The sequence below is a fragment of the Solanum stenotomum genome, chromosome 9, assembly GCF_019186545.1.
Source record: "Solanum stenotomum isolate F172 chromosome 9, ASM1918654v1, whole genome shotgun sequence".
NCBI classification, from domain to species: domain Eukaryota; kingdom Viridiplantae; phylum Streptophyta; class Magnoliopsida; order Solanales; family Solanaceae; genus Solanum; species Solanum stenotomum.
The window spans coordinates 41767339-41909144 of record NC_064290.1 but is presented as its reverse complement, the minus strand read 5'-3'; the positions used below and the strand labels follow the sequence as shown (position 1 = coordinate 41909144).

The window sequence follows — 141806 nt, the reverse complement described above, 5'->3', positions numbered from 1 at the left end:
TTCGTTGAGACATTTGACTGCATTTGTTTGCACTTAATGGAAGTCTTTGTTTTAATTATGCATTTTTCAGTCATTACGTACGTTTGTTTTTAAGGTCAACTTTAATCTTCCAGATCATTTTTCTTATTTTATAACCACTTAATGAGTTTGAATAATGAGGATTTATAACAAAGTCTTCATATCATTAAGACGTCTATTTATGATTTTCGTAACGTTAAGATGTCTATTTACCAAAATCAATTGTCATCATCATTAATTATTATTTTTATTTGTAATATCACCACCAATCATTATTACATTTACTAATCAGTATCCATAATTACCACTATTAATCAACATTGTATATCACGAACAATCATCATATTTCACATATCCATTAGCTATAAATATCACTCTACTACTAATTATCAACGATCACCACCATCCACTACTATTAATCACTACTATCAACTACTATACCATAAACTACTATATATAACCGTCATTATCAGTCAACACCATCCCAAACAGACATACAATCATCATTCCTAATAATTACCATCACCAATTGCCATATAATTTTTTGATTTAATATTATGTCAATTTATTATTTTATTTAAATTTATTATTTTTTAAAGGGAAAAGACATAAATTCACCCTCGAACTTTTCTCGAAAAGTCAGTTGCACACTTAAACTAATATGGTGACCTATTACATACCTCTGCTACTAAATAGTGAATTTTTTTACCCCCTAAGATGTGTAGCACCACTCTCACAATGGGAGGTGTATCACACTTGCGCCACATCAATGCCATGTCACTGCCATATCATATGCCATGTCAAATTTTGACTAAAATTCTCCATATCATTCAATTGTTTCTTCTTCAATGAACACCACCATGAAATCATTACTATTGCCGCCATATTACTACCAAATCTATATATTTCACCATGAAAATCAAAATAGTCACCATAAATTTCACCACCTACGATCAAATCCACAATCGAAATCATACTATCACCATTATCCCCCATAAAAATTAGAAAGATCCACAATAAAATTTGACACCCATAAACAAATTCATCACCAAAATTACATCATCACCATCAAAAGGTACAAACCCACCACCAAATATCACTACCACCATTGTCAATATCAATTTTTTCTTCTCCACCACCTTCAATTCCAGCTTCTTTGTCACCCCACGCCAACAAATCCATCATTATATTATTATTTTTAACTTAATCATCAATTTTATCAACCATCAACAAAGCCGAAGAGAAAATTCAAATATAATGAAAATGGTGAAATCGAATAAGCATTAAAATAAGATATGATGGGGGTGGGGGGAGAGGATTTTGGTGGAGGTATAGTGGGGTGGATGGAAATTGGGTATGAAAAAATGATAAAAAAATAAAGAAAAAGAAGAAGAAGAAGAGGCGTTTGATGAAAAATGATCAAACGCGTTTTTCTTTTTTTATTTTTTTTATTTTTTGCCAAGTCAATTTTAGGGGGTAAAATAATTCATTTTTAAATAGTAAAAGTGTGTAATAGGTCGTCATGATAGTTTAAGCGTGTAACTGACTTTTCAAGAGAAGTTCAAGGGTGAATTTATGTCTTTTCCCTTTTTAAAAAAAGACAATTTTATACATTCAAATGTTGAGAAAACAAACCGTCTTAACTCTTAACTATTGAGTATTCGAATTTTAATACAATATCTTATTACTCAAATTCAAACGTCTAAATTTTAATGCACATCTTAATATTCAGATATGCATTCAGATTCAGACATATTAATTTAATGAAATAAATAAGGTAAAAGTCGTTACACATGAACTTCACTTGATTTTTGTTTTGTGATAGTTAAAATTAGTAGAAATCACTGTTTCAATTGAAATATTTTTCAAATGAACATTTTAATACCGAGGAAAAGGTCAATTTACTCCTATAATTTAGATATTATTCACATTTACCTTTTGTTATGCTATCAGGTCAAATCTACCCCTACTGCTATATTATATGGCTAATTTGTTTTTAGCGCTTAACTAACTTTTAAAAATTACCCTAAATTCTAATTGTTGGATTGAGACACCATACTCGATCGTTGTTTGATTGGAAATTCTATATTAGTATTTTTTTTTTCATTATCGTTGATTGGTAATTCTTTCCCTAACCAATAAATTTAAGAATACTCGATGAAACTGAATGTGGCGATGTCATTATTTTCCTAGTGTGATGACCCACCATATTATCATGTCACTTACGCACCATTTAGGCTATTTTTAACCATGCAGGCAGGGGAACACATATGTACAAGAAAACTAGCACACGAGAGAACATGCTAGAGACATGGAGGTTTTTCTTGAAAAGATTTAAAATTTCATGAAATTGCATGAAAGGTCCTTGGAACACTCTAATTGTGTAGATAATTTTAGAATAGACACTTATATTATAAATATGAGGGACTTGTATCCAATTTGTATTTGCATATTAGCCCTTATTAAGATGTATAAATAAGAGGGTCATTCATTTGTAAGTCATTTACAAATCTTCTAATTCTTGAGCAATATAAGAGCTTCATTGACAACTCTATCATGTTTTTCTTCAATATAATGTTCCCTTAGTGATCTAGTGTTAAAAAGGTTTACTTGAGCTTGCAAGATCGTGAAATATTTGTGAGTGAATGTCCATGACAACGTAATATCAAACCAAAATTTAATATTAGAGGAATGACAAACGAGGGAGACATTAATGCTGCAAGCACTGCCGATGTTAGACAAGATGCTGGGGAGAATTACCAGAAGGGGTGAAGAATCATAAGAGGAATGAAGAGCTGTTGTTCGACCCTAAACCAAGCGAAACACTGATATCATACTCACCTTCGCCAACTGAGGCGAGTGATGACGAACCGGAGGAGCTGCATGTAGACGTTACACCTAGAATACAATGGATCACTAGGTTGACATGGAAAGGCAGGCCATGAAGATTTTTGGAAAAAAAATTGAATGAGGGTGACGACAGACTCTTGAAGACTTCACCCTTGGGGAGAATGACAACATTCAAAAAGAGTTGGAGGGGCACAAATATGCAGAATTGGAGATGCGGGAAACCATGTAGGTTCATTGAAACATTCAACACGATTGAGATCATGAAGGTCAAGATAGAGGCGCTCAGGAGGGAGATTGATGTTGGAAGGTCTGCGACATCCGACATAGATAAATAGGCTGAGGTTGAGGCAAACCACTAATGTTCAAAGGCATCCGTGAAGCACAAGAGGTAGAGATTTTTTTTTTTTTTTTTTGACATTTAGAGAATTATTTCAAGTGCAACAAGGTGAAGAGTGATGAGAACAAGATCAACACTGTCGTGTTGTACCTCTCGGAGATGGTCATGCTATGGTGAAACCGAAAGGAGTCAAAGATGGAGAAGGGACTTTGCACCATCAGCACATGAGAGAAATTTTGAGACGAGTTCAAGAGGGCTTTATTTCCCAATAACATCATTTATAAGGTAAAACACACAAGTTCTATGAGTTGAAGCAGATGAATAACATACATGAATGAGCTTACCACTCTCACACTTCAGATTCCCAACCTCACAAAAATGAAGGAATACTATTTCACTTCATGAACGAGCTACAAAATTAGGCTAAGAAAGAGTTGGAACACCGACATGTTAGTACTATTGATGAAGCCATTGTACATGCCAAAGCTTTGACAGACTTTAGGCATGACAAACATGACAAAAGTAAAGGCAAGGAGAAGAGGAGTAGCCACATCATCAATAGAGAATGACTTAACATCTCCATTCTATACTTAATCTCGTAGTTTAGCAAGATGGAAATCGTCATATTGGCAAGTTTTAACTTGTCCAACTTAGGAATTAAGATTGAACCATTGTATCTATAAGTAGCCTGCCAGGCGATGTATGTTCAATTCGAACTTCCTGATTGGCTAAATCCTGAATATCAATAACCATATATGTCATTTTTCAGTAGCGAATCAGGCCAAACTACCATATACTTGTTACTCAAAGCTTTAGTCACCACGTACATTTGCCTTTCTTGGATGATGTACGATAGTAAGATCATAATATTTAAGTAGCTTTAACCATTGTCGTTGCATCATATTTAAATCTCTTTACTTGAATGTGTATTGCAGACTCTTATGATCAATATATATATATAGATTTCACATGAGTTACCGATACAAAATTTTGAGTGCAAATGTGATTTTCAAGTCATGAGACAAAAAATTCTTTTCATCATGAATCTTTAGTTGTTAGTTATCGAGAAGCATAGCCATGACTTTATCATTTTGCATGAAGATATAACCCAATACGACTCGAGGGCATCACATCACATGAATAAATGGTGAAACCATGCACCCTCCGTCGTAGGTAAGGTCAAAATCAGAATTGAAGTCTTAATTTCTGAAAACCTTCTTCACATCGATCTGACCACTGAAAAGCACACCTTTCTGAGTTAAATGGAGCATCTATATATCTGATAAATCCTCCACAAACCTACCTTCTGTAATATCTAATTATTCCCAAGAAGTATCTCAATACAAGTGCTAGGTTGAGGCCATTCTCAAACCTACGTCTGTTTATATCAACTTGAATTCCGTCTCGTGACACCCAAAAATGAAAATGTGTCCAACAAGAACTCACAATTTTCCTTCTCTAAGTGTGATCTGTAGCACAATTCTCATGTTCTGCTTTACGAGTAAACACAAATGCATGTCATAAAAGAACAGAATCACAAAATGGTCACTTAGCTTGAATATTCTGTTCATAAGTGATGCAGGCGTACTAGTCATCCCAAAAGACATCGCCAAAAATTCAATATGTTGGTCTTTGTTCTCACCTGATCTCAAGTCAATTTTGAAAAAGTAAATAACACCCCATACAAGTTATCAATATGAGATAATTAATGCACATTCTCATCGTGCCATCTTTCTTTTTTAGAAATAACACAGGTTATTACATTGGGACTGATAAACCCCTTATCAGGTTAGTTGCTTTCAATAAGTTGGGGCATACGATATGGAGGAATACAGATAAGATAGGTTGAATCCCTGACACTAAATCAAAATTGAACTCAATAGCCCGAATAAATCTTCTAAAAACACACATCAGCAAATTTCTGAACAACTAAAACATTGTCAATAGTAACATTCTCCGCTTGAGTATTATGAACGGTAGCAATAGGGGTTGAGAAATAGATATTAAATATTCAACTAGTGAATGATTTTATAACAATAATAATTTTCATTATCTTCTCATTATATCTACTAATATTATTATCATATTATTGGTTCCTTATTGAGCCATAATTACTATACGTCTTAGACAAAAGGATTCTCTAGCACTTATTATTATTACTATTATTTATTTATTTTGAATTAAAGTTATCAATTAACCCTTCACTAACATTTGAGTTATTATAATCTCATGTGGATTTTAAACTGAAATAATTTAAGATTGTTGTCAAGTGTTAGGAAGTTGAAAATAAAGTTTGCAGGATTGTATCACTTTGGCCGAAGAATATTCAGTAGTTTTTCTTATTTCATAACACCTTTTAAGAGCTTTGATGAATAAACCAATGATGTCAAACCAAGGCAATTGATTCTCCTGCAAATATTTTTAGCTTTTACATTTTTCTGTGTTATCTTTGTTTTCTTTCTGTTGCAATATTGGAGTTGTTCTCCAAATTATAGCTTCTGTTTTTCTTTTGTTTATTTTTTTGAAAGACCTTTGTTTGATTTATTTATTTATCCACTAGTTGATAATATTTTTTGGTAATGAACTTAGATATTAAGTGAGGAAGGTGGAAGAAGAATTTATATGTTTGATCTAGAACTAAATGAGATGCATTGACACCTACCCTATCCCGTGTAATCAGAGAAAAAATAATTGCGATGGAAGCCTGGAGGAGTAGTGGAGATGCAAAAAAAACATGTGGGATAAGACAATTAGTTGCATTAAGAAAGTAGCTAGAGAGGTGTTAGGGATATCGAAGGATAACTTTGGTGGAAGCCGACGGAATTGGTGGTGAAATGAAGAAGTTCAGGACAAAGTGAAAGTAAGGAAGGTTGTGTATGCAAAGTAGGTGAACTGCACGATCGAAGATGAGAAGCGAGTGAATAAGAAAATCTATAAGGCGACAAGGATGGAGGCTAAGTTAGCGGTTACAACAGTTAAGATAGTTACTTTTGAAAAATTACTATATATTAAAATAAGGGATACGGGCGGAGATAAAAAGAATTGTACAAGCTTGTGAATGCGAAAGAGAGGAAGGCCCTAGACTTGGATCAAGTGAAGTACATCAAAGATGAAGAAGACGAGGTGTTGACAGAGGAGATCCTCATTACACAAAGATGGAAAGCGTATTTTCACAAACTATTGAAAGAAGAAGGGGCAAAGACATTATTCTAGCTAGGTGAGTTGAAACACTCAGAGAGACATCAAAATTTTGGGTATCACTTATTAATGTTGCAGAGGTGAAGCATACTATTAGTAGGATGAGTAGGGGAAAAATGACATGACCAAATGAGATCTCGATAGAGTATTTGAAGAGCACGAATAAAGTAGGTTTGGAGTGGTTGACTAACTTGGTCATTTTTAAAACGGCTAAGATGCTCGAAGAATGAACGTGGAGTACAATGATTTCATTGTACAAAAACAAGGGTAATAGCCAAAATTACTAAGTATATGAGTATTAAGTTGTTAAGTCACACTATGAAAGCTTGAGAGAGAGAGTGTGATGAAGATGAGGGTGATGAGGGGGGTGTATTTTTCAAGAATTAGTTTGGATTCATGTCAGAGAAATCAACCATATAATCCATCCATCTTGTGAGGAGACTGATGGAAAAGTATAGGAAAATGAAGAGAGACTTGCATATGGTGTTTATCGACCTCGAGAAGATCTATGATAAGGTTCTGAGGGAAGTCTTGTGGCGATTCTTGAAGGTAAGAGGTGTATTGGTGGTATTATATTAGAGAGATAAAGATTATGTACAAGGAGCTAAAACGCGGGTAAAATAATGGGAGGAAACTCAGAGTACTTCTCGGTAGAGATATAATTACATCAGGGATCAACTCTTAATTTGTTTCTATTTGCCTTGATGATGGATGAATTGATGTGAGACATTCAAGATGAGGTGCCTTGGTGTATGTTATTTGCGGATTATGGATGATATAATACTGATTGATGAGACACGTAATGGATTTAATGATAAATTAGAGGTGTGGAGACAAACTTTGGAGACTAAAGGGTAAATGTTGAACAGGACCAAGACAGAGTGTGTGGAGTGTAAATTTAGGGATGTGATGTATGAAATAGGCGTGGAAGTGAGACTTGACACATGAAATATCCCATGAAAGAAATTCAAGTACCTTGGGTTATAATCCAATGGAGTGGGGACACCGATGAGGATATTTCGCACATCATATTGGTGCAGCGTGGGTGAAGTGAAGACTTGCTTCTGGAGTCTTGTGTGATAAAAAGGTACCACAAAAATTCAAATGTAAGTTATGTAGAGTGTGGTGGTTAGACCGACATTGTTATTTGGGGCAGAGTGTTGACCGATCAAAAACTCTCATGTTCAGAAGATGCATGTTGCGCAGCTAAGGATGCTAAGGTGAATATCAGATCATACTAGGAGTGATAAGATAAGAAATCACGAGGATATACAAAATAAGGTGGGAGTGACCTCCGTGGTGGACAAGATGAGAGAAGCGAGACTAAGATGGTTTGGACTTGTGAAGAGAAGATGTGTTGATGCACCCGTGAAGAGGTGCAAGATGTTGGTTATAGAGAGTATGATAAGAGACCTAGGTAGGCCAGAAAAGTATTGGGGAGAGATTATAAGACATGATATGACGCAACATCAAGTTACTGATGACATGATCTTAGATAGAAGTGTGTGGATGACACGTATCATGTAAAAGGTTAGTAGGTAGTGTAGTATTGTCTTACTTAGGGTGATTGATGTTTTCCATTGTACTACTTGTATTACTGCAATTCTTATTTTGATATTCATCATTTTCAATAATCTATCCTAGCATGTTGTTTATTGTGTTTTGATTATCGCACTATTTTACTGTTGTTGTTGCTCTCTTCTGATAGACTTTTTCTTATTGCTTGTTATATTTTCTTCACTCTCTCCTTCTTCTTTGTATCTGAATTTACTGCACTTGAGCCGAAGATCTTTTGAAAACAACCTCTTTACCTCCACGAGGTAGTGGTAATGTCCGTGTACATTCTACCTTCTCAAAATTTCACTTGTGGAATTCACTGAGTATGATATTANTTTTTTTTTTTTTAATTTTTTTTTTTCTACACAAATAGTCCACACTGTGTGTTTTTTTGTTGAGTTTAATACAAGAGGGGGGGGGGGGGGGGGGGGGGGGGGGGGGGACACTTTTGACTATTTGTCAAGTAATAGTAGTTTTTTTTTACATTTATGATCAATAAATTAAAGGAAGTGTTGTAAAAAAATCAAAATATTGAAGATGATGGTAGTATCATAAAGTAGAGGGGAGATCATTATAATAAAAGCAAACACAAGGGGATGTGTATGATAAATAAAATTACAACAGAATGGTGATGAAACCAATGCATTATGATGCCTAACAGAACTCCCATCCTCGTAAAAACCGCCTACCACCCAACACTACATGCATACCCCTAGTACCTCACTCTCCTTTGTCCTCTTATGTAACAACTTCCACAATACCAACAAAAATACACTTATATACATATAATAAAAGCATCACTTCTACCAAAAAAGCTCCCGGTCGAGTGATAAGTATTCCTTCCTCCTTAATTAAGAGGTCTCAAGTTTGAGTCCTCTTAGATACATAGTTGTCTTTTGTTAGAGAACTGTTTTACCCCTAATGTGGAACTTTCTGGTGCGAATTCAAATTTAGTCGGACTCCAAAGTGAGTATCAGACATCAGGTTGGAAACAAACAAAAAGCATCACTTCTCCCTTTATATATACTAGACTAGACTAGATAGCTAATTGTCACAACTAAAGTATTTGATAGTGAAGAGCAAACATGTCTGTCTCAAGTTTTGTAGCTCCAATTGTTGGATCAACTTATGTTGGTTTAAAATCAAATAGCTCCAACCTTTTTCCTGCTGCTAAGGATACAATCACTTGGAGTCGAAAAACTATCTCCAATGGCTCTAAAACTTACTGCATGAAGGTAAATTAATTTTCTTCATACAAATTATAGCAAACTTATTTGGGGTGGTTTCGACTTCCTAAGGTACATGCATTTAGCAAATTTATTTTAAATTTTATGAGTTCTAACAATTTTTAGCATTTATATTATTAGATCTTTAAAGTTATGAATTCATGTCTATTACTATTTATTAGTATAAATTTATGTTCTGCAGCAAAAGTATTGAATTCAAATAAATTTGGTGTTATAAGTTACTTGGAGAACCATTTATTCTTGATTACCAAAATGGTTGTAATTTGTTAGCAAACTTTTAAAATTTGCTTTATTTTGAAAAATAATTTTAGTCAAATGTCTTTTTGAAAAATATATTTTTTAGAGAGTAGCGATTTGTCTTTCGCTAATCAGCAGGAAGAGCACTTTTGCAATATTGTGACACTAATGTTTGGTCAAAGTTCGAAAAGTATTTTTTTTTTAGGAAAAAAAGTTACTTTTTTCAGCTTTTAAAAATATTATTATTCGAAAAACACTTATTTTTTCTTAAAAGTTTAATCAAAACACCTCAATTTTTTAAAATAATCACTTTAAAATAATAATAATAATAAAGGAGGTACTTTTATATGTAGAGTTCACCATAATTACTAATTACTTTTAAGTCACTTGAGAGAGTACATAAAATTAGTTAATCATTCTCGAGCTATAACATCCTTTCTATTCACTTTTCTGATATCACTGTTCAATTAACCCCACAAAGTTCCTCTTTGTTTTACTCAAGAGATTAAACAGGATATAGACGATACTAAAAAGATTGTGTTTTTTTTTTAATATTTACTTTGATTGATAGAGGACTTTAATTGTTCTTGATCATTTGAAAATGGAATCTTGTTACTGTACTTGCCTTGTTGATTTTACTTGAACCGAGGGCCTATCGAAACCAATCTATTTACCTTTATAAGATAGGGGTAAGGCTATGTACACACTATCTTCCCCATATCTCACTTGTGAGACTAAACACGGAGTATGTTATTATTGTGTGGAATCTCATTATGTTGTAAGTACTAAATTACAGTTTTAACTAAAATTATTTGTTTTTGGATATTTCATTCTTGTTATTTTAATAACTATTTTTGGTTGTATGGAATGAACAGACTTGGAATCCTATTGACAATAAGAAGTTTGAGACACTGTCATATCTTCCACCTCAATCAGAGGAGTCCATTGCAAAGGAGGTTGATTACATGATCAAAAAGGGTTGGATTCCTTGCCTTGAATTTGACCAGGTATATATCAATGGTCTGTCTTATAGTGAAGTCATTCTCACATTGTTCCGAATATCCTATCCTCGTTCTTGATCCTATCACTTCTAGTACGTCTATACATCCATCTCAACATCTTCATTCTTCATTTTTGCAACTTGCATCTTGTTAACATGGATGTTCTCGAGTCTTGACTTGCTATGATATTTAACATGTATCCCTTCTTAAAAATAATTTATTTGTCTACTAACTTCAAAACAACTTCAGACATGTGATGCTTGAAGTTAGGCTTTGTCTCAAACAAAAATAATTGAATTCAACCACATATGATTGAAATTCAATTAAAAATGGTTAGACTTCAAATGTATGTGCCTGAACTTCAGACAGATGTTTGAAGTTATCCCAATGTGGGTAGACTTGAAATTTTTTACACACTAAAAATATGACACAAGTGGTGCTCCCAAAATCGAGTATACGTCCTGCCTGTCTCTTGAACGATGAACGTGGGGGGACCTAAAATGTCCAATAATTGTGTGGTTCACACGCCAATAATGTGAGAAATACGCTTGAATATCTGTTGGTGAATAAGGCTAACTTGTCAACTAGATTTTTCACAAGTGTTTTTTGAGATTATAATCTCACTCATTATATTATGGATTGTTGCACTATTCCTACTTCCCATGTAACTGTTTAGGTCAACTGATAGCGTGAACTTACCCCATCAGTATATAAAAACTTAAAACTCTTTATATAGTGACTGACTAATGTTTGCTTTGTGTGTTTTGTAGGTGGGATATGTACATAGGGAAAATAGCAACATGCCAGGATACTATGATGGGAGGTATTGGACACTCTGGAAGTTGCCCATGTTTAGCTGCAATGACTCTTCTCAGGTTCTCAATGAAATCCAAGAATGCAAGAAAGCTTACCCAAATGCTTTTATTCGTTGCTTGGCATTTGACAATGTTAAGCAGGCGCAGTGCATGGCCTTCCTCATTCAGAAACCTGCAGCATAAAATTTGCTACCTGTCGTCTCAGTCAACTTTTGTAATGGTCTTTCTGTTTGTTCCAAAAACAACTAAGCTCTAGCCTTAAGAGGGTGAACGACGCGAGATTTTTAACTCAGGACCTAAATGTTTATGGTTGAAATCGTCTTTCTTAGTTTTGAAAAATAATGGAATGGCTAAATGCTATTTACAACAAGGCAGTAAATGGTAATAGCTGTTGAAGGGAAATAAATGTTTCAAGATTTCCATAATGGTGTTTGGTTCTGTATTAAATTTGTTTAAAAGGGGAATATGTTACTTCAGAAAGGAACGCTGAATAATAAAGTTTCCCTAGGAGTAAAAATGACCTCTTTGATAAGGAACGCTAGTTCTGGAGACTGGATGGACAAACCCCCCAAACGACAACAATATTAAACAAATAGTAGGATATACCAATTTTTCCTGGCCAAAAAATAAAATAAAATGAACTTGCCTACTACTACTTTTAAGTGTTTTTGTACCTGCAGTGATGTTGCAGATGGGGAAAAAAACGCATGGCTGAACAAAGAGAGTAAATGGAGATGGTTACACAACTTTATTGCCATAGCACTAGAGATAACTACCCCAAGCAAATCCCTTTTCTCCCTATTGGCCTAGTTGTTCCTTCTGACTTTATTATGAAGACAAGTTTTATTCATTAGCATTCAAAGAGGTGAAAGGCAATGTAACAAGGTTTCCCTGAACTGTTTAGTGCTCGTTTAATCAGAAATATTGACTGGCTAGAAAGACACTTAATTCACTTGCAATTACATCCAAGAATGTTCACTCATTTTACACTTATTTTTGGACGATAGTGAGGCAGACCTGAGAAGAAATCAAGGTTTGGGTTCCAGTCCGACCCTATCTTAAGAGATACTGTAAATATTAGTCGTCCTGTTTACTCAGTTTTCTATCACTAAGGGCGCCAGAGAAAAGTTCAAGTAGCTCCTTTGTGGCTTCATAGATGATGTAATTTCTATTACTTTATATAAATCAACACCGAACAAACAACAGTTTCTAAAAGAAAAGGCCAAATCAATCATATGAAAAAAAAATTAGCCAAAAGAGGATAATGTTCAAACTAAAACAAGAAGTAATTTCAACTTGGATCAAAACTATCCATCTACACAACTGGGTTATGTTGATCACTTCTTGAAGTCATCAAATAACCACCACCCCAACCCCAAAGAAAAAGGTTTTGGAGAAAAAAACACGTGTCTTAGGAACCCTTTTTCTCGAAAACACTTCCGTTCTCTTTCTTTCCCTGTCAAGACATACTACTCTGTAAAAACCTCATTTTCCATTATAACTAGTTCCACACTGAAGTGAACAATCAGATATCATGCACACTATTCCACCTGAGTTAATAAGCTGATGCCCCAAAACTGGGTATGATTATGTAACATAAAGAAACAAATTGGCAGATTTCACACCATTGGAACCAAGGGGACAAATATCAATAAAAGGTATCAGAAAGTGATCAATACAAGACTTGAGTGCACATAGCGAGCAACAGTATAGCCAAATCCAAATGTAAGCTGATTTATGAAGAAGTGCCTTTTTCAGGAGAGATCTGAGAACACATAACACAAGATGTGATGGCCAAATGCACGTTCACATCAGTAACCTCAATGAGAAAACATACGGTTTTTAAGGATGCCTGCTTTAAAGGGAGAGAGGGGCACTTGATTAACCAGCTAACCATTTGGCTGGACCCTGAATTAACGGTGCATCTGCTACTGCTCGTCTGCAGTCTGCAGCAAACTGTGAAACTATTGGAGTACTATTATCATGGAGTTCTGAGAAATATCGCACATTACAACCTAAACAGACAATTGAAAATAGCTTACATCGTCTCCATTACTTGGACAAAGGGACAGACTCATATAAGAAGCCTGGCAGAAAATGCATTTCCATCTGCAGATAGACCGAGAATCACATTAAAAATCATTATTTGTTCTAAGTAGCAAAAACAAAGAAGAACCTTAACATGTAAACGCAGAAACATCGTCGAATAATTGTTCCAACAAATAACCCTACATATCGAAAATACTCACTCCAAATTCAGGAGACATTCAATTTTGAACAAACTTCCAATATCAGACCACATGTTAGCAACACTCATCACACTCTATCCAGCTACAGAACCTTCCCCATGAAAGCAAAGTCGTTTACCTATAAGCTTCATCGCTTTCCACTCTTGATTATATCACAATACCTTCTAACACGAAAAAAAACTACAAAATGAGCTGGGTAAATAAATTTCCTTTAGAAATACTCCATCTCATTTTATGTGATGCTGTTTGACTGAGCATGGAGTTTAAGACTTGTGATCTAAAACAAGTCAGAGATATTTTCATGGCTATAAATCATTCCATTAAGGTAAAATGGGAAGCTTAAAGTTAAACTATTTCTAGATATAGAAATATATTCGTTCATTCTAGGACAGACTAAAAGAAAAGTGCAACGCATAAATTGAGAGAGAGGGAGCACCATTTTTTTATCACTCTTTCAGAGGCAATTTCTCTCATGTTATTGGAACATTTATCTGATGAAAGACTGTTCTTTTATTTGTCAGTAATATCACATTTCAGTAAGCTCTAAAAAAAGGAGTGCTTCCAATCTTTTGATTTGTTGAGAACAGTAGAAAGACTGATTTACAAGAGCCAGTAAAAGTGTTTAAGAAAAGAAGAATTGCCAGCAATAATCCAACATTGGCTACAGGGTTAAAAGGAATAGGGATGATACCAATATATCGAAGTATCACCTTATTTCCCAAAATACAAACTGTCCTTGATGCTTAGTCAATCAATTGGAGGAAGAGTCAAATTTATCCAGTAAATAATGTGAACAGATTGCAGCAGGAAACAGAGATTCTTGGAGAAGAAATTGGAAGTATTACTACTACTTACCTTGGAATGCCAGTAAGAGCAAGGAGAAAATCCAAAGAAACTCAGACTGGAACTTTAGAAAGGTGTGAGAAAAAATTGACAAGGTGGAAATCACGGTATTCATCCTTGGGAGGAAGGGTGACCCTTATCAACTCTGTCCTAGATGCCTTCCTACCTACGATGTCTCTTTTTCCTTTGCCTAAGTGTGGAGAAGAGACTGGATGCATTAAGAAAAGAAGGATTCCCATCTGGTCAGATGGATAAAAGTGATTATCAGCAAAAGAGATGGCGTCTGGGTATGAGGAACCTGAAGAAACAAAAACAATGTTTCTTAATGAAGTGGCTATGGAGGTTCACTAGAGAAGAACAAGCATTATGGTGTCAGTGCATGGAGATCTATCAGAAAATTGTGGTGGAACTTTAGTGAAGAACTGAGATATAATGTGAAGGATGGAAGGAGAACTTTGTTCTGGGAGGATTTTTGGCTGGAGAAAGGTAACCCGAAGCAGTTATTCCCTGATTTTGTTTTAATTTTTTTTTGAGATAAATATTCCCTGATTTATTTGGCACAAGTATACAAAAGAGTGAACTTTACAGGTAGTTTGGTCCACACAAGGCTGGACCCAACATTCAGGAGAAGATTGCAAGATTGGAAGATGCCAAGAATATTAGAATTCTTCAAAACTATGGAGCAGAGGAATGGCCTACAGGAGGGTGCAGACACCTTAAGGTGGCCAAAGCATAGCAGTGGCATTTACAAAGTCAAGTCAGCCTATAAAGATCAGAATCAGGCAGACTCCCAACTAACATTGTGGCCCTGGAAACACATTTGGAAAGTCAAGATACTACATAAGTGGCATGTTTTAGATGGCTGGTGGTTAAGGAATCTGTTGCATAGGATAATCATAGAAGGAGGGGTCATGCAACTATGTTCAAGATGCTACATGTGTGGACAGGAAGCAGAGATAATCAGCGATCCGTTTTTACATTGAAGGGTTACTAGACAACTAATGGAACTTGTTCACCAGTCTCATAGGCATCAGATGTGTAATGCCAGGTAGACAACCTTCTGTATGTTGAAAAGCTGGAACAATGAAGGCAACTCATTCCAGAAACAACAAATTGTAAAAAATATCAATTTATTTCTTTGAGCTAACCATTTATTCATACAGTTGTAATAGCACAGACAAAAGAGTATTGATCTTCATGAAGACAGAAAGAGAAAGAGAAAAGACTTATCAATTACCCTTTGAGCAACATGAAATATTTTGTGGATATTTGCTTTTACTTTTAATGTATAATTCTGGGGGAAAAAGCTGTGTTCTTGTTTTTTCCATTTATTCTTCCTCTGGTTGTTTAAGAAATAGAAGTCAATTTTTTGACCCTACAATAAAAGAGTTGATTAAAAAAATGAATGACAAACATGAGCTCGTCCCGCCCCCAAGGCCTAGCTCAAGTGGCAAAAGGTGGAGGATTTGTGGCTTAGGTCGCAAGTTCAAGCCCCACACCAGCCCGGTATTTAAGTGAAGAAGGGTAGAGGGGGGGACCATTATCCATCGAGTTTAGAAGGCAGTGATTGGTCCAAAGGGCGAGTCACAGACAAATTTCTCGGTTATCAAAAAAAAAAAAATAATAAAATGAGCTAGTCCCACTCATTTTTTATAAGCGCAATTTTGGACCAAATCCAAACGGAGGGAAAATTTGTTCAATTTTCCATAGTTGATGGGCAAATCTGAACCAATCCACCAGTGATAAGGCTATGTTTGGGACTAACGTCAAAATAAGGGCAATTTTGCTCTATATCCCATGGTTGAGGGCATTTTTGGCCCTTTTCCCCTCTTAAAATTCAAAGTAGTACTTTTGGTGAGACGCGAGCGTAAAAAGTACTAGCATAAGGAAAAGATTCTACGGATAGAAAGAACCCCTTCTGTTTTGAAAAAAAAAAAAAAAAGCACAAAGCACTTTTGGCCTTAGAGAAGCTTGGCCAAATAGGCTATTGAACTGGAAAGGGACTTGCACAAGATCCTTTTCAGTAAAATCAGCCTATAATTTGCCATGGAAGGAAAACGACCAAGTGGTGTTAGTAATGAATAGTTGTTCCAAAATGCTCCCAGGCATGTCTTTCGAGAACTTTTTGAATCCTACTCTCTAGGGCAGTAGAATACACCTTTCCGACGAGACTTCAACGGATTTTAACCTCATTTTCGTTAGCCAACAGTAATCCACCTCTGTGATCACTAAAACATCCGTTTGATTAGGTCTTACAAAACAATATGGGAGAAAGAGCAAATCAATAGGGATCTGGAATGGAGTGATAGAAAAATGTGAAAAGAAACTTATCAACTGGAAGAGCCAATATCTGTCTAGGGGAGGTAGATTAACCATGGTTAATAGTGTGCTAGATGCAATACCTGCTTATATGATGTATGTGTTCCCAGCACCAGACAATGTCATACAGAGGATAGATGCTTTGAGAAGAAGTTTTTTCTGGTAGGGAAATGAAGATAAAAAGTTCCATCTAGTCAAATGGGAAGAGGTCATAAAAAATAAGAAAGAGGGGGGACTAGGGATCAGGAACATGAAGAAACAAAACAAAGCCTAATGCTAAAATGGCTTTGGAAGTTTATGACAGGAGCGAATATGCTATGGAGAGAGGTGATCAGGGCAAAATATGAAATGGAGAATAGGTGGATGACAAAGATGGTAACTACACCATATGGATGTGGTATCTGGAGATCAATAAGAAATCTTTGGCCTTTGTTCCTTTCTAGAATCAGATTCCAGGTGGGTAATGGAATGAAGGTGTCATTTTGGGAGGACAGATGGATAGCCCAAAGAACCCTGAAACAATTATTCCCAGACTTGTATACACTAACCCTTCAACAAAATGCAACTGTGGCTGAAATGTGGACAGGATAGGGGTGGAACTTACATCTTAGGAGGAATCTAAATGATTGGGAGATGGGGAACATAGTGGCCTTCCATGAAACAATGGCACAATTTAGCAATTTGACTAGGGAAGAAGACAAGGTTGTGTGGAAGATTGGTAGCAAAGGGGTTTTCAGTGTCAAGTCAGCTTACAAAGATCTTAATCAATCAAATTCAAATGATAGGATGGAGCTATGGCCATGGCGGATGATATGGAGACCTAAAATCCCATACAAGGTAAACTGTTTCACATGGTTACTAGCAAAGGAAGCAGTGCTGACACAAGAGAATATAAAGAAGAGGAAGTTCCAACTATGCTCAAGATGCTCATTTTGTGAGGAACAGGAAGAGACAGTCAACCATCTTTTTTTGCATTGCAAATGGACAGATCAATTATGGAGAATATTCAGCAGCCTTAGAAAGATCACTTGGGTGAAACCAAGAAACATAGCACAACTCCTAAATTGTTGGATCAATATTGGCAATACTACAAATAAGGAGGAGAGATGGAGGATTGTCCCAGCTTGTATATGGTGGACAGTGTGGAAAGAAAGGAATCAAAGATGTTTTGAGGGCAAGAAGAACAATGTGCAGAATTTCAAGATGAATTGTATAGCTCTTTATTATTTTTGGTGTAAACAGAAAGTCTTAGTACAGGCAGAAGAACTTTTTGATGTTTTAGACTATATGTGACAAAAAGCACAGATGGAGTCAGTCTAGTTTGTAATACTTTTGGAAGAGGGGCTACTTTGATGTAGTATACCTGTGGATAAATAGAAGAAAAAGTTACCATTCTCAAAAAAAAAAATAGAATTTATTTTGCAGTTGGCTTTAAGTCATCTGATTTAACAAGATTGACTACCAGAATAGAAACCTGGCTTGAATGGGTGGAGAGAAACCGGAATTTGATGCTTAGAAATACATTCAACAAGAAAACCATGGAATGGTTGATCTTCGTTCTGCAAGAAGCTTTTAGGGACTACAGAATGCATACAAGAAGGTGGAAGCTTAATGAAAAGTTTGCAGATTTTTATTGCTCCAGGAAACAAAATAAGTTCGGGAGATTTATAAGCATTGTAACAGTACAAGGAGGGAATAGATCAGTTATTATAACGAACTTGCTAATATGGGGTGACAGTGCATTAAAGATAGACAACTTCATTAAAAACCAAAAGCAAGCACCTACTACAAGTAGACCTAGATTGACAGATCCAAATATTCTCTATGTCAACTGTCAGAACCAGTAAATGGCAAGCAAAGGTAGCATCTGAATCAGAAATCAGTCATGACAGGGCAAAGATGGCCACCTCAGTGGTTGACACAGAGCTACAACAAGGTTTATTGGGCAGGTGGTTGGTTGGAAGGTTTGGTGTGATGAGAAGGAGACACCCACTCTTTCAGACATCAGAAGATGGGTCATTAGTTCACGGAAAAAGGCATTTGGGATCAACATTTACGAGATGGGTGGAAGCTCCTTCCTTTTTGAATTTCCCAACAAACACGTGGCTGAACATGTCCTTCATGGAGACTGGACGTGGAAACAGTTGAAACTCCATCTTCAATGATGGACACCAACAGGGGGATGCCGCAGTCTGCACTCAGCGCAAAAGTTCTACCTGGATAAGAGCTGTGGGCCTTCCTTTGCATCTATGGACGGAGAATGCTTTCAAAGCCATTGGTGACCAATGTGGTGGATAGATAGAAACGGAGGAAGAAAGGTCTCTTAAGAATCACCTGAGATGGGCAAGGTTGAGAGTTAAAGGCGATGGGGTGAACATTCCGAGAGAGGTCAAGTTATCAGAGAAAGGACTCACCTTTTTTATTCCGATCTGGCCAGAAACTCAGACATTAATAATAACCGGAAAAAGGAAGAAGTCTATGGGTAAGAACCTCTGGGTATTAGAGGATAACAGAGGAAGAAACAGAGATCTATTTGCTGGCAGAGATAACAACAGGCACGCGAGCTCTGTATTCAAAACAACAGCTGGCGCACATCCTGGACATGTGCACAAGAGGGTTTTAATTTAAATGTAATCGGGCCAGTTTGGGAGAAAAGAAATGTCTAAAAGAAAAGTGTTTTCAGTTAAGGGAGGCCCAACTTCACTTAATGAAGCCCCTTAACTTTTTAAGAAAGACCAAATCCTGGAGCTTCATCAGACAAAAGAGGCAGTACATATCAAACTCGATCCTATGGTGATTGAACTCGAAGCAAATTTACCTGAGGGTGAATTTTTTGACAGCATCGTTGGAGAGCCAATCACAGAGGAGCAACAGACTTTATTAGTAGAATTTACAAACCAGGCTGAGAGTGGGGAATTCGTTGATGTAATAACAACTACAGATGATGAAAGACCCAATTTTTCTCCGATCGATTCTCTAAACTTATGGCTTTTGGCTAGGTCAAAAGCTAAAAGTCAATCCAAACAGGCTCTAAATCTAGAATTATGGTTAGTGAGGATTTATATAGATGACTCCAACTTGTTTAGTATTAAGGTGTAGTTGTCTTTTTCTTTTTTTATGAATAAGTATGTTGTTGTTTTGTCATTTTACATTTTTTCTGAAAAAGTGTAGATTATACAATGTTTCACCTACCTTAGACTTCTAATAGCTTGTTTGGTCAAGCTTCTAAAATCAACTTACATTAATAAGTGCTTTTCAAAATAATACTTTTGGTCAGAAACAATTTGTGTTTGACCAATAAATTCAAAAATCACATCTGAGCAGTAATTAATGTTTGACCAGGTTTTCTAAAAGTGCTTCTAAGTTCTAAGTGTGTTTTGCTCAAAGTGGTTTTCAAAAAAGTACTTTTGGGGAAAGCAATTTCTTTTAGCTTCTGAAAGACAGTTCTGCTACTTTCCAGAAACACTTATTTTCTCCTGAAAGCTTGGCCAAACACCTTACTTTTTAAAATAAACACTTTTGGGGGAAAATAAGTTTGGCCAAACAGACTGTAAGACTATAAGTATCTATCAGTAAACAATAAANTTAAAATAAACACTTTTGGGGGAAAATAAGCTTGGCCAAACACCTTACTTTTTAAAATAAACACTTTTGGGGGAAAACAAGTTTGGCCAAGCAGACTATAAGACTATAAGTATCTATCAGTAAACAATAAATGCTACACCACGAAGTCTGGAACATTTGCACTAAGCCATTAATAATTTCAACCAACCTCTTCAGGTAAGACAAAGATAACCATAAGGAGAATTCATCAAATTATAAGGAACATAAGCCTAGTCTGGGTTAATATGTTATCCGGAAAAGCACATTGAATGACGGACTCACAAGCTAATTTGCTCAGACTCTTCACTTTCAGTACCGCACCCGTGTCGACACTGCGTGGGTGTGGAATCTGTACCTGATCTGGTCAACTAGTTTTGGGTACTTTGACCAAATTCGGGGAAGATATTCTGGATGAACAATGACTTCTATAAGCAAAACAAAAACTAAGGTGAAATTGAAGAAAATGAAATACCTTGTATATATAAATTTCTATTTGTCGCTCAATTTCCTTTTATCTCCTATCAAGATTCTCCTCTTGATCAATATTTCTCCTCAAGTTCTCCACATAATATTTCATAATTTAGGTTTTATAACTTTATTTTTAGATATTTGAATTATTTTTTGCCGAATCCCCGCACCCATATCCACACATGGATCCATATCCCGAATCTTAAAAAAATTTAGATCATAGAGCATCTGAACTCTAGATCCGCACACTCATCGGACACTCGCACCCGGGTCTGAGCAACTTAGCTCACAAGCACCAACAACTGTTAAAATTAATTCAAATATTAAGGGTGAACTTGAGAATCTTGACTATTGATCCATAACTTGAGTCACAATAGTATAAGCATGCATCGACAGAGAATCAATGCTCCTTTGCACTCTCAGTTAATGCATAAACGGTTTCCACTCGTTCCCATGACTGTCAGATCTCTTGCACACTCTTCAAAGTATACCACCAAAATCAGCAAGCAAATGCTTCCCAGACACATAATTCTTTCTAAACAATCTTTTCATGAACACAACACAACACAAGGACAAAGAACAGTGCCACAATCTATGAGGATAATTTTAAAAGAAAATCTCTTTAGAGGGAATATTTCTTCAAATGAACTTTTAGATTATCTAATTTATTTAGAAGGGGTGGCAGAATTAAAGCTTGAAAAACAGCTGCTTCCGCAACCAGTCCCCTGAGTCAAACACTTTGTTTGACGCCTAATTAAACGCATATAAGGTTAAAGATGCACATGTTATGCACTCAAAACTTCAAATGATAAACACAACTTACTACTACAGTAGGTTTTCACTGTACTGCACTGTCTGCATTTTTCTTCATAAATCTTCAGACAAATCCAAAACAACATACTTTGCTGATATATTTCTCCCTAATCAAATAACATACAAGCTCACTACCTTTTATCTGCCAGCAAACATCATAATTCTTTTCAATTTACTAGGATATGCATACAATCAACTTTCTAATACTCAAAATTCCACAACCAACCCCAAATAAATGTACTAAGCTCTTGGCTTTATAGAGAAAATTAGAACCCTAACCTGAAAAGCTCAGCGGTTGCACTCAGCAGGCAAGGGCCTATTGAACCCACCACGCCTATTCATGTACTGTCGAGGCTGGCGTTTGGTGACTTTTCTTACAGCACCTACATCATTTCCAGCCACTGGCTTTCCTTTTGTAGAATCAAACCCTACTGGTATCCCAAATTTCTTCATCATCTCAATCTCATCCTCATCCATCATCTCTTCTCCTCCTTCACCAACATCCCCACTCCCACTCCCATCCTCCTTGTCCTTGTTCTTTTTCTTCTGTTTCTGTTGTTCTTTGGCTATCCCATCCACAAAATCCGAAACTTCTCTGCGCCTGTCCCTATCCCGTTCACCATCATCTTTATGCCTTTTTCTTGGAGGACTTTCAGCTGAGGGACTCCTGCGGCGGTGGTGACGGTGGCGACGGTCAGTGGGAGAACGGGAACGAGAGGTAGAACGGTGGCGGTGTCGGTGCCGGTCAGTGGAAGGGGAACGAGTACGGGAGCGGGTATGCCGAGTAGTTCTGTTAAGGTCAGGGGTAAAAGAATGTTCACGGTCTCTCCGATCACGGTCTTCCCGGTCTCGTTTCCGATCTCTGTCTCTATCCTTGTCCCTTTCTCGGTCACGCTCACGATCCCGTTCACGGTCACGGTCGCGGTCTCGAGTTCGATCACGGTCCGCCATCGTTCCTTGCAGAGTGAGGAGTGAACTAGGAGGGGTTTTTTCTACAAAGAAGGGATAGTGTTCTATTCGTCTCACCCCTGTTTGTAGGTTGAGACAATTAAATGAAAGGTCTCAATTAAGTTTGGATTTTGTTTTTGTGATACTTTGATCAAGAAATGGTCAAATTTACTTTTAAAATGTAATTAAGTAAATTTGGGATCAAATTAAAAATTTTAAAACTTTCTAATCTTTCATAAAATACAATACAAAAAAAACACTTCATTTTTCAATTTTTATAATTCTATCTAAACCATTTAAAAAGAAAAGTAAAAGAAAATAGAATTTTCTTTCTTTTTCTCCCAACGTTCTCTCTTCTCTTCTTCTTCTTCCTTCGAAAATCCAAAAATCCAACTATCAAAACAAATATTCTCCCTCATTATCTTATCTTCCTCCTCATCTCCAGCCATGTCTCTCTCTTCTTTCTGAACTGAAGATTGTGTTCGACTTAAAATGGATAAGTCAGTTTTTTTGAAAGATTTTACAATTTTCGAACAATACTAAGTTTTTTTCTTGGGTCAATGAACAATAAATCGTTCTATAGATGTGAAAATTGAATAATAGTGTAAGGGTACCTATTATTTATTGTTTTTGAAAGACAATCAACAAACCCAAAAAAGCCCTAATTTTGAGGAAATGTATATGAATTGTTAACATTCAGTGAAAAATCATTTTTTGTTGCTTTTGTTGTTATTTTGTGACAATTTTGTTCATATGATTTTAAAAATATAGTCTTATTCAGTTATCCAACATATATTTCATTTGTTGAAAGATGTGTCGTATGTTGCTACATTTTAGTGATATGTTGGTATATATTTCAATAGAGTTGTCATATGTTGGAACATATCACCTATGTGTTAGGGCAACAAAATGGTCATATGTAGTAACAGAAGATTCATTTATGGCACATGAAGATTTATGTGTGGCCACAGAAGATTCATTTGTGGCAACAGAAGGTACATCTGTGTCAACATAATATCCATTTGTGTCAACATAAGTATAAATTGCTACCCATTATTATTTTATAATCAATTGTAAACTCTCAACCTTTTTTCATTTACCTTATAGATGAAATGATACAAGAAGCTTCATCCATGACAACAACTCAATCTTTTATTAGTGTTGCTTCCTCTTCTAACATCAAATGTTATTTTTGTCTATGCGAAGATTGTGAGCAGCAACATGATTATTTTATTAGTCGTGTTAAAGAACTCACTGATATTTTTAAGGAAATGACTTATAATATTGATGTTCATACATCCAAGAAGATTTCACAACCTTTGAAGTGTAGGAGGTTGAAAAAATCTATTTTCCAATCATTATCTATAATTAGTGAAAGAAAAAATTCAATGACTACTGCTCCAGTATCACACTCAAACCCAAAAGGCAAGGATAAGAAGAAGGAGGAGAAGGAGCAGGAGAAGGAGAAGGAGAAGGAGAAGGAGAAAGTGAAAAAAAAAGCGAAAGAGAAAGAGAAGAAAGTCAAAGTCGTCAGTTGTGATATGAAGCAACAATATCCATTTGAAGGTTTTAACATTGACGACGAGGGTCCAACTGAACCAATGTCATCCTTCTCACAATGGATAAACGAGGGTCTTTACAAGAATCATGCAAAAAAGTAAAGTTGTTCTAAGAGTATTTCTTCTTGTTGTCGACTAAATATTTATTTATTACAAAATTGCAGAAGAGACAAGGACGATCACTACTTAGCCAATTGCTCAGATCTTGAGTACAAACAACTTGATTTTGTATTTGCATTTTCAAAGAAGAAGGACCGATTCTACGTAATGTCTCAACCCAATAAGTCCTGGATTGATGAGGTAAATTCATGCCCACTTTTATCTTTTGATTAAGATATGAATACATACAAATAAATTGATACAGAAAAACACTTGTTGATGCTTCTGTGCAGTATGTGGATGTCATTCTATACTATTTGCGGAAGAAGTCGAAGCAACAAAGTCATTCTAAATATCGATATACCACTACTAATTGTTTTTTCAAAACATACATTAACAATGCCAGTGTTGTTCCTTAATATGAGAATAAAATCGTTGGCACTATCAAAGGGTTTGGTATACCTGCTGGACTGCCTTGGCACCTCACATATGAGGTTTATGTCCCTGTAAATTGTAATGGGGAGTTTTATTGGGTCTTGGCAGTCATTGTATTGAAGGAACGACACATAAAGGTGTATGATTCGATGTCCTCATCTAGGACTAACAAAAAATTATGCGCCGAGATTCAAAAGTTGTTTACAAAGTTGTCAAAGTACCTTGAATCCAACAGATTTTATGAGCAAAAAGACCGAACCAACTGGTCAGTTCTTGATACTTACCAGGGCAAGAACAAATCTCACCCATTTGAAGTCATACATGTTACTGGTATTGCCCAGCAAGCGAGCAATAGTCTGTAAGTACTATCACATTACTTTTTTAGTCTTACCACTATCAAAATGTGATGTTAACATAAGGTTTATTATATTTTCTAATTGATATACCATGCAGTGATTGTGGAGTTTTTGTTGTTGCATACGCTGAATTTTTGAGTGATGGACTACAAATTCCATCTGATGGAATTATTTCTCAATCCCTTCGCTTGAGATATGCCTCACTCCTATGGAATTATGGGATTGTAAAGGCTCAGAGTGGCTATGTTAGTAACAATGAAGATCCACAGAGGCGTAGACCTAAAAAAGCAAAGTTCATAGATGAAAATGTTGTGGTTACCACTATTGATTAGATTGATGGTTATGTATACCATTATGAATTACCTTTTTTTGTTGATAAGTTGTATAGAACAATTGGTGAAATGTTAATTTTTGCTGATAATATTAATATTAATGATTATTATTAATATTTTTATTTTGTTGGAACAAATGTCAATTATGATGGAAAGGAAGAAATGTGGTGCCTGTGGCAACATATATAACCTCAGTTGTAAAAAATACCACAAAATTATTTGCATGTTCCCTAACAGAAAGAATACATGTGGCAACATATGTCACAGAAAAAAGATATGTGGCAACATATGTCATAGAAAGGAGATATGTGGCAATATTATATTGTCATCAATTATTCATTTTTGCTGATAATATTAATATTAATGATTATTAATATTATTTTTATTTTGTTGGAATCAATATCAATTATGATGGAAAGGAAGAAATGTGGTGTCTGTGGCAACGTATATAACATATGTTGTTAAAAACACCACAGAATTATATGTATTTGCCCCAACAAAAAGGGTATATGTGGCAACATATTTCACACTTTGAATTGTCAAAATTCAAAAAAAAAGATCGAAAAGTTTTAAAACAATCGTCCCTTAATTTTTTCCTCTCTCCTCTCCTATATAAAAGGTCGTTTCATATTCCAAATTTAATTTATTTTTACTATTTTCGTTTTCTTGTCTCTTCTTTCTTTCCTTTCTCTCGTTCCATTATTCCTTCACAGATCAAGGTTGTTGTTGCGATATTTTCTACAACATCAGTGGTAATCTGTTGCGATCCTCTTCTATAACAAGGCGTCGTTGCCCTCATCATTTCTAGTTTATCGTTGATATCTTGTCAGGTAAAATTTAATTAGGGTTTTGAGAAATACTTACTGGTATTAAATCAGGACATTTTTAGTGGTTTTATCACTTATTTCTTTGTAGGATTGTTGGATAGTTATTCCTTTTGAAATATTATCTGATTTCAAAAATCTTAATTTGTAGTTCGGTTGTTACGATTTAAGGAGGGTTTTGTGGTTTGTTGGTTGGTTCATGTGTGGTATTGAATCGTATTTGTTGTTTGTGTTGTTGAGTTTGGTTGTTGTTATTTTTGTTAAGAAATATTTGATTTTTATGGTTGCAGATACAAATATAATGGCTCATGTCAAAAGAAAAATTGTATTAACAAAAGAAACAACTGATACAAAGATCCAGAAGAGGCCTAGGACTAGAACTTGTAGGAAGAAGAATGAAAATTTGACTACCACTCTTTTAGAAGAACTAGCATCTAAAGCAGTTTCTTCTTCTCAAGTAAAAGCAAAATTTTCTCAAAAAGAATATGAAGAAAGAGAAAAAGAAAAAAATGAAGTAGATGATGATGGAGAAAGAGCAGAAGAGTTGAGGAAGAAGAGGGAAATAAAAAAGAAGTTGAGGAGGAAGAAGAACAAATAAATGAAGTTGATGAAGACAAAGGAAAACAAAAAGGAGTTGAGGAAGAAGAACAAGAAAAAAATGAAGTTGAAGATGATGGGATCAAAACTATCAATGCACACACTTTTCCTGTGCATTTGCAGCCTAATGCTACTGGTGATAGCATTATGAGGTCAGCAATGGGAAAACCTTTCGACACCTTCAGGATCACCCTCAAGAAGAATGGTTTGGAAGATTTTTTTCAGAATAGTTGTTTTGGTCATTTTCTTGATTTACCGGAGAATAATAATGCACGTTTTCAAATGACCATGGTCTATGAACTTCTGAAAAGAAGGTTCATTTTTTAGAATCCTGAAAAGAATGATGAGGTTTTGATTAATTATTGTGGCATGCCACTCTTCTTTGGCAGAAGAGAGTTTGCCATAGTTTCAGGGTTAAAATGCCATCCTTCTTCTGAGCCAGTCCCTGAATTCATAGTCAAAAAAGAATCACAGAGACAAAAGAAAGGAGGAAAAGAAGAAACAAGACAGTCAACTGAGGAGCAGGACTTGATGTCCCTTGTTGGCACAAGCTTCAAAAATCCTAATTTAATATATTTGTTGAATGTCGAGGATACACCAAGAGAGCACAAGGATTCATTGTGCTTACTTTGGTTTGTACATAATGTACTTTTGGCCAAAGATCTCAACAACAACATATCCCTTAAATGGGTGAATTTATCTCAGGATATTGAGGCTTTCAACAACTATCCTTGGGGTCATGAGAGCTTTGAATTAACTGTTAAATACTTGTTGAAACCTTTAGGACCAAAGACCAATAACTTATTTGGCTTTCCATGGGCTTTCTTGGTAAACATAAATGTTCTTAATCTTTTTATATTATATTGAATAATTCAACATTTGATTCGTGACATGTTTTCCTTTTTTATAGGCTTGGGCATTTGAAGTCATTCCTCATTTGACCCATCAAGTAAATGCAGAAGAAGAGATCTCATCTCCAAGGATATTGAGATGGCTGAGATAAAAAACAAAAACTGTCAAAAATATTCCAGATCTTTATAACCCTCCTCATGATGCAGTAAGTTATTATTATATTACACCCATATATGTAGCAACATGTGACCCAAATATTGCTATAGATGACTCATATGTTGCTACATATGATCTATCTATCGCAACATATGATACAAATATTGCTACAGATGACTCATATGTTACTACATATGATCCCTCTATTGCAACATGTGACACAAATATTGCTACAGATGTCCATATGTGTCAACATATCACAGTAGCGACATATGACACATTTGTGGCAACATCTTACCCAAATATTCCTACGGATGACTCATGTTTATAATTTTAGGTTGTGCATCCATGGCTTGTCCCAACATAAAAGGAATTGCAAATGTCATATCTAATTACTTTGGGGTTGGTTGAAACCTTATTTGATCTTGTTGTGGATAGAGTTAAAATGGAATTGGCTGGTGCAAGAACCATCAAAAGAGACAGAGTTGCTAATGAATTAGTTGTTTTGATGGGGGTGATGATCGTGGTATTGATGCTGGTGCTGGTGCTAGTGCTGGACAAGACCAAGGGGCAACCTCTTGTAGAAGATGCTCTGGCTTTTTCTGTGAGAGGTGCAAGAAACAAGATGAAGATTCTATCATGTATCTTAAAACATTGAGTCAGACTGTCAATGAATTTTAAAACAAAAGGGGGGTCAAGGTCATTCCATCAAAGAATGTTCGGCATCCATATACTCTACAAGCCAAGAGGAAAAAAAAATCCTTTATCAAGGCAATACAAAATTTGAAGAAGAAGATCTTTGGAGAATTTCCAATGGCCGTAGGAGAGGAAGTACTGGAGTTCAAACATGTGAATGTTTATAAGTGTGTGACTATAGCTGAAAAGAACAAACTGGTGGACCTGGCGAGAGCAAACGATCTGCGTGCAGAATACGACATGCATTGTTTTCGTGGAGAAGATTTCAAGATCGTGACAAGCATGGACATTTGGTGGGAAGACTGGGTAATATTTCTCTTCTAGTACCTTCAATTTATAATGTTCATTTGTTTTATCTTTTCAATGATTACTCTTCTTTACTCTTTAATATTATTTTTATTTCAGTATATTGATGAAATCATTAGCCTCATGCGGGAGAGACATGTGAGATACCCTGTGTACTATGATTCCACAGATAGAATCCTGGATCTCAACTTCTATTCCAACTTCAAACTAAGATATGATGAAATGAGCGAAGAGGCAACAACAGTTGGTGGCATAAGCTTTACGCAGTTAATTAATGAGTTTGAATGGGATGAAGATATGATTAACTATGTCAGGGGCATTAGACCATATCCTGGAGGCATGAATTGGATTGGTGCAAAAAGGGTTTTGGTAGTCATGAGCATTAACAAAACTCATTTTGTGACTCTTGAGATCCTCTTGCACGAGGGTTGCATGAATGTTTATAACTGCATGCTGATGGGTATGGAACATGCCAAGTTTTTAACATTCATACAACCTGTCTTTGAGTTGCTGCCAAAATTGTTGAAGCAAAGTGGAATAATGAAGCATTTGTCAGATAAGTTCCTCAATGAACCATGGGAATTTAAAGGTCGATTGGAACCCATGGTAACAAATGATAGCAAAGCCGCGTGCGTGTCATATTCACTTGCATTTATTGAGCATTTGATTACCAGGCATCAATTCAACCTCCCAAAATCCTGTTGTGTGACAATGCAGTTCGTCGAATGCAATGGGTTTGGGCTGCTGGGATAGTATCTAGGAGCTTGGAGCCTTGATAATATGTTTGTAATTAAAGACAATGTTTTATTTTATCACTTATGTTATTTTATCTTATATTGAGAGCAAGTACATAGTATGTGATGTTATATTGAGAGCAAGTACTTGATCAAATGTTGTTACATATGTCTCATATTTAGCAACATATGGGTCATCTGTAGCAATATATGTCTCATATGTAGCAATATATATCTCATATGTAGCAACATATGGGTTATCTGTAGCAACATATGCCTCAAATGGTCAAACGTTACTACATAAGGGTGATATGTCACAACATTTGAGGCATCTGTAGCAACAGATGAGTCATCTGTAGCAACATATGTCTCATATGTAGCAACATTTGACTCATATGTTATGTTAAGAACAAGTAAAAATGTTGGAACAGGAGTGCAAAACTATGTTTATTTATTTTATTTTCACAACTATGATAATTTTAATGGTTGTACACAACTACATATGAATTTTCCATCCTCCACAGTGTTCTTCTTCGTAATGCTTAAAAATAGAAAAAAAACAACAACAAACAACATGAAGATTAGCTTCCAGTTGTAACAACATTTGGTCTTCTTCTTCTCATTCATCACATATTTGTTACTTCTTTTAATATGATTTTCATCATCAATTTCTTACTCCTTAATTCTATTCGCCAATCTCAGAATAACGAACTTGGATCGAATATCAACATCTCACGATCCCTCCATCTAAAGAAGTTGCATGCATTCTCCTAAAATACACACCACAAAGAAATTTAAATTAAAAAAAAGCAAGATAAAGAGAAGTCTCCAAACTAAGATGTAGAAATGTACATACACGATAGCGTGGACAAGACCAAAATCTTCGACCTGGATTGTCCTTCGACCATGAAGTTTGCATTGAAAGTAAGTCTCCATGTTTGCAACAGATTTTCACACCCAACATGGGATCATTTTCATCATTACAAATTCGATTCAATATTGCATTTGACATTATATCAAAAGTAACAAAAACAAACAAAACTCATTCATTAGATCTAGATCTAGAGGACTGATCTATATTTAAAGAACTCAGAAATTCTTACCCAACCTAGTCTATATTTCAAAATTGATGATTTTATTGATTTGACAATACATGACAGGGCTGAGATTTGGTTTAACCAAAGGCCAATCAAATTAGTTGCGTGTTAAAAAACAAAGAACAAAAAAGACTGATGAAATAAAAAACATAATTATATCCCATGCACTCCAGAGATCCCAGATCCATGCAAAGAAAGAGAAAGAGAGAGGAGAGAGAAAGCGCAAAGAGGAACCGAAGTGAAGTGAAAGAAAGAAAATGAAAATCATATTTTTGAAATGAAAATAAAAACCCTAATATATATATTTCTTCTAGAAATGAAATAATGGGACGATTGGGCCAGTTTTAGAGGTTGGGCTTGCCTATTTTTAATCGGATGTCCCCGAAGGGACAGGGACAGGTTGGGCTTGCTTATGACTTTTATAAAGTACATACATTTTTTAAGCTGTTGCAACATATGTCAATGATATGTACATTCAAGTAGTATCACCATCAATAGAGAGGAGTTCAAGCATATAAACTTGGAAACATTAAACATAAACATAAACATGTCATTGATAGTTGTTAGTTGAACTAGTGACATGCAAGGCTAGGCTAGACTACATATCCATATTTACAAGGCATTAACGCCAACAAAAACAACAAAATTTACATCTAAAACGTTCTAGCCCTATACTTCTACTTCAGCCAGCAAAAAAAGACTTGATTGGAGGATCTGGAGTCAATATTGAGCGATTAAACCTGGAGGGGCATCAACATTCTTTCTTGAATGGTGGTGGATCAGAGCTACCCATGCACTCTGTCACAAGACCACCTATAGAAAAATAAACAACTATAGTTAACTACCCCATACACGCCGTTACAGTAGACATGATGTTATATATAAAGTAAGAAGACTTACCAAATGATGAAGTTACTCTCAATTAGACAAAGATTCGACAAAAACAAACAACGAACATCATCCATGCACTGAGAACACACATGAAGAAGACATCACATTAACTGAGAACAACATAATTACGTTGATCACCCACAACAAGAGCATGCAGAGACTTAAATTTGTCCAAGGTGGTAGCATCTTCTCAGGGAAATTTGAGTGTGATGAGAGGAGGAGAGGAGAAAGAATAAAGGGAACCCTAATTAACCCTTTTATAATGAGTGAGAGTGAGTGGAATGTGTGTTAGCGGAGTATTCTAGAATGATCCGTTACATTACATGTTGAATTAACCCCAAAAAACTATTTTATGATATACATATGTTGTCACATATTACATGTCTCTTGCGATTTATCAAATAGAACGCGTATATGTTGCCATATATGACACTTCAAGGATCGATTAATCGATAAATTGAGCAATTTAGGAATGGGAAAATATCAAATTTTAGTACTTTGAACCATAATTAAGCAATAAAAATATGTCATAACACTTGGAACAATGATTTACAAGGGTGTTATATAACTATCATATGGAGTTACTTGGTCATTGTATGATGAACTAGTGAGATGATAGTCTTTGTAAAAATAATTGATAAAATTGATTGAAGGTTGTTGTATTAGACCATAATTCTGTATTTAGACATGTTGTAGGACTATATAGTAGTGTTACATGTTGAATTAGGTGATAATTTAATTGAATTAACCCCAAAAAGACCATTTTATGATATACATATGTTGCCACATATTACATGCATGTTGCGATTTATCAAACAGAACGTGCATATGTTGCCACATATGACACTTCAAGGATATGTTAATCGATAAATTGAGCGCTTTAGGAATGAGACACTACTACAAAGCAGGGTTATAGTGGCAATTATTTAACGGCAATTAATTATTTGTCGCTAATTAATTCTTTTAGCTGAGATATTAGTGGCTAATGAACTATAGCCACTAAAAAATATATTTTTAGTGACAAATAAAATATATTTGCTAGTAAAAGTCATTAATAGAACTCAACTTTCACACTTTTTTTCCCTCCAAAATTTTCTAGTACAAATTAACCATTCCCTCCAATTATTAATAATAAACTTTAAAATTAAAAAGTTAAAAGAAAAACTCTATTCCCGCTTCAGTCGACTGCCCAATATATCGATCTGCAACTCTGCCCTATTCACGATAGCGTTTCACTAGCTCTGCCCTATTCTCCATCTTCACAGGTAATCCAAGTTTTAATTTGATAGAAATTCCAGTTTCAAATTCTTCATATACATTATTCTAAGCAATTAATCCAAAAATTAATGGTACAATATCATGTTTTTATTGAAACGAAATCCTATCACATAGTAGTTGTTAGAATATTTGGGTCAAGTTTTGTTAACAAATTGAATAAGAATTGATTTCGGGATTCATGTAAAGTTTGTAGGCTTCTCAATTCTATTTTGTATTTTATTTTTCTGTAGGTTTTGATAGAATAAGAATTGACTTCGAGATTCATGTAAAGTTTGAAGGTTTCTCAATTATGTTATGTATTTCATTTTTCTGTAGGTTTTGACAGAATTGATCGTATCCTACACTTTGGTGTCTTCATTGGATAAACATTCTACTTCACAAGTTTTTGATTTTGTAAACGTAATTTTTTTGTGTTTAGAACGTGTGTTGTGTGATATCTGTCTACCATTAATTTGTTGGGCAATTGATTGATCTGTTTGCTATGGTGTTTGTTAATGTATTCAATTCTCGTGACTATTTGTTTGAATCTCAAACAAACATCAAACTATTTAAAAAGTTTTGTAGTCTGTTGATGTGCATGTTCCAGTTGAGGATGTTATTAAATTGGAACTGCATTTCTTCTCGATTTTTGGAGTTAATTGAAAAAGAATGTTTGATTCTTAAGATTGTTTCTCTAAGTTTAGAAACTAAGAACTTTTCCTTGTGTCCCTGTTGAAACCAAGGCGAATCGATGAAATTTCATTACTTAGTGTGTGATATAGTACACTTTTACAACTATATGATTTGCGCAATTGGTAATTTGAAAATACATTGTTCATTGCTAAAAAAATTTAGTAGTCGTCATAAAGTAAATATGAGACGAAATTTATTACATAAGTAACATTCTTCTTCTTCTCTTCTTCTCTTCTTCTCTTATTCTTTTCTATGTTTCTCTACTGTGAGCTTACTTGCTACAATTGTTTTTTCAATCTGCAATGTATAATTTTTCTGAACTGCTTCTTGTTGTGTGAGTGCTATATTAGCCAGTAGATCTGCTACCGTATTAACTTCTCTGAAAACATGTTTAATAGTAGCTCCTGCATGTTTCATTTCTTGTTTTATCTCCTCTGTCATCTCTGCTAATTTCCAGGGGCAATCCCAAATTTCCTTCAACATCTTAGTTAGACTTAAAGTATCAGTGTCTAAAAATATGTTGTTCCACTTTCTCTGTCTGCAACAAAGCATCGCTTTGAAAATTGACGTTGTTTCAACCACCATATTGGTTGTAAAACCAAGTGGCTGGGCTTCAGCTTACATTAAATCTATATGTCAGTCTCTAATGCAGAACCCATAAGAGCTTTCACCCGGATTTCCCCTACTAGCTCCATCGGTATTACATTTTATCCTCTCTGCAGTAGGTGCCTCCTATTTGATTTCATGGTAGAAAACTTTAGATTTGTAACTTTCTAGAAAGATTACAAAACTATTCCTATCCTTTGGACTGTCATATAGCCATGTGTAGTTCACTTTGATCACATATTGAATGGTAGTTTGAACTTGCTGGATCATTCTTCCTAAGTGATATCTTTGTCATGTCTTCTTAAGCTCCTCATCTTCCATAATTCCCACATGATAACTGCAGGTATAGCCCTATCTGTTGTTTTGAAATTTGCATTCCCTTTCATCTTCCAACATTTTATAATTAGTTGTTGAAGATGCAATCCTTCAATATTGATGATACCTGCACATGCAACAAAATTTTGCCACTATTAAACTATTTTAGTTTTTCTCTTGTGCAGTATTATTTAAAGCGATTGCTTCATCTCTTAAAGATCAGCCCATAGATATTTTGTCTCCATTTCACTGCTTTATTTTTGTACAGTTGTATCACTTCTTGTAATATCGTGAAGATTGCAGCGTAACAAGAACTACTTATAGCATTTTGTATAGCCCAACTAACCTCAAAAGATCACCCTTAGGGGTGGCCCAGTGGTTTGAGCTTGGGACTTTCATGTTGGAGGTCTCAAGTTCGAAACCCCTTACTTGCGAAAGCAAGGGGTTTGCCTTTTGGGTCGAGCTCGTCGCACCGGGCTTGCCTAGTGCGGGTTACCTCTCCTATGTGGTTTGCGAGCTATTGCATAGGAGCGGGGGTTTTACCCTGTGCGCACCCAAAGGGTAACGGCTGCGGGTTTCCCTTGTCATAAAAAAAAACTAACCTCAAAAGATCAGTCCATAGATATTCAACACACGCTTAGGTATCTTAGAACTTGGGACCAAACAATAGCAGTAAATCAACACTTAATGAAAAGGTTCTTAATAATCTCAAATTCATTCTACATAACACACCATCAGGTCACTTTGTACACCCTATTTCAGCTGTCTACGTAAGTCTTAAGTATATTGTAATCAGAAGCTTTGAATACTTGAACAGTCAGAAATTTAAATTTGTAAGTAGGAGCTACAAAATCATATGTAGTTTCTGTAATTTCTCCTTATATATGAATATCTTGAACAACCTTTCTTAGAATATTCTTAACTATGCAAGCTGCACCTTAATGGTTTCATTCTAACTATAAATGGTAGATAGAATCTGCTGGTATGATGATTAAGATTTCAACTTAACTAGAACTTCTTAAAGAATTTTTGTATAGCATAACTAACTTCAACAGACCATCTCATAGACGTTTGGTATACCCTTAGGCATCATAGAAGTTGAGACAAATGATAGAAGTAAATTGTAACTTTTAGAAAAGGTGCTCAATTTTCTCAGGTTACTGCTACATAACATACAATCAAGTCAGTTTGTACACCCCATTTTAGCCATCTACGTAAGCCTTAAGTGTATTACAATCAGAATCTCGAAATACTTAAACTATTAAATGCTTAAATCTGAAAGTAAGAGCTCTTACAAAACTGCATGTAGGTTCTACAATTTCTTCTCGAACATGAATATTTTGAGCAATCCTTCTTAGAATAGGCTTTACTTTACATGTTTTAACTTGATGGTTCCTCTCTAACAATAAATGGTAGACACAATCTATTAGTAATATAATTGAGATTAGCGCTTCACTAGAACTTCTTCTAGCATTTTGTAACGCCCAACTAATCTTATTAGACCAGCCCATAGACATTTGGGAAACCCTTAGGCATTTTAGAAAATTAAAGACCAAATGATACTATCAAATTGACACTTAAAGAAAAGGTTCTCAACTGATTCGTGCTACATAACACATAATCTGGTCTGTTAGTGCACCCCATTTGAGTCGTCTACGTAATCCTTAAGTGTATTGCTAACCTCGGCGTATAAACCAGTTAGGACATCCAAGATTATTATAGACAAGTTTCCTCCATGAATATAATTAGTATCGATTTTCTGTTTGATAATTTTAATTATTAAAATGACATCTTGTGAGTTATGCATTTACACATTAATAAATTCCACCATTTTTTACTAACGTATCTTTAGTTCTTACAGTAATTGTTGAAAGAAAGAAAATCTTCAACTTTATGGATAATTTTAGAAATAACATATCTTTAGTTCTTACAGTAATTCTTTACTAACTCTGTCAACTGTATTGTGATAGAGTTAGTAAAGAATACTTGAATGGAGTCAAAGATTTTATAAATCATGCTTTTTCTGAAAAACAAGATGGAGACAAAATTGCATGTCCCTGTACAGAATGTGTGCTTTTTCATCAAGTAAATCGGGATACAACTTATGATCATCTTGTGGTTAATGGTATTTTGCCATCATATGATACTTGGTTTTGTCACGGAAAGTCTCTAAATAGATCAAACAATATTCAAGTAACTAATTGCAGTCAGTCAACTTTAGGAGGTGATGATATAAAAGGAATGATACATGATGCCTTTGGAGGTTGTACACAATCTATCGATATTGATGTCAATGAAAGGGTCGATATGGAGCCAAACCTACAGGAAAATGCTACTCATACATCTGGAAATCAATCCCATCAAGAGATTGATAAATTTGAACAGCTCATGAAGGAGGCAAATGAAGAACTATATCCTGGATGTAAGAAATTTAGCAAATTGTCCTTTTTGCTACATATCTATCGTACAAATTGTATCTTATTGGCTTTCCGACAAAGCTAAGGTATCAACAAATATTTACATCATTCTCCTAGTTGCTAATTTTCATAGTGTTTAGATTTTTGTTATGCTCAATTTTTATTTATAAATCATAAGATATCGTTTTAATTTTTCAATGACAGAGACGTACCCAAGCAAATAGATATAATAGGACCAAGCAAAAGATGCCTCACACAGGAGGATCCAAAAGTATTGCGACCTTGATGAATGAGCAGGAAAACCTATTGAAATTAAAAACTATAATAATTTAACTCTTCTTGTTAAGAATAGATGACATCAATTTTATTGTATTAGACTGCAAATGGTAGAGAGCCTACACGAGCAGAAATATTATTCTTAACTCATAAACAACGTGTGGATGGTAGACCGTTGGATGATGATTTGGCCAAAGCAATTGTAAGATTTATTTTTTCTTTTATTTTCTACATTGGAAAACATAAAGGAAAGAATATAAAAAGTGAACAATTGAATTCCAAATTGGATCTAATATGTTTTCTTTGGTCAGGACATGATAAATGAGAAGAAGAGCAATAGTGAGGGATCTACTGACCAACCTCCTCACCGTGTTGCTTGGAAAGGCGATATGTATTCCCATGTATTAGAAAATGAAAGAAGTGGGTATGTTAGTGGTTTAGGACTTGGTTCAACTCCTTCTGTTTTATGGGGTAGTAGATCTTTCTTAGAGAAAATTGATGAAGAGGATTCATCTAATGAAATTGTACAGAGGTTAGAACAAGGGATAACTGAATTGAAGGCGAAACAAAATGATGAAATGAATATAATTAAACAAAATCAAGATAATATGCAATTAGAATTACTCCAAATGTGACAATTTATGCGCAAACATGCTCTTAATGAATCCATGCCTCAAAATATCAATGGCACCTCAAGTGGACAGGTAACTCGTTTCCATAAGTTTTAGACATTATTTCTAATGAAATTTAATAGTATAAGAGTATTGTTAACTAATGTGCTAATATTTTTCAGTTTCCCGATGCTGATAGTGGCCATAGACAAATAGCACAAACAACATGGAAACCTAGTGTTGCTGAAAACTCCAACTTCTCATGGTATTACTCATATTTTCCCTTTGGTGCTACTGTTTGAGTTACCTCAAAGTCATCTACATTGTTGCTAGCTGCTGAAGTGTTGTTAGTTCTATCTATAAGTTTTGTTGATATAGCTGAGTTTTAGTTGTCCGATTACTCGAAGTAATCCTTATACACCTCATCCCCTAATTTCTTTGTTTAAGATGATATATATTATATTGCTTCTGCATTTTCTAATTGAGATAACTGCTCCCCTCTAGGCCTGTGGAATAGCCCATCGAACCAGAAACTTGTCCCCTCTAGACCTGAAGTCTAGCTAGTATTATCTTTAGGTTCTGTTGGTATAGCTGTGTATTAGTGTTCTAAATACTGAAGCTACTCCGTATACAGCCCATCCCATCTTTTCTCTGTTTTAGACTATCAGCATACCATGAATTTTGTATTTTCCAATTGAGACTACTTATGGTGATGCCTTGCCAGCCCTTGAATGTTATCTCAAAGTCATCTACATTGTTGCCAGCTGCTGAAGTGTTGTTAGTTCTATCTATAAGTTCTGTTGAAATAGCTGAGTATTAGTGGTCCGATTACTCAAAGTAATCCTTATACACCTCATCCCCTAATTTCTTCGTTTAAGATAATCTATATTCCATTGCTTCTGCATTTTCTAATTGAGATAACTGCTCCCCTCTAGGCCTGTGAAATAGCCCATCGAACCAGAAATTGGTCCCCACTAGGCCTGGAGTCTAGTTAGTTTTATCTATAGGTTTTGTTGGTGTAGTCGCGTATTAGTGTTCTAATTACTTAAGGTACTCCTTATACAGCCCGTCCCATCCTTTCTCTATTTTAGTCTATCTACATCACCATGAATTTTGCATTTTCCAATTGAGACTACTCATGTTGATGCCTTGCCAGCCCTTGAATGTTATCTCAAAGTAATCTGCATTACTTCCAGCCGCTGAAGTGTTGTTAGATTTATCTATAAGTTCTGTTGATATAGCTGAGTATTAGTGGTACGATTACTCAAAGTAATCCTTATACACCTCATCCCCTCATTTCTTTGTTTAAGATGATAGATATTCCGTTGCTTCTGCCTTTTCTAATTGAGATAACTATTGTTAATGACTTGCCAGACTCCTTGAATTTTATCCCAAATTCATCAGCATTGTTGCCAACCCTCGAACATAGAGTTTGTTTTCTTGTTGGTAATAGTTATATGTAGTCTATGATAAAGTAATTTTATCCAAAACAGAGTCATTTAATCAAAACACCAGAATTTAGGTAGATTGGAGAATCATTTTATGAAGTATAACCAGTAAAGTTTCTCATACGCAGAAACTCATAATCTGTAAGTGGGACTTTACACTTCATTAAAGAGCTATAAGAAACATTTAAAGGAAGAGACTATAATCTGTAAGTGGGACTTTACACTTCATTAAAGAGCTATAAGAAACATTTAAAGGAAGAGATTGACCTTAATACAGAAGGAAATTTTGGCAGCAAATCGAGACAGATACTTGGATGGATAACAACCATTTAGTGATGGATCAACCATTCTTGATAATACATCTATATCGTGCAGCCGTGGAATAGCCCATCGAACCAGAAACTGCTCCCCTCTAGGCCTCTCTAGGCCTGAAGCGTAGTTTGTTTTATCTATAGGTTTTGTTGGTATAACTGTATATTGGCATTGGTAAGGACCAGTCCAATGCAATTTCATCATCTACAGTCGCTCTACCCCTTACTGAAATTTCAGTATTGTTCACAGAAGTTGAAGTGTCAGAAATAGAAACATTTTTCTGCTCATTGGTCCTGTCATTCACATTTCCTAGTTCCATAGTAGGGGAATCATTTATTTCAGTCCTTGATGATCAGTACTTAGTAGCATCACCAATTGGTTCTGGACCAGTTGATTCTTTTTCTGTCACTTTTGCCTTTAAAGGGAAACGTTCTCCTTGTAGAATAGAAACAAAGTCGTTGTCTGGACCATCTATTTGTTGTTCGGCCTTACTACTACTGTTAATTGGTTCTGGACTACACGTTTTTTTCTCCATCCAACTGCTTCCCTTCATCTTTATTACTACCGTTAACTGGTTCTGGACTAATGGCTTTTACTCCATTTATCTGCTGCTCTTCATCCTTATTACTTCCGTTGACTGGTTCTGGACTATGCACTGTTTTTACTCCATCTATCTACTTCTCCTCATCCTTATTACTACTGTTAACTGGTTTTGGACTAGGCATTGTTCTTTCTACATCTATCTGCTCATCATTCATATTATAACCATTAGTCCATTCTGGAATAGGCCCTACTTCTTCTTTGAGTTCATCACTTGGGTTCAAGCTTTCACTGAGGTGACCATTTGTGGAAGCATCTTAGTGGAACCAGTCCTTAGTTTTATCACAAATTCATTGGCATCATCTCCAGCCCCTATAATGTAGTTTGTCTGATCCATATGTGTTATTTGTATTGCTGAATATTAGTGATCTCATATAAAAACATGAACGAACTTTATATCATAATCTACACAGGAGATCCAAGTGACTTCGAATCCTTGAGTTGTTTTCTATGAGATGATATAATTCCTATCTCGTGATGTTTTTATCAATTGGATTTCATCTTTTGACACATTTATTTTATTATTTTAGGTCATACTGTATGATGTTCACAAATTTTGCTTATGAAATATTTCAGTACGGCGAACCATCGTGGAAATTCTTTGAAGACATTATTTTATTGGATTGGTTATATAATGATATAAGATATTTCATTCAAATAAGTTTAGTTTTTAAGTTGTGATACTATAGTTTGGATTATACTTTCTTTCGTTTGTCTAGGATTTATGAGATATATTATATTTTCTGAATTTTATTATATATTTTTTGGCATTTGACAAATTTCATTGCCTGTAATAAGCTCTCTTTTGATTAGAATTTTGTTGAATTTATGAGTGGATGTAGTCATTATTAATTGTGGCTAACCAATTGATCGCTAAAGTTTGTGACTTTTAGCGTCAAACTAAGTGAATTTTCTAGCCATAAAAATTAGGATAGTCTAGCCTTTATAATTGCCACCAAACTATTGTCGTTAAAGATCTGAACTTTTAGCGGCAATTTTATTGAATTTACCGGGTATAATAATGGACGCTACATAAGCATGATTGTCGTTTTAAATTTGATTTAACAACTATTTTAATTGCCACTAGAACTAATGCGTTTTAGTGGCAATTTAGCAGGATTTACCAGCTATAAAAATGGACACTACACAAGCATAACTAACTATTTCTATTGGATTTAACAGCCATCTAAATTGTCGCAACCAATTGCCGCTAGAACAAATGTGTTTTAGCGGCAATTTAGTTGTTTTTACCGGCTATAAAAATGGACGCGACATGAGAATAACTAATCGCTTAGGATTGGATTTAGCAGCCTTATAAATTGCCGCATCAAATTGCCACTAAATCGAATGAGTTTTAGCAGCAAAAGAGCTTGGTTTTACCAGCTTTTGTCCAAAAGGCTGCAAAAGTCTTTACCGACCCCCAATACAATGGCCAAGGTACATTGGCTGGTAATGGCTATAGCGGCCATAGTTAATGCCTTTTTTAATTGCCGCTAAATACCTTTTATGTTGTAGTGGGAAAATGTCAATTTTTTTTAGATTAAACATTTTATAAAGAACAAATTCAAAGATAGAACATGCATATGTTGCCACATGAAAATTTAATTAATACAGAAATTTAACTACTTCATCTATTTCTAAATCACACCTACATAATTCACAACGAAAGTGGAGGTTTTGAACAGTGCAACAAATTGGTCTTTCTCCCAACAAATGAGGTTCTGGCACCCATCCATATAAAGTATATAGCAACTTCTCTCGACATCTTCTGAGTTTTAGTGGAGTCATGTTGGCAATGAACAATATGCTTTCTCTCATGGATTCACCACCATTGAAGATTGAAATTATGGCAATCACATAGGATTGCACCAATGTGGCCACCGTCTGCTGCTTGACTAAGAATTTCCAATCCATTTGAATCGCTACGTTTGAAAAAATCATACTACAGAAAAAATAACACATTTAAAATGCAAAATACATTGATAAAAACGTGAATACATTCGAAAAACATTAAAAATTACCACGCCTTTTCTGTATAAGGCTTCTAAATTCCCCGATACTCTGCACATTTCCAGGAAAGAAGTGCAACTTCGAACAACTGAACATGGCCATATAAATACAGGAATGTTGACCAATATTACCTTCTGATATACAGAAGGTTCATTAGCGACTTCATTGAGGACCCTGGAACTGAGAAATCAAATCAAATGGTTAGGAAATCAAATTAAAGAGAGAAAATTATTTAATACATACATACCTTAATTTAACCCTCATTAAATCTTTGAGGGAGTAGGAAGCAATCCTTTCAACGATATCAATTAGTAGTTCCCTCGGAAGGGATTCAATGTATTTTTTTTACTCATAGTCATTTTTGAAGATTTCTTATTCTTCCTTCCCATCTTGGAGAAAATTAAATGAAAGGACCTTCTATTGTTGTATTCTTCTTATTTATGTAATGAATGTGAAAAATCGCAACTTCTAAAGACGAAGAGGCACTTCTGACTTTTCAAATGCAAGTACTTAATTTTTTTGAAAAAAGGGTAAAATATGAAGAGTTGTAATTAATGAAGGAGGTTGTTATATTAGACTGTAATTCAATTGAATTAACCCCAAAAAGCACATTTTAAGTTATACACGTGTTGCCACATATGACATATTTGTTGAAGTTTAAACTGTTAAATACAACATTTTATACCACAGAACGTACATATGTTGCCACATATGACATTTCAAGGATGGTCAAAATGAGAACACCATGAAAAAAAAACAAATATTTTTGGATTAAACATTTTATAAAGAACAAATTCAAAAATAAGTACAAAACACAAAAAGGCAACCTTTTTCACCATGAATTTGGTTTGCAAGTTATGTACATATGTTGCCACAGATGACAAATTAATTAATACCACGCAGTGGTATAAGGAAGAAATTTAATTACATAATCTAGTTCTCAATCACAACGAATATCATCTTCATTGTCGCTTCCCATGGGCCAACCATTTCTACGTCTAATTTGCTCAAATTGATGAACAGTGCAACAAAATGGGTCTTCCTCCCAACAAATGAGGTTTTGGCACCCACATTCCATCTAAAATATTTCGCAAATTATGTCGACATCTTTTGACTTTTAGTGGCTTCGTTTTTTTCATGTTGGCAATGAACATTAAACCTTCTCTCATGGATTCATCGCCATTGAAGATTGAAATTATGGCAAGCCAATAGGATGCACCAATGTGGCCACCGTCTGCTGCTTGATTAATCATTTCCAATGCAGTTGGATCGTTACGGTTGAAAAAATCAAACTACATAAGAAATAACACATTTAAAAGGTAAAATACATTGATAAAAACGTGAATACATACGAAAAACATAAAAAAATTACCACGCCTTTTCTGTCTAAGGCTTCTAAATTCCCCGATACTCTGCACATTTCCAGGAAAGAAATGGCTTCTTGAACTATGGACCATTTACGATAAGGATTGCTGACCAATGTTACCTTTTGATATACAGAAGGTTAATTAGCGACTTCATTGAGGACCCTTGAGCTGATAAATCAAATCAAATGGTTAGGAAATCAAATTAAAGAGCGAAAATTGTTTAATACATACATACCTTAATTTAACCCTTATTAAATCTTTGAGGGAGTAGGAAGCAATCCTTTCAACGATATCAATTAGTAGTTCCCTCGAAAGGGATTCACTGTAGTTTTTTTTACTCATAGTCATTTTTGAAGATTTCTTATTCTTTCAAGATTTCTTATATAATGCCAGGAAAATGAAATGTGTGAAAAGTTGCAACTTTTGAAGACGAATAGAAGAAGGAGACACAACTTTTGACTTTTCAAATAAAAGTACTTATTTTTTTTTGGAAAAAAAGGTAAAATATGAAGAGTTGTAATTCATTTTTTTCTTGAAAGTTGTTCCAATGATAGTAATTATTGATTGATGGTTCACACACCTTACACATAATTATTTATTAAAAATATATTGGAACATATGCATTTTCTGTAGTACTTGTAACATATAATTGACATATGTTGTAGCATATGTAATATTATGTTGTAAGATCTAACACATAATTAATATATGTTGGAACATATGCGTTATTCTGTAGTACATGTAACACATAATTGACATATGTTGGAACATATGCAATATTCTGTTGTAAAATCTAACACATAATTGACATATGTTGAAACATATGTAATATTCTATTGTAAGTAGCAACACATAATTAAATAAATCAAAGATTTTATATAAATAACATAACATAAGTTGATTCAAATTAAGATAAGAAGGTAGGGAACGTCATCCTCAAATAAAAAAGAACATTCATTAAAATTCAACAACACTTATGGAGCATTTCGATTTGGGCATGTAGTTCTTTTGTGGCCAAAGTCCCTACATACGGAACACTTATTTTTTCTTGTTGAAAATGATTCACCAACTCCACGCCGTCTCTTATATCTCCTTCTTCCAGGTTTGCTTTGATCAACATATGGGGGAGGTATTTCTCTCTCTATGACATCCAAATGGACAATCCAAGAATCTTCAGGTGGCACCGGGTGAATTTCCTCACAATATGCCATTATGTATTTTTTCACTGAATAATATGAAGAGGAATACTCATAAATCTGATTTCTAAAATCGACACCATATTGGGCTCGAAGCGCTGCCATGGCATGTGGACAAGGTATTTTGTCCAATTCAAAAATTCTACAAGTACAAGTTCTTCTTTGTAGATCCACCGTAGCAACATCACCATGACCAGTGACACTGAACTTGTAGTTAGCGATTTGATGAGCCAACAACTTGTTGCCCGCGTTAACTTACTTTGATATGTCTTTTTCAATTGAATGAACAAATCTATTTGCAGAGTTCACCAGCTCCATACGCCTCTAGTGAAATAAAAGTGCAAATCTCCTGTTTATTTCATCAAATAGAGCGACAATGGGAAATTCTCTTTCAACATCAAACATAGAATTCTCTGACTCCGCGATGTTTGACGTCATAATGTTATATCTACACAACAAAAAATAAAAATCAATTAAAACACATAAAATTACAATAAAGTCAAACGAGATGGTATAGACAATAATGTACCTATTTCCCAGGCAAAATGCCCTGCTCCATGTGTGGAATCCAATACATTTAAGAGTTTCAGCCGCCTTTGGTACCAAATCTCTTATTTGATTGAAATGGTCATTGAACCCACATCTATTGTACGCCTTTGCTGCTTTATAAAAATGGGTCACTACCTTTGAATTGTGAAAGTTATTTTGAATATTTTCCCCAAGGTATCTCATGTAACAACCATAATGAGATGCAGGGTAGATAATCGAAATCATCTTTCGAATACTTGGATGCCTATCAGAAATAATGCACAATTCATCAATATCATCTACAAAGCTTCTCATGTTTTGAAAAAAATATTCATATGAGACATTGCATTTCTTGTCCACAACACAGAAAGCCACTGAAAATATATGATTCTCAGCATCTTGTGCCACCGCCGATAGCAAAACTCCTTCATACTTGCTCCTCAAGAATGTCCCATCAACGGCTATTACTTTTCTCATTTCTTAAAAACCAGTTATCCAAGCGGCATACGATACAAAGAAGTACTTGAACCTCCCATTTTCATCGAGCAACAATGTCGTCTTACTTCCTGGATTTGCAACTTCAAGCATATAACGGTACACATTAAGCATTGCATATCTGTGCTCATGTGTTCCCCTAACATTAGACTTAGCATGCTACATGCCCTTATAAATCTTCCAATAGCTTACCTTACAACCCAATTTTGTACGGAGTTGATTTGACATGTCTCTTGTGGATAGGCCTTTACTATTGGGAAACCTATTTTCAAAGTACTTACCTATGACTTTTGTTGTGGCATGGGGATTATGGCTTGTAAGATGCTCTGAACCACACGTATGGTACTTTTCATAGATTCTAATGACAANCTTGCTCATCAGGAATGTCCCATCAACGGCTATTACTTTTCTCATTTCTTAAAAACCAGTTATCCAAGCGGCATACGATACAAAGAAGTACTTGAACCTCCCATTTTCATCGAGCAACAATGCCGTCTTACTTCCTGGATTTGCAACTTCAAGCATATAACGATACACATTAAGCACTGCATATCCGTGCTCATGTGTTCCCCTAACATTAGACTTAGCATGCTACATGCCCTTATAAATCTTCCAATAGCTTACCTTACAACCCAATTTTGTGCGGAGTTGATTTGACATGTCTCTTGTGGATAGGCCTTTACTATTGGAAAACCTATTTTCAAAGTACTTACCTATGACTTTTGTTGTGGCATGGGGATTATGGCTTGTAAGATGCTCTGAACCACACGTATGGTACTTTTCATAGATTCTAATGACAAACCTGTCGCTACTTGTAAATTTCACAGACCTCAGCCACCAATTGTACTCCAGATATGAACATTTAAAAGAAAACACATTACGAGAATTGATCACCTTTTTCAGTCTAAAATCTTTTTTCAAGCAAGCAATTTTCAATGAATTTGTCAGTTCTTCCATGTTCTTGAATGTCATTCCCTTATATAAACCGGTTTCATCATCTCGAACATTATTCACACGTGATGATTGAGAAGAATACAGAATGTTGCTGCCAACAATAGGTATAGGAGGATTGTGGCTCTCAAAGTTCGGCACGTCATCTTTTCCAATTTCAGCATCGTGATTATTCTTGTCCATATCATCAAATTCATCATTTAACATATCTTGTTGGTCTTCTTCTAGATTATGATCCCCCTCAATAGAATTTTCATCCAGTAGACTCTTAATATGGGCGATTTCTCTGCTCCTCCCAAATAAACAACCAAACTAGGCTGATCAATTATTTTAAAAGGTAAGACCTTCTCATTATGAAAAAAATGGGGAATGTAACTCATGACAAGATCTTTCAGTTGACAATTGTATCCATATTTTTTCATGACTAAATTCACAAAATCATCATACAAAATATTTCTTTCGACAGTCATCCCTACCGACCCTCCCCGTTTCTTACCATCCTTCCAACGCCAAATGTATCGATTTTTCTTCTTGACCCATTCACCACGACAATCAATCCCTACAAATAATCCCTCCATTTATTGTAACTGAATAAATTAATTAAAAAAATAATTAGTACTAATGAAGAAATGTGTAAGTCATATGTTGCATTATATGGCGACATGTAAGTCATATGTTGCTACATAAAACTGATATGTTGTGACAAATAAATCACTTATGTAGCAACATATGGCTATCCTATTGGGAAATGTAAGTCATATGTTGCTACATATAACTATTCTGTTGCGAAACATAAATCACATGTTGTGACAAAATGTATAAGTCATATGTTGCAACATATATAGCCATCTGTTGGAAACGCGAATGCAAATTATTGAAAAAGTTGCGACTACCTAGATGATGATGAATGATTTCAAAGAACTGTTAATTTTACTTACCAAAACAATGGTGTGTGAACCCAATCACTTATGAAGTAATTCCAATTGATACAGAACGAAATCTGGTCCACTGATTAGATTAGCTAAATCTGATTCAAGAAGATGAAAAGAGCTTAAGAAGGACCAGCAGCCAAGACCAACAATGTACGAAAACAAGAAGAAGAAGATGAAGAGAACGGGAAGAAGAAAGGCAAGCAACCAAGCAAGAAGAGAGAAAGAACATAGCAGAAGAAGAATAAGAAGAGGAATATGGGGGGAAAATGTTTTATTTCCCCCCTTTTGGTACAACTGGTGGCTTCCCTCCAATTTTGGTTCCCACCAAAATTGGTTAAATTAGGTTTTAGCATTTACCCTTTTACCCCTCATTTAATTCAATGGACCAAACTGCCAACTTATAAACTTGAGGGCAACTCCACAATCCTTAATCATTAATCACATAATTGTCACCTACACTCAATAATTAAGACTTATGTCACCGCCTCTTTATTTTGACACCTTAATGTCACCTTTAATTCAAAGCCCCTTGTAGGTTTCTAATGGAGGAAAGGTTCAAAATAGTCCCTCATCTTTGGGTTAAGGCTCAAAGTCATCCTTGAGTTTTCACATGGAGCACTAATAGTCCCTCATGTTTGCAATATTAGTGCACTTTTGGTCCTCCTAAAAATTTTTGCCTATTTTTTAGCATTAATTTTATCCATAATTTTACGTAAGGAATTTCCAATCATCTTTTTATATATTTAGTAGAAATAATAATTCTATGTGAGAGAAGGTGATAAGAAGAATGCATTATTATGTTCGTAAAAATATTACTGCAGCTAAACTAAAAACGTCTTAACATATGACGTTGGAAGAAAAGAAAAAAAATTGTACTATTGCATGTGAAATTATCGTGATGAACTTCTTGACTTTACTTGCAATACAATTTCTACTTAACAAAACAAGATGTTTTTCTCCTCACATTCTCTCATATGGATTTATTATTTTTACTAAATATATAGAATGGCAATTGAACATATCATACATAAGTTATGGATAAAATCAATGTTAAAAAATAGGCAAAATTTTGGAGGAGGACCAAAAGTGCACTAATATTGCAAACAAGAGGGACTATTAGTGCTCCATGTGAAAACTCAAGGATGACTTTGAGCCTTAACCCAAAGGTGAGGGACTATTTTGAGCCTTTCCTCGTTTCTAATGAGTTCAAATACCAGTTTCTAAGTAATTTTATTATTTTTGGATAAAATTTAAAAAATGTTTTTAAGTATTTATTTTAAAGATAAAATAAGTCAAAAATTATAATTTAAAATTTCTCATTTGGCAAAGTGCATTAGAAAAAATTAATATATTATATATGTATTAGCTTTGTCTAATATTTAATATCTTGTTTGGTTCAATCTATAGATAATTAGTGTGAGCATTAGTTATATTATACACTATATTTGGTATTAGGGTCGTTTGGTTGAGAGTATAAAGGGTCATTTAGTAGAGTGTATTAGTAAAATAATGCTATTAATTTTGTGTATTAGTAATATCTTGTTTGATATACTTTTTCATGTATGTATAACTAATGTGTATTAAGGTGTGTATCACCAATATTATAGATTGTTGCCTTAAGTCATATGCGGCTCTTTAAAGTTGTCTGCATATTTCATTTAGACACCTCAACTGGGGCTAGTACATATTGAACATTTTAACCTTAAGAAGGTTATATCTATTAGACATAAAATGATAATCAATTGAAAAACAAAATTACGTGTCGCTCAAACGCAAATGCATAGCAGGTGTACCAATGAAACAATGACACATGGCGGTTGAATTCAATTTTTTAAAAACTCTATTTAAATAAACCCAAAAGAATTTTAAGAAAATAAAAATTAATTCTTTTAATTAATGTAGCTCACCCTCCCATCTTCTTCTTCTTCGTGTTGAGACTATTTCCCCTTCCCGCCGATGCCAACACACAAATAAATCATTGCCCCACCCCTTTCTTCTTCTCCATTGGACCTTACCCTTTTCATCGGTTGTACGCTATTGTTGCGCACCCAAGCTAAATACTTAGTCTCCTTTCATTCTGATATCATCAAATCATCATACCCATTGCGTTCATACTTTTTCGATTAATAAATAATTATCACAATTACAAAAAACAATAACAAACTTTGCCAGAAAAAGAATCGGTTTATTTTTTTCATTGGAATAAATGGAATTTTGCCGAAATACTGAGGAAAAAATACAAAAATAATTGGAGAGGATGCGAAAAAGAGAGAAAGTTGGAGCAGTGGGGTGGCATGGGGGGTATGTATAGAGATGGTGAAATGATAGTGGATGGATGGAAATAGTTGAGGAAATATCCTGGGGAAGAATAGTCATTTATTAATATCAAGTGTCAATAAAGTTAAAAAGTGTACTTTTTTCAAAAAAAAGAAAAAGAAAAATGTCATTTGGAAATCTTCACCCGCCTATCGAATATGAATAACACATTTTTAGTCACATCAATATTTTGTGTTTAATAAGTACACGTTTTGAATACTTTAGGTGTTCAATAGATACTAGCCCTAGTCAAGGTGTCTAAGTGAATTATGTGGACAACTTTAAGGGATCGTCAATGACTTAAGCCATAAATTTTTAACTCTCCTTTATTAAATTCTTATCATTTAAATAAATATAACAATTATTTTAGCATAATTGCTAGAAAAATTTAATAATTTTGTTCTTCTTGTGTATAGTTAATTACTTTCTTAATATTTAGTAATTTAAAATTAATTAAAATTATAACTATTATATCTTTAATTATTTGTTATAATTAAGAATTCCCAATATTTAGTACTTTAAAATTGACTAAAATTTTGTGTCTTAAATCTTTCCTTATTTGAACTATATTACAAGTCCTAAACTTTAAAATAAATGGATAAATTACTTATATACACAAGTTTAATTTTCTTATTCTCTATTTTTTCCTACCTTTTTAAAATATTATTTAAATCCCTCCTTTCTCCTAATTCTAAAAACTACCGGATACATACATCAGCCGTTCACCACTCCTATTTTCTCTCTCTAAATTCACTCCAAATTCTTAGTAGTTACAAAATCTATATCCAAATTTGATTTTCAAAAATTTTAAACTAACAAAACATAAAAAAAAATTAAAAATATTTTACGAAAAATGTTTTCCATAATACCAGACACCAACCTCGTTTCTTTTTCATATTTTTTCCATACTAATCATGTTCAATAATAGTAAAAATTGAATTAAAAGAGGAGTATTTCCTCTTTAACATAATCCTATACGGCTAAATGGGTTTGTTGAAAATACATCCTTAATTAACTTAAAGCTGATTTTTTATTAGTTGCAATTTTGTAAATTTTCCATAATTTGAGTTGGTTATGGCCTCTAACAACTAATCATTCATTGAAACTGACTAGGATTCTTGTATTATTATTTAATCTTCCCATTGTCTCATAAAAATATTAGTTTCAATTTCACCAAAATTTCATACAGTCTAATATTTTCCTCTTTTTTCTGGTGTTTTTCAAAATCAAATTTCTTTAATGGATTGTGTTTGTTCATGTATCTAATTGATAACTCAATTCTTATTTATTGTGATATATTTATAGATACACTTTATTTCAGCTTACATACATCATTCTTTCACAACCTTATTGTATCAAATACATTACTATCAACTATAAAATGATACATTATGTAAGTTATACATATCTTTCAAGGCAAACAATACAATACTTATCAATTTAAATAAGATATATAAAATAGTAATGTATCATGCACTATTTTTAGGTATGATACATATATTTGAATTTATTCTAAATGTATCAATTACATAGCAACTACCACACAATAATGAGTCGATCTCAAATCTAACATCTTATGGACAACAATTATTTATTTAGTGTATCTAGTATAAATACAATACTAATCAATTTAAACAAGATACATAAATAGTAAAATGCTAAGTAGCAAAGATATTCATGATGTATCTTCTCAAAATTTTTGACAATTTTGAATCAAAATTGAAAGGATCTTCAATAAACTAAGATAAGAATTTTGAATCTCAAAATTTTCAATAATTTTGAATCAAAATTGAAAGGATCTTCGCTGAACTGGGAGAAGAAAGAATGTTGAATCTCAAATTTTTTGATAATCTTGAATCAAAATTGAAAGAATCTTCGATGAACTTGAAGATTCAAAAGGATATTGTTTGTCCAACAACAATTCCATCACTTTTGTATCCTTTTTTTTGGTAACTAATGGTTTCATTATTCACCAATGTAAAACGATTACAATCTCCATAGCTAACTACACACAGTTAGCTATCCAATACATCAAAGAGCTCCTACTTAGTCACAACTAAATATGAAAGTAGACATGAGAGCATTAATCCTAGGTGGGGCTCGGACACTACAAACAAAAGCTATCTCTTTAGCAATGGCATTTGACTCTCTACTCTTTTTTCCAAAATTCTTAGATTTCTCTCTATCCACAAACAGCGTACAAGCTATGTGTAGACCATTTTAAAGACTTGAGTTGCTTATGTCTTTCCCTTCACACACCTTAGCACTTTTGTAAGATGTTGGTCCTATGACAGGGATTTAATTGGCTTGGCTTGGATCTACTGCTGCACTATTCTCTAGATTTTTGCTCCATAAACACAAGAAGTGAAAATATGATCCCTAGACTCATTGTGCAAAGTGCATAGGGGGCATATTGGAGATAGAGATATCCCCCACTTGATAAGTCTATCTATAGTCAACAATTTATTCTGCACTTGCAACCACAGTGTAAATCTTGCTCTTAGCCTAGTTGCATTTTTGTACATTAAGTTCCTCCATATTACTCTAGGTTTTGGGTTCAGCAATTGCATGTACAATTGCCTTGTTAGACTGCGCCTGCTTGATTCATCCACCTGGAATTGGTCAAATGTAGTTTTAGCTTCAATTATTTTTCGTATCATCCAACACGCTTGTGTAGGTAACCTCATTGTCTCAAGTTGTTGTCCTTTTATATAATAGCTATGAACCCACCTTATCCAGAGCTTGTCCTCTTTTTTGGCCAATGCCCAATGAGTTTTAGCAATTGCTGCTCTATTCCATACACTCAAATTAGTCAAGTTTAGTCCTCCAAAACATAAAGGAGAGCAAACTTTATTCTATGCTACCAATGCCTTCTTGGTGATACTATTACTTGCAGACCATAGGTAACTTCTACAATAGCTAACAATTAATTTTATTACCTTAGCAGGAAGGACAAATAGTTGAGACACGTATGCTTGGATGCCAAATAGCATAGATTGGACAAGTTGTGTTCTGCCAGCATCGGAGAGTTTCTTTGAAATCCAGGATGAAATTCTAGCTATCATCTTTATGATCAGTGGGTACCATTGGATTAAAGAGATCTTTTTGGTGGACATGGGGACTTTGAGGTATTTGAATAGGAGATCTCCACAGGTGAATATAGGATCTGTTCCCTTTCTTGTGAAGTTACCCATCCAAAATATATGCAGCTTTTCCCCATGTTTACTTGAAGACCTGAAGCCCCCCAGAGAATAGTCGAAAACATTCCATCATAGCTTGGACAGTTGTGTTATCACCTTAAGAAAACATGAGTAGATCATCTGCAAAGCATAGATGAGTGATTTGGAGTTTAGCACATCTCGAACGGAATTTAAATTGCTTTACTCCTACAAGAATAGTGAGACATCTACTGAGGTACTCCATAGCGATCGCGAAAAGGAATGGTGACATTGGGTCGCCTTGTCTTAAACCCTTTGCTGTTGGAAATAGTTCTGTGGGTTACCCATTTACAAGTATGGAGTAACTAACAATTTTCACACATTCCATAGTCCAAGAGATGAATTGATTGGGAAAATTCAAATCTTGCATCACTTGCTCCAGATATATCCAATCCACACTATCATATGCCTTTTTTAAATCAATTTTGATCATGCACCTAGGTGATACATGTTTCCTAGTATAAGATTTTACAATCTCATGGGCCATGATGATATTATCTCCAATTCTTCGACCAAGAACAAAACCTGCCTGAGTGGGATTGATTATGGTAGAGATAACTTTTTATAATCTAGTAGCCAATATTTTCCCAATAATTTTATACAATACAGTGCAACAGGCTATTGGTATGTACTCTTTGATGTTCATTGGGCTGGAAACTTTAGGCACAAGAGTAACTGCAGTACAATTAATGTTCCAATATATCTTCCATATGATAAAGAAATATTGTACAGCAGCAATAACATCCTCTTTAATAATGTGCCAGGCTTTCTTTAAAAGAACCACATTGTAGCTGTCAATACCAGGGGCCTTGTCTTCTCCAATTGCCTTCAAACTATTAATGATTTCAAGCTCTGTGTTCTATCCTTTGCTGATGCGAAAGGGTAGGCCCTGCTCTCATGACAAGCTTATTAACTGCTAAAAGATTGACTGTAAATGATCCCATTAGACTCTGGTAGAACTGTACCATTTCTTGCTTGATGTCTTCTTGTGCAAGTAGCGTAGTACCATTTAAGGATGTAAGATCATTCATTTGCTTTCTATGAATCCTATCCTTAATGACAGCTGAGCAATAGTTATCATCAAGTTTAATCCATTATGCCTTGGATTTCTGCTTCAGTATGCCCTCTTCAATTCCTGACCACTTTTCGATGTACTTAAGAATGTTTTTCTCCTGATTCTGCAATCCATCAGTGCATTGTAGCACCATTTGCTCATGTATATTAACTAGATCAGTCTTGGCCTTGCTCAATCTCTGGGTAACTGCTTTGAACTCCTCTTGATTAAGCTTTGCAAATTTTTGTTTGAGACTCCTCAAGTGTATCCATATATTCTTCATGTGTCCTATAGCTTTCCTCTTTTACCATTCCTTCTCCACCAACGATAGGAAGGAGGAGTGTTTAGCCCATACGTTGAAAAATCTAAAAGGAGGCTTAGTACTTGGTTGAGTAGTCATGTTAAGCATCATAGGAGCATGATCTGATATGTTTGGCAAGCCATAATTGAGAACTACGTGACCCCATTGTATCATCCATTCAAAATTTCCAAGTGCCTTGTCAATTCTACTGCAGATTCTATCTTAACCCTTTTGCTTGTTTGTCCAAGTGTCACCTTTCCAAGACAATTCATTAAGAGATAAATCATGTAAACAGTTGGAGAAATTTGTAATTTCTGTAGACTGAACTGGATTACCATAAAGCCTATCTTCTGGGTACAAAAGAGCATTGAAATCTCCACAAATAAGCCAAGGGGCTGTCATTCCTATAGCCAAGTCTCTGAGGTTAGTCCACAATTCTTTCCTCTTATCGCCAGTGTTGTAACCATACACCACAGTTATGTAACAATTCACATTTGTACCTATCTCATCAATGTAATAATGTATTAGTTGGGCCCCTGCATGGATCATAGTAACTTTATACTTGCATGTATCCCAAAGAAGCCATATTCTTCCATTATTAGCATGTTGATAATTGTGTAAAAAGCCCCACTTAGATGCTATCTTATTACTAATCATATTTACTCTATGAGATTTTACTCTAGTTTCTACCAAACTTGCCAAAGAGATATGTTTATTCCTGAGAACATGATGAATCTCCTTCTGCTTGTATCTCTTATTTACACCCTGACATTCCAAAATAATCAAGTCATTGCGTTATAGGTTGGCCTCCTTTATCAGGAGGTATAGTATCTCATTCATCCCATAGCATACTTAGTGGACTGAACCCATTCCTAACAGGGGTAGGTTGTAGCATATGAAAGTTTTCCAAAGTTAGGTATGGACTAGGTTGTAGAGATATAATGACTCCAGATGGTCCAGCTATATGGGAGGTTTCTTGTCTAGGTACCTCCTTCGCGGTTGCTACAACTGGCTTCACTACCTCCTTTGAAATCCACTTATGCACTACCTTCTTCGGGGCTCTTCTACTTCTCATAGCCTGCTCAGGGAGGCATACATGACCCACTACTTGGCATTTCTGGCAGAAAATAGGCTTCCAGTCATATTTCACTCCCTGAACTATTGTTTTCCCAGTTGGATCCATAACATTGATTTCCTCAAGTAGTGGCTTTGTAACATCCACCTCAACCAACATTCTAGCAAAAGAAATTCTCGTCTGCTTAGTCATGCACTCGTCTGCAAACATTGGAATTCCAATAGCACTTGCAATCCTGCTTAGTGAATCACAACCCCAGCAGTTCATGGGTAGGTAGGGAAATTTTACCCAAATGGGGATTTTTGTAGGGAATTCCTTATCAAAATCAAAATTCTCAGTCAAGTTCTTTAAAAGTAGGGGTTTATTGTTTATAGAATACGGCCCAAAAAATATAACAGCTTACATATCTTCCACAGATTGGAACCGCAATATGAAATACCCCTCCTCATGCATGAATATTTCAGGCACCACTACTTTTGCCCAGGTCTGGCTAATATATCTATGCATGTTATTGTATCCTGGAGACTCACCCAGGACATACACTATCATAGCACACTTCCATTTTGTAGTTTCCCTGTCCACCTCTGTTTTATCTAACTGTATGACTGATTTTCCATCAATTACTTGAGGAGGGATATAAGATAGAGCCATACCATTTGTAACCGATCTATTCTTAGCAAATAGATTAGCCCATGATTCAATTAGATCTTTACTTTTCTCTGTGGTTGTAACAGGGGGAGCCCCAGTTTCATTAATACTCACCTCACCTTCCTGTTGCACAATAATAGTTACTGGTTCTGTCTTGCTAGTAGTAGCTCTCGTACTCAAGTGAAGTTGGTTGGCCCCTTTAGTTACATAGATCGGTGTGGGCTCAGTTAGCGTTCCTCTAGCAGGTGTGACAATAGGGGTTACTTCCTTCTTCCCCTCTAGTTCTATTCTTGCCCCATTAGCGCTACCCAAAGTGAGAATAGTTTCTCGTCTTGGTCTTCCTTTTCCTCTTCCCCGTCCTGTTTCCATGGTGACACCACCAACGTAGGTTTAGCTAACATATGCGTCGGCATGAGAGAGAGAAGTACTTTGAAATTTTGAATCAAATCTGAAAGGTTTCTTCGTTCTATTAGGATTTGCCTCTGTATGATTGAGAGTAAGAAGAAACATAAGAGTAATTTATGAATTTAATTAATTTTCAGATTTTATTCCCTCTTAAGTGCAACAAAAAGATTTTTCTTGTATTAGAATTAATGTATCCGGATGATGACTTATGTATCCGGAAGGTACAAATTTTAAGGGATTACTGTAATTAGAAAAAAGGTAGGGATATGATGTAATTTACTCTTTACACTATGTGATTTAGGTAAGTTATACATAATATTTTTACCTTATCTAAATCTTACTTAAACTATGGTAAATAAAATAAAGGGAAAAGGGTCTGAAAAATACTTCAACTTTGGCCCAAAATTGATGTTACGATACCAAACTTTATGGAGGACCGTTTACCCCCCTGCACTATTTAATAGTGTATTTTAAAGGTATATATGTGCCCACGTGGACACATTACTATTTAAAATGATGCAATATTTATGTTGTCCACATAGACACATATATACATTTAAAATACACTATTAAATAGTACTGGGGTAAAAGGTCATTTCCAAAGTTTGGTATCGTAATAACAATTACGACCAAAGTTGGAGTATTTTTCAGACCCTTTTCCCTAAAATAAATAAATAAAACAATAAAAAAAATACTACAGAAAGAGTGAAATTCTTGTGATTTAGATGGACATAACTTTTAATTTAACATCAATTGTCATTTTATAATTATTTTGTGCTTCTTATATATAGTTTTAATGATTGATGTCAATATTAATTTCAATCCATTAAGTTTTCTGCTTGATTTTCTTATATAATTTGTTGTTTTTTATTTTTTCTTACTTCAAATTTCTTCAACTTCCCATCGTTTTAATCCTACACATCAAAATCACCTAACTTAAGTATAATTCATAAAATCAATGCTCAAAGAGACGTTAAAAGAACTAAATGTGAGACAAATAATGGATAGATTATATGTATTTTTTTTACCTCACATCACTTAGATAATCTTGACAATTATGACTTCAACTATCTCTTTAGAAGTCAATATCTTTAATATTTCCCTAAAATACTCTTAAAAGATATGATAATTTCACATTTATTGCAATTTTCCTTAGTCAAAGAAATGGTTGACTACTAAAAATGATGTTACTATTCCTTTGCTTGTTATAAAAGATCCAAGGGATGCATTTTTTTTAATTTTATACATGAATAAAAATCTTTGATATATACATTAAAATGAGAGTAAAAATTCTCATCAATGTTATCTTTTTGTTCTTCTTCTATGGTAATTTTAACCTTACATGCATTCCTTCTAGCTTAATTGATAAGTACATATATAATTAGTCAATCCCTTGAAGCTCTGAATTACACAAAACAATGATTTCAAGATTGGTTGCAAGTGTTCAAGTCATGTTAATCTTTTCTAAATATAGTTAGAGAGAATGAGTGAATATTATTTCTATTTTTTTGTTGGTATAATCTAGTAACGTGAATTCACCAATTTAACTTATTTAGATTCATACAACGTAGAACCCATTAAAGGGAAAAATATTCCTATCATAGGTTTCTCTGTTTCTAAGCCCTAAACTGAGACATTTTGTCAAGATTGGAGAAATCTTGTGACTCCTTTTTATTTTTTATTTTATATAAGATGATATTAATGTTGATTCTTATACTTATAAAAGTTAAATGTAGTATTGCAGGATCTCATGCGACCAAATTTATAATAAAGAATAATTGTCCTTACACAATTTGGCCAACTACACTTACAAGCAAAGGAGGACAATTGTCAACTGGATTTGAATTAGCATGACAAGCTTCATCATGACTTGATGTACATAATTCATGGTTAGGACAAATATGGGCAAGATATTATTTCTCAAAAAATAAGGGAAAATTCACTTGTCTTAGCAGAGATTGTGATTCTAGCAAAGTAGTTTGCAATGGTAAGAGTGCAATTCCACCCGCAACCCTTTTAGAATTCACATTAGCAGGGTATGGAGGAAAAGACTTTTATGATATAAGCTTAGTAGATGGTTTTAATCTACCAGTCTCTATTAAAACTCTAAACAGAGGTGACTGCAACACAACAAGTTGTTCTATAGATATCAATAAATGAGGATGCCCAAATGAGTTAGCAGTAAGAAATCCAGTAGGTGGTGGTATCATTGGGTGCAAAAGTGCTTGTGTAGCATTTCAACAACCACAATATTGTTGTACTGGTCCATATGGTTCTCCACAAACTTGCAAACCAACCAGATATTCTAGACAATTGAATCATTTGTGTCCTCAAGCATATAGTTATGCTTATGATGATCAAACTAGCACATTTACATGTACTAAAGCTGACTACATGATTACTTTTTGTCCATGATTAGTTCATTATATGAATAGACACTAATATATATGTGCGTGCCTCGCTTGTGTATTTACAATAAAATAAAATTTTAAGTAAATATCATACATAAAATAACAAGTACAAGGGGTTCTGCTAAGGATCATCATATTTTGACTTGTTTGTTGATGCCAAAAATTTAATCAAACCAAACTAATTCAATTTTAGTTCTTTTTTCCATTTTTATTTTTAAAAAGATTGATTTTTGATTTTAAGAATTTGATATTTTAATTAACCAAAAGTACGAATTTTTCTTTCATACCAAACACATCCTAAATTGATGCTTCAAATATTCTATTTAAACTCATTTTCATAAGAGAAAACAAAAGGACAAAGGGGAAAATGAGGAATGTGATAGAGACTATGCATTATGTAAGATGTGTTTGATGGGGACTTAGTTATGGTAATTAACCTTGTGTCTAACCTTTTATATTGGTAATTTATAACTTTTCCTAATATATCAGCAAAAAGACATTAATATTTTTTTTCTAAATTCAATTCACCTGATAATTGATAGGAAAAAAATGTGCTCATAATAGCAAAATGTGTTCCTTTATGAGAATCAAATTGAACTTAAATTGAATTGAACAAGAAAAATTGAACAGAACTCATTTTGATTGGCATTTTGTACAAAATTTAAAAAATCAAAGACGAAAGTATTGATTGCCTACCCTAATTGTGCTGAAAATAAAACTCAATGCACAAATAGTTAATTGTCTATTAAATATATCAAATATTCAATAACGTGATTTAAAAGTGAACATGAGCAATGTCGTCTATAGTTATAAATATATCGCATCTTAAAGTTTTTTCCTTTTTTTAAAAAAGAAATAGTCTCCTATTTTAATTATCTCGACATACATATCAAGAAGTTATCGTCGAACAAAAATAAGGGTGACATAATAAAATTGATACTCAAAAGTAAGATTTTATTAAAAAGGTCTAACATCTTCTTTAAATATCTTTCATATAAAAAATTTTTAAAGTCTATTTCCCAAATTTGTTTAGATGCAAAATGTCATGATCTGAAAACTCGAGTCATGATGGAACCTATCATAACCCATCAGTAGATAAGCCAATTCATATCTCAAAAACGATAAGTAACATGCATAGTGGGTAGGATGAACAACAAAAAAGAAGATAACAACAATAAAAAGGAAAACACAACGAAAATGAGAAAAGATATATATATATATATATATATATATATATACACACACACAACAGTACAAGATCTAATCCCACGACTTGGTTGCCGAAGGTATAAGCTACTAAAAGAGTACAAGTTTCAAAATAAATAAAAGGGAAAAGGGTTTGAAAAATACTCAAATTTTGGCCGAAATTGTTGTTACGATACGAAACTTTATGGAGGACCTTTTACCCCCATGCACTGTTTAATAGTGTATTTTAAAGGTATATATGTGCCCACATGGACACATTACTATTTAAAATGATGCAATATTTATAGTGTCCACGTGGGCACATATACCTTTAAAATACACTATTAAATAGTGCAGGGGGATAAAAGGTCCTTTCCAAAGTTTGGTATTATTACAGCAATTTCGGTCAAAGTTCGGATATATTTCAGACCTTTTTCCCTAAATAAAAATATATAAACTTGTCTTGAAAACAAAAGTCTAGACAAAACTATAGACATATGGAGTTGAGTCAAACTAGGACGCCATCAGCTCACCCTCAGTCTCCAGAAGTGTCACGATCCAAAATCACAAGTTGTGATGACATCTATGTTCCCAAACAAAAGGTAAGTCAACCCAATAATTTTACCAATTCAATTTAATACTCCCTTTGTCCCAATTTATGTGACTTACTTTCCATTTTAGTCAATCCCAAAAAGAATGACACATTTCTATATTAAGTAACAATTTAACTATAAAATGTCTGTTTTACCCTTAATGAAATGATTTACAGCCACACAAATGTCACGACCCGATTTATCAAGTCATGATGGCACCTACTATAACCCACCAGTAGGTAAGCCAACCCGTAACCCGGAACAACAAGTAATGGGTCTGAGGGTAGAAATCAAACAAGAGTAGGCAAATAACAATATAAACAGGCGGACGCAAACCAAAAACTTATATACAAATAAAGATCCCTCCCAGAACCTGGAAGTCACTAGTACAGAGCTACTACAAAATGAGTACAAGTCCCAAAACTGGACAACAGAGACTGGACTGTCTCGAAGGGAAGAAGACAAGTCTATATATACAGATGGAGACCGAAATAGTACAGAACGCCGTGTGCTCACCCCCGTCTCCAGATAAGTCTACTCCAAGCTCGATCAACGCTGGCTACTAGTGCTCGGACCTGCATCACAAAATAGATGCAGAGCGTAGCATGAGTACCAAAACAACAGGTACCCAGTAGGCATCATCGGCCGACTGAGCAAGATAAGCAAAAGTAAACTGAAATGCAAATAAAGGGTCACATCAAGTGCAAAGAGTAGTAAATGGGGGGTATGTACACGAGCGTACAGGCAACAAAGACAAGCAATCTAACTAACTCCGCCGGGCTCCCATAAACCCGACGGGTACGCTCGTGCACAATAAAAGAAACCACCTGCACGGACCCCCATAAGCCCGGCAGATGGACTGACAGTTGAAGTAAAATAATGGAGCTAGAAGGTCTATCACAATATTACCAATTTCCGGACTTGTAACTGAACCATTCCCAATCATATTCCAAGATCTCATTACGTCCCGGACTTTAACCGGAATCTCTCCAACCTCCAAAACCTCAACCTACAGATGAGAGTAATCAAGACTAAACTGAAGCTTTAGTGAGGAATTGGGAATACACCACGTGCAAGCTGGACCACGGACTCGAACCGGGTACTATAGCTAATGAGTCAACCTATATGGGCTGGACCACGGACTCGAACCGGGTGCTGTAGCCAAAGGTCGGGCACGGGTGGGCTGGACCACGGACTCGAACCGGGTGCTGTAGCTGAAATCAGATCACAGGTAAGCTGGACCACGGACTCGAACCGGGTACTGTAGCTAAGCCTGGACATAAGTGAGCTGGACCACGGACTCTAACCGGGTGCTGTAGCTAAAACCAGATCACAGGTAAGCTGGACCACGGACTCGAACCGGGTACTGTAGCTAAGCCTGGACATAAATGAGCTGGACCACGGACTCTAACCGGGTACTGTAGCTGAAACCAGATCACAGGTAAGCTGGACCACGGACTCGAACCGGGTACTGTAGCTAAGCCTGGACATAAATGAGCTGGACCACGGACTCTAACCGGGTACTGTAGCTGAAACCAGATCACAGGTAAGCTGGACCACGGACTCGAACCGGGTACTGTAGCTAAGCCTGGACATAAATGAGCTGGACCACGGACTCTAACCGGGTACTGTAGCTGAAACCAGATCACAGGTAAGCTGGACCACGGACTCGAACCGGGTACTGTAGCTAAGCCTGGACATAAATGAGCTGGACCACGGACTCTAACCGGGTACTGTAGCTGAAACCAGATCACAGGTAAGCTGGACCACGGACTCGAACCGGGTACTGTAGCTAAGCCTGGACATAAATGAGCTGGACCACGGACTCTAACCGGGTACTGTAGCTGAAACCAGATCACAGGTAAGCTGGACCACGGACTCGAACCGGGTACTGTAGCTAAGCCTGGACATAAATGAGCTGGACCACGGACTCTAACCGGGTACTGTAGCTGAAACCAGATCACAGGTAAGCTGGACCACGGACTCGAACCGGGTACTGTAGCTAAGCCTGGACATAAATGAGCTGGACCACGGACTCTAACCGGGTACTGTAGCTGAAACCAGATCACAGGTAAGCTGGACCACGGACTCGAACCGGGTACTGTAGCTAAACCTGGAATAAGTAAGCTGGACCACGGACTCTAACCGGGTACTGTAGCTAAGAATCAATATCCAACCATCCGTCGCGGGAAATATCACCAAACCGATTACCATAAATAATCCTTTTAGTCCGACCCTCATATACCCCAAATCGCCGAGGAAGTATCCAATAATGAGTAAGCTAGACCACGGACTTTAACCGGGTATTTGTAGCCGATATAAAAGCAGGGCATTATGGATACAAGGTCATAAGCTGAGTTACCGACTATCAGACTCAAGTCTGCTATATCAGTCTACAAGGAGCTAACCGTCCGAAACGACGTCGGAAAAAGTTCTACTGCCCAACGACATCCGAAATCTCGCAAGTCTATGGCAACACTAGTCTAAGCCTAGACTAAGGCCAAACATACTTCAAATCAATATTATCATATACACCACCAGATATGGCTATTCAATAATATCAAGAGACATGCTGTCATAATCCAACACTTTCCCGAAATAAGGTCTAAGGCAGGAATTATAGAAATTTAGCATGCTCGACACCCGAACCCCTCCATACTCAAGCAAATCAATAAACAATTGCCTAAACATGCTCAATCTCACGAGAGAAAACCATAGCCTACCTGAAAGCCGATCACGCGTGCTCCAACTCACGGTACCGGATCTTTTCCTCTCCGAACGGTCTCCAAATGCTTCCCCACTAACAAAAGGTTAATCACCTCGTCATTACGAATATATTGACACTAAAATTATATTTTTCGGAGACGGACCCAAAATCGGGTCTAAAACGGGATTGTGGGGCCCACACTTAGAATCTCAAAATCGAATCCGTGGAAACGTCCCAACTACCTTACTAAACTAATATCCCAAAATTTTAGCACAAACAGATGCCCACAACACCGCAAATCAGCCACAATAATTAAAAAGGACAGCCCTTTCATCATCAATTTCCGGAAAAACGAGACCCTTTCAACCCAAACAGATTATACCACGACGATCCTTGCGAAAAACTCTACAAGTTAGCCACAAGAATGACTCAAAACGGACTTACGATGATCAAGATCTCACATTTCAAAAATTCAACAACAAAACATCCGAAAATCACACTGGCAGTGGCTAAAAATTGATTTCTTACCTCAACGAAGCCTCCCCTCGCGTTTTCGAGATCACCGCTAGATTCCCCTCGAAATTCTCTTGAAGTTTGCCTTTTGAATCACTTAATTTGGATTAAAAATGAAGGAGCAATCTCAATTTGAAGTTGAACAAAAATTTGGACGAAATTCGTTCTTAAAAATCTGGAAATTTCCACCTCTGCCACGTGTCGTCACGTGGCTCTGCCACGTCACCGCCGCGTCAAAATTTTACAACCCTCCAAACTTAAATTTCGATGTTTCGGACTCGTTCGGAGTCGGAAAAATACAAACCTTATATGGAATCTGATTGGAAATGATATTTCGGACTCAATGGTGAAGGCGGAATTTCCATTTGGAGCTCGCTTCGACGAAAAGTGGGTCCCACACCCAGTATCATTTGAGCCAGATTCCACAATTGCTATCTAAAGTCTCGGGAAGTGAACAAAGGGTCGTTCTAGACCAAAATCGATCTTCCGAAGCTAACCTAGCTGTCAGAATTTTCATCTGAGCACGTCTTCCAAGAAGGTTGACCAAAGTCAACTTTTCAAGTTATAAAAATCTCCAAAACAGGAGAACGGGCCTAAAACCCAAACGAACGACCAGGCGACCGAACAGTCAGTGCCAGCAAGTCATAAATGACTTGGGGTCGCTACAGGAACGCTCTAAACGATGAAATGAATTCTTTAATTTAAAAATGACCTGGAGGGTCATTACAACAAATTTCTATCATTCATTTTGGACCACATGTTCTAAAAGTCTTCCTTTCTTTCTTAAACTCTATGCCGAGTCAAACTACCTCACATAAAATGGGATGGAGGGAGTATTGTAAAGTAAAAATTAAGCATCAAGTTAAATATCCCAAACACTAATTCTTTTAACATGGAATCCGAAAGAATTGAGTTACCATCCAAAATTTGGTGTCATAAGTACAAGAGCTTCTAAAATAAGATGAAAATTTAAAACTAAAATGACCAGTCTAGGCATAAGAAGTATCTTGTCAAATTACTAAAATAATAGAATAAATAAGAGATAAAAAGAGGTGTGAGCCGAGGAACACCCAAGCAGCTCACCACAACTAGATAACCCAAGATCGAACTGAAAAAGCTCCACGAGATGCGCCTGTATTCAGAATTGAATCTGCACCATACAAGAGTGAAATAAGTGTAGTATGAGTACAAAATCACATGTTCCCAGTATGTCTCATTGACTGATAACGAAGAAGTAGTGACAAAAGTATATAAGACATCATGTTTTACTTTTACATGTCTACATTATACTTATTAGTCAAGTTTCACCAGTAGATTTAATCAAAATCACAAAATGTCCAAACACCAAATGAAGCATATAATCAAACAATAATGAAAGATATAATGAGATGAAATGCAACACCATGAGATGATATGCTTCAAATGCCAAGTAATCTCTCAATCGTATATACTTAATACTTCTCGAAAATTATTCAAGAGTTTGTGACCCATGGAGGGGGGACTCATGAGGTCCATTTACTAACAAAGATGATCTCCACGTGATTGTGTGGACAATCTCAATGCACTATCATAAAATCAAATCATTCCCAACTAAACTTTTCCTGTTATAACATCAATACTCGTATTAATATACGTCATACCATTGGCATAAGACCCCATTTTCTCCCTTACCCATCATCTGATCCATTTTTAATCTTTAATGAGAAAAATGTCCCTAAAAAAAGTCTAGAAAGTTTTATCATACCTTGAATGTCGAATATGTATCATGAAATCTCAAGATTTTGCCTCTCTTTCGAAAAGCTTCAGAATGTTCCCAATCTATCAAATATTCATTATTCATAAGTAAACGACTCTGTCTCCACCGATATTACTATAGGTCTATCCTAGACTCCAAAACTCACCCAAACCTATAATCAAGTTCCTAATCTTGATGCTAAATAATATGTGAAAACTTGAAATATGAGTTTTCACATCTATTAGCATCTAAACTCCGCCAATATAGGCCTATACATGCCATCTACAAATGTCTACAAGATATTATGTGTTAAAAGCAGGTCTAACTACTCAATTAAAAGAAACATAGCCTAACTAGGCGTCAAGCAACAACCGATGAACCTTGCCCATCAATTTGACTCCGCAGAAGCAACCTTTGATGAATGAGCATTGAAAAATCCTTAGGCTTTCACCTTCCTTGCACGGTTATTTTTGTTCCTGATTGCTCCCTTGCCCGGGTGCCTTTGGAGGGTTTTTAAAACAACACTCGTATATTTTCTCCTTTCAAAACTTGAAGAAAAATAAAGACAACGCATTAATTAGGTTGTTGAAATTCAACGTCCCGCTATAGAGAGGCTCATATCGCTATATCAGCACCACCATAGCAAGAAGCCTTCTACTATGGTCGTCTGATATCAGCCTGGCCAAAAGATTTTCATGTACTCAAATTTTATAAATTATTGCGCTACACTACTAGACTTTTGGGACTCCACACAAGGTTCCCTTTAGTAACGACGGATGGGAATCATTACAATAGATACTAATGTTCCCATCATTCATCCATGAATCACTACCTGGGTGGAAAAAAGATAGGTCGGTTATCGAGGTTTACTGCATGATTTGGACAAGTCAAGAATATACTCATACTACGCAAGGGACACCACGTTACCCTGTTCCACATACCCAAGATTATCGAAAGGAAGAAAATTCAAACACACTAAGCCACAACAAAATTTCTACTGTGCCCATTACAATGGGCCCTGCTATAGAGGCCATAACCCCGTTATAGTGACATCATGCGAATCAGAAAGTTAAGAGGGAGGAGAATGGGTTTCCATGCCCATTTCCCTTTTTTAACTCCTAAAAATTATCCCAATTCTCTTAGAAACTTCAAAATCAAGATAATTATCGTTCTCCTTACTCTTTCTACTACCATAGATGAGTTATCATCGAAGAATGCTAAGATTTGAACAGAATAGAACAAAGTTTGGGCAATATTAAAAATAATTGCTTTAATTGTCGAAATTCCTGAAGCACGGGGCTTTTTCTTAGGTTTACAATGCTACTATAGTGTTATGGGTGTAAGGATTACGAGAAAAAGAGTTGAAATCTATTCCAAAATAATGGGGAAGTTGAAGGGTTGTTTTTGAAGAAAACCTAGATATAGGATGGTTAAGGATTTGAAATGACTAGATGTCCGCTGCACTAATCCTCAACTGATGGTAACCGGATCACAAATCAGTCTTAGAGAGCACCTCGGCACTCTGAAGTTGATCAAACAGTTCATCAATACGAGGCATCGTGTACATATTCTTTACATCCACCTTGTTCAGCTGTCTATAGGTTATACACATACACATACACATAGACCCATCCTTCTTCTTGACAAATAGAACCAGAGCACCCCAAGAAAAATCACTCGGTCGAATAAATCTCATACCTAAGAGATCCTGAATCTGAACACTTAGCTCCATAAGCTCTACATAGACCACATAGTATGACAAAATAGAGATAGAACGATGGATCAACCTCAATATAAAAATCAATATCATACTTAGGGAGGAGGCCAAGTAAATAAATATGGAAGACATATGTGAACTCTCGTGCAATAGGAATTGGATCAACTGTAGGGCCCTCTCTACTAACATCCCGCACATTGGCCAAATAGGCTAAGCATCCACTGAACATTAATCTCTGCCCTCGAACATAAAAGATAACCACCATGGGTGTGTGACTAAAAGAGCCCTGCCACACTACTTAAGGGATACCAGGTATGGCTAAGGTAACAATTTTAAAGAAGAAATCCAAAACCGCATGGTAAGGGGATAATCAGTGTATAAGACAACATTAAAATAAAATATATCCAACACAATAAGGTCAGCCCGAGTGTCACACCCATGGATAGTCACCAAACATGATCTACACACCTAATTCACTACTAAAAATTGACCCACTGGTAGAAATGTGTAACAACGGTGATTAAGTCTCGGAACACAAACTCTATCAAGAAGCATAATAAATAGATAAATAAGAGTAAGTAGAACCCCGATGAAATAAAGATGAGGGGGTTGATGGCATAAAAGAATCGTACATGTGATAACAACGTTAGATGCCTCATATTCCCTCCTCGTTGGAGCTGCATAAAGGTGGCCCTATCCACCTATGAACTGGGCATATGATTTACCTTCTGACCTTCCTACCTATGATCCACTCGAGCCCCATGATAACCACATCTGCGGTTTGACCCTAGGCACCGCCTCTAGCCGGAAATGTTACTACTGAAACTGGCTAAAATGTTTATGGAGTAGGAACATTCATCCCTTATCGGGGACACTCTCTAGAAGTGGTTAAGCTCACCACAATCAAAACAACCCTAAGAAGCATGAATTTAGAAGATCGACCACAATTGCCCAAAAAACCCGAATATGAGCCTCTTAAACTCTGACCTAAACCATAACCACCCTCGTTATATTGCTTGCCTTCTGAGGCATGGAGTGTCGCCTAAACAGGCCGACTAGATTGTCGCAAGGTCGATTATTAGAGTATTTTCCTCTATAATGGGAGTTGGTATAGCTACGCGGGTGGCGAGCCCTTTTAGCACTGCCCCTTGGGCCTAGCGACGAAGCTCCTCCATAATATGGGTGTGATCTACAATATCCAAGAAAGATCTTTTTTTTAAAGTCACAGACTCAGTCTTTATCCGCAACTGCAGCCTCAAACCATGGACGAAGCAACAAACTCTCTCCTACTTTGTAGGTAGAATCATGGTAGCATGGCCGATGAGCTTGTGAAATCTATCCTCGAACTCTAACATCATGCTCCAACCTAGAAAACTAATATTAAAGTCAATCTCTAATGCTCCTCGGTATAAACCTAGCCAAGAAGGCATCTAAAAATTTGGTCCAAGAAACAATAAGTGACCCAACTGGTTTACGCTCCATATACGAATGCCAATACTACTTGGATGGTCTGTCAAGCTGATACACAATAAAGTCAGCTCCCCTCGACTCCACTTACCCCAAGGTGTATAATCACTTCTTGTGGGTTGTCAGAAACTCATGGACATCCTCTCCTACAACCCTTGAAAACCTTAGAAGAGTCGGTCTAAAAAACACTTTCATCATCTTTTTCTTTTCTAAAGACATAGCTCTTGGTGCGATAACTAGTTAAGTGGCGATGAAAGCTGGTATCACCTCAACCTAAGGAACAGATACTGCTGGCTGAACCTACAGTGATGGCATAGTTGAAGTTGGGATTGTTGCATGCCTCCTAGAACAACTAATAACTAACGTTAGTTGTCTGCAACTCTGGTGCCATAGTTGGCTTTGGTGGTGGTTGGGTTGGTCTAGGCCCTACCGATTGCTGAGGAATAGAAGTTGGTTGTGGCTTCACAACTGAATCAAGCGTCACATCTCTGATCCAGTCCTGAGCAGGTGATGCAGCTCACGCACGACTACATAGTCTCTCTCTACCCCTAGTTGGGGCTCTATCTACTGGCCAAGAAGCATCACCCTCGGCCGCCGCATCGCGCGTACAAGCCATCTTGTGAAAGAGTGAAACAAGTAAGGTTTTAGAAATTGAATAAGACAACCAAATGCATGATAACAAACCAAAAGAAAGAATCTTCCTAAAGATGTCATGTACCCTCCCAATGATAGGATACAAATGTCTCCGCATGATTCACAGGACTCTACTAGACATTAGCCTTGTACCCACGACACCGATAAACTCAGGGCTCTGATACCAACTTTGTCACGATTAGAAAACTCGAGTCATGATGACACCTACCATAAACAACCAGTAGGTAATCCAACTCATATCACAAAGTAATGAGTAATGGGCATATCGAGTAGAAGCCCTTAAACAACGGAAAGAAAACAATATAACAGAGAAATAGATAGCGGAAAGAAACAATTACGTAAATATATATATACAATAGTACAAGATCGTATCACTCGACCAACTGGACGATGGTATAAGATATTAAAAATGAGCTAGTTAAAATACCAAAAATAAGTACATACTTGTATCGAATACAAAAGATTAGCCAAAAAATATATACATACAGAGATGAGTCAAATTAGGACACCATCAGCTCTTCCTCTATCTTTGAAAGCCCCCATTGTTGCACAGAAATCAACATTCTCGGTTGGCACTCAATTTACATCAGGAAAAACAAATGAAAAGCTTAGCATGAGTACCAAAACAATAGGTATCATAGACCGATTGACCTTGGAAAGCAAATACATAATGAAAATGAGGAAATAAATGGTAGCTAAGGGTCATATAAATGTAACAACAGCGGAAAATCTATCTATATACCTCGATAGTCTAGTGGGAATAGAGTGATAAAGTGAAACAACTAACTAAAACCTAATTAGACCTCATAAGCTCAGAAGGTATACTCGTGCCCAATTGAAAGGTAAATAATCCAAATGGAGCCTATAAGCCTGATGAGTACATAGAAATAATAATGATATCCCTAGCTATAACTAAGTATAACCCAAAACTAAAACGGTCAATCCTGGACTCGAACTGCCGCGAAGGCACCCCAAAGAACTCTAGTAACACAAGGCGTAAAGACTCAAACCGCAGTTAGTAGTGATGCACCTGAACCTCGAATGATGACAATTAGAAGTGCCACTGGACCTCGAACTATGGCTAGAATACTCTATAGGACTCCATAATCACTCATTCGTTATCACGCGGGAATAAACCATAGAACGAAACCTCTTTCGGAGTCACAACGGACCCACTTCAGCTCAAAACTCAAGTCGCAATCCAATGTAACAATTAAGGCTCAAAATCACAATGAAATACACAAGGGTCGTAGCATATGGAGTTATAATGAAAGTCCATTAAGAGAGGAGTTGAAAACGATCGAAAGACCATACTATCAGACTTAAGTTTGCTACATCAGTCTAGATGGAGATTGAACCGTTCGAGACTACGTCAGAGGATTTTTAAGGCATAACCACTCCAAAAAGAACCTTTAAGGCAATCACTAGCCTAAGCTTAGGATAAGGCTAAGAAGAAGTCACGAATAACAGTAAAATGAACATGAATTCACAACAAGGCTTGGTACAAGATCACAAATAAGGTAGGCATGCTTAATTACCCCAAAATTACTCGAAATGAAGGCTAAGGCAGGATTTCTATCAACTAAAAATGAAACATATTAAGAACCCTCCAAAACTAGTTAAACAGCACGTAAATAGCAATATAAGCTCAATCTAATATCGGTAAGTTGTAGCCCACCTCGAAGTTGATCAGGCGCGCTAAAAAATCAACTAATTTGGAGTTTTACCCTTGTGAACCACCTCTGATCACTGCCATAGATCATGATGTCAATATAGATATTCTGACACCCAATTCGCAATAATTAAAGACATGACTAAAAATGAGTCAAAAACGATCTCGTGGTACCCGTATGAGGAGTCATGAAATTGACTCCGTCAATAGGTCTCATTCGGTTCAAGGAGCTCGTAAACCAAATATGGGCACAATTTGAGCTCAAAGTCGAGCCCAAACAACTCATGCTCCTTAAAGATCAACACCTCACCATTGAAGACTAAGAACGGATGAGAGGGAGGGAAACTTACGGGTTTTACTCACGTAATCAACGAGCCTAACAATCTCCCAAAGATATTTCCTAGCTGATTCTCACAGAAACTATAAAATTTCAATAGAAAATTGAGTTCCCAAATGCAAACTTTGAATTAAAACTTGGGGGAAATAAGATTGAAAAACGAATATAACTACATGCTATTTTGGTTTAGTGTATAAAGAGTAGCATGCATTGTATATTCTTTTTAAAAAATACTTATTTACATAGATACCCTACACAAATATGATGGAAAAAATAAAAAAGATTTTGACTATTAGGTCTTTAACCATCTTAATGCATGCATTAATACCCTTTTCATTACTAATACCATGAATTTTCATCTATTAGTAATACACTTTTAACACACAATAAAGTATATAACTAATATAAGCATTAGTTATTATTCATATGTGTACCAAACAAGGTACCACAAAGCTAATGCATGCATTATATCTTCTAATACGCTTTACTAAACAACCTCTTACATAGAAATCCACGATATTAGTAATGTAAAGGCTTTAAATGCATTTATTAGTATTATTAAAGACAACATTGCCCCTAAAACCTTTTTCTACATCTTTTTACCATATTTGTGAAGGTTATTTTTATAAGTAAATGTATTTTTTTAAAATTATGCAATCTATGTATTTTTAATACACCAAACCAAATAATTCATAAGAAATAATCTCTACATAACTAATGCAAGTATAACTAATACAAACATTACTAATATACCTTATTTAACATTTTTCTTACGGCGTTTGGTAGAGTGTATAAGAATAATGTTAAGTAGAGTGTATTAGTAATGTTTGTATTAATTATACATAGGTTATTTCTTAATTGAACCCATCGGTGGTCACCTAAAGTTGACACCAACTTTCACTTGGACACCTCAACTAGAGTTTATTTATTTTAGACACCTCATATCAGATTCCGTTGTGTTATTTTGACACTTTTTGGTGACATGACATACTAAGTGTGATACACCCATTAGCTGCACTTGAGAGCCTTATTTTGCCAAATTTTTTTCTGATTTTTCTCCATTTTTCAGCCACCATTTTTCAAGCTTAAGCGCTTTTCATGATGAATTAAATTTCATAATTCCACAGACAAACAAGCGAATTCTAGCGCCAAGAATTTTCCTCAAGTTTAAACACCTTTTCTTATTTTATTTCTCTTCTCCCTTCTTGAAATAGTTTTAGAAAAATCGACATAATTTTTTTTTAAAAAAAAAAAACAAATTATGGCAAATAAACTTTTTCTGGAAATATTTGTTTGGATTGCGAGAATTCAATTTTTTTTTTGAAATTGTAAGTAAAATGAATTTGAATGTGCATTGTTTTTGCAAAAGAGGTTGTACTTTTGTAATTCTTTTTTATTTTTTAAAGAACTAGTTAAATTTCATTGAAATTGTTTTTAGAGAAGAGAAGGGTTGGGGTTGGGGTGGAGAANGGGGGGGTGGAGGAGGAGAGAAGATGAACATCGAGGGATTGGAAAAGAAATCTGGGTGGAGGAGGGGTTGGAGTTAATTATTTTTTAAAAATTATTCGGCTATAAAATGTCATATGTTATCGAGTCACTAGTCATTTTTTTTTTACTCAAAATTCATTATTTAAGAATTATTTTCGGGCTAATGATGAATGTATTTATTGAATTTATCACTTTGCACGTCATTGGCGATTGTGTTACACACACCTTATATATTCGACTGATTACTAAAATAGTGTCAAAATGCCACAGTTAGACATGATATGAGATGTCTAAAATGAAGAAATTATAGTTAAGATGTCTAAGTGAAAGTGAATATCAACTTTAGAAGGTCACTAATAAATTCCGCCTTTAAATACTAAGTAGTAAATGAACCTTTTTAAAATAAAATAAAACATAATATTGTTGCTTAAACAACAGAAGAGCCCTCATAATTGAAATTGAACTCTGAAAAGCCATCAATCTGTCCTTTGCCGAACTCCAAAGGATCAAATCAAGTACTTTTAAATGTCATAATTTTTATTTTTAGAGTCAAATAATAATAATTTTGATTAATATTTTATAATGTATATTTTCATCATATTGATATGTAAAAAATTGCAATTTATACTACTTTTTGTATAGTTTTTGAATATTTAAATTTTTTATTTAAACTATCGAATTAATATAATCTAATTTAACTTTAAATATTAGTCAAATTTACTTTTGAAAGGTACAACATGACAATTAAAAGTGGACAGAGAGTAGTACACTTGTTTATTTAATAGTAGATTTCATCTGGTTGATGATTTATATTCAATTCGTTCGTTTTTAATTGTCATACTGTATTTTTCAAAAGTTAATTAGATTAATTTTCAAAGTTAAATTAGATTACATTAATTCAATATTTTAAACAAAAAATTTAGATATTAAAAAATTATGCGAAAAATACAACAAATTACAATTTTTTTTTAATTTTTTTTTTCATATCAATACTATTGAAAAAATATAATAAAAGTGGATGGAGAGTATATATGAGTAATAAAAAAATATAATAGAGCAGCCCTCTATTGGCCTGCCAACTTCTCCATTTCGTCTTCCCAGGTGTAAAAGCTCTTACATCTTTGTTAATCTTCCTACCCACAAAGTTGTAGAATCAGACCCACAAGGAGAGAATCATTTGATCCGATCATGGCTCATTCAGCTATCTCTCAGGTCACTCCACTTCAATTTTTTCTTTATGTACTTAAAAAAAGATTCCATTTTTATTTAGTTGGTAGCTTTTGTTAATCATGGGGTTTAACAAGGTTTTCTTGTATGCATGCAGGTGTCAGTTGCGGTTCCTCTCCAAACGGATTCCTCTTTCCGAAGATCTACGTTTAAGGTTCTTGAATATCTATAGTCACTGCTATTAGTTTCTATTTCCTAACACATGAACTGAAATAGCACTGCGCAGAAAAGGGGGTTTGATTTGTTTTTCTCAACAAAAAGAAAAAATAAATTGTTTTGTATTTTTCGCCAGTCTCTGGAGGTTTTTGAGTTTGACATGTCCCATAACTGTTTACTTCAGATATTTGATGGACAATTGTATGAGTGTTGGACTAAGGTTTCTGTCTTAGTGTGTAGCGTGAGTCCAATTGGTGGCTGTGACAGTCAATGTGCCTTCCCCCTTTTTTCCTTCAATGTTTCTCTTTAATTCCTCTCCCACCTACTTTCCCTCTTGCGGTGCGAAATGTAATTGATCTTGATTAAAATTAGCTTAAATTTTGATAGATTTAATGAAATGATATTTTGAATCAACTTGTGTGCCTTGTACACTTAGGCTTTGCTCAAATTGTCTCTTAACTAATGTTGCTATGTCTTCATGCTCATATAGATCATAAGACAAAATATTGATGGTTCTCTCTTTCCAAAGATCTAAATTAATACTAGCAATCCATTTGAATTTCTTTAGCATCTTCCCTAGTGATATTTTTTTCACATCTTTCATAGTATTTGCCCAATATTCATACTTTGTAGTATTGATCGGGACCAAAATTAGGGACAAATAAGAAGTGTGGGATGGTGTGCTTAGAAATATCCACCTGCCTACCTCGAACTTTTTTTGTAGCCAAGGCATGTTGCTTCTATATACTTTTCCCTAAAGCTTTCAAGTTCTCAATGTGGATGTGTACGTAACATACAACTCTTGCACCATTTTTGAGTTATACTTGCTCGGGGTGCTCTCATCCAACTGAGCTGATACTTATCAGATAGCTCCCCAATCTTTTGTACATTATTGAACCCGAAAGTCTGTATGTAAGGCTCCTCATAGATTCTCCTCTTTACATTTCCTTTTTAATTCAAGGCCAAGTCCTTCTGATGTATAGCCTACATGCTTGGGATCTTCCACCGAGTGTCCTCTCTAAGCTAGGTTGAATTCCCATAACTCAGCTTGTCTCCTCCTTTCGGAAAGGTAGTATGGGCATGTGAACTCTCCTCACAAGTTCTATTGTCATATTTTGAGTCACCAGACCCAGACTTTTCACCATTAGTTTAACTGAATGAGCCTTATCCCTTTTCATTCTAGGGAGTGGTGACATGTTCCTGGCTATAGATTGAGCCTCGGCTTGCTCTCTAGTTCTCAACCTAGTAGCTCGAGGCATGGGCTGTGTCTGCTCTATTTTGTCAAAGCTACTAGGTTCATCTTGTAATGGTTGAACATATCTTGGGGTTGGCCTTGCTTTTTTGGTGGTCCTCGTTCGATGTTGTTCTTTGGCGCCATAGGTTAGACTCAAATAAACTAAAAATGCAAAAAACAGAAAATATGTATCAGGTGACAATATGAGTCAGGCTATAAGTTGTAGTGTCACTGCACGACTCGTGACTGACTCATGAACAAGAATCCCAAAATTAATTTTTTACACGACTCAATATGAGTCAAACTATGGCTCGGGGTTTGAGACCATGACTCGTAACTAAGAATCCATTGACCTATGTTTTTTTACTACCCTCAATACGAGTCAAACTACGACTCGTTGTTTGAGATCACAATTCATAGGATAACTCGTAAATAAGAGTCTTGTACATTTAGGCTTGCTCATTTGAGATCACAATTTTGATAGATTTAGTGAAATGATATTTTGAATCAACTTGTGTGCCTTGTACATTTAGGCTTGCTCAATTGTCTCTTAACTAATGTTGCTATGTCTTCATGCTCGTATAGATCATAAGACAAAATATTGATGGTTCTCTCTTTCCAAAGATCTAAATTAATCACAACTGATATGCTTCAGTTTGATCCCCATGCTCCTAGAATGCTAACCTTTTCTATCCTGTAATGGGTGATTGTGAATTTCATGACTAATTCCTTTTGTATCTGAGCCTTGCTTTTTTACTTATTCCTCTTGAATTGAAGTCTAATAGCATGAAGAAGGCTTAACACATAGTTTGCTCTCTTGCAACTTGTAAGGAAATCCCTGACACACCTCTAGTTCATGGAAAAAGCTTTAAACACTAAATCTTTCCTTAATTATGTCTAATACACACCATTTTAGCTACATGGTACTCGGATGTTCTACACACTAAAGAAACGAGTAAATACAAATTTCTTTTGCCAGAAGCTATACATGGACGCTAAGCGTCCAACTTTAGAATCTATTATGAGGACCGTGGTGTCTAGTCTAGCTTTCACTCATTCACGCACCTCGACTAATTCCACGGGATACCTGCCACCTCCCACCAGCAACAAGTATCAGGTAACTCTGTCCACCAAGAAAAATTACCTAGTGAGTCTTTTTCATTTTCAAAAATTGTTTACACATGTAATATATAGAAGTTAAATTTCTCTACCTCACTCATCGCCAGAACAACAATATCTACTCTCCCAAATGACCTTCTTGAATATCTCTCACGGGTTCCTCATTCTTCACTTCCTTCTTTATCTTTGCTTTGCTATCGTTGGTCCCAACTTCTTAATTCCTTGACATTTCTCCTTCATCCTCATTGCACACAAGTTGAGTATATTGACTTTGTGAAAGAGATGCTTTTTTTCTTTTTTGTGAAAAGATGTTTCAAAACCAGACAAGAGTTTTTTCCGCTCTTGATCCCAAAATTTATCTCAATGGTGTAAAAATCAGAGTGTTTTTTGTCAATGTAAATGGTTGATCTAATTAATGAGAAAGTAGACATATTAAAATGATGAGCAAGGGACTAATCAAACACTTTGCTAGAAAAGACCGAATATGACTTGTTTGAATCCTGCAAAGGTTAGGAAGAGAAATGGAGCTGGAAAAGTTGTCCAAGGCAAGGGTCCCTTTTTCCAAGGAAAAAGTACGCTAAGATGGTTGTGGGTGTGAAAATCTACATTGTCTGGCGGTTGTGCAAGGGCTGCAGCAGTGAAGAGAGTATGAGCTAACGATCGAGCAACAGATGGCGCATGAAATATCTGCTCTTTGTGTGTCTATCATGGGGTAAAATTGATGTGAAAACTGTTTTTTTTTTCTGTTAATGGCGTTAACAAGAACTGGTCATGGGTTTTACTCGTGTGTTTGTAGATTTAGGAAGGTTGTGGTATTTGGGTTTTGCTTCTTGGGAATTGAGAGGTGGATAGAAGAGGAGATGAAAAAGTTGTCAAAGTGAAACTGATAGTCACAGGAATATTTTTCCCTTGGGTTCTTTGCCTTTTGAATTCTTGCAGTGAAGGGCTGTATTTTTAAGTACTTTTTTGAGTTAATGACATATCTCACGGCAACATTGGTGCTTGACATACTTGTGGAGTATGTTTTTAGCTCTTTTTGGCCTCACATGGGTCATGCCTTAGAATATCAGGGATGTTGTGATAAGCTGGAGTTGCTGGAAAGTTGATAGCACCATCAAGAGAATCTGGAAGATGATACCTGCAGCCATTTTTTGGAGTATCTGGAACGAAAGGAATAGAAGATGCTTTGATGGAATATCAACTACCTACCAATAAGCTAAATGCCTCATGTTTTTGTATAGTTGGGTTTATTTATCCCCTCTAGATTCCCTGATTCATTTCTGAACTTTGTCAGCTCCCTGACTCTTAATTAACAATGTAAAGGAGAGCTGACCTTTTGCTACTAAGCTTTTGTAACTATTATGCATCTACTTGATGCCTGCAATAGAACTAATTACTTCATCAAAAAAAAAAATGATCAAATACTGAAGAGGTGTGTAAAAGCTATGGTTGGGAAAAGCATTGGTGTGTAAAACTTTTCCAGGAGTGTGTCAAAGGGATNGGGGGGGGGGGGGGGGGGGGGGGGGGGATATGTATTTAAGCCAATGAAGAATATTATGATCTGAGTTTCGGCATTTGCTGGTGATTTCCAAGGAAGTAGCCTGATTCCTACATATTCACTCAGTTTTTTTGTGGATATCAGCTTCTGTATATCCTTAGTCCTGAAAAAATGCAGATGTCATGTGTTCGATAACTTTTGACCCGTCTCTAAGCTGTTATGTCAAGAATCACTTGAGAAAAAAGTGGAGAGCAGAGTCTGTTGTCTCCCTATACCCAGGATGCTTTTTCTTTGATCAACACATCTTTGCAAAGCCTAGTCTTTTTTATATTCTGATTTGTATATGATCCCAAATAGGCAAATATCCTAAAGTTTCTTTCTTTATAAGTAACTCATACATCTACATCTGCTTTGTGGTCTTGAAATCATTTAGATGTCTCCAAGTAAGAACATTTGTTTTTCATTTCTGGGTCTTTTTGTTGCTAATATGTGTATTTGTATATGTACCAGCATGAAAATATCCTATATTGGTGGCATACAGTTTTTAGATTTTCCTTGCTTAATTCTAGTGCATATATCTTTGTTCTAAGAACGTGTTTCCATTTTCATCAGTAATAATTATTTGACGGGTATGCAACATGCGCCAAGGTGAGTCGTAAATGTATATGGGCAGCAAGAACTACAAGAAAAGGAACAAAAATAGAGAGATGAACTAAACCATCAAATGAATAAAGAACAAAATCATGTGAGTCAAAGGACATTAGGAACTCCGATAACACACAGCGTACTTAATGAGGAAAGAATAATAAAGTAGGATGTGATAGGCTGATAGCTACTTACATCGGTGGATATCTACACTTAGTTGAATATGTCTTTCCTGATCTATGCAATCACATGTTTTGTCTGTTTCAATGACTGTTTGATAGTGATTTGACTAAACCACAGAGTGCTATTTACTAATAAATGTTTTCTTATCCCCAATTGATATCCATTTCATTATCGCAGGCTACAAGCTTAACATTCAGTGATAAATTATGCATCTCTATGCCATCTATCGATCTAAAAGCGGCACGATCCAGAAGCCAATACATAGTTTGCATGTCAGTTCAACAAGCTAGCAAAGCCAAGGTTTCAGTTTCACCTTTATCACTTGAAGATGCAAAAGAACCACCCTTGAATATCTACAAGCCCAAGGAACCATACACAGCAACAATTGTCTCTGTTGAAAGGATTGTAGGCCCAAAAGCTCCTGGGGAGACTTGTCATATTGTCATTGATCATGATGGCAACCTTCCTTACTGGGAAGGACAAAGTTATGGTGTCGTTCCTCCTGTAAGTTCTGGCTCCATTCTCCCTATTATTTTTATTGCATTGAAAAACTTTCTTGCTTTGGCCTGTTTGAATATATAGGACCAGTTATATAACATTTTGAATAAAATCCATGTCCTCTTTGCTTCAAACCATATTCATTGCTGTCACTAATAGGACATTACCATCAATTCACTTGTTAATTTTACTACTTTTCGCTTTTGACATCATAATAGATGGAAGGGGTCACAGACAGATTTCTTGGTTATCAAAAAAAAAAAATAGATAGAAGGGGCCCAAAAAGGTATTGTGTTACATCCAGTCTTAGCCCTGGCATGCTTGTATGTTAGCTTCTGCATTTCAGATGTTTTGGTCATTGATACTATTTATGTCCGACTATATTTGACCTGAATCTTNCCCCCCCCCCCCCCCCTGCGTTGCAAAAATTATAAAAAAGTGATATCATGACGCTAATATCCTTATTTATACCAAGCCTCAGTATAAGCTTTGTATAATTTCTTCATCCACCAGTCTTTCAGAGTCTCACTTTTAACATCTTTCAGGGTGAAAACCCCAAGAAACCAGGGAGTCCCCACAATGTTCGTCTATATTCAATTGCATCCACCAGATATGGGGACTCTTTTGATGGGAAAATGGCCAGCTTGTGTGTCAGACGAGCTGTCTACTATGATCCTGAGACAGGAAAAGAAGACCCATCCAAAAATGGTGTTTGCAGCAATTTTCTATGCAATGCGAAGCCCGGTGACAAAGTGAAGATCACAGGTGAAATCTGAATAGTCCTTTTACAGTTGTTATTCAAAGAAGACTGCATGCCAACACTACTCGTCTTCCATACATTGCATTCTCAATTTGTCACGTCTGATCTCATTTGCATTTTGGCTCACTGAGTAGGTTTTCCAACATTTCAGAAGAGGGACAAAGAAATGATCTTTGAGGCAGCATACTGTTAAAAGTGGTCTTGTCAGCAGGAAATTATATTGTTCAGTTGACCTTTAGGTTGTAGTACAGCATAACAGATTGAAGATATTTGCCTTTTCTTTGTGTGCTTCAAATTGACGGCTGATATGCGTACTTTTTCTCCTAAGAGTGCATCACTGTCCATCACTATTCATCACTATCTCTTGAACAATTTACCTTGACTATCTGATCATATGATGAATCCTTAAATGCCTATTTTGTAATTTGTACAACTAATGATTTCCTTAATATTATTAACAAAGGAAGTAAATTTTGCCTTTCATTGGTCTGTTGTTTACCCCTTCTAGATTTGGATTTGGCGTTACTAACCCTTTTAGTTACTAACTTCCCAATAAAGAATTTCTTAACTCAATGGCCTTCCTACACTGTCACCTTTTCCCTCTAAATTCTAACCACGCGCTTCTGATTTCTAAATAAAATACCCTGCTGAGAATTAAGTATGGTGATGCTTTGCAATTAAATAGGCTATTTCATGTAGCTCTTAGATACTTGTAATGTTGGTGGGCTGCATGTTTATTGGTGAAACACTCCGAGTTTCAGTTTTCTTCTTCATTGATCACCGTTTGGATTTTTTTCACAGGTCCTTCTGGTAAGATAATGCTTCTACCTGAAGATAATCTAAATGCCACACACATCATGATTGGAACTGGAACTGGTGTGGCTCCCTTCAGAGGCTACCTTCGTCGTATGTTCACGGAGTCGGTTCCAATCAAGTTTAATGGTCTTGCTTGGCTTTTCCTTGGAGTTGCAAACACTGATAGCCTTCTGTACGACGATGAATTCACCAAGTATCTCAGTGACTATCCAGGCAATTTCAGATATGACCATGCTCTTAGTCGAGAACAAAAGAACAATAAAGGGGGAAAGATGTATGTTCAGGATAAAATTGAGGAATACAGTGATGAGATCTTCAAACTGTTGGATGAAGGAGCTCACATCTATTTCTGTGGGTTGAAGGGTATGATGCCCGGAATCCAGGATACCTTGAAGAGGGTTGCTGAGGAGAGAGGTGAGAGCTGGGAGCAGAAGCTTTCACAACTCAAAAAGAACAAGCAATGGCATGTTGAAGTCTACTAATTAGGAAATGTTAATTGCTGCATTTGTTTGTGATTGTTGATTGTTGTCAACTGAACTTAGCAAGCAGTTATACAATGTGCCATCTTAACTGCAGCTTAAGATGGCACATTGTATTCAGTTAAGATGCCAATCAGTGCTTGATTGTTGTCAACTGAACTGCTGCAGTTAAGATGGTACATTGTATTACTAGTTGATATACAAATTGTTCATGTTGCAAGGGAAATGAAATAATAAATGTTGGTACTTGAGGCAGTTTACCTTGCACTGTCTGTATTTCTTTTGAAATGTCTCTGATTGGCGCATTTTCGTAGGGATAGCTGCTCAATGAGTAAATGGATTGCCTCTATTGAACCTAGCCTTACTAAATAGCCTAAGAAAAAAGCCGGCTGCAAGCGAAAAATTGCCTAAATAATTTACTTATCAAGTACTGAAAAATTATTTATTTTTGATGAAAAATATTTCTCTTCGTACCACACCTATGGCGTAGGAGTATCAAAATTCCTCTCTGTAAGTGTAGTATGTCCGAATTTGGGTTCAGAATGATTCCACTTATGGGTCAATTTGGCCTGACTCAACTAAATTCATGTAAAAGTTTGGTTAATTTGTCTCCTTAAATGACCGGGATATTAAATTGAAAAAAAAAAGAACTTATTCTCTTTTGTTTAATCATGTTTCATCAACTTCCTCTATCGATATTATAAATAATCTTGTTAATTTTTTTGAATTGGTAATTATATATGTATATAAATAATCTCTTTAATTTTTTTGATTTGGTAATCATTGAAATACAAAACTTAGTGCTATTACAAATATACGGCTATGATCATCAAATCAGGGTGATGTTTTCTTTTTGATATCCGTCATAAAAAACAGATAACAATTTATGTCTTGATTTGAATAACTGTAAGAAGGAAAATCACTATGAAGAACTTATTTTTCACAACTGTAAGAAGGATAATCAAGATCAAAGAATTTCACAACAATTGTGGTACTTGATTTCAATATGAGTATTATAAAATTATGAATCTGCTGTTTATTCTTTTCAAATATAAATTCAATGACTTATAAGCTTGATCGAGAATTTGGTGAATTTGATCCAAACTTGTAATTTGATGAGTTTAATCTCGACTTATACTTGAATTCAAGGGCTTTTGAGTTTGATATTGAGTTTGTGAATTCGATGAATTTGATCTCAACTAGTACTTGAATTCAAGAATTTTTGAGCTTGTTTGTAAATCTGGTAGTCTTAATCTTGAGTTGTATCTAGAACTTGAGTGCTTGAGTGTTTGAATGCTTGAACTTGTAGATTGTTGAGAAATCTGTAACATTTGATCCACAAGCTATCTCTGACTTCTTGTTAGAATTTTGGTGAATTTTCTGAATTATGAGGACACATATTTATAGTTATGGAGTGGAAGAATTGTAATGAAAACAAACTTCATTCAGCCTATCATATTTAAGCGATTTGCCAATATTCGATTTGTCAGAACATGTCATTTGTATATATGTGACACATCTCCATATGCTTTTAAAGCTTTTGGAATAACTAAGTTAAGGTAAGCCCCATAATTTGTATACTTAATTAATCATGTGATGCATTCTCTAAAGGGAAAAAGGACAAAAATATCCCGAATTATTGTAAATGGTATGCAGATATCCTTCATCATACTTTTAAGATATTGGTGCCCCTGCCGTCCAAAAACTAGAGCATATATGCCCTTCACTCTAACAGAAGATTAAATAGGGACACGTGACCCAATCTTATTCGTCGATCTGATATTTAATAAATATTGGGTCGGTGGACAAGATTATGACACGTGTATGTCCGTTAGTATAAAGGGTATATATGTTCTAGTTTTTGGACGGCAGGGGCACCAATGTCCCAAAAGTATGACGGAGGGTATATGCATACCATTTACAATAGTTCAGGGTATATTTTCCCTTTTTTCCTTCTCTAAATGCTTTGACAAACTTTTTTACCGTTTTGCACCAGAAAGAAAACTTTTCACTTGTTTTATTCTAATCTAAAAGGCCAACAATGAAAAATTTCTTATAATATTACGGGCACAATCTCCCTTATCATTATGATACCTCTTACTTTTATAGTCCAAATCGACTAAACATCAAATAAATATAGTTTTTGTTCTACCAAGACACGAGATCTTAATTCGCTCTTCCTTGAATACGAAATACTGCTCTTTCATCTTTATGAATATCTATTCAGTAGAAATTTTGAAATTCAAAATTCATGCTCAATGTAAATGAGTGGACGTATCATCCTAAAGTTTAATCTTAGCATAACCTTCATAAGTGATATCTTTTATCATCTTCATACCTTGTTTTTTTAAAGAACTTTTCTTTTTGTTATCCACCATATTGTTGTGTTTTTTAATCAATAACTACTTCATTTTGTTTTTTTTTTTGTTTTTGGGTTAAAATTTTATGATAGTATTAATTTTCTTTTGACTTGCCAATGATTTATAACACATGTTGCAAAAAATTAAGAGTTACCGGTACTTTGTGGCTAACATCTATGATTTACCATAACTTATGTGAACATCAATAATTATGAATTAGTTTTTAATGCTCTTTTATTTTTCCGACAAACAAGAGAATTGGACGAAGCAATTCGATCTATATTGACAATTTAGATAAATCTGACAAAGCAACTTAATCTATATTGACAATTAAGATAAATCTATACTCACGTAATTATCTTATTCTCAATTTTTTCTTACTTTCTTTTCTCTTCATTTTATTTTATAGGTGAAGATATTAGTTTTGATATGACAAAGCTTTATATTGTTTGAGATAATGAATTTGCATCGTCTGAGTCAAAAACTTTGTACCGTCTAAGCCAAGAGGCGTCATATAATTCAAGCTAAAGACTTTACACTATCTACGATCTGCACCATGTGACCCAAAGAACTCACATTGTCATTGGTGAGGACTTTACCCTGTCTGTGTCAAAGGCATGATGTTGTTCAAGCCAAAAACTTTACATTATTTAAGATAAAGACTTTACATGACCTGCGATAAGACTTTATATCGTCTGAATAATTTTTACATTAATCTAGGCAAAGGCTTTACACAGTTAAACTTTATATCGTCTTAGTTAAATGCACCCCATCATCCGAGCCAAAGATTTTATATCATCTAAGACAAGAAAGTTATATGCTACGCGACAAAGACTCTACAACGTCTGAGCTAAGGACTTTACCTCGTCTAAAACAAAGACTATACATAATTCGTGCTCGAAGAAATCAATCATAAAATATTTGACTATTTTTTTAAAAAATTAATCAATAATATGGCCGAATCATAGCCCGCCACATGAATAAATAATTTTACAAAATTGAAACTATTTTTAGTTAACAAATAATTGTATGAATGATATTTTTCTCAAATGAAAATGACATAAATAAGTCAAATTTTCTATGAATAGTGTAGATGAGCTTTTCCTCCAAATTTAGGGTCTATTTGGAAGGACACCCTGATAATTGGATTTTGTGTAATTGAGTGTAATTACACTGTATGTCTTGTTCGGTTGATCATGTAATTACCTGGTTAGCATATAATTGAGTGTAATTGGCAGGGGTAATTACACTCTCCACTTCACACGGGGAGACTATGAATTGCTGGTAGTTACATGGTGTAATTACAAGCTGAATACTTTTTAATTTCTTCCTTTTATTTCTATTTTTATTTTTTCCGTTTTAATGTGTTTTTTATTTTTATTATTTTAAATTCTTTTTATTTTTTTATTATTCTAATGTTTTCTAAAAATATTTTACTTTTATTTACTACTATTTATATTTCATTTCCTTCTCATTCTCAACCCTTTACTTCATGTGATTCAATGCATTTTTTCGTATTATCTAAAAAAAAATTATTAGTATAATTTTACTAGTACTCTAATTTTTAAATTAAAGTAGAATTCATTATTGAATAAAGTTATGTACTTACATTTTTCTTTTCTTTTAAATTATTATTTATGTATGTTATGCTGAAATTTGACATAAAAGTATTATGTTAAATTTTTGTTTTGCTTATAACTTTTTTTGTATTTTCAATTTCATTTTTTTAGGAGTATTGACTTGATATTTTACATTGCAAGCTATTTTTTTAAAGTTAGACTTGATAGATTATCTTTTTGTCGAATATTTTATAATTTAATGACATGATATTTATAATATTAATCTTTTTGTCAAACATACATTTCTTAATATGCATAAGTACTTTTAGTTTTTATGATTAATTTGATTAAAATATAGTAAATTGAAAAATATAAATCAATTATTTTTATACTATTAGTTAAGAACATATGCTTATTAGTTAATATATTCTTAAAAGATGATATATAGCTTAAATATTCAATTTAATACCATTTATAAAGGCTCTTATTTGTCTGATAAATTCTTTAATTTTTAATAATTAATTTTTATTTTTAAAATTTAATATAATTTGATGATTGCAATAGTGTATCCAAACAAGACATGTGTAATTACACTGAAGCAAACAAGCACACCCGTATAATTTCTAGCCTGATAATTATTACCCTAGTAATTACTCCAACTACAATTATCAGGCGACTTTCCAAATAGACCCTTAATGACATATTTAAACTTTTTCCTAGTAGAAAATCATATTTTTGCACATTTTCGAGACTTGGAGGGCTGTTGACTCAACTTATGAATTAGTCAAGGACCACTGATGTGGAATATAAAGTTTGGTCTCCTAACCAGAAAGTAAATAAATTGATTCCCAGCAAAATTCTCTAGTACGCTTCAATTCAAACAATTCGAAATTGGCATCCCAAAGCCCCCCAAAGAAAAATGGCGACTTCCGCCTTAGACGGTGGTGGTGTTGGTGGAGAAGACATAAAATTTAGTGTAATGGTCAGCCTTTTCCAGTGGATACAGAAGAGTAAATCATCAGCGAAGAAGCGGTCCAAGTTCCGAAAGTTTATTGACACCTTCTGCAGGAAGCCTCAGGATAATTTCGCTGCCATGCGCCTTATTCTCCCTGGCCTCGACCGTGAGCGTGGCTCTTATGGCCTTAAGGAGCACGTCCTCGCTACTTGCCTCATTGACGCACTTGCCATGTCCCGCGAATCCGATGATGCCCGCCGTCTTCTCAACTGGCGGAAAGGCGGTCCCAAAACTGGCTCAAATGCCGGCAACTTCTCTCTTGTTGCCGCGGAGGTAAATTCTTCTTCACTATTGGAATTCTCTTGACGATCATGACTAGTAGAAACAACATAATAGCAATTCGGAATACTAAATTTCTCAGTGCAGATTATTCTTCTCGTCAGTTGTTTAATTGAAGAAATTATTGAAAAATACTCCAAATCAATAGAGTGATTGAGCGAGTTGAGAGGAGTGCAAAGGAGTTTTACCACTTTGTTACAATTATTATCTTTGATTAAAACTCAATTAAGTTTAACCACTTCCGCAGTCTTGCTCAGTCCTGTACATTAAATATTCTTCCCTGCTAACAACTGGCTCCACATTGTCCCCCTAGCCAGTGTCTGTTAGGTTAATTATCATTTCTTGAATTGAAAACTTTTTGGTCCTACTTTTATTTGTACATCATTTCCTGTTCTTGTATGACAGTGCTCGATTTTAATGAAGAGAAATGGAGAATGGAAATGAGATGTATTTTTTTCAAATCAATTCGTCAACTACACTATCAGCCCAATCAAATTGGGATATACAATAAAATAGGACAATTAGAGGGTATCTGTGAAAACAGCTCTGCTAATTGATGATCTCCCATTGTCAAACTAAACTATAAAAAGAAATAAGAACTAAGAGGTTGAAGTAAGAGAATTGGGGAGGTATAGACAATGGAGAGATCAAATGAGGAAAAAGAGGGGTAAATTTACCTACTGATTCTTGATGATTTTAAATGTAGGCTTTCACTAATTCTATAGAAACACATAAGGAGGAGTTAGAGCCTGTTTGGATGGGCTTTTAAGCTGGTCAAACTGGCTTAAAAGCTAGTTTTTGACTTATTAGAGTGTTTGGCAATTATCAAAGTGACTTATTTTAAGTCAAAAATGACTTATTTTAAGCCAAAAGCTAAAAGCTAGGGGGGNTTATTATTATTATTATTATTTCTGAAATATGAATTTATATTCCTCTTATAAGGTGGTAAAGAAATATGTGTATGATAGAAAAATATTATTACTTATGGATGTAAAACATAAATTAATTTTGTTTTATTTTAAGTATAAAAACCTTAAATTAATCAACTTTTTATCATGTTAACAACTTAAAAGGTATTTCAGACATTTTGATAAAAAAAAGTGTTTACCAGCACTTATTTGCCAAACACATCAACAACTTTTTTTTCAACTGCAGCACTTTTATCCAAACACATAACTACTTAATTTAAAAATAAATTCCAGCACTTTAAAAAGTTACTTTTTAAAAGTTACTTTTTTTAAGTCAATCCAATATTCTTTGAGTACTTGAGTGTGAAATGTGTTTGAAATTTGTGAAGGAGGAACATTCTCAAAAATCAGTCAGATTGTGGAGTCAATGATTTCATTTTTTCTTTTGCTCAACTAGCTCACATAAAATGGCTATAGAGCCTACATGTTTATAGAACTTGTCCCACTTTGTCTAGTACATATATCTTAATTTAATTGATAACTTTTTGCTCTTCTCTAGTTCATGGACAAAACAATACATGTATCTGTAAATCAATTTCCTAAACGTGAATTAAGATAATTCTTGTATTTCAAAAATCTAAGAAGGCCTTTTCTTCTTCCAATACAAAGTTTATTCTCCAACACTCCTTAAACCTTGTGGTTGGAATTCACAAAACATTCTTCGGTATTTCAAATTTGAAGTTTAACTTCTTTCTCCTGAAGTGCCAATGAGAATGTTGTCTCTTCTCCTTCATCTTCATCATCAACAACAAGGTTTACCTGTTGTTCTTGTTGGTGCCTTTGCTTCTGGAAACAAAACTTTTCCATCTGGTGATTTCTTGCATTATCTACATTTCAAAGGTGGTGGGATGATGGGATCTTTCCTTTTTTGCAATGGTTGTGAGAAGGTTGAGCTGCATTTTTCTTCTTGTAGCTTTTGCCTTTTCCACTGAACTTTTACCATTTTTGAAGATCTTGGTTGGCCATATCTTTGACTTATAAAGCTAGCTCAAGAGCTATTCCATGATGCCTTATGCATTCTTTGTTCTTGTGCCTCAAGTGCACTAATAAATTTTGCAAAAGTCATCTTTGCAATATCTATAGAATCCTCCGGGGAAGAGATTTTCAATGCAAAATTTTTAGGCAAACTTCCGAGGTATTTCTCGACAATCTTTTCTTTCAAAAGATCCTTAACTAATATTTGGATTTGACTCACAAGTTCCATCAACTTATTTGGGTATTGTGTCTCTCCATCTTCTCCATTCTTAAGTTTTCAAGTTGTCTCTTTAAAGGGATAATATTGATATTTCTGGTCCTTTCTGACCTTTGATATTCTGTCTACCAATTTTTCCATTTTTCATTAAGAGAAGAGCAAGACATAATCTTTACAAAAATTGCTTATGATACTAAAGCATGTAGATGTGTTAGAGCCTTAGATCTTTCTTCTTCTTAGGTTTGAAAATTTGGAGGTGAGAAACTATCGGATCCTTAGACAACTCAAGTGATTTCCCTTGTCTCCATTACCTCCCATAAATCTTCAGCCAAAAGCTTTAATCTTCACTTTTACCTTTATTTTATCAGGAAAAACTCATTTTTCACTACCCATGGTTGGTAGTTCTCTCTACATACAAGAACAAGTTGCTAACAGAAATTTGATGAAGACGTGATTTTTAGTTTTTTCAAAATCTGTCAATAAGATCTCTTTGCCTTAGTTTCTCAATTCTCACAAGTCCTTCAATGCAATTGGCTTTGATACAAAATGCTGAATATTTGGGGTCCGGGGGGTTGGGGGGTGGGGTGAAGGAGTGCTCACGAATCACTCAACTTCTCTTGAAGATAAGTAGAGGAGGTGATTCTTCTTTATTTCACTCGACTTGCTAAATAGCCGAAGTTCCCCTAGGTATTTATAGGACTTCTTTTACCATGTATCTAATCTAGTACATGTATCTTTAATTCTAAATCTTTTTCTCTTTCCTAGTTCACGAACAAAGACTTTTATCGTTAAATTAATTTCCTAATACATAAAGTAAAATAATTCATGTATCACAAATTATCTAAGAAAGCCAACGTTGATTCTCCAACAAAATAATCTAAGGTGTTCCTGCTATTGAGTGCCCATGTAAATTGTCTTTGTTAATTTACCTCACACATGTGCATGTGTTATTACCATAACTTTGTTGCTTAAAGAAATGATGCGATGGGTTATCACTTCATAGGTGAAACCATGCCTTTTAGTTAATGTGCCATCTAACCAATGACTTGCAAAGTGAAAAAGATGAAAAACCTTTTCTTTAAATATCAAATTTGAAGGGCTGGAGTAATATCAACGTTATTGATAATGGGTTTTGAAATTAGTTGTTTAATTGCAATTTGATTATTATAATACTAAGTTCATATATTTTGATACTTCATATTCTGAAAGAAGTGCACACTTCATTTCTCACTTTAAGCTCCAAGGAGCTTGTCTCTTTGATGCCCTTTTCGCATTTAATTTTTTTTTTTTGACTCAAGATTCATACTACTATAACAGATTTTCCCCATTTTAATTTCTCTGCATTTATTTATGCTCGTACTTCAATTCATAATGTGCCCTTCTTGTTTGAGATTGACCTTGTCCGTAAGATCTTTGCTGGAAACTCGAGGAACTGCGGTTTTTGGAGCTGAATTTGCCCAACAAATCAGCACCTTAATAACTACCCCATTATTTCATTTCAAATGACAAGCTAAATTACAACTTTATTGTGTTCTTCGTCTGAGATTGTTCTGTTGCTAATGTTTCTGGTATTTTTTCTCATCTTCAAAGAACCGGTGTTGTAATATACATATGATTAATAACTTATATTGGATATTGCTTGTGCATAGGTCCTCCAGCGCAGACAGGGAATGGCTTCTGCTGGGCTAACAATTAAGGAACTAAATGACTTCCTTGATCACTTGGCCTCAAGTGAAAATAGGTGATGAAGGTTCCGTATTTGTGTATATCTTATCTTTATGATTTCCATTGTTATAGATTACCAATTTTTTGTATGAGTGTGTTTGGTACGGAAGAAAATGGTTCTTGTTAGTTACTCATAGAAAGCACATAAAATGAATTAGAAGATGTAGAAGACGTGCTTAAAATGATCAAGAAAAGTAATCAAGAACGAAAAGATTGTCTCCGATTATCAAACAATCACAATGTTAAAACACTTTCTTCTCTCGCCAATTAGTGTTTCAAGAAGTCAAAAACCAGATAAAACTGAACTTAAAACACCCCCTAATAAAAGTCTAAGAACAGGTATTTATAATTTCTAAAAATGCATAACGAAATTCGGAATAAATTAGGGTTCGCGCACCTGTGGCAGCGTTGCATATGCTGTTGCGGTCACATCTGCTTTGCCGCATCGGGTAGCACGGTGAAATTGTCGCATCTGACTTGCGTTGAAAGATAGGTGAGATGCGTCCCTGTATCAGGAGTTGCGGTCGCATTAGTGCATCGCATATCATGCTTTTTCTGCAACCCTTTTGCCTCGAGTTGTGGTCTGTGAACTGGTGATGCGCCGCTGCATGTGGGCTTGCGAGCACATCACCCTCCACATCATTTCCTCTACATCAACATCACTTTCTGGCAGCAGTTTGTTTTGTTACTTCCAACTCTCCTTTTTTGCACCTTTTTACTTTGCTTCAGCCCAATCACCGTTAAATCATGAAAATCTGTCTTTCGGTAATGTTACTATTTATCAAAAGAGAAAATCTATCTTTTAGGGCTAAAATGCCGTAAGTGTGACCTTTTTCTCTCCGAAAACCCCCAATAGAACCATCTTAAGGACTAGATAAGTAGGTTAATGTCATGACCCGAGTCTACACCCTAGCTGAGACATGGTACTTGGAACCACAAATGATCCCAAGCTAACTCTTGGCATAGTATATCTAAGCATATCATATGAAAACTAAAGCGGAAGCTGTAAACTAAAACCATTCAGAAATAAGTCTATTACAACCGAATACTAATGTCTAAAAGCCTCTAAACTAAATAAGATCATTTGCTGGGACAAGATTGGAGCTGCTTGAAAGTTAACACAACTGAAGTGAATAAAATTTGTTGAATCATAAGTGAAGTCCTTTGAATGCGAGGAGGACTCACCACAATGCTGAAAGTAGAGTAACTTAGTGGAACGTCTGTCCGCGAATCTGAATTAGGGTGATGAGATCTTCATCATAGAATGATGTAGCGCAAAGTAGCATGTATTGGTGTGCAAAGTAAGGGCTGAGATCAACAATTATACAACAACTGAATGAACTACGAATCTGATCATGAGTAATACTCAAATGATAACTGAAGGACTGAGAGTCAAAACTGTGAAATATGACATAATATTTCAAAAATAAAAATGTATATCTGAGACCATATTTCCAAAATCATGTCCGAAAGGATGCATATCTGGAAATCATGTTACTTGAAATTACGCTATCCAAAATCATACTATCTGAAATCTTATAATGATTATATCAAGGAAATATAATCTACAAGCCTCATCTACAACCCATGGTTCCATCTACGGTCCGTAGATAATGCTCATGGATTCCAGTTTTCCAGGAAAATTTCATCTTCTCACAATCTGATTTGGATTTAGAACTTCTAAGGTGTTACAACACTGAACTCAGGTTGATGCAAATTTGGTGGCGTTGGAAAAAAGACTCATAAACCTTTACTTTGATAGGTCATGGGCCACCTAACTCTTTATATGCTGGGAGATATGGTTGTTTGGAGTTGATCCTTATATGAACTCATGCAAAAACTTATTCGATAGAAATGCTTTTAACTTGGCTTGGTGTTTGAGGTACCTTACGACCCTAAAACACATCCGATACACTTATTACACTTAGCAAGGACCTTAACATATACATATAAATTAGAAATCATAGAGTTCAGGCCTACACTTACAGAGAAGGGTTCAAATCTTTACTTAGAAGTTGCGGGTGTTGCGCTTAATTACCCACTTATCATACACGTGCTTTTGGGGCTTGATGTGGCGTAACCCAAAAAAATTCATGTAGGCATATGCCCAAAAAAGACGCTACGTGCCATGGACCTGGTGTTGTGACACAATTAAGCCGACTACAACCTTGTTGGTGTCACGTATACAAATCTTTTGTTTCCATCGCGTGACATTTTTTACATAATTCCACATTGATTCCAAGAGATCATAGGTATCTAGAGACAACTTTTTTGTGGTGAGGCTAACTTCTTACATATTTGAGTTATGGTGGTTATACATTTCCTTGGCATTTTGAATTGTCAAACCTTCATGTTTCTAAATCTTTTAGGTCATGTTTGGAAAGTCACTCTGGTAATTGGATTTGGTGTAATTACACTACCTGACATGTTTGGTTGACCATGTAATTACTTGGTCAGCAGGTAATTGAGTGTAATTGGCAGGGGTAGTTACACTCTCCAATTCTCAGAAAGGGGCTGTGAATTGCTGGCAATTACATGGTGTAATTACAAGCTGATTACTTTTAATTTCTTCTTTTTATTTATTTGTTGTAATTTATTTTCATTTCTATCATTTTAAATTCTTTTTTATTTTTATTATTTTAAACTTTTTAAAATAATTTTTTTTATATTATTTATATTTCATTTTCTTCTCATTCTCAACCTTTACTTCTTGTGATTCCATGCGATTTCATATTATTTATTTTATGTTTACTTTTTTCAATAGCATAATTTTGTTAGAATTCTAGTTTTTAAAGTAAAGTAGAATTCCTTGTTGAGTAAGGTTATATATTTATGTTTTCCTTTTTTTTAAATCATATTTATGTACGGTATGTTGAAATTTGACATAAGCGTATTAAATTAAATTATTTATTTTTAATTTAGAACTTATGTTATATTTTCAGTTTCATTTGCTTAGTAGTATTGACTTGATAATTCACATTGCAAATCATTTATTTTTTAGTTAGACTTGATAAATTATCTTTTTGTCAAATATTTTCATAATTTATGACATTATATTTATAATATTCATGTTTTTGTCAAACAAGTATTTTATGACGTTCATAGAAATCTTGTACTTTTAGTTTTTATTATTAATTAATTAAAATATACCAATTTGAAAAATATAAATTAATTATTTTTTATAATATTAGCTAAGAACATATGTTTGTTGATTAATATATTTTTAAAAGACAATATATATCTTAAATATTTAATTTAATATCATTTATAAATGCCCTTATTAGTCTAATATAGATTTTTAATTTCAGATAATTAACTTTACTTTTAAAATTTAACATTATCGTATGATTACACTTGTGCAACCAAACAGTACATTTGTAATTACACAATGGCAAACAAACATTTCAGCGTAATTTTTAGGTTGTGTAATTACTAGGCTGATAATTACTATCCTAGTAATTACACCAATTTCAATTACCAGGTGGCTTTCCAAACAGACCCCTAATATTTTTCCTCCTTTACATTTATTTGTGATGTCCATGGCAAGCTCCACAAAAGCAAAATTTCCATGCTTTGAGACTTGTCTCTTCGATTCATCCGTATTGACCAATTGTACCATCACTGTATATCAGTCAAACTCTTTTTTAATAATGACCAATTTGCAGAACCGGCTGAACTTGTCAACTCTATTGGCCAACTTGTTGTGTATGAGCATGAAATTCGGTCTTGTGATATGAAGGAGAAATGCAATTGATTATAGAGATGGAGATAGATAGTCAGAAATTGAGTATTATCTCTAGCATTCAATTTTCTAAAATGGTCAAGACAATTGCTTTTCTATATCAAACTACGTTAGTCATAGGGGTGCAGATTACCTAATAATAGATGCATCCTATACTTTTATGGACAAAGGAGGAAGAGGCAAAGTTTATCAAGGTGATAAAGTTCCCGGAACTTAAAAACTGTGAACTAGTGCTACTCTTTGCATCACAACTGCTCTGATAGAGGTGAAACTTTCATCACCTACTGTACAGAGATGGAAAGAAATGCCATGACCATCTTTTTACTCTTTGGTTACCCAGCTGGTTAGTTAAATTCTATCTAAACTTCTTTGTTTTAATGAGTTCTGATACCTGAGCCATAGTTTCAGACATCGTGCTATATCATATCCATACATAGACTTGTTGTATTGTTAAACCTTAGATCTGTCATCTGTTGAATTACTAACTTAAAGCCTAGACCTGTTGCAGGAGGCTTGCGGAATGCATCTTCAGCTGTAGATTTCAGTTCCCTCTTTGAGAGACCATTATTTTAGAAAGAACTTGATCGGATGCTTTGTTGCTCCAGTATTTATAATTTACTTAGCTTATTATCCTTATGCTTCACTAAGATATATTTTATTGTTTTATCAGAGCAGAGAAGACTTCAATTCTGTCTGATCTAATCAGGAAAACAAATGCTCAAGAAATGAAATGGATTATAATGATAATTCTCAAAGGTTTGATATATCTTTTTGTCAATGCTTAAACTCTAGGATCTCCCTCCATTCCCAATGATGTCAATTTGCCACTGATTTTTGTCTTCATAATTTAGATCTTAAGTTGGGAATTAGTGAGAAGAGCATCTTCCATGAATTCCATCCAGATGCAGAGGACTTATTCAATGTCACATGCGATTTAAAATTAGTTTGTGAAAAGTTGAGGGACAGAAGTCAACGGCATAAACGCCAGGTTTGTTTCCAGTTCTCATATTTAACCTTATGGCATACTTCTTATCATGACTTGGTACTTTTAGTAGATATTGAATCTTCCTCTAGTTGATTTATAGCAACTTTTAAAATCTCATCTTTTTAACCTTGGTGACTAAGTGTTTGGTAGATATTTGTTCATTGCTTGCTGTTGGCGACAAATCCTATCGTAACTTCTTATCCAAGAGATGAGCAAATGCTTTATTTTCTAAATTAGAGTGCTTATGTAGATGGTCAGCTGTCCTAAGTTTGTCTCTCGTTTCCTTCACTGGTAGGTGCCGGTCAGCCTACTCTTTTATCAAAACTTGATTTAGAAAGTCACAGATATGTGATTGAGTATTTTGGGAAGAAAGGATACGATGACAGGTTACGTGAAGTGTTGGAGGCTATGTCTGAAACAGTGATTAATTGATTTTCCTGTGTGCATATTAAGATTTAGATTTCACCATCAGCAACTTGACACTTGGTTGAAGGCCTCTGAATTTCTGAAGTAGGTGATCTTTGTATCTTTTACCATAGTTCAATGTTTACAAATTAACAAGATTAGCTGTTGTATCTTGAAGGAATTCATTCTTCACATCAAACTGTTGTAAGTCCAAATCAAGATTAGCTGTACAAGATAAATGAATTCTAACAGCGTTCAGCTTTACAATTGGGGTAAATATCTCATGATTATCCGCATCATTAGTTTGAGTGAGTCCCTTAGCCACTAATCTTGCTATGAACCTTCTAATCGAGCCATCAACTCTGTGTATCATGGTGAAGACCAATTTGTAGCCAGCCAATTTCTTTTCTAGCAATGTCGTGACCAGTTCGCAAGTCTCTTTTTTTGACAATGCGTTCATTTCTTTATTCAAAAATAGCTTGCATAATCTAGGATGTGCAATAAACTTTCCTTCAATTTTGCAGAATTGTAAGAGAAGATATAGACAATATAGAGACTCTATAGAAGGGAGACAAGGAATTATAAGAGATAAAGTTAGATAAAGGATGTTTGGTGGAAGATCTGATTTCCTGTGAGTCGATGAAGAGGGCTGAATTTCTTGCTAAGACAGTTTTTCCAGAAGCAATTTTCTTGGATGTCTCAACATTTTCTTCAATATTAGATAAACCCCTTGGTGGACCTACTTGTTTTCTCCAACGTCCTCTAGTTGGTTCACCATGTAGCTTTCAACACGTCTCTTTGTATGCCTAGGTTTTCCATAATATCATAGTGCAAGTGATCTTTATAGGAAGTGGTTGCCCTTGGTTGCTCATGATATATAGTTAAACCAGTGTAATCAAAAGCAAAAAGCACAAAATAACTCTAAGATTCATTGGAGATTTAAGCGCAAAACACAAACAAGGCATGGATTTTATTGAAAAAAGGCGCAAAGGGAGAAAAGAAATACAAATACATATATATATATATATATATATATACATATATATATATATGTATATATGTTTAGTTCAAGAGTAATAATTATAAGCATGAACGACAAACATATGAATAAAGAAATTGAAATTTTTTTACGATAGAGTGAAAAGTATGCCTTAAAACCGTGATAACGACACTAAAGCACACATAAAGCGAGGTGAGATGCAATACACATTTTGAGCGTCGCTTCAGGGCTTAAGCGCGCCTTTGACAACATTGGTTAACCTAGATTTCTACGTTAGAGCTGAGTAAAGCATGACCCCTTGTTGACTCTCTTCTTGTTAAATAATGGAGAGGGCCACATGTGCCAGCATGTGACGTATGACGTAGGAAGTCAGCCTCTTCTGGTGGTGTGTGGATGCATGTGAGACACTTAGTGACAATGAGTTTTCTTGGGTGGGTGGCATAATAGAGAGTTGCCTCCTAGTGGTACCCATTTGTGTATAGGACTGACCAAAGGTGGTATATAGGGATGGCAATGGGGCGGTGCGGGGAGGGGGGGGGGGCGGGTTGAGCTTAACTCGCAAATTTTTTAATCCGTCTCGCCCCGCCCTGCACAACATTTGTTTTCATTTTCAACCCGCCCCATCCCGCCCTGCATAAACCCGCTCCGCATGAACTCGGCCCGCATATTTTTTTTAATATTTTCTTTTTCTAGTTAAGTTTGATACTAAAAATAAAATTCATAAAAATAAATTCATTTTTTTATTAAGTTTATTATTTAATTTAACAGGATAGTGACTTAAAATTTTGTTTTTTAGAGGTCAATGGGGAATGTAAGTAATTGAATTATTTTTTATTGAACCATTTTCATTTACTATCTTGAATATTTTAATAGCTTTANNAGGATAGTGACTTAAAATTTTGTTTTTTAGAGGTCAATTGGGAATGTAAGTAATTGAATTATTTTTTATTGAACCATTTTCATTTACTATCTTGAATATTTTAATAGCTTTAAAGAAATTATCTTAATAAATAATGCTCTATCACTCTTATTATATGTAAAAAATTGAAATTAAGTTTAAACCCACACAAAATCACATATACCCGCAACCTGCCCCGTCCCGCATTAGTTCTAAAAAGCCCACTTCAACCCGCCCCGCATCCCACCCGCCCCACACAACCTTAAACTCAACCCGCCCCATCCCGCATAGACCCCGTCCCATTGCCATCCCTAGTGGTAAAGTTGCTTCCAACAGTGACTTTTTTGGGAAGAGAAACTAAGAAACATAGAGAAAATTCAATCTATGTTACCTTAGTACTGCAGAGGTAGGAAACTCATCCGAAAAAACCAGCAATGTCTTTGATACCATGAAGGAATTGAGAAGGAAGAAAAGGCTTCCTATTTGAGTATATGTTTTGTTTTTTTTTTCATTTTGATAACCATGTATATCCCATGGGATGAGGTATTTATACCATGAATCCTATAACTAATTCAGGGAAGACATCAATTACATTATAAGGAAAATATCCTATTCTCACAATGTCTCCTAGCATGAAGCTAATTAATTAGTACAGTCAACAGTATCTGATCTTACAAATAAGCTAATGGTGGATGAAGAAATTAGATGGATATTTTGAAGTTCTATAAAAATTATACATGGAGTGTTGGAATGTCCACATTGATCAAGGGAATGATGGGGTGTTATCCCTTACATGTTCTTGGACAATCCTCACCTTGTGAGTTAACGAGGTTGAATTATGGTAAGGCCCATTTTCTTTGTACATATAATATAATACAGAAATGTTCATAACCCAGGACAAGGTAGAACAGGAAAATGATGTAGAGAAGGCTATAAAGGAGTTCCAAAGTAGAGAATTAGTATCATATGCAGGAAAGAGATGTAGAGACTAGAGAAGGAAGTAAAAGAGTGCCAAAGTTGAGAATTAGTATAGTACTGCTGTCAATAAAGTGACAAATGATTGTAACATTAGTATCATTGATAAGCTATGACTAGAATACGTCAACCCCCAGGCCCCAACTATTCTTCAACCTCAAAATAATGGGAATATTTATTTTTTATGTTACCATCAACTTAATGCAACCATCCTATATTGAAGTTGAGACTGCATATGCGAATTTTACGTAACCAGAGTTTGAATGTGACAGTAGTGTACACAAAACATATTTAATATCAAGTAGCAGCATCGACAAAATCTTTTTGTGAAAGGAACCTGTTCCACAGCTCGTGGAAAACTCAGTACATTTAGTATGATCCTTGATTTTGAGGTGGGATGCCAATGATATCATTTAAGTTCTCTCCTTTCTCTTGTTTTATAATCCTATTTATCTCCAGCAGGATAATTGCAACTGTGTTGTTTTCTGCAGGATATTGAAGTTGGAAAACCTGTCCGCCCTCAGCTGGCTCTTAGGGTCAGCAATGCATCTGCTGCATGGAAAAAGGTTTTATGAGATTTGCTATTCCTCCCCCAACCGAGTCTTTTTAACGATGGTAGCTTTTCTATTGATTAACTTTATCTCATGTTAAATTGATTATATCGTGAACAGCTTTACGGGAAAGAAGTAGTTGTTGAGTGCAAATTTGATGGGGATCGCATCCAGATTCACAAAAATAATTCTGAGCTAAACTTCTTTTCAAGGTACCATTTTCATAATTTTCTATCTAATTCCTCCTTTTTGTTGTATTTCCTTGGTGTGATTTAATCCTTTCTTTATGGATTTGCTCAATTTATCTGAAACGAGTAAATGCACTTTTCCTCGTGTCCTACTGAATTTTTTGATTTGATTTTAGTACTTGCCGAATACGCATGATTCTAATACTGTGGTTCTCATAACGAATTGTTATAGGTTTATAGTACTTCTAATTGCTATATCAACTCAAATGTGCTTGCAGAAACTTTCTGGATCATCAAGAGTATGCTCATGGGATGTCAGATGTTATTACTCAGAATATCCTTGCTGACAAGTAAGCAAACGTATAATTCTGTAGCCATTGTAAAAAAGGAAAAATAAATATTAATCCTTATGCTTCCATTTCTCTCTCCCCCCCCCCTAATTTGTTAACATCACCCTATGATTTGTTAATTGTTATTTCATGTCTAGATTTGCTACCAAATCCACCAGATGCCTGTCGATTACTTTTTTGATATAATTAATTAATTTCATTAAAGAAAGGGAAAAAATGTGTGCCTGTACACATCAATACACATGCCTGTCGGTCACTGTTCCCAAGACTCTAGTTGGGTACTTTGTTTGACCCTGTCTGAATTCAGTTTCAATTTTTATGTGATGATGTCGTGGGTCTGGGTTTTATGATCACGACATGCCTCTCATATTGCTATCCCATTTTTCTTAGAGATGGTTAGTGGGGGAGTGGTCAGTGGGCGATGAGATGCAAGGTTGCTGGAAATGATATTATGCGGAAATGACCCAAACTGATTATGTAGCATAAGTTCTGTTTAAAGAAGAGAACAAGAATTAGTCTGTTTTATGAAGAACTCCCAACAGGGATGTGCTGTGTGATCCTCTATCTTGTGATAGCATCCTTCTTTTCAGCTTTTTGATGCTGGTACATCCCCAGAACTGGTCTGACATGAAGTGATGTTTTTGGTTTATCTTTTAATTGATGGCATCAAGTACCTTTGACAACTAGTTATTTTTTTGGAAAACGAAATATACTTTGTTATTTTCTGAACTGTGCAGAGCTTTGATATCTATTTCTATTGCATATAGCCTTGTAATGAGGGGTACTTACCTTTTCCGCTGCGACTGACTTTCTCCTTACCTCTCTTTTTTGATCAGGTGCATACTCGATGGTGAAATGTTGGTTTGGGATGCATCAATAAACCGCTTTGCAGAGTTTGGTTCCAATCAAGAAATAGGTGCTTATGATCCTTGATTGACATTTTTCTCCACAAAATCTGTGTTGTCTGCTAGTTTTTGATGCATTTTCAATGTATGCTGAAGATCCGTTAATCTATCATAAACCTATTTTTGTTTCTGAATTGCCTGACTTCTCATTGTGAATTTCTTACTTATATAATAGCTAAGGCAGCAAGAGAGGGTCTTGATAGTGATAGGCAGGTTCGTCTTTAGAACATTACTATTTTATCGTGTCACTCCTGTAAAAGATCGGCATAATGAAATATATTTTGGTTGTGTTGCAGTTATGTTGTATCCTTTTTGTTTCTACAATGTTTTCCAAGTTTGGCAGCTCAGCAGGAAATGAGTGTGTTAATGTCAGCGATGCTTGTCCTTGAATCTCCATAATGTTGGTTGGCTTCCTCTCCCTTAACATTGCATGTCAATAGATGTTGCGTTCGATATTCTTTATGTTGGGGATACCAGTGTTATTCATCGGAGCTTGAAGGAACGCCAAGAGATTCTCCAGAAAGTTGTGAAGCCCATAAAAGGCCGTTTAGAAATTTTGGTCCCTAATGGCGGTCTTAATGCTCATCGTCTTTCTGGTAAGGATGCCTTTTGATTCCCCAGGTTGTAAGTTATATTGTTGTCATGCTTCACATTCTATTCAGCAATAATGGTCTTTTAATCCCTTGAAGTTTGTGGTGATATCATAATGTATATGGTTGTCCATGTTTGCTTAAATAAGATGTTTGTGCCATGAATCAAACCATTTTCATTTGTCCACATCCCACCTGGGGAACATGTGTAGCGACCACCATAGTCTCATGCTATGTGCCCTGCTATAATAAGTTGGTCAGACTCGGGTGCGGATCCGAGAGTCGGATTTGGCAAAATCTAAATTTTAAGATTCAGGAGTACGAATCTGAACATGGATACAAGTGCGGGGATTCAGCTTAAAAAGTCTAACATTATAAAAATAGATTTATAAGATAATTTAAATTTGAGAGATATTTTGTGATAAACTTACATGTGTATTGTAGAATTCGAACTTTCATTCTCCAAGATGAACTTCCATTTTTCCTATGAACACAACAAAATAGCAACTAAACATTAAAACCATTAAAACCATTAAAACATAGTACTATAGAATAACTATAAATATAGAATAAATATAACTATTAAATATTCTCAAAAAAAGAAAAAACATTAAAACCATAGTACTATAGAATAAATATAACTAAAAAAAGTCAAAAATAAATTGAAAGAAAAGAAATAACCTTATTAGAACAAGGACAATAACTCTTGAGATAAAGAATGTAACTTGAAATAAGATCACTAAACAAAGTGAAAGTGGAAATCTAAGAGGAGAAGAAAAAAAACAGGGGTGTAAGACCGTCAAAATGCTCTTTGGCACATTTCTCGAGGCAGTTACCTCGGAACATTTAAATTTTCTTTCCTAAATGGAATTTCTCCATCATTTCTTGTCACAACCCAATTTCTGAGGTCATGATGACAGCTACTACACTCCACTAGTAGGTAAGCCTAACCCTTGGCCCGGAGCCGCCCAAACGACAACATGCAAAAATTCTCTAATTAACGAGACATGGCAGCCCTTTCGAGATGAAAATTACCTAAAACCAGCGACCTTCATGCTTCCCTGAGTGCTCCAATGCGTAGCCACGATCAACACGAACGCACAACACTTGAAATCACCCAAAACAGAGCTTTCTAGCTCAAGATATCAAAGTTTGAATATAGGGAGAGATGCTGAAAATCGAGTTGAAATAAGAGTTATAACATCAGTGCTGACCGCGAAAGCAATGCCTAGGTCGCAAAAGCGAACACCATGAAAGCGATGCCTAGGTCGCGAAAGTGACCAAGCCCAAGAGGCTCCTGCCGCGAAAGCGACCACTGCAAAAGCGATCAAGGGGTTGTTTAAGCTATCACATCAACACCAGCTCAGGCTAAACTTTGGTTTTGACGCTCCGGTCTCATCCTGAGTCCTGTTAGCACAAATCATATATGAAATCTGATTGTAAATGACATTCCGGATTCAACGGAGTCATCGAAAGTTCTATTTGAGGTCATCTCGATGAAAAGTGGGTCCCACACTCGAGTTCCATTTTAAGCTTGTGAGAAATATAGGAAAAGAATATTATTTAATTGTTGTTGTTTACATTATTACATTGAGACCCTATTTATAGACCCTAGAATACAATCCTTTACCAAGTAGGATACTATTTAGTATTCCTATTTCTATTTCTATTACTATTCCTATTCTAATAAAATTGTATAAACCTATTCCTATTCTAATAGGATTGTATAAACCTATTCCTATTTTAATAGGACTGTATAAACCTATTCATATTCTAACAAAACTAAAATCACAAGAAGGCTCGAAATGAGACTAGAAGTCTTGAGAATTGCATGAAAGGTCATTTTACACAGAACTCGACATTCTCATTCGAGCACATTTACCAAGAATGTTGACCGAAGTCAAACTTTGGCTTAAGCTTCAAAGTTAAAACGCCTAACAACACAAACTCGCATCAGAAGTCTCGGGGCCCAAACCAACCATGCTACTAGTCTAAAATAGCCCTTCCAGAGTTGATGGAACAATCATAATTGCATTCTGAGGCTGTCTTCCTGAACTTTTGACCGAAGTCAACCGTTCAAGTTTCAAAGGCTCCAAAACACGGAAACTTGCACAAAATTCAAATGAACGACTCGCGACTGAACCTTCAGCCCTAACAAGTCATAAATGACTTGGGGTCGCTAAAAAAAAGTTCTAAATGCTAAAAAGATCGAAAATGGAGGAAACGACACGGAGGGTCATTACATTTCTTCTGCCTGACACGACCACAGGGACCAGTTACACGACACCCAACATCTCAAGCGGTCATTTGTTAGCTTTGGCATAGTCCAGTCATTCATACTAAAAAACAAATGCCATAACTGTATCGTAACAACTTGTGTTGTGAAAGGCGCTTGCCTTAGCCCCTTTGGTGCGAGGCGAGGCAGGGTTACCCAGTACTAGCAAGTGAGGCAAGGTCGCCTATTACTAGAGCGGCCGGGCCAGGTCCCCTATTACTAGCTTAGGCGAGGCAAGGTTGAAAACTATGACTCAACAAGTTAAAACTTAAAATGTAAAATTAAGGTTTATTTGGGACTTACGCACCTTAAACTTCACAGTCGATTCTCTACGTCGGACTTCAGGGCTCAGGCAACTTCATGTTCGCCTTCTGCTCCTTTCTTCTCGTTCTTCTTCTTTATCCTCTGTTTTGACTTTAGCGACTGCCTTTCTTCTTTCTCATTAACTAGTGAGACAGTTTTTTGGTTCTGTTTTTTTGTTATTTCTCAATCTGCAATCTGCCCTGTTTCTTCTTTCTCGTTCTTCTGTTTTGGTATTGCTTATCATATGAATTATTGAGTCACTCTAGACTTTTAGTATCTATTATCTACCTTTAGTTTTTGAATTGACATCTTTGCTAATATGTTATTGCTATTGAGATTTTGGTCATTTATACATGCAATTAAATATTTTAAGTTTTTGGTATTAATTGGCGCCTCACTTCAAAAAGACAAGCGCCTTGCCGCGAGGCAGATCCTTGTCGCGTTTCACCGTCCAAAACATTGGTAAAAGTGCAGTGTAGAAACTGAAGGGAGTTGTCCTCAACGTTTGCACACATAAATCATCTGGAGCTGAGTTCATAAGCCCTCTACTTAGATTTTCATGTATCAAAGAATAGTACCTTAGCTGATGCATTTACCTTCCAGATTTTTCTCGAGGGCCATTTCCTGCCTTTGTGAGTGCTCCCTAGCATAAATTTTAGGCTGATTTTTCTGGAAAGGTTCTTGTGCTAGTCCATTTCCAGATTAATAGCCTATTTGACCAAGCTTCTCCAAGCAGAAGTGCTTAGTGCTTATTTTCTGTAAAGAAAGCTTCTTTCCATCCGTAGAATCTCCTCTGTATTCTAGCACTTTCAGCTTGCTTTTCACCAAAAGTAGTTTTTGAATTTTAAGAAGGGAAAAGGGCCAAAAATGCCCCTCGACTAGCAAAATTGCCCTTATTTTGATGTGGTCCAAAACATAGCCTTATCATTGGTGGATTGCTTCAGATTTGCACCTCAACTATGGAAAATAGAAAAAATACTATTCTAAAAAAAAAAGAACTATGGAAAGTAGAACAAATTTGCCCTTCGTATGAATTTGGTCCCAAATTGCGCTTATCATGATTCATGAGTGAACTAGCTCATATTTGTCCTAAAAAACTAATAAAATTTATTTTTTAATCAATTCTTTTGTTTTAGGGTCAAAACGTTGACTTCATATGTGTGGTATCCTTAGATGAACTTGGGCGATCCACTCTGAATGAACTAGCTCTTAGGATTGAGTTAGGCCCAAGATCCATTCTTTATGCAAGTATGCCTTAGACATTCTTAAGGAGACATGAATGATGAGATGTAGACCCATTTACACTTCTATGGATCTGAATGCTAAACTCTAGCCACAATAGGGGGAGCCACCTAGTGATCTAGGACGATGTAGTCAGTTGATTGGTATGTTGAATTATCTCATAGTGCCAGCACGTGATATTTCGTTTCCTATGGGTGTTGTAAGTCAGTTTATGGATTCTCCATGCGATTGTCATTGGGATGCAATTGTCAACAGTTTCTAATATACAAAGTCAGCTCCAAATGAAGGACTACTCTTCGAGGATCGGAGCAATGAGCAAATCGTTCGATATAAAGATGCTGATTGGGTAGGATCACCTTTTGGTAGACGTTCTACATTAGATATTATGTGTTAGTTCGAGGTAATTTGGTGTCCTGGAAGAGTAAGAAACGGAGTGTGGTTGCTCTATTTTGTGCAAAAGCAGAATATCGAGCAATGGCTATAGCAACTTGTAAGCTAGTTTGGATTAAATAGTTGCTCAAAGAACTAAAATATGGAGAAAATAGTTTTAGATGAAACTTGTATGTGATAATCAAGGGCCCCATCATATTTCATCAAATTATGTATTTCACGAGAGGACTAAGCACATTGAGATTGACGCTCACTTTGTCAGAAAAGATACTCTCTAGAGATATTTTTACAAAATTCATGAAGTCAAATGACCAGCTTGCAGATATTTTCACTAGGTCCCTTACTGGTCCTCATATTAGTTACATCTATAACAAGCTCAATGCATATGACTTGTATGCACCAACTTGAAGGGGAGTGTTGGAATATGTATAGGATTTGTATATAGTATCTTACATGGGAAAAGATTAGAATGTAGTGTCTATCATAGGCTCAATGTAATAATGTAGATGTATAATTAAATAATACATTCTCCTATATTTCTCACAGTTACTTCTAACCAATTGCAATTGTGAGTTGCATGGATATTCTTTGCTTTAGTTGAGTTCTCTTTTACTTATTTGTTGCCTGTTTAACAGGGGAGCCATGTTGGTCGATCATTGCTCGTAGTGTTGACGATGTCGATAAATTCTTTAAAGGAACTGTTGAGAACAGGTTTGTTTCATGTTCATCTGTTCTAACTCTCTTGAGTCCCACAACAAGATTTTTATATTACATTTAGTGGTATGAAGAAGAGATTTGAAGTGGATATTTTTAGCATTCCATTTTGTTCTTTGTTTCGCTTTCTGTATATATATACACATGCATTAGCTTTTTGTATTAGTAGTACCTTGTTTGGTACACTTTTTTAGCCTATGTATAACTAATGCTTGTATTAACATTAATTATACACTCTATTATGTATAGAAGTGTGTATTACTAATACATGGAAGTCCATGGTATTAGTGATGCAAGGTTTTAATACATGCGTTGGCATAGTTAACACAATTGCCCCTCAACTTTTTCTACATCTTTTCCACTATATTTATGGAGGTTTTTTTCGTAAATAAATATACTTTTAGAAATTATGCAATGCATGCTATATTTAATACACCAAACCAAACAATGCATAAAAAATAATCTCTGCATAACTAATGCAAGCATAACTAATACAATCATTACTAATGCAATCATTAATGATGCCCTCTTTTTAGCATTATTCTTATGCACCCTACCAAACAACCCCCAAGTGTTTTTGATTTGGGACTCAACTTTCCTCCTCTCTCTCTCTCTCCCTCTTTTGTGAAAGGATGTCGCGACCCAACCCACTAGGCCGTGCGAGCACCTACTTTAACACCTAGATAGGAGAACCCTTTCACCCAATTTAAATTAGGCCATGTGGAAATAAATCAAAATTAAACTAAACAACTTATTTATATATTGAAATACTCACAATTTGTCAAATAATTAAAATACCTTTGTAAAGAAAATACACTGACNCCCCCCCCCAACCCAACCCCAAAGGAATTACTCTAAATAGGTACAAGAGCTTCTAAAGAGTACAATTTATGAAAGAAATTAGACACAACTCCCATCATAAAAAGAGTAGAAGCTGTCAGAGATCATCTTCGTCTTCACCTGTGAAACATTACTGAATCTTTCAACTAGACTATGCCAAGCAGCACAGCAAGAGTAGTATCAGTACAAACAACACGTATTGATAGGCATCATCGGTTGACCAAATTTCACACATAACATCATGTAATTAATCTGAAGAAACATGCAACTTGAAGATAAATTAAGACCCCGACCCTTCAATCACCACTCTTACCACAAGTAGTATTCCTTGGAATCCATACGCTCTATCTCAAGTCACCTACCTCCTTCCGCTGCCAACTCCACCATCTAGCCATTCCATCCTCATATCAGATCATAACCTAACCCTTCTATCACATAGAGATTCCCCGGAGACCAGACTGTTACTACTCTATTAACCAACCTACTAATCTTCCTAAGTTCTCATGTCAACACCCTAGCCCTTTACCCATTTTAGTAAACCACATGCTAGACTCTCACTAAGCCAACCTTGACTCAAATCCCCTTATCAAATATGTTCTAAAAACTGAACAACCATAACCAGTCCCAACATTTTAACTAAGCACAAGACCCCCGACCATCAACGTAACCTAGTTAACAAAACAAATAATATACAATTATAAGCACAAATATAACATAGCCCAGACTCCCAATCTTCACCCTAAGTTAATATGCATAATAAACATGACCAACATAACAAGCCATACCTAATTCAGCACATCTTTCAAGTAACTCCGATCCATCATCACTAAACATCATCCACAATGTTTAACATGCAAACCTGTTCTACACAAGAACTATCCCAACATTTAAAGACAAGCTCGACCACTCATGGATCAACATGTAGCCATCTAATTACAAGGAAGTAAATTTGGTTCTCTCATGGTATCCACACATAAACTGTTAAGTGTACCATCGTGCTATCCGAGCCAACCGTTAGTAAACATGTTCCACTGTGGTACTCGAGCCAACCAACAATCACAAACAACACGCACAATCACAATCTCAATCACAATGAACAACCACACTTGAAACCATAAGTAAATTAAACAGGCTCATTGTATGAGATTATCAACATGAAGTCATTTCACATTCACCTTTTATTTCCTGAACATGCATTACACAAGCATTTCACATGGAACAATCAACATGAACACACACATACATATATACACCTATATATATCAATAGCCCAATACTGGACCCCTTTTTTGAGTACACATTCGTTCTCGGAAATTACCTCCCTATAATCTCATGAATTAATACTCTTCCCGTTTGTAAAGTTCCCCTTGATTACCCCAAGTTCCAGAAATGGCTATTACCCAACAATTTCATAGCATTTAAACTTACAACTACTAGCAGACCACCCCATCAAGAAAACTCAAGGTTAACAATCAAGACCTAGAGAACTCAACCCTTAGTCATTATCTTTTCCCGCCTTAACAATAATAAACAACTTTTAGCTGCCATCCAGACTTCGTGTCCGCAAACCTATGTATGAAATCTCCCGTCCATCTAGAAGAATATTTTGAAATAGAATACAGGTCTAACTATTCAGATAAGAAAACCTAGCCTACTAGGGCACCAAGCAACTGTTGCATCATAGACCTTGATTCCTTTTGTGAAACATAGCTTGTTTTGGGTCTAAAATAACAACACAAATACAAAATGCATCACAACAAGCCTAAATATTCTCGGATTATATCCAAATTCCAAACCCTAGGCAAACCTCATGATTATTCCACCCAAACCAGGGTATTCCCACCATTAATTCACCTAAAACTACCAATTTCATGGTTACATAAGTGAATCACGATACATAAATCAAGAACAAATGTGATTATAAACAACCCAAGGTTTTACATCCTAAAATTCTCATAAACTCGGATTTTCCCCACCTTAGGATGAACCCAAACCCTCCCCTAGGGCCACATTTACGTTCTCTAAGGCCTAGGAATCGACTACAAAAAAGTAAGGATTGGATTCCCCACCTTTACGAAGATTCTTGATGAAAGACTATTAAAATTTGCTCTAGGTCTCCCTTTCTCTTCTCTAAAACGTTCTTGGGTGATTATGAACAATTTTGGGGGTTTTCCTACATTTACAACGACTTATCCCGCTATAGCGGCCCAATCGAATCCCAAATCCCGCTATAGTGGCCCGGGTAGACTTTTTTTTTCACAATTAGTTCACTTATAACGATGGGACAGGACATTACATAGGATATTTAGGGGTTGTTTGGTTTGAATACAAGTTATGATGAAATTATTTTTTATTGAGTGTTTGGTTTATTGTATTCAAAATAATATGCATTGCATAAATTTTACGAGCACGTTGTTTGTTTACTAAAATATCCTTCACTTTATTTGAATTTTTATTTTTCTTTGCAAGCTTTAGTTATTCATTCTTAAAAATAATACTTTCATCTTATTTAGCTTAAATATTTTTGTGTGTACATTTCCCTGATGGTATCGTATGTATTTAAAAATAAAATTTTCTTCTTATTTAGCTTAAAAATAGAGCTTTCATCTTAAATTTGTTAAAGTAAAAGATGATTTATGAGAAATCAAAATATAAATAAACATAAGAATTAGTCAAATGAATTCATTAATAAAAATTAGATTTATGTAGTGTAATTTTTTAATAGAAAATATGAAGAATTATCATAAAAATAAGTAGTGAAGATTGTGAATGTTATTATACATGGTATTAAAAATAGTGTATATATACATGAATGTGAAAAGTGATGTATAAAGAAGATTTAAAGGGAAATCTTTGTCATTTACTTATTTTATCCCGGGAATACTATACTACCCAAGGGATAACTTATCCTAGTATTAATTATTAATCCGGGAATACGTTATTCTGGACTTGCCAACCAAACAACAAATTAAGTGACACTATAATTTAATCTCAGAACTTATTTAGTGTTATCCTTCACACCAAACGATCCCTTAGGGATTAAGCTTATCTGGGGTCTAGAGTTTCCTATTATTAAGTTTCAACTACAGATATGCATGTCAGGAGTGGGGATATTGTTTAATGACTGAAGGCTAGGTTTCCTTGATGATTATTTATGGTGTGTTTTCTTGTTTGATTTAATGTGAACTGTTATTTCCGTTAATTATGTTAATCCTTATTGGTATAATTGGTGGACTCTTCAGAGATGAAGGAGTAGTTTTGAAAGATTTAACTTCAAAATGGGAACCAAGTGATCGGAGTGGAAAATGGCTAAAGTTGAAGCCTGATTATGTTCGACCTGGCTCTGATTTGGATGTTCTTATTATCGGTTTGTACTGCTTACCTAAGGTTTCTGTTTGGCTTTTGTGCCAATTATTCTCTTGGGCTAACTTTACATTGTCAACAGGAGGCTACTATGGTTCTGGGCGACATGGAGGAGAGGTGGAATATTCCACCTGCTACTTAGGAGCTGTTTTTGTCCATGGATTTTTTTTTCCTTTTTCTCAATTCTTTTTTCAAAACAGCGTTTGGTTATGCGTTGGACTGATATTTTGATTTTTTTTTAAAAGATGGGTTTCAAGTTTGAATTAGTGGTATTGGCCAGTTTTTCAAGTGAAATCTTCTCCACTCACAAAATTTCAACTCTTTATCAAGTTAAATGCATGTCCAAACACAACTTCTCCAAATAAACTTTTTCAACTTAACTTCAAATATTTTTTTTTTTCAAATATCACATTTTTTATATCCAAATGCTTACTTAATTTGTTCACCTGCTTATTTGCTTATATTTGTTATGAGTTTAACCCTATATTTTCAAATTGATACTAGGTAGCTCAATTTCTGGTGGGTCTTGCTGAGCCTCCGGCTCCAAATACATATCCCAGAAGGTATATTTATGTTTTTGATGGTTTTGTAAATGAAAGAATCAGCATGTTATGTCAATTTTTTAATCATCTCCATACCCCCTGTAATGTGTGCTTCTATATTTTACTATTTCTAGAATTTCGTTGAATGCTAACCCTTTGGACAGCATATGCAAGGAGCTTATTTGAAGAGTTACTCGAAAAACAAGTCTGTTGAAGTTGAATATGTGTTTGAGTATTTGTAGTTTTTTGATGATGTAGTTTTTGCAGAGCATCTTTGAAAAGCACATGCAAACCAGAACTTCGAAAAACAGTGTTTGCATATAAAGTTTCAAAGAACTTAAACAAATACGTACGTAGTATTTTTTTTTCCACAAGTTATTGGAAAAACTATTTCCACGAATGAACTCCAGATGTTTCAAATTGGAACTATGTTTGGTCGGGTGGCAATGTTTCGGTCAATTTGTCTAGCACCAATATGTACTCTAGCTGAGATATCTATTGTTTCAATCTATTTTTGAGTTGTTTGCTATTCCCAAGTATAGCAAGTCTTAAACTGAAACGTTGCACTGTCTTGAAAAAAATATTACTTGACCATGTTTCTCTGCTGATTTGTAATAGAGGGTCATTTGCATTTTAAAGAACAAGATGTGTCTAAAAAGAAATATATGCAAGGATCGTTTCTATATTAAAAAATGGTGTCTGAAACATCACTGTAAGTTTTTATACTGGGTGTCCATCACAATTGCAAAATTAAATGGGCTGGACTATCATCACATTTGCGAGTCATACTTCGCATTTGCGGTGCTCAACCAGCACTGCCTCCTTCTCATTTGCAGTTGCATCTCCGGATTTGGGGCCAGTTTTCTACATTTGTGACTGCACCAGTTCTAAATTTTTCAGCAACACTCAATTGAATTAGTGTCGAAACACCCCCGAGCCCTTGGATTTCAACCCCAACCATCCCAACAAGTTCCAAAATGGTTATACAATTTTATTCAAAGCTTCAAAACGCAATTTCAACCAGAAACGCTCAAAATCAAGGGTTGGGTTGTTACAATTTTTTAGTTGGATGCTTACCTTCTTTGATGAGGTCTGGGAGCATGTTCGCTGGTTTTTATTCATTTTCTTTGTTTAATGCCGGTTTCCAATTCATCTTTTTCTTTTCTTGTCAATTTTGTCACTCTAGTTCACACATTGTAAGTTTCACTCTTATTTGGTTGTTTACTCATTTTCCATGTCAACCTTGAATCAGTGATCATGTCCATATGAATATAGATTGCTTTATCATTAATCATGTAGTGTTTTACCCGCTCATTTCAAAAGAGTATTCAAGTCAATCTTGCATTAATTGATGGAGAATGGTGGACAGTCCTTGTATCCAGATTGATTAAATTGTGGAATCTTTGTGTTCCACAGTGATATTGACTTCACCACTGATGTATTGTCAGTCTTGAGTAACAAGAGCTCTGCTCTTCCTGCTGAGTGTTGTATCTTCCTGCTGCGATAGCTAGTTCAATTATTCTTAGATTACAGGAAAGGGGCTTTTATTTATGTAGAGTACTGTAGTTCTATGAGATGTCTTTAAACGTAGCATGGCAAGCATCATATCTATATCTGAATTCGTTTCCAAAGTAATTCAATAGCGTTATGAGCCTTTTCAGTTTTCTGAAAAGTTTTCAATGCCTTTTAAGACTAGTAAAAAGAATTTATATCATTTATATTTATGATGACTGATGTGTATTTCCAATACTTTAGACCCGAATACTGATTTAAGCATATTTTTGCAGGTTCATTTCTTTTTGCAGAGTGGGCACTGGAGTTTCTGATGAGGAACGCAATACCATAGTAACTCGATTAAAACCTTATTTCAGGCAATATTTCTGTTGATGTAGCTTGAGTTTTCTGTTGTACCTTTTATTCTTGCACTATTAAGAATGCTTTTCTTGCGTGTTGCACCTTATCTTGTGAATAATGTATAGCGTTTTTACTTTTGGCGACTGTCTGAGTTGCAACAGATACAGATTTAGACATAGGTGTGTTTCTAGTACTTCTGATTGTCCATCACATTAATCTTGTGTTGACTATATTACACTGAGCCCTATTTGTGGACACTACATATAATCCTTTTTCATGTAGGAGATTATATACAATCTTGTTTCTATTTTAACACTCTCCCTCAAGCTGGTGCATATAAGTCAGATGTACCGTGCTTGTTTTAGATGTAACTAATTCAAAGACCAGCCAGTTTTTTGATCCAAACTTAGCTCTCAAGTTGCTATGACCATTGCTCGATATTTTGCTTCTGCACTAGATCGAGCAACTACATTTTGCTTCTCTCTTCCAGGACACCAAAATACTGCCTAGTAAAAACACAATATGCAGATGTAGAACGTCTATCAAAATGATCACCTTCCGAATCAACATCTGTATATTCAATGGTCTGCTCATGACCTTGATCCTAGAAGAGTAATTCTTTGTATGGAGTTGACTTTATATATCTTAGAATGCAAACAGTTGCATCCCAGTGACTACCACATGGAGAATCCGTAACTAACTCACAACACTCGCATGAAAAAAATGTTAGGTCTAGTCACTCTGAGATAACTCAACTTATCAACCAACCGCCTATATCTTCTAGGATCACCGAGTTACTTTCCCTGCCTTGGTAGGAATTTAGCATTCAGATCCATTGAACTATCAATGGGTCTACATCCCATCATTCTGTCTTCTCAAGAATGTTTAACGCATACTTTACTTGTGAAATAACAATGCATGATCTAGATTAAGCAACCTCTATACCTAGAAAATACTTCAACTTGCCATATTTTTTAGTTTGAAAATGCTGGAAGAGATGTTTTTTAAATTAGTGATACCATCCTAATCATTGTTGGTGATAACAATATCATCAACATAAAACACCAAATAAATATATAGATTTGGATAGGAATCTCGACAAAACACAAAGTGATCAGTTTCACTGCGAGTCATGTCAAACTCCTGAATTATTGTGCTAAACATCCCAAACCAAGTTCGAGGAGATTGGTTTAAACCATTCGATGCAATGGACATATCAGACTGCTAGACTCCCCCTAAGCAAAAAATCCAGGTGATTGCTCCATATAAACTTTCTCCTCAAGGTCACTATGGAGAAAAACACTCTTAATGTCCAACTGATAAAGTAGCCAATGGTGGACAACAACCATAGAAAGAGATGGACAAATGTTATCTCAGCCACAGGAGAAAGTATCACTATAGTCAAGTCCAAATATTTGAGCATTCCCCTTGGCAACAAGGCGAGCCTTAAACCGGTCAACTTGGTCATCTGGACCAACTTTGGCTGCACAAATGCAACAATAACCAACGCTAGATTTACCTTAAAATAAATATAACGAGCTCTTTCAATATTGAGCAGGTAAGTAGATATCTCCACAAATCCTCGGTTGCATAGTCTAATCTAGGGATAAATCACCTTTGTCATATTATTTATTCGCGTCTCCTCCCCCTGTTACTTTAGTCGATGGAATTTAAACAAAAGCAAAAGGAGTTTTAATCTCTTATCCTTTGACACTCTAAATTATCTTTCTTCATGTCCATGGTTGTTCTTTTGATCTTGCATCGGTCTGTCGTTTGACTCGTGCCCTAAATTGTGCCATAATATTTCTTGATGATTCTCTTGTTAGGGACAAACGTTGCCGTAGGATATGAATCACAAGGTTTCTACCATGCTATCTCACCAATTGTTACGCTCCGAGCCTACACCCTGGACATTGCCGGCATGCGATATCATTGCTGGCCCGAGCATACCCATAACATGGCATTGAACATGCGTATACATCTAAACATGAGCGAAAGAGTACATTTGAAGAAACAAGTTTCATAAGAAAACAAATTTAATAACGCAAGTCATATGAATTTATTACCATTGTCAATGGACACAAAGGTCCAAATGTGACATAACTATTCATCTATCTATGAAGCCTCAAAGCATAATTGAGTCGTGTCAACTGGGACAAGGCTGCCAGTGTACCTTAAAAGAAAACACAACTTCCTAAAATATGTAGACTAAGCCCCAAAAATAGAGAGGGGCTCACCAATAGTAGAAAATATGAAACCTAGCGAGCAACCTGATTTCATGTCTGCGTATGGTGGGATAAAACATAACATACTTATAGATCAATAAAAGTAACTAACATAGTCATAATCATAAAATATGAAGGCTAAGAGATGAGGTCATTTAGATTACCTTAAGGATATTTCTTTTTTCATATTTTTGTTCATTATGGGGGGTCTAATAGTGTAACTGACATAAACCACCATGTGAGCACATTAAGTCTGATCTCGACCTGATCAACTCAGTGTTCTTAAAGGTGAGCGCCTCTCGCCTTTGGCGACGAGGCGAGGTGAGGGGTTTGCGCCTATTTCAGGCGAGGCGTGGCGAGATCAAAAAGGCGAGCCAAGGCGAGGGGTGACGTGGAATTGGCGATGTAATAGGCGTCGCCTTTTTTGTTTTTTTTTTTTTGAAGTCTGAATTTTAATAATTAAAAAGCCAAATAATCAAATTAGGGTTTTTTTTTGGGTATTTTTTCAAACTTATGTCGCGACTGCTCCTTCTCATTTCGTGACTGGAGACTTGAAATCAATTCCTCGACTGGAATTAGAGTTCGCGACTGCTGCTGCTGCGATTGGAAACTTGAAGTCGACTGTCGCGACTGCTGCTGCTGCGAGTTCGCGACTGCTGCTGCTGCTCAGGGACTGCTTGAAGTCGACTGGAATCTCTCTTCTCTTATTTTCTCAAATCAATCTCTCTTCTCTTCTTTTGCTCTGTTTTTAGTACTCTCTCAGTCCCTCTGTTTTTTATTGTGAAGACTGAAGTCTGATTTCTGAAGAAGAACCGAACTACTGAAGCCACTGCCCACTGCCCACTGCCCACTGCCTACATTTAAAAAAAAAAAAAATCTTCTATAATTATTTCGGTTAATTGTAACTTTTGTGGGAGTACTTTTAATGGATATTTAAATATGTTATGTTATTGCTATTGAAATTTTGAATATTTATATATGCAATTAAATATTTTTAATTTTTGGTATTAATTGGCGCCTCGATTCAAAAAGGCGAGCGCCTCGCCGCTCGCCTCGCCGCGTGGCGAGGCAGGCCCTTGTCGCCTTTTGTCGCCTCTCGCCATCCAAAACACTGGATCAACTAAGTCATCTCATACCTTGTCGGTATGAGACATACGTGTACATATCATGTGGATCCATAACTAGCCCTTACCAAGGACATAAAGAAGGAGTTGCTGAACCAACGATACGATCCTTAACCTACGTCAACAAACGTAGTTTCAGGTGTTAGTCATTTAAACTTATGCCTTCTCGGTAACTATTTAGCTCCCTTCAGCTCATGTGATCAATGGTTTGTCCACAAACTCATATTTATAACATATAAGGACCATAGTTTATAAACTTCATTCATATCTTTTCGTCATTGAGGTTACAGTTCATGTATCATAGCTTTGCATTCATGAGAGACATATCATATCATAATAATAAAGTTAGAGAATCATAAGATAGCATCATAAGGTCTCACATTTGGGAACTTTCATAACTCATAGTTCTAGGGTTCATAACATAAGAATTTCCAAGAAAATATCAAGAAATCGTCGAAAAGTTATCAAGAAGTCATAAAGAAAATCATTGAAGTAGCTCTCAAGATAAGAATTTCTTCTTTTAATAATCATTTGTAATTTCATGTAGAAAATCTTAGAAAATTCCTGGGTAAAAGAATTATCAAGAAAATTGAAATACTTTCATGAAGATTCAAGAGCAATTCAAGAATATGAGGTTTTGTCCCAACCCTAATTCATTCATGGAGGATTCTTTGAAACCATGGAAACATAGTTTGTGGAGAAGAACAAGGTATTCCCATACGCGGAGATAGCTTTACATACCTTAGTGATGAATCTTGAAGAAAAACCTTGGATGATGAACCCCAACATTGGTGTTTCTTGAAGTTCTTGAACATAGAAATTTTTGAGAAGAGCATGCGAGGGTTGAAAATAATGAAAACTGACTTTCCTACACGTTTAAGGCCATTTAGCAACTCTCCAAAGGTTTTAGGACAAAAATAGCTTCATAAAAACCCAAAATCGAAAAAATTTACCGTTCTTCATCATCTGAGTGACAAACCGTTGCTTGGGTGATGGGCTGTCACCCAGACAGTCATAACTCACCAAAAATCGAGTATTCTACCTCATTATGACGGCCATGTGTGACGGCTCCATCACAGGTCTGGACCGTCACATTTCCCGTCACACACTGACAGCTTGTAGAGTCTCTATTAAAACAGTCATAACTTTTTACTCTGGACTCGGATTGACGAATGGTCGATAGCGTCGGAAAGAAGTTGACCATTATTTGATGGGTTGTGGGACAACTTTTCATATCCGGAGAGATATGGTCGTTTGAAGTTGACCCTTCCATGAACTCATGGCGAAAATTTAGTCGGTAGGAAAGCATTGAACTTAACTTGGTGTTAGAGGTTCCTTATGACCCTAAACCGCATCCAATACACTTCTCACACTTAGGAATTGACCTCAACATATATGAACAAGTAGTATATCACCTAACCCAAGTTGATACACTTATGACAAATGGTTCGAATCTTTAGAGTAGAATTACGAGATGTTACACCAATGCTCTAATACCATGTTATAGAAATGGTTCTTGGGCCTAACTCAATCTCAATAGCTAACTCTTGAGGTGAGGATTGACCAAGACCATATAAGGAGACCAAGTACCTATTATCCCACCGTTGGCACTCCAAGACTTGACATCTGGAGCGTGGACAATATAAGACCGGGGGTCCCAACATAGGGAACAATGAATTGGGATAGACCCGACTTTGTTATCATGTGAGAAATAAAGGAGAAAAGTATTATTGAATTGTGTTGGCTATATTATTACATTGAGCCCTAACACTGTTATAATCCATTTCCATGTAGGAGTCTATAAAATCTTATTCTAGCAATATCCACAAGAATTTTTTTCCTGGAAAATCTTTGAAAATGTGAAAAATATAAAAGAGAACTTTCAATATCTATATAACATATTCTGTGCAAAGCTGGCAAGGATCTCTGATTAGGCATATTAGTTTAGACAGAATATCACAATTTGTTGCATAATTTGCTGATACTGGCACATTTATTTTGGCAGGAAGTATGAGTACCCGAAGCAGGCACCACCAACCTTTTATCAAGTAACAAATAATGCAAAAGAGCGACCCGACGTGTGGGTTGAAAGTCCAGAGAAGTAGTCCACTTTGACTAATCTTGAATTATGAGCTTTTCTTGTTCCTTATTATTCATTTGGTATTATACATAAATATTCCCTTTAACTTGACATTAGCTAACATCTATGCTCTTCAACTGTGGGTGTGCACAAGTAGGCACTTAAACTTGTATAAAGTTGAACAAGTAGACATACATGTCCTACGTGACGTAATACATGTAGGACGTTGTGTAGGATGCTGTGTAGGATGTGAATTGCACATAGGATACCAAGTAGGATGTGTGTGTTTACTTGTTTAACTCTATACAAGTTTAAGTACCAACTTGTGCACACCTAAAGTTGGAGGGCATAGATGCCAAATGATGCCAAGCTAAAGGGCACATTTATATATTATGCCTTTATTTATCTAACTCCCGTTTATCATTGCAGATCCATCATTGTTTCAATTACAAGTGATATTAGAACAATAAGAACTGAGGTGCAGCTTGACTAGAAGTCTTCCTTCTCCGTTTGTTAGCACATAGCAATATATGCTTAATTTTTTATATAAAGCAATCAGAGTTGGAAGTCATCCTGGGGGATTTGATATCTGTAATTTATTTTGTATTCAATCATTTACTCATTAGGTGCGTGAACTTATGACATGTTTGAAATCAACTTCATGTTATCAGAACTCATTTTCTGCTCTTCCAGGTGTTTGCTGCTCCATACAGCTTGAGATTTCCGCGTATTGATAAAGTCAGATATGACAAGCCTTGGCATGAGTGTCTTGATGTGCAATGTTAGTGGCTTTATTACAATGATGTTTGGTGTCTATATTTGAAACTTTTTCTGGTATCATTGTGTTCTTTGATTCTATTCTCACTTTCTACTTATAGCAAAACTTTTTGTTATTCCTGTCTCAGCATTTGTTGATCTGGTACATTCAACCAATGGTACCACACAGAGGGAGGACAATTATGGGGTTGAGCAGGATGATGAATCAAAGAGCATTAGGTCGTCAAGAAAACGAGAGAAGAAGAATGTCTCTGCAGTTCCTTCTCATTTTGTTCTGACTGACGTGTCTCGAATCAAGGGTGAAACATCAATGTTCTATGACATGGTGTTTTGTATCCTCAACTATCATGTCAATGGAAAAATGTACTCTGGTTTCTAAGCTGTTTTGTGGTATTAACTGTAAGATCTATCCTGTAATTTTACCAATAAAAAAAGAACTACCTTGTTATTTTTGGTCCTTTTTTTTCCTTTTTTTTTGGGATTTGTTCTGGTCAATGGGGTTCATACTTTACGTGGTATTTGTATCAGAACAAAGACAATTTTGTGTCAGTTGTTTCTTAAGTTTATTCTGCCTTGAAAATCGTTGGATGAATTGGATTTTTGGGCTCTACTTTCAGCTATATGTGCATATTATGTATCTATTAGTCATGTTACATTCTAACATGTAAATTCTTTTACGAAATATTTGTCACCTAACTGGGTATAAGAGGTATCCTTAACGACACCAGATTTTGCTAATGTGCCTTCATCACATACACTTCAATCCTTGCACAAAATGGTGGTCGAGCATGGGGGTGCTTTCTCCATGAATTTGAATAAGTCAGTTACTCATTGTATAGCAGCTGAAAGTAGAGGTTTCTCTCTCTCTCTCTCTCTCCCCCAACAGATTCATGGAGTTAGAAAGTTCATGCGAACACCCATGAGCAGTTGGGGTGCACTATAATATTAACTTGGAGGTAACACTAGAATTTTCTTAATAACAGGTATCAAGTTTCAAGCTGCAAAACTTCATGGAGATGTTATTCAATGCTCTTGGCTCGTTGACTGCTGTCTGCAAAAGAAGCTCCTTCCTTTACAGCCAAAGTGAGTTACCCGTTAGTATTTCTCATCTTGTTCTTTCTTCCTTTAGTTGGAGTTCCATGTGTTCTGCGATTCTTTTGACTTTTTTCTTGGTTTCTTGCTGAAGGTATTTTGTTTTCCTTTCTGATTCAACAAAGAAAAAGATGGAAGCAGAAGTGGATGAATATTCTGATTCTTTCTACTCCGACATCAGCATTGAAGAAATTAAACTGGTATAATTTGGTGTAGTTATCTGCTAAATAATCTTATATGCGTCCGCAGCTTTAACAGTGGGAGCATTACTGTAAAACATTGAGCAAGCAGCTGACTGCCAATCTTATTTGATTATGTTCGTCCTCTTTCTTTCCTTATTGCAGCTTTTGAGAAATATAGAACACTCAGAAGACTCCAAAACTGTCGAGTACTACAAGAAAAAGTACTGTCCCAAGGATGAATGGGCTCGATTTCATGGTTGCTGCATTTATTTTTTCATTCCAAAGCAGTGTCTGTGAGGATTCCCATCTTCTCTGTCCAATTAGCTTATCTACTTGGGTATTAATACTTCAATGTGGTGGTTATTTTGTTGAGGTTTAATGGCTCTCCTATGTGGTTCAGGGAATATTCAGATTCCAAGGTTTTAGTGGAACTTGCTATGAGAAGGATGAAAGTTGAAATTTCTGTGGGTGGTGGGAAAGTTGGTGACAATCTTTTTCATGCTACCCATGTCGTCGTCATGTCTCTACCAGAGATTGATGTAAAGTTCAATGAAGTGTTAAATAGGTAAGTTACAAATCTAGTTTACTTTTCAGAAAGTAAGATGTCTGCCTTTCGAATTGGAACTTTAAAATCTGCTTCCTGGTTGTTAGCAATCTCTTTTATTTTTGCTGTTCTCGTCAGTGGTAATATTTTCCCGAGTTGCAAAATAGATTTATATCTGGTATTTTTCTTGGAAAATCCAGATTATTATGCGTTGAGGGTTTATTTCATTGATTTGTTATTAACCATCTGCAGCATTAGTTAAATATGGTCCATCTATTATGTTGGATTAGATCAATGTATTTTGACCATAGGTCTTTATAACCAACCATTATAATCCTCAATTATTAAGTGTATTTAAGAAATCTCTCAGCAGACGTTAAGCTTATTCTCTCGGTGCACATTAACACTGGTGTACGCAATTGGTGAAACTTCGTCCACCCTACCGGAATGGCCCGAGGCTGACCAACGAAGACGAAGGCCGCCATTCAGCTTTCCGGCAGTGGGTTTCCTGGGCTAGGTTGCNCTCAGCAGACGTTAAGCTTATTCTCTCAGTGCACATTAACACTGGTGTACGCAATTGGGGAAACTTCGTCCACCCTACCGGAATGGCCCGAGGCTGACCAACGAAGACGAAGGCTGCCATTCAGCTTTCCAGCAGTGGGTTTCCTGGGCTAGGTTGCACAATTGAGAGGGGTTCATCAATGGTCTCGTTTGTGGACAGTACTGGCATAAGTTGACAAACCCCTCAAACAATGACACAATCATTGTAAATATTGCACGGCGGCGAAGCTCATCTCTTGAATGTTGCTAGTAATGGAAGAAAAAACTACTTTTCTCACCTATTACTCTAAATACCATGTGAGCAAGAGAGAGAAATTGAGAGAGAACAAAGCATGATTGTTGCCCCAAGCTAATGGAGTTTAAATAACTAGGTTTACATGTCCTAATAAAAGAAAGGAAATCAATACATAATCACAAGGGAGAAAATTAATCAAGCTATATACTATATCTACGATATCTATAATAATCACAGCAATTCTCACACAACCCATAGGTAAAACCGTTGTAGCTAAGATTTTAGCAGCGATGTATCTAGTCGCAAATGAATGACTAGGTCCAAGGAACTTGAAGCGAAAAGCAAGAACTGAAGCACACAATGTACAAAAAATTTAAGAAGTACCAAATACTATATTTTAATTTAGCAGAATAGCAATCAAACTGCAATAGACTATAATCTCAATATCCAAAATACAATAATGTCGATATTAAATTAAGCTCTAAAGAACACAACATGGGTGTGTTTGCCATGAACTCAATTAAAGATCTTGCTTTAGCAATTTCATCAGTGAATCTTGAATTTTCTAAGTTGAGCTCCAAATAACAGACTGTTTTTCCTTTGGAACACTGTGGTTGTCACTTTTTAAGTGAACACTGTTCGGTAGTGCATGGAGTTACTTATTCACTGATAACACTTAGCTTCTTACACTTCTAGTGACGGAACTTGCGTTAGCCACTAAGCTTAGCAACGGAACAAGTTCGTGGCTACAGTTAGCTGCGTATTATTTTTGTCTATTACGAATTTTCCTTCTATTTATTACTATCATGCTTTTCCTTCTTTAGCGATGGATGCAAAACCCATTGCTAAAATAGTAGATATGGAGATTTTATCTACAGACCGAAAACCTTGTTAGTCTGGTTAGTGGCAGATGTTCAAACTTAAACTGCTTAGCTACAAATTTTATTCAGCACCAATTCTTTTTAGTTTTTTTTTTTAGAATGTGAACAACTGCAACCTTAAGTATTTCTCATATAGTTGAGAAGTGGCTAAATCTCATATCAAAAGCTGATTTACTCTAAGGAGGTGCTTGGATATGCAATTTTGACTTCAAATTTGAAGTCAAAATTGCATATCCAACTCAAATTTGAAGTTTTGATTTGAGATGTGTTTGTTTATGACATTTTGAACAAAATTTCAATTTTCAAATTGAATTTTAAATTCCAAATTCAGTTAAACGGTAGAGTTTCAATCTTTTTAAAATTTAAAACTTGACTCATAATTTTAAATTTTGCAAAAAAATACACATAATTATTGCAAAAGTAATTACTCGAACCTACTTTATGCAAAAACAAGCTCCTTCTCCAAACGGCCTCGCCTGCTCAATCCAGCCAAGCTGTGGCAGTCTCCATCGGCCGGCAAGATTTATCTGTGGAAGCATATCATTGTTTGCAACATAACTCTTTGATGGTAATTTGGGGATGTTTTGATAGTTTCACTAATTCTGGGGTTTTTATGTTTATGATAACTTTTGAAATCCAAATTGCATTTCCAAGCACAATTTCAGCTTTAAACCAACCTCTACCCAAGTCAATGATTTCAAAACATGGTTTCAATTTCATGTACACGCCTTGTAAGTCTGATTCAATTATGAAAAGTTGACACTGTTAAACTAAATGGTAGAGTAATGTTCTGTCATCTGTGCAATTTATTCAGAACCATGCAATTTTTTTGTCTGCCATCATACTTTTTTATGTCAGGATGATGTTTTTTGTTTACTGAATGAGGATACGGAATATGTTTTTTTTCTTTATTCTCGATAACATCCTAATCTTTAAAGTTCAGTTTCTCAGAGGCAGAGAAACATGTTTTGTACAATACAAAGCTGCATGTAGTTGGAGCACGGTGGTTGGAGGATTCCTTTAAAGAGGACCAGAAGTTGCTTGAGGAGAGTTATAGCCTTAAGCCTAGCAATTTTCAAATGTCAATCTCTGAGAAGAGGTGAGTCGTGTATTTCTTATGGACCAAGATAAGGAGTTAATGTAGTATTTAGTATTGGAATTATTATTCTTCATTTTTGTCTTCCAAATTTGCATTCCGAGTGACGTTTTAAAATTTCCATTTAGATGTGTTGAGGGTGGTGGGTGGTGTTGCTCTTACATGGATGACATGCAACAGCCATACTTTGGGGAAGCTCTTTTGGTTGCCATGCAAATTTACTACCTTTTACCTACTATATAATATGTAGGAAGACTCTTTCTTCTAAAATGTTGTCATTTTCTCCCATATTAAATTATGTTCTTATGTCTTCTTTATGTGAGTAGAATTGTGATTTATAGCATATTTCATGCAGTTTTTAAATATCTAAAGAATTTAGTTTTTGAAAAACTTGGCTTTAATCTGATCCAAGTTAACTCCAAAATTGGTCAAATAGGTAGTTGAATAAGTGAAAAATATGGACAAGGGGAATATGAAGATAAGAATGAGATATTCAGTTTATAGTTTAAGATGAAACCATTTCTGATAATTATGATGTCACTTTCAACTGTTTGCAACATAATATTCTTCAAATTGCCATATTTGAGGGTGGTGGTTGATAAATAATGCCTGATGTACCATCTATAGATGAGAGCATAAAAATATCTGTGTCTAGATTAGGGTTTTCTTCTAGCTACAGTAATTTAATCAGGAAACCAAGCAGATTATTGAATAGGGAGCGAGAGACGTTCTCTACAAACTAACTATTGATTCTATCCGTTATTAATTTCTGAAAATTAGGGATATCACATAAGAGTTCTATGAATGATTGATTGATTACCTCACCTCTACTTTCTTTTTCCCTAGGGTCAATTAGCACAAAAGTGGATTTGTACTAGTAAAAAGAGTAAAAGAGAAGCTCTCTCCATCCAGTTCCATTTTATAGTACAGTGCTTGATTGTATACAGAGTAGAGAATAATAGTGATGATAATAGTAAATGCTGATAAAATTTAATAATGGTAATAATTTCATGGTGCTGAAAATGACCCTAGATAGGAGGGTGTGGAGCGCATTAGGGTAGAAGGGTAGTAGGTAGTGTAGTGGTCTTTCTCATGGTGGCTGGTGTTTGCGATGGTACTAGTTGTATTATTGTAGTTCTTGTTTTTTACCTGTATCATTGTCGTTTATGGAGTCTATTTTTTGTTGTTTTCGCTACTTTTGCACTGTTCCTTATTATTTGCTATTTTCTCTACATTGTCTCCTTCTTCTTTATACTGAGATCTGTTTCACTTGAGCTGAGGCCCAAGGGTCCTTTGGAAACAGCGTCTCTACCTCCATGATGTAGTGGTAAGGTTGCCTACATTCAACCCTCCCCAAACCCCACTAGTGGGTTTCGCTGGGTATGTTGCTTCTGAAAATGATATTAAGTGGAAACTGCAGTTGATAATTGCATCTGCGAATAGAAAGAAGTAACTGTAGTATTATAAGGAAATCCATGCTATGTCTTTACAAGTTTTGGGCGAGAACAACCAAAAATAACTACAGTGGGTATTGCTGATGTAAGAAGACTGCTTAGAGAACTAACTATTGAGTCGTAGATAGTACAAGCCCTGCAATAGATTTTTGTTAAACAAAGGAATTTCTGAGGGATTCTTTTGTCAATGTAGGTAGATTTTATTCTGGAAATTATGCGTCAAAAATGAAATAAAATGTAGGATATAAGTATCCATAACAAAGAGTCAATTAATTACCTTAAATTAACACAACAAAGTCAATTAATTGATAAATGCCTGCAGCCAAATTACTCATCTTTTGTCCTGTAATTTCTACCTATCCATCTTCTCATACTTGAACTTCTAGCTTTGCTTGAAAATCTTGCCCAGCAAGACAGTGATGCATAGTAAATTCAAACATGCATGACCTTTTCTTTTGCTGGCATTTGTATTATGTGTTTAACTTAACTAGTCAGCGTCCATGTTTTTCCTGACTCAGTAGACATGATAAGCTAAAAGGTGATTCCGAAAAGTGCAAAAGACCATCTTCCCCTGATAAACATGGAGGACAAATCAAAGCAGAAGGAATTTCAGACCAGGGCCGAGCTATCACGCTACCAAAGAGGGGCAGGAAACGAGATAGAGGAAGACCTACTGGTAGTGCTACAGCAAAAGGGAAAGTGGGGATCAACGTTCCACGTAGAGTTAAACGCAAGGTCACAAGTAGTCGTGCTAAGATTCATGGAAATGAATCTGATGAAAGTGCTACTTCAGGCGAGCATCTTCGTAATGATGAGAGTGAAGCGGCTGTTGGGAGCCATGAAACTATTGCAGTACGTAGCTCAGGAATTCAGAATGAGGATGATGTACAAGATCTGGAAATGTCACCTGATGATCGTAAAACACTTCCACCAGGGACTGCTGAATGCAGTGTGATCGGTGAAAGATTGGACGAAGCTCACGAAACTTCATACGGAAGTGGAAATATTGTCAGGGGCAAAGACAAGGTGGATGAGCTGGAAGACCCTGTTGATCCAGTCCAAGCTATGCTACTGCATATGATACCCCACTTGGATAGTAAGCCAACAAGAAGCGTGGACCCTCTTGTAAAAGACGACAAGCCAGAGGCAGATACTAATCCCAGTCCTAAAAAGAAAAAGAAAGTTAGCTATAAAGATGTAGCTGGTGAGTTGCTCAAAGATTGGTGAAGCCCTTTATGCCATCCACCACCTTATAAGGTTATGAACTTTGTTTTGTTTCCTTCTGTATTTTTTTTCCGCGACCAAGTAAATGTAATAGTCTCTTTGTTGTGTTTCTGGTGTAAATGATTCGAACAGTTTATGCGTCTTTCTTTTATTATTTGGTGTTTGATCAGTTATGCTTACTGGCACACCCATTAAAAGTGTTATCCTTAGGGATCCGTTGATTCACTGATTAAGTTATTCCGGAATTATAATTCTTTAGGTTATAATCTTGGAGTAAATTAGAGTCCAAAGTCGAAAGGGCATGCTTTTCAAGCAAGTACACTGAAAGGGTACCCAAATTTTACGACAAACCAAAAAGCCTGCGAGCTGCCAACTATTTTTTGATGTCCACCAACAGACATTTGTGGACACTTTTTTCTTTCAAAAGAAGAAAAATTGGCATAACATGACAACTTATAGATTTAATTATTAACGGCTTGAGAGCTGATAAATGTCATGGCGTGCACAGTGAAACACTAGCTTCGTCATTGTTTCTGATGCTTTTTCACAGTGAAATTATAGCTTGTTCCTGTTCATAAACGTCTAATATCTTGAATTGAGCAACGTAGTAATCATCTTCCAATGATGTGGAATGATGGGATTTTGTGACGAAGAAGAATAGCTGGAGGGACAAGTAAAAGGAAGTAGTGGTGAGTTGTTGGTGATGACAGATTCATTAAAGCTCGAAGAAGAGTAGAACTTCTACTGTAGAAGTGATGATTATTCCTTGGTTTCATTTCTGATGCAGCGCGAGAGAGAAGCATAAGTGGATTCTCTGCTACCTTTTTGAGAAATTCCCGCTCTAACACCTGTATTTGGGCTATATTTTTGGGTGTGAGTATCATGTATTTGGGTCGGTATGGGAAAAACTACATAAATGAACTATAAAACTCAAAATAATTACATGTTCATATCCCAATCCAAAGTAATTCAAGAAATGCACATTCTCTAGAATTTTTTTTTACAGCCCATACCCCTCATTCATTAAGGCCAATAATTTTTGTTTAACTGATACTAAATCAATATTATATAATGTATTGGTATCTTTATGATTGATAATTTCACTTAATTGATACGAAATCAATATAATATATGTATTGATATCACTAAGGTTTCTTGTTCAGAAATTACTCATTTGTCAATGATACTATAAGGGGTCGTTTGGTTTGAAAATGAGTTATGATGGGATAAGTTATGTTGGGATAAGTTATGTTGGGATAAGTTGTGTTGAGATTATTTTTTATTGAGTGTTTGGGTTGTTGTATTCAAAATAATAAATTTTAAGAACAATTTATTTGTTTACAAAAATGCCCTTCATTAATGTAAAAAGTGATATAACAAAAGGGTTGAAAGAGACATTTTTGTCATTTATCTATTTTATCCCGGGATAAGTTATCCCGGAATTACTATACCACCCAAATAGAGGGATAACTTATCCCGGTACTAATTATTAATCCCGGGATAAGTTATCCCGAACTTGCCAACCAAACAACAAAATAAGCGGTACTATAATTTAATCCCGGGACTATATGGTATTATCCCTCACACCAAACGACCCCTAAGAGTATATGTATATTGTTGTGGTATATAGTGTCATTAACTAATGAGTAATTTCTACACAAGAAACCTTAATGATACCACAACAATATACATATACTCTTATAGTATCATTGACTAATGAGTAATTTCTGAACAAGAAACCTTAATGATACCATAACAATATACATATACTCTTATAGTATCATTGACTAATGAATAATTTTTTAACAAAAAACCTTAATGATACCAATACAATATATATATATATATATATATATATATTGATTTAGTATTAGTTAAGCGAAATTATTAGCCTTAATGATACCAATATAATATATGATATAGATTTAGTATCAGTTAAGCAAAATTAGTTGGAGGGGGAGGGGGTATATATTGTAATTATTTAGTAGGGTATGAATGTAAAGGGGGGGGGGGGTATATGTTTGTAATTATTTTATTTTTATGGGGTATTTTCTTAGTTTCCCTTTTTTTAAAATTAATTTGGGTGGGGTTTTAATTTTTGTTAGAAATTTAATAAATTTCAGGTCGGCGGATAGGATTAACACACGTGTATCATCGTTAGTATGAAGAGTGTATATGCTCTAAAATTTGGACGATAAGGACATGAATGTACTAACAATATAACGAAGGGTATACACATACCATTTCAAAAGTATATTTGTTCTTTTCCCATAAATATTATCTGTTTAAAATCCTCTTTCTGCCATCAATGATCATTCACTAGCCTAACAACATTGAGTCTATGAGATTATGTTTGTTTAGTCAAATTAGCTCATATTTGGATTAGCTGATTAAAAAGTTGATAAGCATCATCAAGTGTTTAAAATTACTTTTTAAGTGTTCCACACAGTTATATGTAAGGTTGTTCATAGTTATGGTTAAAAAATCAAACTGAACCGCAATCTGAACCAAATCGATTAAAAAAATTGATATTTGGTGTGATTTTGTTAAGTTTGATTTTAAATTTCATAAATCGATACAATTGATTTGATTTTGATTTTATTAATAAAAATACAAAAACAATCAAATCGAATCGAGAAATTATATATATAAATTTTATAATTAATTATATATTATTTATAAATAAAATAGAAATATTTTGTTAAATTTTAATCAACTTAAGTCTTTTAACTTAAATTTTAGCCTAACTATTGAAACCTTAAGTCCAAGTCCATCAAAATCTATTACTTTAGTGTTTACCTACTCTACCTCACATCAGATAATCACACTTTCTCTTAACTTAATCACTTTGTTCATGTAATAAAAACTCTAGTATTGCTTAATTAAATCCAAAGTAACTTTCATGTGGATTATTTTAGTATTAGGTGTTTGTACCCATTGAGATGTGTATGCCCAGAACAAATTTATTACTTTCAAATCGAAAAAATAAAAAAATAAAAAATGAACCGAACTGACAACAACCAAATCGACGGTCTATTTTCTTTCGGTTTGATTTTAAAATTTAAAAACCAACTAAATTAGTTTGGTTTTGGTCTTAATCAATAACCGATCCAAATCGAACCATCAACACCCCTAGTTATATGATTGAATAGAATGACATTGAAACATGACGATGATGAAAAAAAAATTGTTGGGAAGTAGGAGAACATATAAGTAGTTTTGATCATTGATAAGGTGAATTTGGGTCACTACTTGTTGCCTTATATGTACTCTATCAAGTGGACTAGGTCCCCAGACATGAATGCGGACAACTTCTACAAATGGCATAAGTAAAGGAGCGAGCAAAGAAACAAAAAAATAGCTGAAATAAAGGAGAAAGAAGGAAAGAAATAAATAGCACAATTAAAATCCAAAGAGGAATCAAAGTTTCCTTATAGGATGAAATTTCTTTTAAGGGAGGAAATCAGTCAAAGTTTCCTTATAGGATAAAACTCATAAAAAAAAGATTTTCTTATAGGAAAACAAGACCCATTCGAAGTAAGAGTCCTAATTCGTGATAAATTAGGGTATGGGAAATCTCTAGTATATATATGACGTGAAGATCATTGAAAGTTGCACCTATTGCATATCCACGAAAGTCATCATCTCGAGGGCAATAGCCATTGGAGCAAAACTGGAAGGCTTCGTCACAGCAACACTGGAACCAGGTTAATGAGTTGTGTACGAATCTGAACTATGGAATGTTGAAGTCTGATCAATTAAAGTCTAGAGTTATTAGTATTTGTTGATTTGTTTTATGTTTATTATTGAGTTGTAATTATTCCTAGATTGAAGATCAAGAAGTGGGTTTGACTTCTTGAAGAGAATTTGTGATAATTGTAACAAGAAGCGGGTTTAACTTCTGGGAGAGTAGAGAAAATGGTTATAGTTAATCGTTAGAGAGGATTGTAACAAGAAGCGGGTTTGATTTCACGGAGAGTAGAGTATTCGATTATAGTTAATCATTGAACAGTTTGACTTAATTGTTGAGGTGATGAACTAGAGTTAGTCTCCTTGATTATAGAGTTGTAATCTAAAGTTGCTCTTTGAAGTTGGTGAATTTTAGTGAAATCCTACGATGTGTAGGTCGTGGTTTTTTTATTCCCTTGAGTAAGGAAGATTTCCACGATAAATCAATTGTTATTTACTTTATGTTCTAATACGACTCCAAAAATCAGGTTCCTAGAAATAACCGTTGGTGCGTAGTTTTTTTCATAAATAGTTGTGTGTTTAGTAAAAGAATGTTGATAAGCATGCACTTTATTTTTTCAAAAATAATTAAAATGCCCTTACCAAGATAGGGACATTATTGGTCCAATTTACTAACTATGAAGGTGTTTTTGTCCTATTTCTAATAGTTAAGTGGCATTTTTTGATCGAAAAGCAAACATAGGCATTTTTGTCCTAATTTTGATAGTTTTTTTAACTCAATGATAATTTGTAGCTAGTATACATATGTCCTTCGGATAAACACTTTGTGTGCACTGAATAAACTTTCACGGTGCATTTCCAATAATTAAGTAGCATTTTTTTGCCTCTTTTTGTAAAATATAAGTATAGAAATATCTTTAAATGAAAAAGGGACCAACGACAAAATTAAATGAGTGGAAGTTGGGGGTTTCATATTGGGAATGATATTTAGGTGTTAATTTGACCGATTTAATAACTTATGCAAAACATCAATTCAAGAAAATAGATATACCTAGCAGGGCAATACAATTGGACTTTCCAGAGCCCTATTTCGAAAATGAGTACGAAAACAATGGACATGACATTTTCATAGGACAATTCGAAGAAAAATGAATTTTCATGGTCCAATTAATTATCGCTATATTTACTAAACATATCAACTGTTTTCCAGTATTCAATATCAAAATCCTCACAAGTAGTTTGACGCTTGCCTATATAGCGAACAAAAAAAATTAATTCTTCATGACAATAATGCATATAAAAGAAATGATTAGCCTATACAATATCTTTTCTTCCTAGCGTGCATGTACAAACTTTAACTTACCACGAAATTAAATTTCTCATATCATTTTCTATAGCATGTTGAATTAAACATTTAACCTCCCTAATTGGAAGATGATATTGAAAAGAGTAAAAGGTTTCAAACTCCACGAGACAATGTCAATTTAGCTAAGCAATCCGCCACTTATTCCAATTTAACATTCCTAAAATTCACGTGTCTTTAAAAATCCACTTCACTCATTTAAAAAATTACTTTACATGACATTTTTGGAATCAAGAATTAGTTTTAGGAAAGGGTAGTTGGGCCTCCAATGGTTGGAGTGATCCAAGGTTCATGTCGTAAGATATTGTGTTCATCGCCAATTGAGCTTCCATTGGAGGTCCAACTAGCATTGTTTCTGTCCCTTTAGGATGCTTTCTGAATCAAGAATGACCACTTGGGAGAATTAATTATAAAATGAATGAATTGAGACAACACAACTGCAATGTTAATATTAAAATTGGATCAAATTCACTTACTTTATTTAATTGAAGATTTATTGTGCTATGCTAAATATTACAAGGACCGTAAAAGGAATTAAGTAATTATGCAAGAACCAAAATTACTATTTTAAATGAAGGAGTAACCTGATATTCCACAACAATAATTAGGAAAAAAACTAGTAAATTTAATATTGTTGTTTTAATAGTATAACTACCTTTCAATTTACTTTCAAAAATCATCACAAGATTTCATCAAACATGAACCTTGTGAATTAACTTGAAATTAAAATACGAAAACCTAGGATCCCAATATAGTTCAGCCTCATCATTGACGCGCAAGCCACAATTCTAAAATAGATCCACACAAACGAGTGCATAGTCCCCATTAGGCAACATCTCAATAAAAATCCCTTCATTCTGATAATTTTTAGGGTTGTTCTCTTCAGTAACATCCCATAAATTAATATTCTTCCTATCTCCAGACGTTACAAGTCTGATGGTGTCCAACGTCCAGTATCGAAAAATATGCTTGAAAGTCATGGCAAACGGCAACACAAGCTTTCTGACGACCATCTCATAATGTGTTATCATCTTTTTAATCGTCCATGAATTTTGTAGGTCTATGATCAGAGCTGGATAGATATCTCGTAATTCTACTAAGTGACGAGTCACTATCCATGTGGTGTTTCTTTCTCTGCAGGCTTCTTCTTCAGCTTTTGATGAAAGAAAATTGTAGAAGAAAATTTTCTTCATAGTATAATAATTATAATAGATAAATGTTTGATGAATTTTTAAGGTGAGCAAAAGTGTGGGATTTATAGGATGTAACTATTACAATTTTAGTTGAAAGTATTAATTACTGTATAATCTGTAATAAATGACTAACATATCTCGAGCATACTCAGGTCAAATTAAATTAATTGTACGCGTAAAATTGAGTTGTATTCTCAGTCCGAGTGACACCAGTGCCACTCCCCTTTCTGCATTATCATTACATTTGTTTTCATTGTCACACTTCGAGCCTACACCCTAAACGTGACCAACACTCGGAGATCATTGCTGATCCCAAGCGAATCCTTGGTCAGGCTAACTATGGTATAGGATACACAAAAACTTTAATATATGAACATTTAAAACATTTAAGGGTCTAATCTTATGTAAAACATAAATTGGGTAGTTTGGTCTTTTCCTTTTTCCTTCTAAGCCTAGACAAGTTTTTCTTCACCCAATTAAGGGTCTAATCTTATGTAAAACCATCGTTTCACGTTCTTTAGCGCTTAGAGAAATTAGAGCAAGGTTTCAAGAGGAGAAACGTTAGGTTTCAAGCGTTCTTCAATATTTGTTAATTTCCACCAAGAACATTGTTCTTTCCAGGTATATAAGGCTTCTCACAATGTTGGACTTGTTCGTCCTCACGCCCTACATCTCAATTTAGTCAAGAAATTGTTATATCTAAAGGATTAATTCGTAATTCTTGATTTTTAGTTCAACTTTTTAACAATGGAGGTTTTGATTCATTTGTGTTGTGAATCCTTGGTAAAAGTTATGTTTTCAAAGAGATTGTATGAAAGTTCTCATGTAATCATGTTGGGTTTGAGAATCAAGAAGAGTTTAAGAGAAATTTCTCAATTCTAAACTAAGTTGGGGTCCTAATTTAAGCTTAAAATTTTTTCAGGGTGCTCGGGAAGGCCCTGGGGCGGCACGCCATGATAACGCCAAGGTTTGACTTCAGAAGTTCAGGCCATGGGGCGACATGCCATGTTACGCCCCGAGCCTATACCCTGGACGGGACTGACATTCGAGAACCATTGCTGGCCCCATGCGAATCCTTGACCTAGCTTAACTCATAGCGGAAGACTTACTCATGATAAAAGCACTTAAAAAAAGTAAACTGTAACTCAATAGATAACTTAGAATGTTTTTGAAATAAACATTCAACTAGCCAAAATGGCAACTCAAGTCTCAACATAACAATTGAAAATGGAAAATACTCATGAACTAACAATAACTAACTGTCTATGAAACCTCTAATATCTGAGATGTACGTCGGAATAAGACCCACGACATCCTAATAAACTAAAATGAATAAGCAATAAAAGGGATCCTCCGAAAGCAAGAAGGCTCACCAACAACTCTGAAGCTAAACTGGATCAACGAAGCACTGGATGATGATCCTAGTTACCTGTATCTGCATCATAATAGATGCAGGCCAAATGGCATCAGTACATTGAATGTACGAGCATGCGAGGGGAAATTCTAAAACAAGACATAAGCATGAAAGGGAACTGAAAGAACTTACCTGATCTCAACTCAACTTAACCCATTTCAATATAAAGCAGTAATATAAATGCAATATAAAGAAAAGCTTTAAAACATATGGATAACAACTCTGTGTATTGAAAAATACAACAATAACTCAGTTTGTATATGAAAATACAAACAACTTTGTGTATATAAGAATACAAAATATCTCTGTGAGAGTTTCTCTAACCGACAACCATCACTATGAGCTATGTGATGATACAACGTTTTGCCTCACGCTGCCAGGGCCATCCTATACCTTGCCGGAGGTATGAAACCTAACTACTAAGTGGATCTACTAGTCTATTCTAAAAAACACTAAGGAGTCATCTAAAAAGTATGACCCTTTTCTACCCATGTTGGCTATACGGTTTATTGAGACCTTGAGTTATCTAAACTCAACTTGTCCCCAAATTGGTGCTCAATACTACTCCCAAAATGTAACTAGCTCATATGTTTATAAACATAACTCTTTCTGTGGTTTGGGATAATTACTCAAAAACTAGCTCAAAAGCTCACTTGGAAATCAGTGTTTCCAATCTTACTTAAATGTGAAAACATTTACTCTTTGGGAATACTTAGTTTCCATATACTCTTTTGAAGAAAATGAACTTCACTCTTTACTCTTACTCAACTCAAAGCTTAAGTCTTAAAACAAGTTTAAAGTATATGTAAAAGACTTTTGAAAAGACTCTAACAACTCTCTTGACTTGACTCTTAACTCTACCTTGAATTTGAATAATGGATTCAAAGGTTATGATCTCATGTTAGAGATGATCTATCGATGTTTAAACGTACCTTAGAGTGTAGAAAACGACTAGAAAAAATAGGTACGATTGGAGGGAACTCAAATGGAAAGAAGAAGGAAAGGGTAGAGAACCTGGCGACCCTGGCGTACTGAGTGGCGTAAGGCGCCAGAGCCCTAACTACAGAAGCTGGCTTGGGGCACACTGAGTGGCGCGGCGCCCTAGAGGCCAAACTACAGACTCTTCATGCTGGCACGCTGAGTGGCGTGGTGCACCAGCCTCCTGCCTAGAAAACCCACGAATTTTCTTGTTCGTTTTCGACCCTAATTCGTCTAGATTCGATTGGTTCCTTTCCCCAAACGCTTAGATTCGAATAACCAACCAAAGTGTACAAGAATCTACTAAAAAACAACCTCAAATTTCATGCAATTAACTCAAAACCTCAACAATCAAGATCCCAATAGAAACTTCACCAAAATCTATCAAGAACTCAATTACTCTACTTTCAAAAACATAAATATGCTGAATCAAATCATGATTGGCGCGTGGGTGAATGAACCCAATTCTATGTGATCTCACATACCTCGTAGGGATTAACCCTTGGCGAAATCTGCAAGCGAAACTCAAGAACGCGACGAACCTTGGCTTTTCTCCTCTTTTCTCTTCTCTCAGAGCCCTAGTGAAATTTTGTAATGCATAAACTAAACCAAATCAATTTATACTCCAATTAAATTACTAAAATAGAATTAAACTAATTGGCTAGGGAAAAGACCAAAATACCCTTCTTAAATTCGGGTAATTTTCCTTAACTAGACAACCCAACTTCGAACGGGCATATCTCCCTCATACGAGCTTGAAAATTAGCAAACTCGGTGGCGTTGAAGAGATAATTCAAAGAAATTTCATTTGATAGCTTATAGCACACCTAAATCATCTTGTACTGAGAGTTATGGTCGTTTGAAGTTGACCAAAAACTCATACTTAGCATAACTTGCCAATATTTCCAAATTTAATCTTCCCAAAAATGGTTTCTTTTTAATTCTAGTTCTTTCAATTAGCAAGGTGTTACACGCCAACAGTACGCCAAGGCCTGACTTCTGAAGTTCAGGGTCTGGCGCTCTGCGCCAGCAATACGCCAAGGTTTGCTGGGTTGATTCTTTTCTTTGTTTTATTCGACGCCTGTTCCTTTAAGTTGTGCCCACATTTTCCTTCTCTATACTAGCTCCTATAAGTTCTATTCACCTTTGAAAATCCCTACATGTCCTAATCACGTATCTAAGTGCATTCAAAACTAAAGTGAGTTTAAGGACTCTATTTTCAGAAGAAAAAATATATATAACAGTTATCAGTTGCTATGCATATCAATCTTGGGCTTGAAAGATAAGTCCATAAGAATACGTTTAAATATAAGTATGAGTTTTGTTTTTAAAACTACTTCACTAAAGCAATAGTCTCTTTCTTTGCAAAGGGTGAATTGAGCACTATCGATATTATTTCATTATTTTGGGAGTAGTATCGAGCACCGAATTGGGTTAGAATCTTTTATAACTCAAATGTTCAATAAAACTACGTAGCCAGCGTAGGATACGATAGCATTGATTCGTCATGCGACTCCTCACTGCCTCTGAGAAGGCCTATTAGATGGATCCATAGTTACACTACCTTATCATCCTTTCCCCCGAAAAATTATAGGATGGCCCTTGCAATATGGGTGCAATATTTTATCATTGCTAGGCTCATGGTAATGGTTGTCGGTTAGAGAAACTACCCACAATTAAAGTATATTATTTTCATATTGCTTTTATTGCATATCTTATTGTAAAGCTTAAATGGTTTGCACTTCATGTTCATGTATTGATTCAGTTGAGTTGCTTTCAGTAATTCAGTTCAGTTACTATTTTATTCAACCATATTACATACTCGTACATTCAATGTACTGACGTCATTCGACCTGCATATTTTATGATGCATATACATGTGTTCAGGATCATTAATAGGCTCTTCATTGAGATCATCTTACACTCGTAGACAATATTTGGTGAGACATCATTGCTTCTAGGGGACTCAAACTCCATTTAGTTTTTAGTAGTATTTGAGGTGTCGTGGGTCTTGTCCCGACATCTATGTTGAAACAATTATAGGCTTCATAGAATGACAGAATTAGATGTTTTCCATTGTTTCTCATGATGTTTATTTAACTTATGAATTATGTTAAGTATTTCAAGACTGTGTTTTAAAATTTTCCTTTGAATATCTAAATGCTCATCTATTTAGGCTTCTGTGTATCTTTATAAGTCATGTGACTCATAGTTAGTCAGGTCAAGGGTTCGCTTGAGGATCAGAAATGGTTCTCGAGTGTTGGTCATGTTCAGGGTGTAGGCTAAGATCGTAACATGGATAAAACATCTTACTAGAATAAAAATTAAATAATAAACTATTAGTGTTAGTAAAAAAATTAAAGATTAAAGTATCAGTATCCCTTAAAAAAGAATTTTATTTTCTAATAAAATTTAAAACATTTTTTATCCCACTTCACTACCTCTCCCTCTTTACCCTCCCCCCCTTCACACCACTCACTCTTTCCTAAACATTTTTTAAATATTATTTTTATTTTTTAAAAGAAAAAATGTATTCCATCTGATCTAATCCTCTGCTTTCCATTTTTTATATTTTTTTATTCTGTGTTAAATATATACATATGTTTTTTAAAAAATATTTTTTATTTGAATTCCGAAATGAAAAGAAATCTTGCAATTTTTTATTTGCATACCGAACATAAATGAAAATTTTATTTTAAAATAAATCTTGCAACAAGTAGAAAATACTTTCATAAAAATATATGTATATATCTAACACAAATTTAAAAAAAAATGAGAGTAGAGAGTTAGGTGGAGTGTGGTAGAATTTTATTTTTTCTAAAATAAAAATAATATCTATTTTTTTAGGAAGGAAGGAGGGGGATTTGAGGGAGGAGGGGGGATGACGTAAGATTGTTTTTAAAAAAATTATAATTTTTTTAAAAAAAATATATGGGCAAGGGGGAGGGGGAGGGGGTATAATGGGAGGAGGTGGTGGAGTGTGATAATAAATTTTAAAAAATACAATTTCTTTCTTTGGGATAGTGATTTTTTTGTCTTTAAGTTTTACTTAATACTAACAATTTATTCAATTTTTGTTAAGATAGAATGCTTTGTCCATACATAGAACTAGCAATTTTTTTAAATAAAAGAAAGGCTGTAGTACACACACCATTAAGAAATGTACTAAAAGAGATGTGTATTTCTCAAATTAATGAGTGATAGTTTAGGTATAAAACTCACATTCCAAATAATTTAGTTAAGAATTTTAAAAAATAAATAAATTAAGTGTATTTTTGACACTACAATATGCACTCTATAATCTATAATCTATGTCAGATTTATTTTTTAAAAAATCAGCCAATTAATTAGGGTCAACAATTATATTTCTTCTCCATTACAACCTCTTTCTTCTGCCTAGAGTAATTTAACAAGTTTTGACTTTGTGTTTGGAATTTTTCAGTATGCCATTTTTGATGTGGCAGTAGAGATAGAAGGAAGATGGGGTTAATTATTGACCATGGTTACTGGATCAAATAAAATATGAACCATTTATTATATTAAGGGACACGTGTTATATATTTAGTATGCAGCTGCCAAATAAAAAATAAAAATTTATGAAGGTTTATATAGAAGGTGATGTACCTACCTGGGTTGTGGTATAGTGATAAAATTGCTTCACTTCTAACTATAGATTTTAGTTTCGAGTCTTGGATATGAAGAAAATCATATTGGAAACGTCAGACCTAAATGGGCTCTACAGTGGACGATCTAAATTTAGTCGGGTTCTAATATGGACTCCAAACACGGAAACAATATTCTGTTCCTTCAATTGTATTTAATATGTTTATGGACATTTTCGGGTTCCACAAACTGAGCTGTCAATAGGCTATTATATATGCTATCCCAAGAATTAATAAATTCAATATAAAGAGTCAGTTATATTGTCAATTATCAGTATCATTTTCTTTGATTTCTTCTTTAATATTAAATGTTTTGCCCCTTTGTGTTTTCCTTTTTAATAAGAAAAAATGTATGAAGAGGCAATTAGTGAGGGATACAATGTCACCTGATGTCTCACCGACAATTAATCATTTTTAAAAATGTTATTTTTAAAATTTGAACATGTAAAGAGAGTAATAATTCATGTTTGAACACAGATAATACTCTTAACTTATATAACAAAAACTAAATTTGAGTAAAAGTCTAAACAATAATAAAACATGGTACACAACTTTTATTTGTCAACTATAAACAGTTAAAAACACGTTTTTGAAAACATGAATTAAGTTGATATTTATTAATAGAGGCTTTACATTTGATGTTTCATGCTTACCATTTTATGCCTTTTAATAGCTAATGTGAATTTGGGATGTTGAATTTTTGTGAGATCATCTATTTGTTGTATTCATTTTTTTCTTAGATTAGATTTTGACGACATCCATTTTCTCTTGTTCGAACAACTAAAATGCTTTCATATCAAATAATCATATATTTTCTCTGTCCCATTTCATATAACATATTTTCTTTTTTTAGTCTGTTCCTAAAAAGATGTCATCTTATTATAATTAGAAATGATTCCTTTTTTATCCTTAATAATGATACTGACTGTTATTTGCAGTTTTGATGATTTGACAAACCATGGAACCTTGTAAAGAGACCTGATCCTTGTGTCAATGTACACAGAAATGCCAGACTATAAAAAATACAATTGGTTGGTGCACAGTCTCCAACTGTGGCAGAAACCTCGGCCTGGCATAGCCTCGAAGGTTGTGTCTATTCTTCATAAAGGTTATGTCCAATAGGTACAACCTTAGTTTTTGCAACTTGAAAATTCTCAAGAACATTTGCAAAGACCCACTTTCAAGAAATATCATCCTCAAGAGCAACAGGGACTTGATAAAGCTGCAAGTTGTCTAGTTGTCTTAGGATTATATCTTCCGTACTTACATTGTAAATCTGTTCCTAATCTATAAAGGATTCAGATCTCTTTTTCGTTTTGTAAAAATCTGAATCGGTTAGAGTTAACTGATTTAGTGGGCAGTGTTGTATCTGCTCAGTCAAAATTCTAAGTCATCTAGGAGCTAGTTGATTTAGTGGGCAGTGTGATATCTGCTTAGTTGAATTCTAAGTTATCTAGGATTGATAGCTTAGTGGGCAGTGTGGTATCTTCTTAGGCTCAGTAAGTAATATAGTTATTACTTAGATTTGAGATTAATAGCTTAATCTCATTTGGTGTTGTATCTGTGTTTCACTTTTGCTTGAAGAGATTAGTGAAAACAGTTGAAAATTCTGTGTGACAGGTCGTTGTTTTACTCCTTTGAGCAAGGAGGTTTCCATGTAAACTGCTTGTGTTGTTTTCTAGTTGTTGTTTGTGCTTTATTACTGTTCTTGCTAAGTCAAGGGACCCGGTCTGTTGGCTGATAGTGGACACAGGTATTCTATAGATTGGTACCAGAGCAGGTGCTCTCTAACTGGTTAACACCAAGAGAGAGACTCCTGTAGAAAGATGGTTGCTCCACTGAACCTAGAAGATGGACAATCGTCAACAAGACCACCTCGTTTCAATGGCCAGTTCTATAGTTGATGGAAAATAAGAATGCACGACTTTTTAATGGCTGAAGACAGCGAGCTATGGGACATTGTGCTATATGGATCATTCATCCCAACAATAGAGGTGAAAGATAGAGAAGTTACAAAAGTTATTCTGAAGACTCGCCAATAGTACAACGAGGATGACATAAAGAAGATCGAGAAAAGCTATAAAGCTAAGAAGTTGCTTGTGTGTGGTATATGTGCTAAAGAATACAACCGCATCTCTGCTTGTGAGTGGCAAAGGAAATCTGGGATTGTCTAAAAACAGCTTATGAGGGCACAGAGCATGTGAAGGAATCAAAGGTGGATATGCTAACCACCCAATATGAGAACTTCACAATGAAGGAGGGGGGAACTAGTCATGACATGCATACAAGATTCTCCTCCATAACCAACGAGCTACGATGTTTGGGAGAACCTATCGACCCAATAAGCTGGTCAAGAAGATTCTTTGAATTCTTCCCAAGTCATGGGCAAGCAAAGTAGATGCCATCACCGAAGCAAAGGACCTGAAGGTTTTGACTTGGTAACCTTTAGACTCATGAAATGAATAAAAACCAAGACACTTCAAAGAAGGAGGGAAATAAACATAAATCTTTAGCTCTTAAGATCTTACCAGGTGAAGTCTCCAGTGAAGAGGATGATATGGCTTATCTCACCAAGAGATTTCAAAAAATTGTGAGAAAACATGGAGGTTTTCAAAAGGGAGGGAACCCTCTTCGTCCTGCAACTGCAAGTGACCTATGTCACTAGTGTGGAAAGGTGGGACACTTTATGAGAGACTGTCCGATGCTCAAAGCTGAAACCAAAGAGTATCAAAGACCTGGAGGTGAAAAATACAAAAGGAAGGACCTGGTACCTGAGAAAAATGCAAGAAAAGCTGCAGCTGACTATGTCGTGAAGAAAGCTCTTGCTGTCTGGGGGGATTCCTCAAGTGAGTCAGGAGAATCTGAATGTCTGGAAGATGCATCCATGTTAGCTGTTAAAGATGATGAGAATGTTTATGATGGCTTGTTCTCACTCATGGCCAAATCGGATGACGAGGAAGATGAAGAAAAGGTAACACTCATTGACCTTAAACAAAACTTGAATACTTATTGTGTTAGAAGGTTAAGAAATCTAGATGGTGTTCTGATTGATTCTGTTATAGAGTTAACAACCGAAAAGGACTCTATGAACAACGGTCTAGACAAGTTTAGCAAAGAAAAGACAACTTTGACTGTCAACATGTCTATTATCGAGGAACAATTGACAGTTCTAGAAACTGAAAATCTAGAACTCAAGGAGTAATTGAGCATAATGAATGAGAAATCTGGCAAAAGAAAAGGGGAGGCTATTAGTTTGCAA

General features: G+C 35.2%; 5 protein-coding genes and 1 pseudogene across 7 annotated transcripts; 4 read left to right on the top strand and 2 right to left on the bottom strand.

Moving 5' to 3' along the window:
• The first annotated feature begins 8996 nt into the window (after positions 1 to 8996).
• Positions 8997 to 11587, top strand: LOC125877802 (ribulose bisphosphate carboxylase small subunit, chloroplastic 3-like). Its single transcript, XM_049559073.1, has 3 exons — positions 8997 to 9195; positions 10320 to 10451; positions 11216 to 11587. Exons 1-3 carry the CDS (start codon positions 9046 to 9048, stop codon positions 11441 to 11443), a joined length of 510 nt encoding a protein of 169 aa, XP_049415030.1. The 5' UTR covers positions 8997 to 9045; the 3' UTR covers positions 11444 to 11587.
• A 1304-nt stretch (positions 11588 to 12891) lies between these two features.
• Positions 12892 to 22587, bottom strand: LOC125877799 (uncharacterized). Of its 3 annotated transcripts, none has more exons than XR_007447632.1 (3): positions 21835 to 22587; positions 13303 to 13369; positions 12892 to 13224 (listed from the first exon to the last, which is right to left on the bottom strand). XR_007447632.1 is itself a non-coding variant. In XM_049559069.1 (2 exons), exon 1 carries the CDS (start codon positions 22504 to 22506, stop codon positions 21844 to 21846), a length of 663 nt encoding a protein of 220 aa, XP_049415026.1. In that variant the 5' UTR covers positions 22507 to 22586; the 3' UTR covers positions 12892 to 13369; positions 21835 to 21843. The 3 variants fall into 3 exon arrangements, 1 of the variants encoding a protein (XP_049415026.1); XR_007447633.1 differs by having other exon boundaries at positions 12892 to 13216; XM_049559069.1 differs by having other exon boundaries at positions 12892 to 13369; positions 21835 to 22586.
• A 22282-nt stretch (positions 22588 to 44869) lies between these two features.
• On the bottom strand, positions 44870 to 45550 carry LOC125877535 (uncharacterized). Its single transcript, XM_049558800.1, has 2 exons — positions 45075 to 45550; positions 44870 to 44993 (listed from the first exon to the last, which is right to left on the bottom strand). The coding sequence occupies exons 1-2, from the start codon at positions 45548 to 45550 to the stop codon at positions 44870 to 44872; spliced, it is 600 nt and encodes a 199-aa protein (XP_049414757.1).
• Positions 45551 to 56474: 10924 nt separating this feature from the next.
• Positions 56475 to 63319, top strand: LOC125877534 (thaumatin-like protein 1; annotated as a pseudogene).
• Positions 63320 to 74017: 10698 nt separating this feature from the next.
• On the top strand, positions 74018 to 81822 carry LOC125877794 (ferredoxin--NADP reductase, root-type isozyme, chloroplastic-like). Its single transcript, XM_049559065.1, has 5 exons — positions 74018 to 74159; positions 74272 to 74328; positions 79187 to 79513; positions 80053 to 80272; positions 81069 to 81822. The coding sequence occupies exons 1-5, from the start codon at positions 74136 to 74138 to the stop codon at positions 81563 to 81565; spliced, it is 1125 nt and encodes a 374-aa protein (XP_049415022.1). The 5' UTR covers positions 74018 to 74135; the 3' UTR covers positions 81566 to 81822.
• A 4497-nt stretch (positions 81823 to 86319) lies between these two features.
• On the top strand, positions 86320 to 126347 carry LOC125877803 (DNA ligase 4). The gene is made up of 27 exons (XM_049559074.1): positions 86320 to 86769; positions 90585 to 90676; positions 95073 to 95158; positions 95254 to 95390; positions 99157 to 99231; positions 99337 to 99428; positions 99683 to 99754; positions 100591 to 100670; positions 100835 to 100872; positions 100956 to 100962; positions 101100 to 101255; positions 106095 to 106170; positions 110256 to 110380; positions 110459 to 110493; positions 110881 to 110939; positions 112706 to 112789; positions 118127 to 118222; positions 118631 to 118679; positions 118895 to 118982; positions 119107 to 119310; positions 119707 to 119832; positions 119962 to 120061; positions 120165 to 120270; positions 120415 to 120545; positions 120653 to 120817; positions 123417 to 123572; positions 125542 to 126347. The coding sequence occupies exons 1-27, from the start codon at positions 86401 to 86403 to the stop codon at positions 126248 to 126250; spliced, it is 3513 nt and encodes a 1170-aa protein (XP_049415031.1). The 5' UTR covers positions 86320 to 86400; the 3' UTR covers positions 126251 to 126347.
• The last annotated feature ends 15459 nt before the right edge of the window (positions 126348 to 141806 follow it).

Excerpts from the sequence above, each read along its gene's own strand:
- LOC125877802 (XM_049559073.1), top strand. The coding sequence starts at position 9,046 with ATGTCTGTCTCAAGTTTTGTAGCTCCAATTGTTGGATCAACTTATGTT. Across the intron at positions 9,196-10,319 it reads CTAAAACTTACTGCATGAAG|ACTTGGAATCCTATTGACAA; the intron begins GTAAATTAATTT and ends TGGAATGAACAG. Across the intron at positions 10,452-11,215 it reads CTTGCCTTGAATTTGACCAG|GTGGGATATGTACATAGGGA; the intron begins GTATATATCAAT and ends TGTGTTTTGTAG.
- LOC125877803 (XM_049559074.1), top strand. The coding sequence starts at position 86,401 with ATGGCGACTTCCGCCTTAGACGGTGGTGGTGTTGGTGGAGAAGACATA. Across the intron at positions 90,677-95,072 it reads TTGGCCTCAAGTGAAAATAG|AGCAGAGAAGACTTCAATTC; the intron begins GTGATGAAGGTT and ends TTGTTTTATCAG. Across the intron at positions 110,494-110,880 it reads CTGGGCGACATGGAGGAGAG|GTAGCTCAATTTCTGGTGGG; the intron begins GTGGAATATTCC and ends AATTGATACTAG.
- LOC125877535 (XM_049558800.1), bottom strand. The coding sequence starts at position 45,550 with ATGAGAAAAGTAATAGCCGTTGATGGGACATTCTTGAGGAGCAAGTAT. Across the intron at positions 44,994-45,074 it reads GCATTTTGCCTGGGAAATAG|ATATAACATTATGACGTCAA; the intron begins GTACATTATTGT and ends TTTGTTGTGTAG.
- LOC125877799 (XM_049559069.1), bottom strand. The coding sequence starts at position 22,506 with ATGGCGGACCGTGATCGAACTCGAGACCGCGACCGTGACCGTGAACGG.
- LOC125877794 (XM_049559065.1), top strand. The coding sequence starts at position 74,136 with ATGGCTCATTCAGCTATCTCTCAG. Across the intron at positions 74,160-74,271 it reads CTCATTCAGCTATCTCTCAG|GTGTCAGTTGCGGTTCCTCT; the intron begins GTCACTCCACTT and ends GTATGCATGCAG. Across the intron at positions 74,329-79,186 it reads TCCGAAGATCTACGTTTAAG|GCTACAAGCTTAACATTCAG; the intron begins GTTCTTGAATAT and ends TCATTATCGCAG.